A 141300-nucleotide genomic window follows, 5' to 3' on the forward strand; every position below is an offset into this window, starting at 1 on the left:
AATGCGTACGAGTGATAAATTAAAGTCAAATTGAAATGTTGCTTCCCATTTAACTTTAGCCTGATACGTGAAGGTATGAATTTATTTCAGAATTATTACAGAATATATTTCATGGTGAGTAATTTAAGATAGGGCCTATATATGACAATGATCCGAATATATCTATGTTTATATTACAGACTACTAGAAGAACAAGCCAGCCGTACGTTTACAATATATAGGCATATTTTGATTATAACACATAAACTATGAAAATGTAGGCTAACATTTTATTTCACTATAACGACACAGGCAGGCTTAGGTTTAGGTCCCTGTAGCCTCAGCCCACAGCCAGCTTGAGAACTGAACAAGGCCTATAAGGTTAGAATACCAGAAGCTTCAGGGTTGTTTAAAAGACATGCGTACACATGTAGCCTATCACTGGGAAGGAAACTAAATGACCGTTACTGTTTATTTGCACTGAATAAGCATTAAAACTCTAAATCTTTTTCTTTTTTTTCAGAGACACGCATGAGCTTGGTCAAGTATAGTGTCTCTAAAGACACTATACCTGCCGGTATGCAATCTGAGGTTACTCAATCCTATAAGGACCATAGGCACGCAATCCCTCAATTGACGCTTTGTTCTAAATGATACAGAATACTCTTTGTGGCTCAGGTGTAGGCTATTGGTTGCTAATTGTGTCTAAAACGTAAAATACAAGCGAAAAAATAATGACTTCTTGTTGGTATCTTGCGGTCGTGGTAAATGTACTTCTCTCAGGAAGTATCAGACCTACATTATTGGTTACTAAGGGTCTCAACAATAGGTAATGATAATAATACTAAAAATAATAATATATATATTTTTAAATACAATGATTAGCCTATTGTCGTTATTGGTATACAACTATTACAAATGTAATTAACAATTATTTTAGCCTAATAAGAGAAATAACAAATATTCATTATCATTATTAGTGATAGTAGTAGGCCTATTTTTGTCAAAGTTGATATTTTATATCGAACATGGGCTAATCATACATTTTCACTTCCTTAAGAAAAGGTGTTTGCTTGATTAAAACATTAAAAAATGGAAATGTTCATCTTAACACAAGGCACTCTAATTAATAAAATTAATTAGATTGCATAATATTGTTCTTGCTTAGAATAAATAATAAATAGTTGACCAATGTTATTGTTTTTTTTGGCATATAGCGCGTTAGCATACGCCTCCAAAGCTTCTGTTAACATATTTGATAAAATAAACTTCAAATTGGCAAATGAAGTAACATTAAAGTATGGGAAGATATGTCAGTTGTACTTTTAACCCAAGCTCTTTAGTCATTGTCTTTTGAGTGGTCACCCCATTTAACATTTGAACGATAGCATCTTGCGAGGAAGATATTGAGTTCCACCGGCCCATTGTGAAAAGCAGTGAGGTTATTGCATTACAGTTGGACTCATTTAACACGATGCCTCTTTAGGAAATGAACAAATTGTTGGCCGCGTAGAGCTGAGAGTTGAGCTTTGTTGTGTTTTATTGTGGATACAAGCCTGACCACCAGGTCTATTCTATTTCTAATGAACACAACAAATGGTCAGCAGAAAGGGAAAGGCTACAGATCCTGGCCTACTTGTTCAAAGTCAATACAGACATGCATCTCTTTTCCATAAACATCCTAAGACAATACATTTCCCTCAAACAAAAGGCGGACAATGGTTTACAAACCTCTCTAAAAAATGATTTCTCTCACAGTGTCTCTATCGCTCTCTTTCTCGCTATGGCGGAACAATTAATACACAACAGCCAAACCATCAAAAGCCTCCAAAATAGGATGCTAGATGGAGTAAGAAGGAGCACAAAAACTCTCACAAATACCAGTCTCATTTGTATGTTCTCAAAGCATCACATACTGAAACAAAATATGAACTAGCATTCACGAGCCCTGAAGCACAGCAGCATAGCAGAGCATTTTTCGTACAACTGTACAGCGCATGCATTTAACTTCAATTTAGTTGATCTAAATTGTCAACTACTAGTCGTGTGGATCTACCATTGATTATTTCCTTCACACATAAATAGACGAAGGCCAAATGAGCATGTGATATAGTTTAGTGACAGTTTCCTCTAACAGACGGACGGTGTATAGAAAAGTCCCCCTCGGACAAGGCCCAAGTCACAGACGCCCAGCCTGTCGCCCATACAGTCCACGCTCAAAGACATGCAAAAGAGAAGCCAAACGTTTTGCTATCATAAAGGAATGTTAATAAAGACAAAGGTTGGATAAGAACGTAACCTATTCTTTTATTTTTGATCGATTAACAGTTTAAGCGACAAACACGGGAATAAAGACCACAATATCACAACCATGAAATTTAAAGAGACGACATAAACAATCACTCCATATTTTTATGAGGCATTTGCTCAACACGGGTTACACGTTCGCAAAGTTAACCTATAATTACAATAGGTATTGACATGTCACTAATTACAAAAAAGAATGCGATCGGGTGGTGATCACATACAGTAAAATATGCACAACACAGGCCGGAGGCATTCATTCATTTTGTCCCCTTCCTATCTGCCCTGTCTTCTGCTGCTGATGAAATACTGAACTCTCGAGTATCATCTAAACCGATTCTTTGGTCTAAAAAGTAACAGTATCGTGTATAAAATATAAATGATTGTATCAAGTACTAATTGTTTCTAATGGGAGAGAGGACAAAATAATAAGAGCCATAGGTTGGTATGGGCATTCTGCATTTTTTTAAAACACATTTATTTGAAAATGAAAACAAAAATTAGTCTTTAATTTTTCACAAATCATATTTCCACCACCAGTGCACGCATGATATACGTGATAATACTGCAAACATGGCCACTGGTGGCTGATGTGATGGTATTAGATATTTTTAATATTAAAAAATTAGGCAAATCTGCAGACACTATTTAAATACACATTCTAAAGGTAATGCCTCTTCAAAAACCTATACGTTTTTCTCTTTTTTTTCATCACATTGCACGTTGCTGACAGTGGAACCATAAACACCTCCCCGACACTTGACATATATACACAGAAATAAATGCAGAATATCAATAAAAAATACCTGGACTTCGGGCTGCTTTCGTTTTGTTTTCTCTTTGTTCTTAAGTCTCTCTTTTATAGGATATTTTACAAGGTAAATGGGTGTAAAATGTTCACTTACAGTCTGCTCCATGTGGATGTTTTGTTAGTGTATAAGTGGATTTGAAGATGAACCTTGATTTTGATGTGTAAAGTAGTCAGACAGGCCTCCGGACAGTCCTGAAGAGAAGCTGGGAAGGGAAGGCCGTAAGGAATCGCAGGACAGGGACGAGGGAGCCTGCGGGGAGGAGGAGGAGGTGGCCCGAGCAGTCATCGTGGTGCTACTCTGAGACGTCATGGACGGATGGGGGACGTGGGGGAAAAAGTAACTTGTCTGTCCAGCTAGTAGGTTAACGGAACACGGGTTTAAGGAGTATGTCCCGGAGCAGGGCACAGATAGACCACATGGCACGGAGGCGGCCAACGCCGCTGCTGTGAGGTGATGAGTGGCGTAAGGGATGTCTCCATTTACCAGTCTGTCAACACTCAGTCCGTTGGAGGAAGGGAAAGAATGGTTGTTCCCCAAACTGTTCTGAGTCAACATTGTACTGTAGGACATGGGGTGACTAGGATAGGCTGATGATGTGCCGTTGTAACTCAGGGCACTGCTGGCCCTGGGGTGGTGAAGAGACAGAAACGGGGACATAGGCCAGTATAAAGACCCTGCCCGGTCCATAAAAGTGAGGCCAGAGGTTAGGCGAGCGCCCCGCTTAAATGCTAGCTTGGCCCTAGATGTTGTGGATCTCCTGCGAAGTTTGCCCGTCGTTCCACCGATGAAGACATCATCACTTGAGGGGTCAAGCATCCAGTAGTTCCCCTTGCCCGGGTCATCGTAGTGCCGCGGGACTTTAACGAAACATTTGTTCAGACTGAGGTTATGCCTGATGGAATTCTGCCAGCCCTGCTTGTTCTCTCGGTAGTAGGGGAAGTTTTTCATGATAAACTCGTAAATACCGTTCAGCGTTAGTCGTTTTTCCGGGCTCTGTCGGATCGCCATCATAATAAGAGCGTTATAACTAAAAGGCGGCTTCTCATACTTGCCGTTTTTCTTTTCTCCGTCTTTACCACTTTCCCCGTCTTTGCAATCCTTCTTCTCATCCGTTTTTTCCTTCTCGTCGTTGCAAGTCGATTCCTGGTTGGAATTGTTGTCACTTTTAGTGCAAGTGTTCTCCGACTTAGTGTCCTGTAGTGCAGCCTGAGACATCTTCTCCTCTTCCTCGGGGACTGGTCGGTGGTTATCATTTAGGACGGCTTCAGGCACCAGGCTGTTTATACTGAACGACGATTTAGGAATCATTTTCACTTCTTTCCGTTCTCCCATATCCAACATCACACGCAAGGTATAATGGCAGTAACCAGCAGCACAGTTGGGTCTCAATCTCTATCGCCGGCAACTCTGCACATAAAAAACAACTATTTCATGGTCTTAAAAAACACATCGATAGGAGACAGATAGCTACAATTAATTACGGAGCCACAGACACTAAGCTGTAAAAAAATTGGTTGAACCTTTACAGTGCGCAGCCAACCACAGCACCATAAGTATTAACGCGTCCTCCTAGGTTTCAACCAATCGTGGAGCAGTTCTTAGCAGTTGCCCAAGTGCGCAAGGATACACACACACAACCTCCATTGCAATGTAGAACGCACTCACCCACATCAACAAAGGCAGTTCCTCTACCTCGGACCAAAAGCATACCAAGAAAATAGATCACACCACCTAAATCCATGTCACTGCTTCTGATATTTCTAAATTGCTTACCCAACATTTCTTAGCGTCACAAAAGCGTGTTACAGACCGTGGGGGATAAACACAAGAGAAAAACTGTAAAGTAGCCGCCGAAAAGAGGTACTACTTTATGTCTCAAACAAAACTATAATAATTTGTTGGCATACAGCAGATTTTTATTTGTTTATATCTACGTGGGCCTGGTCTATATTTTCAGGTCTTGTATGCCACAAATAAATGTGTATCATGCCATGATGAGTACTGTTAACAAAGTACACTATACATTTAAAGGAAAATATTTAACGTATTATGTGTTGGCCTACACGTTTCCTTACCCCCGCCCTTTTTCTGAATGGAAGCTTCTCCATTCAGACGCCTTTAAGTCCTTCTATTTGTACCTAAAGATTTAGTTGAAACATACAGAAGTCCTTACTTATGTTGTTGACATTTAGATATGAATCCAGTGAAATAACATCAATACAACAAATTTTCCAAAGATATGAATAGAGATTAATCAGAAAGTAAAGCATGAATATAAATGCAATGTAGGAAAGAGCAACTGTAACAAATGCTACGAAATAATAATGCATTAATAATGCATCTCTTGTATGGGTCATCATCTAAATAGTGACTGGTAACAAGATCCAAGAGACACATTTGTATACAATTGTGTGAACTGTAAAATAGCTTAGGCTGAACATATGTTGTGCAACCAATAAGTGCCCCCAGGGTGGGGTCTTGACAATAAGAGATATTGCACCTGCGAATGTAAACCTTCGTAAATCATCGCATTCCATTCCTCCTTATTCTCGCATAATAAATTAGGCTATAGGTTTCAATCCAAATGTTTTCTGTATATACTAGGCCTCAGAATTGATACCCATTGTGGGTTCAAAGCATGTTACATAAAATTGCAGAAACCAATACTTCCAATAGTCTAAAGGTCAATCTAGGCCAGCGTTGCATTTCTTTTCATTGACTGTTTAGGCAAATTAATGTGTGTTTAATAGGATGTGCCACAAACTCACAAACGCAAGCATGTACGCATATACACGTTTCCTAACAGTTGGAGCGCGGGCGCACGAGAAAGAGAGAGAGACAGAGAGAGAGAGAGTGAGAGAGAGAAAGAGAGAATTGAGGGGGGATGCGTAGGAGAGAGACCTACAGCCGTTATAGATTCCCACACGGCTACTTTTCTGGCGTGGACATATTGTTTATGCACTTTTCATATAGATATCAATGTCATGGTAAATGTCATGGTAACATCCTGTATTTTAATTCATATAGTAATTAGGACATTGTTATTATGTTTGCTGGCTACAAGGCCCAGTGATGGTTTCAACTCAACTGAGAGTTGACCGTCTTTCCTTAATGTATCATTTTGTATCATTTTCTGGTATAGCGTTTGTGTCTTAAGAATAGTTACTAACAATGGGCCAATTACAGCATGTGATCAAGTGTAATGAGAGGATTTTCTTTACTCAAATTCCCAAATATTTGAATCTTCAAATAGTAGCATTAGTAACATAATTGATATAAGACATTACAGTGTGAGTAATAATGTAGTTGGCTGAATGCCAATACCATTAGGCTTATCTTGTTATGATGTTTTAAAATAATGATAATGCTAATGAAGATACTGCAGGGCATACCAGGCTACTTTTACTATTGACACCTACAAAAGTAATAACACATTGATCAATTAGTAACAACCACATGTAACAACGTTTAAGAATATATTGGACACTTAGACATAATTTTACTAAACAAAAAATTATACCTTTTAAATGCAGTTATGGCTATGGAAGAAGGAATTGCCCGTTTGCCATCCTATTCGTAGGCCTGTTAAACTCGCCAGTAATATATGAAAATGTAACTTTATGAATAGCCTACAATTTTAAAATATATGTTTTTTCCAGGTAGGCAGTACACATAGTGGAGCAGTCAAGTTGGGAAGGCACAAACGCTTTTCTAGCGTTTTCTCATGTGGTATGCTACGTCCATCTTTCCTAGGGAGGGAGAATGTGATTTTGGAAGGCACCAGCGGGATCGCATCACTTAGTAAGAAAGGCCGTTTGTCAACGCTATCCTTCAGCACAGCAAACCTGTATAAGAAAACAAATAAAGTAGTGGACGTGTGTTTTTATACGTTTGACGGTAACAATCTAGAGAAGAAAAAAACACATACATCTACCACCAAATTAATTAATTAGCTTTCAAACCTTACACACAAATCTCAAGTATTTTCGTTACATTTAAGAAATGACTAAGGCAACAAAAGAAAAGTTTATAAAAGAGCGATGCAAGTGATGTTGTGTAGCCCACATGTGTATGATTGAACCCAGGTTTACAATAATTAGAATAAATCAAGCCCTCCCCCCTCTTTCTTTACCTCTCTCTGTTCGAACCAAATTGGGTGCAGAAAAATCAGATTTAATTACGATGAATAAAAACAGAACATAAGAAGGTGGTGATGGCTAGTAAGACATGGTTATAAATGCAACACTTCATATTGGATAAGAATTTGAATCCTCATGTCACACAATTTTGAATTCCTAACTAATGTTACATCACTATAACTTTCAATAGGAAACATACATTTTGTTTTCCAAAGCCACGCTATACAGATATTATTATATTATTGCAGACGTTATTATCGAACATCCGATTTTCATTTGATATATGAACATCTTTCAGTGATTCTTAAACAAATGAAAGACGCATGGCGTCAAAGGAAAACTGAAAAGGGATTAATTGCTTAACAAGACTGTCGTAGGCCTAATTCCTAATATAAAAACCAAGGGTTTACAATTACATCTTTCAAACACACATTTTACCTGTTGGCCCTAAATACCCAACTAAACTCAGTTTAGTTGTAAATGTATTTGAATACAATGACAAGGCCACTCAACAAGCACTGCACAATATTTATAAACATGGCGTTCATGTAAACACGGTTATTATACACTTCGGGGCATAAATAATGTCGTGAGGAAATAAGACACTGGAAAACAGAGGCAGACACGGCTCCCGTTATTCCGAGGCATGGTTTTGGCCATGTTTAGGGCTACATAGCCCTCTATCGGTAGACAAGAGAGAAAGCATGCTTTTTGATACTAGCCGAGGTGGACTGCACAGTCTCTGAATTAACGGGATACAAGGCGCACAATTTGATCAATTATATTTTAACAAATAGAGAATTAGACCTACTTGTGACATAGAAGAAAGCGGAGCTTATGGCCTAAACTATTGAGTTATAGGCCCAGTGTCCTTAGTCCTATTAATATTCATCACCAGACAGTGTGCCTATACGATCATCCATGCACGTGTTTGCAGATCAAAGTCGATACCTGTCTTCAAGTTATTATCTTCGGCATTGTTTTAATAATAGGCAAATGTTCTATTCATCAAAATGAAAATGTGAAGTGAACGTGAATTTGAATTCATGGCTATGCATTTAGGCATATAGGTGTAGACATAGGCCTAATGTAGAAATACTGTAGAAATAATGCATATTTCCAATAATAAACTCAACTACACATTTTTTCTATTACATTATTCTGGTTATTATCGCCAGGTTTGTTGTCTGAATGGTAGTCTACCAGTAGGCTGCACCGTGTAGTGTCAATAGTCTTGTAAAGCCTGAGAAACAGTAAACATGCAGAAGCCTCCCACGGTCTTTTCTGAATTGGAGGATAGCCTACATTGATGTGTAGTATCTCGGATTGAAACATGGGCCAGTTTGATATATTAAAGAACTACGTTGTTGGGAAAACGTTGTACTATGCTTAACTGAACAGGACCTATATAGGGCCTACATTTGAAATGGAACAAACTATGCACAAACATGGACAGATCAACATAAACTTTTTTATGCAGCCTAGGTTAAGTATTTTTTTGTTTGCCATAGACGATATGTTATAGGCAAAAAATGATTCCAATATCAAATCTGGGAAACAGATGAGATTGTCATTAGGCTTTACATTTTCAGGAGAGCTGTAGACCTGAAAAATAAAATAAAATTCGTGTTCAACATTTTTAATAAATCGTGTGAGCGTGATGGCTGCCCCGGGGAATATGTATTTCCGGATAATTCAATTTGTTCCGTGCTATTAAAGGCATTTGTAGCGCAACAGTGGGGATACAAACATAAGTCCACTGGCTCCTTTCGGTAGGGGGATTCGTTGAATCTTCTGCTGCAGCTTTTGTGAGCCGTGATCGGAATTACAGATATTGAATGATAACGCATGCGGCTAACCAAAATCTGCGTCTTTATAGGATACTATCGAAATCTTTCCAGAATTAACGAAAATGTACAGGCCGATTGTAATCAGAAGTATGATAATCTGAAGAAAAAAAATACAGAAACGTAGCCTATGTCAGTGCCTAGGATAGTATGATGCATTGGCTGCATCTATGAAGAATGGTCGTTAAGGACCAAAAAACATTTGGATGGGCCTAGTTGAAATCTGTAGTCTAAATAGGGCTAATTTACCAATGATTGTCAATACCGAATCGCCATAAGCGTTTTCCTCGACTAAAGGAGAAATCAGAAAACACTCAAGACTTGAGTACCATGGGGATAATATTCTTGAGTACCATGGGGATAATATTCAGCAACTGATAGATAGCCTAAATCCTACAGGATAGTTAAGGCTTTCAGCCGATGGTTAACCCTGGAATGAACTTTTGAACCTCAAACTCGATGTTTAATCCAAAGAAAGGTCGAAGATGCGCTCATTGCTTTGTGCCTGCCGCCATCTTGCGGTTAAAGTCTTAAGTAGCTTCCACAGTTCAAGGACTTCACCCAGAAACACATAACATCATATAAAATTGTACTTTATTAATTTTGAAAATTCTTACTACAAAGTTACTGCAATGTATAACCAATCAACATTCTCCAACTTGCTTAGTTCATCAGATCAAAGGATCTTGAAGTGGAAAGATTATCAATCATATTCCTTATTTGATCTTTGGTGTAATCTCTTAGTGTGAGGACATTCAAAGTTAAGCATCTCATGTGTGTTTTTGTCAAGCTAAATAATACCAGATACAAATGATGATAACAGACATGATTAAAACATGCATGTCTATAGAAATGTTGTTGTAAAGTCTGATGTACTGTAGACCCATGTGGAAAATAATAAAAAGGTAATTTCAAGAATAAATATAATCACTGAACAAAAATTTTGGAAAGGCACATGCATGATCCCATGAGAGACAATCAGATAGATTGTTATCGTGAATATATTTATGACGTTTTGATTTTGTACTGCTAAGATGATTCATACAGAATGAAATGTTGCTCTACTACAGCAAGCCTAGTTTAGGCTTGGATAAAAAAAAAAAACTATGACTAGATAAAAGATCAGAATAAGAATGAATGTGAAATGATTTAGTTGTGATAACCTTCTGCCTCTCTGGCTCAGAGTTGGTCTTTGGTCACTTCTTGAAGAGCTTCTGGAAGACACTCTTCCTGGGTTTGTCTGTGAACCCCGTCACGTCCTGGACTTGGGGGGGATGGGGATCTAAGGCGGGCTGGTTCCTTTCCAGGCTCCTGTAGCTTTTTAAGGTCACGCTCTCTGAAACGAGAGGGTGACATTTTTCTTTTTTTTTTTGTAGATTTTTTTTTTTTTTAAGCTTTGACATTTGTAAATAGTTTCTGTCTCAACATACAGTACTGAGTACTGTGCATACAAGTCTTAGGCACCCCAAGATCTTTTACATGAATATTGTTTTGAATGATTGTTTTTTGGTCTTTTGTATTTGTGCAGCAGTATAAAAGTGGAATGTTAAGAAAAGTTTTGTTTAGTCTTTTGCGTTCCTCATTATTTAAGCATTCCTTAAGCATTTGTTCTTCACTTTTTAGTTTTTATATTTTGTATATTTGTTCCTAAGACTGCACAGTACTGCATATCCTGAAATAAATACATCTGATGTATGACTGAAGACAACGGATGATACCCCACACTGCCCCCCTAACCCCAACATGTATACCTTGCTCTCTACTCTCCCCTCCTCCTGGATAGTGGTGTCTGTTGTAGTAGGTGTGGGGGGGCTTGGGTGGAGGCTCCCTGTCCAGGGAAGGCTCCATGTCACGGCCGTAGAAGCTGTCCTGTCCTCTGGAGGTCTGCCTCTCCGCTGCTTCAGTCACCAACCCGGACCTGAGGTCGACAGCTGCCGACCTTCTGAACGCATCAACGTGGATGAGTGACGCTCTCAAAGAGTGACAGTGCACAGAACGTTTAAAGAGTTGATCTAAGCAAATTTGACTCTTTCGTCCAAACAAACGGGTTTCAATAAATGACACTCCACAAAATCAAGACTTGAAAGCCCTTGGGTTCAGAGGGAAAACACTTTCTGTGTCTTAGCAGTCTTACCCAGAATCCTCTGAGGAGCTGCCCGACTTGGTGCTTCTCTGCAGAGTCTCCACCCATCTCAGCTGCACCTCGCGGCTCGTTGCTGCAAACAGGTACTGACTCCCATCCTCCAGTCTGTAAGGACCACGTACACATCACGGTCGCCCTCCCATATTTATCCTCATGTCAGATTCATCTGTCTTCTAATTCTATTACAAAGCATCATTCATAGACCATGTTTGTTTATTTGACCATCCTTGTGTATTTTATTTCCTGACCCAACATCACTGGCCGGGGCCTTAAGGCCCACTGAGAATGTTACACAGAAGTGCTGATAATTCAAAGTGGCACTCTTACATGAGCTTGAAGGTGTGGTCCTTCCTGCGGTAGAAGGTGTTCTCTTTACACACAGCTCCCGCCAGGAGGATAGGCGGCCAGCGCGACGTCCTCTGCAACAGAAACAAAGAGGTTCACATCACGGTTTTTCTGAGGTCATAAAGTCTCGAGGAGTAGTCATGGACACACCTCTACAGCTGCTTCTCTGTCTTTGAACAGGTTGAGTGAGTCTCCCTCAATGGCCGCATACACGGACTCCCAGTGGTCCAGTCCCTAGGTGCACACACACACACACACACAGAAATAATACCAAAATGATTAAATGATTACATTGTCAATGGGAAAAGGCTCGAATTCACAATTTGTTTTTCAAGAGCAAATCATTATTGTTCAATTAAGATTGAATCCATCTCTTACTTTTTGTTTCAGCTTGATCTCTAACATGCCATCCAGTTTGACAGGTGTTCCATCACTTTCATCAGATGTGGAGTAAGAGATGGTGATGGATTCTTCAGGCAGATCCGGGTCTGCTAGGGCAGTAGATTGCACTCTGATTGGACTGGGCGGGGAGTCTGGGGATGAAGGCGACTTCCTGGTTAGCAGAGAGGGGGAGTCAGGGGGTGTAGGCATTTCCCTGATTGGTGTCGGTGGGGAGTCAGCAGCATCTGACTTCCTGGTGCTTGGAGGAGAGTCGGCAGTCTGGTTCTCTAGCTGTCTGGGAGCCGAGGTGGGTATGCACATAGGTGGGGCAGGGGGAGGTTCAGAGGGAGGGACAAACTTCCTGTCTTTGAAGGAACCCCTGGGTTTGGGGCCAATAGGGGGTTTAGCTGGGCGCTGTTCCTCATTAGCCAGGCTGAGGGTAGTGGGGGGAGCAGCTGGGGAGTGGGACTGGGGAGGGGGTTCAGGGACTGTGGCGGGGGGTTCGGATGAGGTGAGGGGGGTCACAGAGGCCGGGCTGTGGTTGGTCCAGGTCCTTGGAGCAGGGGTGGGGCTGGGGCTAAACATTGGTCCACTCGAGATGGTGTCTGGTTCCTTCTCAAATCTATCTCCTCTCTCTGGACTCTCTCTTCTGTCTGACGTCTCTCTCTTCCCTCTCTCTGGTCGTTCTCCCAGGCCTGGCCTCTCTGGTGTTGTGCCACTGCCGGACGTGTTGACTGGGGCTTTAGAGAAAGTAACACGAGGGTTTTTAGGGTCTGACGGTTTCCTCTTCAAGGAGGACACTCTCATCGGCTTCTTTCTAGAATCCTCCTCATCGCCTTGGAGACCTAACAGCCTCTGTTCACGCTGAAACAAAAGATAACTGGGTTAGGACCTTGGCCGTGTTCGGGCTGCATGGATTAGGGGCTTGTGAAAGATAGCCTACCTGGGTTACAGGCTAGGTAGTGGTAGCCTACCTTTGTCCTCTTTTTCTGCAGGGCCGTGAAGCGATCACTCTGGGCCTGCATCATGGCCTCCAGATCCTCCTGTTTCTTCATGAGTTCCATGACGTCGGACACCGAATCCTGTCAAAGAGGAGAGGCTTCTGCTGAGCGACTGGAGAGAGGGTGCGTGTCCATCCCTTATGTCTGGGTACTACCACATTTTCACGTTTTCTACTCGAGTTAGGTCCACTAAAGTATGCCAGTTTAAGATTAGACATTTAATAAAAAGGTTACGGTTCAAATATGATTTAAAGGACAGGGTCATGGTTGTAAAAAAAAACAGAACAGAAGAGTTGTTGTCTTTTTGACATTCATCCATGTGTGTCTGTAGCCGTCGTACCCCGTAGTCCTTTGCCTTGAGGGTCGCCTCGTAGGTGGAGAGCCAGTGTTCCGCCTGCTCCATCTCTCTCTGGAGCTGCAGGACCTCCAGCTCCTCCTGGTACACCACCCTGCGCTCCTCCCACACCTCCACAACCTGGGCCTGCAAGTCCTGCATCTCCCACACACGCTCCTCCAACTGCACACGCACAGGCGGCACTTGCATCATTATACATTATTCATTCAGCTTGGAACCGAAGAGACGTACAGCGGTCTGCATCTACCAGCTACGTCCCAAAGTAACCACATCTCATCTGCTCGGCAGGAGAACAAGAATATATTTATGAACGAGTGGAAGAATGGAGGGATGGATGGAAAGATGGTTGTGTTTCATACCTCTTGGCACATAAAGCTGCCCTCCTCTGCCAGTCGTTTGCCTCTGTCTTTCATAGCCTGTGATTTGTAAGACTGCCTGTCAATCTGGACGTGGTATTCTTCGTGCTTCTTGATTAGTTGCTCTAGGTCTGCTCTCTCCCCTCCAAGCCCCTCCCCTCTGACCAGGGAAAGGGTCTCCTTCAGCCATGCCCTGGAAGACAAATGGAACATAACTCTTTTTTTTCTGAACGTCTTCTTTCTAGAATGCTTGGAAGTTCACTGAGGTATAAAATTGATTTTTTTTCTTCAAGACAAACCAGACGTAAGTAACATCACCAAGCATTGCATACATCTTGTTTCTCTTGGGGAGGGGGGGGGAATACACCTCAGTGACCTTCTTACTTCACCAAAGTGGTTAAAAGAACCACCTATGTAAGGATGAAATCTCTTAACAGGTAGACCGGACAGAGGCACGATGATTAGAATAGGGTTGGCTTAATTTATTAGCATCGACGTCGGATCATACCACCACTCCACAACAGAGTGGCTAGCATGAGTGAGAAACATGTCTCTTAGATGGACATTATATACATGACCTGGACAGAACAGATATAGTAACCATCAAAACATGTCCTTAAACTGTAAACATTCCACAATTTAATGCACAGGATAAAACGGCACACAGGTGGTGTGGTCATAGCTCATCGTTTGTACTATTTCCTGCATGTTGCCATTTCCAAAGGTGAAAGCAGCACATTCTCCAATCTATATGTGTATTGTCAGAGACCCGCTGCGTGACCTCTTGACCACAGCAAGAGACAACCTCACATATGTATAGAAAATCTGCATATCAACCTACATGAGTTCTGTCCAGTCAGTGAGGTATGTCTGGACGGCCTCAGCCTGGCCCAGCCTGGTCCTGCGCTGGCTGGCCTTGGCCTGAAGACTGGCCCAGTGAGCCTCCACTTCCTCAAGCCTCTCCCTCAGACTAGCCCCCACCTGGGGGTGTCGCCTGGCCAGAGCCCTGCCCTCCTCCTGGGTCCTGGACACTTTCCCCTCCATCACCTCCAGGTCCCTCTGAGGAGCCACATGGATATTTGTTGATACATGATACAATGTGTTGATTTAATTTATTCATTCGTTTTTTAAAATTTTATTCATGAATTAAAACAACTCATTCCTTACATTATTTTTCCATGCATACTTACAACTGTTAAAGGCCTGCTTCAGGCCACAAATTATCTTGGAAGCTACCCTTCCCCTTTTGTAGACTTTCATTTTGAAAGCAAACCATTGGGGTCCATTCCTTACCTCCAGCCCCTCATGTTGTCGTATGAGCGCCTGGATTCCCAGCAGGTCGTGTTCGTGATCTTCCGAGTTCAGCACCACCTCTTTCTCACTCATCCAGCCCCTCAGCTCATCCACATCATGGTCAAACTGGTGCACCTCCCTCGCTCCCTGCAGGTTCTGTTTGACACAGGAGAGAAAGCAAGTCAACATGGCTGTTCTGGCAACATCGTCACTCGAAGGCCGTCTATTAAAGTCGACTACCTGTTCTCTGATCTTGATGGTGTGGTTGAGGTCATCCCACAGTCTGCTCAGGACTGCCTCTCTCTTCTGTCCTTCTGCAGATTTGACCTCTCGGCCAAGCTGCTGCACTGAGCCCAGTTTGCTGTGGCCCAAGGTGTTCACCTCCACCACAAAGTCCTCAAACTTCTTCTGAAGCACCTGGAGGATGTTACCAAGAGTGAGTGAGTTAACGAGTGAGTGAGTGAGTGAGTGAGTGAGTGAGTGAGCTAGTGAATGAGCAAGTGGATAAGCGAGCAAGTGAGTGAGTGAGTGAGTGAGTGAGTGAGTGAGTGAGTGAGTGAGCGAGCGAGTGAGCGTGAGTGAGTGAGTCAGTGAGTGAATGAGTGGGTGAGTTAGTGAGTGTGAGTGAGTGAGTCAGTGAGTGAGTGAATGAGTGGGTGAGTGAGTGGGTGAGCTCACAGCATCCTTCCTACCTCCACATCCTCCAAGTCCTGTCCATATTCCTCAGACTGGGCGACAGACTGGTGGGAGCTGAGCCAGGTCTGCAGCTCCCCTGCTTCTCTCTCAAACACGTACAGGCTTAGCTGGTCCTCCAAAGCTGAGCGCCGCGAGGCAGACAGCCGAAGAACACTCTCGTACTGGTTCATCATGTCTGGCAGGCTCTTACTCACCAGATGGCTGGAAGGATACACGGAGAAGTGTAATACTGTTCAGTTACAGAAAGACGAGAGACCAGATGTGTGAGCTTGGGAGTCAAATCTGGGTTAATTACTATTTGTAAATACTGTCAAATACTTGGGTGCATCGGATTTGTTTCACCCACTGAAATGGATCAACGACGTGACAGCTGCGAGCCACATTTCAGCACAAACCTCCATGTCACTAATCCCAGTGGTCAACTCCGGGATGTTATTGTGCGTGTGTGTGTCTGTCTACCTCATGGGGTGTCCACAGTGCTCCAGCTTGGCCCCCATCTCCTGAAGGGTGTCCACTGTCTCCCTCTGGTGGTCCAGATCCAGGTCTACAGAGTCCAGCTTCTTCAGGAGGATCTCCGTGGCCTCCTCACTCTTCCCATAGTCTCTGGACTCGAGCATGGGCTTCTGCTCATCCATCCACAGCTCCAGCTCTGACACCTGCAAGGGGGTGAAGCACCGAGCAAAAGGAGAAGATGGTGGATTGTTGTAGAAATATGTTTTATAGATTGTTGCCATTCTTGTTTGTTTCTATACCAAGGGATACTTTGGGGAATAACTGACAGTAGTTTTATTTATGACGTTGATACGTCAGTTTAGGCCTGGACTCAAAGCACAATGGCTACCTCAGATAAGAAGGTCTGTATCTTCAAGGCGTCCTGCAAGAGACGACCTTTGTTTTCCGACTCTCTCTTCAGGTCCTCGAAGATCCTTTTCAGTTCGGCCAAGCGCTCGCTGATCTCATGGGAGGCAAAATGGCGGCCGCGAACCAGATTCCGCCCTGCCTCCTGCACCGCCTGGACCAATGGGGTGCGACTTGTGATTTCCTGCATCACGACCTGTTGAAAAGAGGATGAATCAACACACCTGTTACCGTCTCATGAAAAACAGACCGATGTACCTGTTTCCCTGTCCCAAGAAGCAGGGGAGGAACACAAATCCAGCAGCTGATTTCGATCGCAGCCTTGGGAATGCTAAAGCAGGCCTACTTCCGTGTCATGCTGACCTGGTGTTTCTTGACCATGGCCTGTGTGCTGGACAGAGTGGAACCCCAGTCTCTGGCCAAGGCATAGGGCAGCTTGTCCTGCACCCACAACAGCTCATCCTCCATGTCTCTGTAGAACTGGAACAGCAGCTGCCAGGACTCCAGGGTCTCCCTGCGACTCTGCAGGGGCTCCGCCAGCCCGTTGTATCTGTTGAGAAGAGGAGGGAACGAGACAGCTGTTACTGTCTCACGAAGAAAGGACCGACACACCTCTTGGCTCTCTCTCTCTCTCTCTCTCTGGCGACAAGCACCGAAATAGCATTCAGTTTTGAGCACAGTCTCAGGAAAAGGGGAAACATATGTTGAAGAGATGTCTTTAAGGTTCTTGAATGAATGAGACAACACGTAGATGCAGAATGTGAGACTCTCGTGATAGAGGATGTGTCTGCTGTCACCTGTTGACGATCTCTCTGACTCGGGGATGAATCTCCTCTGCCAGGAAATTCCCCTGAGAGCTGAAGTCCTTGGCTGTAGCCATGAGGCCCTGGATGAGAATCATTGTATTATTAGAGCGGATATTCAGATCTCAAGCCTTCTTGACCTCCTTTTTCTCACCTTACACCTCTTGCACCCCTTTCTCCTACCTGTATTCTCTCCTGGTGTCCATCCACAACCTCCTCCAATCCCTGCAGAGACTTGAGCAGACGACTAACAGACTGTAGGTCAGTTCCACAGTCCTGAACGGTTAACTCCTTCTCTACCGACCCCACCCACTGCTCCATATCCTCCAGGGAGCGCTGGAACTGTAACGCCTGGGCAGCAGAAACAACTTTCAGCTCATGTAGGACTATGCATGTGTGGGTGAGTTTGTGCAAACATTTGTTCCTGTGTACCTGGTAGGCTTGCTGTAGACGTGCTTCCTTCTCTTTGCAGTTGTTGAGGAGCTGTTCCCATGTGTCTCTGAGGTCCTTCAGCCAGGGTTTGATTTTGCCCGGGGCATAGTGGCCTGCCGAGATCATCCTCTCACCCTCCTGCAGAACCGTCGCAGGGGTCAGTTCCATAACATTGCATCAATTTAACCATGAATACCAAAGCATCGCGCTTTGATCTGAAAGATAAGTATGGAACCAATCGCAAGCCACCTGACCTAGAAGCCAGTCTAAACTGGTTGAATAAAGATCTCATTAGAAAACTACCTTGGTGAGAACATCCACTCTGTTGCGATTAGCCAGGATCTCAGCCTCGAAGCTGTGGTGCTTGAGGAGCTTCGCCTGCAGGTTAAAGGGTTCCCTCCAGCTCTCATCCAGGGCGACCGCGTTACGCTCATTCAACCATGAGCAAACCTTCAGAGAGCAGGTAGTCATTATAGTTATTACATTTAATTCATTTAGCAGACGCTAAATGGTGGTAGGTGGTACACATACATAGTTCTCATTCAGAAGAGACGGAGCTAAGAGATCCAAAGAGGGAGAGGAACAGCATGAACTAAACAAAAGCAACATAAACACCTGGGCCGAACTTTGAACAGATCCAGATTAATGTCAAATCAGTTGGCTTCTGTACCTCGTATGTGTTGGCCAGGAACTTCTGGAGCTGCAGAGATTCCTCTAAAACCTTCCGCCGCTTCCTACTCATCTCTAACAGCTTGTCCTTTCTGGAGAGACAGAGAAAACGGAATTACACGCAACACTACACATAGTTGTAGTATATCACCACACTATGTGTGGTGTACATTTTCATCACAAACATCAACAACCAAGTAAACAACAACAATATTGAGCCTTATAATCCCTGTGTTGTTCTTATATATATATATGTTCTGCTACCTCTACAGCCTTGTCACCTGGTGATGACGGCCCTGTTCTACAGCCTTGTCACCTGGTGATGACGGCCTTGTTCTACAGCCTTGTCACCTGGTGATGACGGCCCTGCTTTTGCTGTTGATGTTGTCAGCGTCGTAGTGTCTCTGTTGGGTCAGTTGCTGAGCCTGCCTCTCCACCTCCTCCACCTGCTCCAGCTGGGCGTCTAGCGTGGTCTCAAACAGAGCCTGCTTCCTCTGCAGGGTCTCCACATCCGACAAGGAACTCTACACGTGGAAGCACACACACACAGACACGCACACAGGGCAGCCTGTCAAAATTCTCTATACACAGGTCAGCCAAACAAGTAGGCCAGACAGTCAGACAGGAGGTGACACAGCAGCCAGTTTAAGGAACTCAGAGTTCCTACCCCCAGGTCCTCGTTAGCCAGGAAGGCCTCCTTGCTGCTAAGCCAGCTCTCACTCTGCTCCACGTAGCCCAAGAACAACTGGGGACAGAGAGATTCAGCAAAGCAGAAAAGACAGTTGGCACATGTTTAGCAATTCTGCAGTCAATCAAGTGCAAACATAACACAGGCTTTGTGTGTGTGTTGTGTGTCATACCTGCAGTCTCAGGGCTTGGTCCAGGATTGTATTCCTTTTCTGCCAAGCCTGGTTCAGTCCAACCTTGGCCTCCTCAAGCTTGCTGAGAGACTTCTTGATGTCTGCAGAGCAGCTGTGTCCAGACCTCACCAGACTCTGGCCAAAGTCCCTGACCGCGTCGATACGCTCCGCACGAGCATCGATCTCCGTCTAGGAATACACACACACACACTCCTTCACTGTCTGATGCTTTAATTTGCTGGCTGTAAACTCCCATGACCGAATCATACATGAGGATGTTCTATTAAATGTAACTGTATCTGGTGTATAGCTGAGGGTGATAGCCCCTGTGATTGTTTTGCTGGCTTGGACAGGGGACAGGGGACTGGGGACAGGGGACTGGGGACAGGGGACTGGGGACAGGGGACAGGGGTTAACTTTATACCTTCCAGTCCTGGTGCTCCACTATGAGTCTCTCTGCCTCTGCCTTGCTTTTGGGAAGACCCTTCTCTCCCATCTCTGCACTCTGTTTGACGTTCCAGTCCAGCAGGAGGCGCTGGTTAGCCTTGAACAGCTGCAGCTGGTGAGCCTCCTGCAGCTTCTCCTTCCTAAAAGGACATTAGTTCCTTAATGACATCATTTCCTGTCAGCCTTACAATGTTTTTTTAACATCACCTATAATGACCTTCTCCCGTCCACATCTTAACCCAGATGGCAAATAAAAGACCAGTATGTAAGGGTATCTTTGCCTTTTTGCACTCATAGAAAGTTTTATAAACACTGTAATAACATGTGCCTTAGAAGTTAATAGTTGCAAGGTAAGGACTCCTCTGACCTGAGTTTGACCTCCTTCTCCATCGTCACCAGAGTCGTTTTGACCTCTCTCTGCTTTTTACTCAGTTTGTCAGCCAGCACAGACTTGCCCTTCAGACTGTCTGAAGACTCTTTATCCAAGACCTAATGGAACAACGGTTTAACAGCGGTGCAATATAATTTAATACACCTATCAATTTCAGTTATAACAGCAATATAATATGTATAATAATACTTGTGTAAGAGTGGTTGTATAGGAGTTCAACAGAGGTCACAAGTGATTAGATAAACACAAATTGACTGTTCACTGCAGTTTGAGGGTCCGTGTTTGGATGGTTTAGTGACAAACATCATCGTATGTAAAGCGAGCTCATATGAACACTTCCATCACTGCCATGAACAGCAGCTGCTACCATGGGAAAATGTGTCCCAACTTTTGACTGGCACTATAGGTACAACTGTGATGATTTGACTGTGGTGTGTGTGACAGGTGTTCCTCCTCACCTTCCCCCTCTCCTGAATGACTCCAGCCTCCCTCCCCGTCTCCTCGTGGCGTCTGATCAGGTTCTCAACACTCTCCACGTCCCAGCCACAGTCCTGGCCCTGCAGCAGGTGCATCTGAAGAACACACCACCACAAGAGGGAGTGAACAAGCATGCACTGGAGTTTTCTGTTGTTTGTCCATCATTCCTGGAAGCTGAGATGCGGTTACTTTGAGATGTGGCAGTCAAATATAGATTGTACCTTGCCTCTGACCCGTAGAACTTTGCCTTATGCTAATGTTTTATCTTATGCTGCATTTTGCTTTGGATGAAAGTATCACCCGAAATGAATACGATGTCATGTAAAAATGTAACAACCATGTACACGTTTTAATGATGAAGGCAGCCTTGGTCAAGGCACATCGCTGTGGTTTACCAGCGGTTAAACTATCGTTCAAAACAGATGAAACCCTCCAGGCACTAAGGAGTCAGGTGGCTGAGCGGTTAGGGAATCGGGCTGGTAATCAGAAGGTTGCTGGAATGATTCCCTGCCGTGCCAAATGACATTGTGTCCTTGGGCAAGGCACTTCACCCTACTTTCCTCGGGGGAATGTCCCTGTACTTACTGTAAGTCGCTCTGGATAAGAGCGTCTGCTAAACTTTTAAAATGTAAAATGTAAACCTTCTCATTGGCTCGCTCCCTGACTTCATCCAGCTCTCTGATGAGGGAGTGGATCTCCAGCGCCCCTTCCAGCTTCTTCTTGTAGCTGCTCAGGTTCACATGGAACTTGCTCCACCTGATGGAGGTGAAGTGGCAGGTGCCATAGAAACAAGATGAGGGAGTCTGAGGCTTTGTTTGGTTCCTCTATCGTTGACCGTCTACAATGCCTACCTGTCGCTGACAAAGACTTGTACTGTTCCTATACTGTATAAATAGCATCCATTGTGGGTAGATGGTGTATGTACCTGTCGTTGAGCCCTTTCCTCTTCTGTTTCACGGTGTCCAGGTCGTCACTGTTCTGTTTCTCCAGCCGAGCAGCCAGACTGTTGATGGCCTTAATGTGAGCGTCGTCAACAGTCACATCCTGAAGACAGACAGCAGGAGATGAACTCCAGTCAAGCTCAGCAGCTGCATCGCATACAGAGCACGGACGGAGTAACAATAACACACATTGCCTCCATACTTACCCTGGACCCTGACCCTCTGAACTCATTGAGTTTTTTCAGCAGCTGGAGTCCATGTTCGTAGTCCTCGCCAACGTCTCCTACGTTGATCATCACCTCCTGGCAACAGCAAACAGAACAGGAGTCAGCTCCCATCCAACAACATGCAGAACCTCCTCCTTTATTTCTCCTGTACCTCCTCCATACCTTCTGCCTGATCCAGACCTCCACCTGCTCCACCTTCTGAAGGAACTCCAGGAAGTCTCTGTTGTCTTCTAGGACTTTCCCCCTGGCCACCACGGCCATCTTCAGCTCCTCCCAGTGGTGATTCAGAGCCACCATGCTTGCACGGACTTCTTTCGACTTGGGGTGACGCAGTGACAGCAACTCCTCGCCAGCCTATCCCAGCCAGGGGTGTGAAGATCAGCTACTGATTGGCCGATACAGTCATGTGACTTTATACATATGATAGCTTCCTAGTTGATCAGTACCTACCTGCTGCACTGAGTCGATGATCCTTCCGTGGGCCAGGATCTCAACCTCAAACACCTGGTGTTTCTGCAGCATCTTCATCTTGGTCTGCAGGTTACTCAGGTCCATCTTGGAGTTCTCCTGCATCTTCTGCATACGTTCAGACACCCATTCCTCTGCCTGCATGGACACGGTGGACAAGTCAGGTGACAAGACTTTTTAAGCAAGACAGATTTTGTTTGTATATATATATATATATAAATCTCGAAAAGGGGGATGAAAATATGGCCAATTAATGAATCAGGATGGGGCATTGCATAAATGAGCGTTAGCTAGCTTCGCTGTGAGTATTAGCAGCGTCACACATCTGCTTGGAACGCTGTGGTCTACCCATCTACCTCGGCAGCGTTGCGGTTGAAGATACAAAGCAGCCTGGAGATGGCCAGTTCCTCCTTGCGTTTGATTGACAGCTGCTTGATTCTATCCCGTCTCTCCAGGAGGCCCTTCAATTTGCTGTGAATCCGACCAGATTTTTCTCTACTTAAGTCTTCCTGTTTCAGCTTTTCAGCAAGTTCCTTCAGAGACACAATCTGAAGGACAGGGAGTGTATTGGGGTCAGACAGGCTGAAAATAGGCTCAAACAAAGTGGACTGCCAAACCACCCTCAAAGCCTTCTAATTACAGCCTCCGCGAGAGTGTGTTTGGCAGAGGAAGACAATACTGAAGTCACACCCACCTTGTCTTCCTGGGTGCTCAGCAGTTTCTCAAAGGCCTCGTGGCGTTTGATGAGCCTCTCCACCTCGTCCACTGTCGTCCCCAGGTCACTGTTCTTCAGCAGGATCTGACAACACAACGCAGACGGGTCAAGTGAAGTCAACTTTAACGGATAAGGGTGACAGTCAGTCAGGGCGTAGGTTTGGCAATGTTCCGTCCGACCTCCTGCGAGTTGTTGATGTTCTCCATGCTCTCCATATCCCTGTAGAAGACCTGCTCCAGGTGTGTGACTTCCAGGCTCCTCTGCTTCCTGTCCCAGTGACCGTGTAGCTTGTCCTTCTCCTCCTGCAGTGACCGCAGCTTCTCCTTCACCTGGGAAGGACGAGCAGAGGAGTCAAGGAGAGAAGCCTGTCCAGACGAGTGATCCTTTCCTCTCGTTTGATCTCCTCTCTTCTCCTCTGTTGTCCTCTTCGGAATCCCTCACCTCTCTGGTGTTTGTTCCCTCTTGCTCCACCAGCTGTTGGCCTAAGGCCAACGCCTGGTCATAGGTCTCCTGGCGAGCCAGCATCTCCGCCCACAGCTGTTGGTGCTGGGAGAGCTGGAGGTCACAGGTCACCAAATCTCTGATGCTTTCCTCTGCTGACATGCCACTAAGCACCTGGCCACACCACAGGAAGTAATCCTGCACCTGAATACACCCACGCAGATGGAAATCAATGATTTGCAGGAGTGAAAAACACACAGGTACTGTGTGTCAATTTGTCTTCAATACAAGAAATGCCGAAAATCCAAGTCTGATTTCCAAAGTGAATCTGAGTCTTGTGTTGTTTTCAGTTTACCGTGTTGAGAAAGAGGTAGCGCTGGCGTGTCAGTATCAGCTCCGCCTCCCTCTGGTCCATGTGGAGGCGGAGCCTCTCCCAGTTCCCCACCACTTCCTGCTGCTGGTCTTGAAGGCGGAGTTTCATTTTAGGGGTGCACAGCTCCAGGGTGGCATCCGTCGCATCCAGCAGTTCCTGGAGCTGGGAGACAGGGACGAAGGAAGATGGAAACGAGAGAGAGACGAGAAACAAAGAACAATGATGGAAATATATCATATCTGAAAAGTTTTGGGTTGATGTTAGTTGAGATACAGTGGTTTTCTTACTACTGTATGTATTCAGGTAGTGGTCTTGTTTCAGATATCTGCAGTAATCTACTGTGCATTTCGGTAATAGTCTTGTTGGAGGTACCTGAAGTTGTGTACAGTGTATTTTGGTACAGTAGTGGTCTCATGACATCATCTCACTTTACCTGCTGTTCAGTGCCGGCCAGCTCGTGGACCACTTCTTCATGTTTACGTAGTTGTGACATCACTCCTCGCAGGTCTCTGGCAATGTCATCAGTGATGCTCATTTGCCGCTCCTGAGGAGCGGTGGAAAGGAGAGATAGAGAGAGAGGCAGAGAGATAGTGTGGCAAAGAGAGAGAGAGACAGAGAGAGAGAGAGAGAGAGAGAGAGAGAGAGAGAGTGTGAGAGAGAGAGAGAGAGAGAGAGAGAGAGAGAGAGAGAGAGAGAGAGAGAGAGAGAGAGAGAAGGAAAGGACAGGACAGGACAGGAAATGAAAGGACAGGACAGGACAGGAGAGAGTGAGAGAGAGTGTGAAGGAGGCAGCAATTGTTAAACCACAGGTATTCCCATTCCCATTCCCTTCACACTGGTGACTTCCTACTCATAATTTACTTAAATCCCTCCTCCCGTCTTATTTATTATTAATGTAGTATTTCCTCAGTGAGCATAGAGCAGCATGGCTACTTACTCTGGTATTTAACGAGTCCCAGTCCATTACAGTGAAACAGCAAGCAGAATTACAAATCACACCAAAACAGAGATGGATAGGTTGGCCTCTAGTTAAACCCGGAGCAGCTTAGCGCCACTGGTGAGTCACTGAGCTGTGTGTGTTACACACCCTCATCTGCATGACTGCCCAATTCACTCAAGGCTATGTCTGGCTTCCTGTTTGGGCTGTTCCTCTTTTTCCAAGCAATTGCTCCCTCACTCCATAAACACAGTCTGACATATAAAATAGTCCTTCTAGTCAGACAAAGGAACATGTCTGTTGTACCTCAATCTGTCCCAGAGCCTCAGTCAGGTCTCTGTAGACCTTGTGACAATCCTCGGCCTTCAGCAGACAAGCCTGACGCTCTCTGGACAGGTCGTGAAGCTCCTCCCACGATGCTCTGGAGGCAGAAAAATCAACAGTAGATAGATGGACTTACGGTTGGATGGATAGATGGATTTAGGGATGGATGGATGAAACAAAGACATTGTTTCGATTTACCTGAGCTTATGCAAAATCTCTCTGATGGTGGAGGACTGGGGATGTTTGTTTTGTATAAGGGCGTCAGCCAGTTCCTTGCAGCTCTGCATCCTTTCTAACCCCATTTCCAGGCGCTTCAGGAAGGCCTCAAAGTTCCCACGCAGCAGCTGGATCCACAGGAGGGAAATATACGAGATAAACGTTTTTTTTTAGATAAATAATGTTCCAAAGCTTTCCATAACTTTGTAGACTGACAGTTCCAACAACCTGGACAATGTAAAAAAAAAAAGTCAAATCATGTGAGAAACGTGCTTGAGGCCAGTGGGGTCAGCTAGTGGTGTGAAGTGTGTCTTACCATCACATGTTCATAGTCGTTACCATAGTCCTCAGAGCAGGCAGTCAGTCTCTGCTGGGAGATCCAGTCCTCCAACTCAGAGGACTCCCTTGTGAACTCATGTAAGTGTAACACCTCCTTCAGCTTCTGGGCCCTGGTTGAAAGTTATAAACACGGGTTAATTGTATTGTTCTTGATGGGTATGGTCAACCACTGTAAACTATGAAAGGCCAACAAACTGTGAACATTTGTTTAGAAGTCACTGGATACCTGAGAGCAGCACTGTGCTGTAATTGTGTGTTCTGGGTGCTAATTCGCATGTAAGGTCTGTTGAGTTCCTCTAGGTGCCAGTCATGGATGGCCTCCTCCACCTGCTCCCCTAACTCCTCCACCTGATTCTCCACCACCTCCAGCTGCCCCTCCAGCCCCTGAAGAAGAGAGGAGAGTTCATCTTCTGCACTCAGTGAATCAACAGAGGACTGAGTCAAGGATCAGCTCTACCTACCTGGTGCTGTTTGATGAGACTCTGCGTGGCCAGTTCATTCTTGCCGTACTCGTCTGTGCTGACCAGAGCCAGGATCTCAGACAGACGGCTCTCCAGCTCTGCACAGTCCAGCAGGATCTAGGAGAGGACGACAGCGCAGCCCAGCATGAGCAGGGATCACATGGGATCACAGAGACAGAGTCTCAATGAGGATGCTTTAGGATGTGGATGTTGGAATGTTAGAGCATACAGTCTGTTTTATCCAGCTAAAAGACTAGAATGAAGCTGTATATTCACATTAGGGTTAGAGAGAAGGATTCTTCAAACCAAACCTCGGTGAAGTGTTCATGATTTAAATGCCCCAGTACCAAAAGGCCAAATAAATACATATTTGCATTTGGATTCCCCAGTGACAAAAGTGCAAACTCCATAAACAGTCAAATCAAGGCGATTCAGTTTGGCTGCACCTGTTCTCTGGTCACAGCCTTGCTCAGGTGGGCCGCTCTCTTCTCGCACGCCCCCTCCAGATCCTCCCACTCTGCGTTCAGGTGGCCACACCTCTTCACCACCTCCTCGCCTTCGTATTGGCTGGACTTCCCCAGGCCACGCCCCTTCTCCAGGACACGTGTCAGGTGTTTATGGTGAGCGTTCACCTCCGCCTGCAGCTCCTGAAGACAGATTGTGGGACAGACGTTTTCATGTGGACTTCCTCCACACCTCTCCTAATCAAGCATTTAACTGGAAGGTGACTTTAGAAAAGCCTGGGCACCAGAGAGGCGTTTAAAAGATTCTCCTGTACCTTGTGTTTCTGTAGCAGGACGATGGCCCCTGCCAGGGACTTGTCATAATTAGTGGAACCAGCTGATGGATAATGTTCTGTTATCCAATTGAGCTCCAAGTCCACATCGTGGTAGAACCCGTACAGAACCACGGACGCTTCCAGCTGGGCTCGGCGCCGGTCCAGGGGCTTCTGCAGGGACTTGAACCTGCGAGGAAAACAAAACCGATCCATAGCTATTGGAATTCCACGTCTGCGCTGCTTTCAACTCCCCTATATAGGAAACGCACAGACTCACATCTTGAGGTAGACGTCCGTCTCCTGAAGGATCCTCTGGGAGTCAAAGTGGTGGGTGGCGAGGTGTTTGGCACGGGTCACGATGGCGTTGATCTTGTCGGCCAGCTCCTGCGCCTCCTGCTCCAACTGCTGGTGCTCCTTCAGCAGCTGCCGACTGGAGCGCAGGTCGTGACCTTTGGCGGCGTTCTGAAGCATCCGCTGGATAGCCTCGATCTTCACCTTAGCATCCTGCACCGAAGGGAGTACACAGTCAACCATCAGAGCTTATTTCAAAACCCCATATCAAGTGTTGGGATTCGTTGGGAGTCAGATGGCTGAGCGGTTAGGTAATCGGGCTACTAATCAGAAGGTTTGATTCCCAGTTGTGACAAAAATTACGTTGTGTCCTTGGGCAAGGCACTTCACCCTACTTGCCTTGAGGGGAATGTCCCTGTACTTACTGTAAGTCGCTCTGGATAAGATCGTCTGCTAACTGAATACAAATTTAAATGTTTTCTCGCCCCTATCCATACCTGCAGCAGCTCCATCAACTGCTCCTGCTGCCCGGCCTGCCTCAGTTTGTCTCCCCGCTCGGCCATCTTGGTCTGGAGGCGAGTCCAGCGGCTGGTCACCTCCGAGGATTTCCTTCGGATGCTCTGGCTGTTGTAGTGTTCCTCTGCCAGCATCTCCTCTCCCAGCTGGGGCCAGAGTTACACAGCCAGACAGGTCAGGTCAAAGCACAGGTTAGGGTGTGTTGGGAACAACAAGGCTCAGTGTGGGGGAACAGGGTTACAGTTTGGTCAGTGGATGTGACTGAGATGTTCAAGGTTGTAGTTTTTTTGTTAGGCTCAAGACTCACATTCATCAGCCAATGAACTACAACGCTTTTTTCTTGCCTGAGTGAGTCTGTCCAGCCACACTTGGTTGGCCTGCATCTCCTTCTCTGCCGCCTCATGTCTCTTCAGCTTGCGGAGGACGTTGGTGGGGTCTCGGTAAGACTCGTCCTCCGCTATCTTGAACTTCTCCTCCATCCACAGCTGCATCTCTTCAGCCTCTCGCAGGAACTCCTGCAGGTTGTAATGAACATAGACTTGCTCAGTCACAGTCATGTGTGTTGCATGTCAGATTTTCATTTCATAAAAAAAAAACACACACAAAAACAAAAAACAAAATCTCACAAAGCAACGTGAGTAACTAAACAAACTAATATAAATTTGTTAGGCTTTTTATGGTGTGTTTGGTACCTGGTACTTCCTGGAAGCTAATAGGAGATGTCTTCTCTGTCGACAGCTCTCTCCAAGCTTCCTGTTGCGCTCTTCAATACCCTGCAGTCTCTCCTGGATCCTAGGAAAGAGACGGATGCATGAAATTTCCTTTATACAACACTTTTTATGTATACACAGTTTTGATGCTTATCTAGTCATAGCATATGTGAAGTGTGCCATTGTATGACATAAGGATTAAGGTCGTACTGTTTGGATGCAAAGTGTCTTTTGCTTATGAGCTGTTGGCTCCTGTCCTGGAAGAGGTTGATCTGATGGTCAAGGGCCTTCAGTAGATCCTCCAGCTCCTCCTGTCTACCCAGAAGACTGTGGACACTGTCCACCGAGTCCTAGACACACACACCCACAGACAGGGTTAAGGTTAGGGTTAGTCTCAGTGGGCTATCCCCTTTCTGTGCCCGTGAGCAGGTTGACTTTGGGTAGACGAAGCACAGACCAGGCCTACCCAGCGCCATCTTACACATATTATCTTATCTGGAGGATTATCAACGTAGGGCTGTGGAAGACTTAAGTACTGATCCTGACCTAAAGCATACAGTGAGTCCAATATGTATTTGATCCCTTGCTGATTTTGCCGGTTTGCCCACTAATAAAGACATGATCAGTCTATAAATTTATGATAATATGTATTCAAACATGGAGAGACAGAATATCAAAAAAAATATCCAGAAAATGAACCTAAGGAATATATATTAATTGATTTGTATTTCATTGAGGGAAATAAGTATTTGATCCCTTAGTATTCATTAGGAGTTCTGGCTTTTACAGACCAGGTAGACACTCCCAATCGACTTGTTACCTGAACTGAAGCCACCTGTTCTCACTAATCACTCGTGTGAAAAACACCTGTTCACAGAATCAGACAATCAGACAGATTCCAAACTGTTCACCATGGGGAAGACCAAAGAGCTGTCTCAGGACCTCAGAGTCAGGATTGTTGATCTCCACAAAGCTGGAATGGGGTACAAAAAGATTAGCAAGGTGTTGGATTTGAAGGTAACAACCATTGGTGCAATTGTAAGAAAATTTAAAAAGCATAACATGATCATCAACAGACCTCGGTCCGGTGCTCCTAAGAAGATTCCACCTCGTGGGGTAGCAATGATTCTGAGAACGGTCAAAAATCATCCTGCAACCACTCGGCAGGAGTTGGCAAATGACCTGAAGGCAGCTGGGACCACAGTTTGCAAGGAAACAATAGGCAACACTTTGCGCAGCAATGGGTTAACATCCCGCAGTGCCCGAAAGGTACCCCTTCTCAAAAAGGCACATGTGGACGCGCGCCTTAAGTACGCCAATGATCACCTGAAAGATGAACCAAGTTATTGGGAGAAAGTTATGTGGTCGGACGAGACCAAAATTGAGCTTTTTGGCCTCAATTCTACCCGTCATGTGTGGAGGAAAAAAAATGCTGCTTATGACCCCAAGAACACTGTGCCCACCGTCAAGCATGGAGGTGGAAGCATAATGTTTTGGGGGTGTTTCTCCGCCAAGGGTACAGGGCCACTTCACCGCATCACTGGGAAGATGGATGGAGCCATGTACCGTACAATCCTGAAGGACAACCTCCTCCCCTCTGCCAGGAAGCTGAAAATTGGCCGTGGTTGGGTCTTCCAACATGATAATGACCCGAAGCACACAGCAAAGGCAACAAAGGATTGGCTCAAGAAACATCACATCAAGGTCATGGAATGGCCCAGCCAGTCACCGGACCTCAATCCGATCGAAAATCTATGGAGGGAGCTGAAGGTCAGAGTGGCCAGGCGACAGCCCACCAACCTTCATGATTTAGAGAGGATCTGCAAAGAAGAGTGGGCCAAAATTCCACCTGGTGTGTGTGCTAAACTTGTGGTTAACTACAAAAAACGTCTCACTGCTGTGCTTGCAAACAAAGGCTTTGCCACTAAGTATTGAGTGTGTTTGGCCAGAGGGATCAAATACTTATTTCCCTCAATGATATACAAATTAATTAAAATATATTCTTTAAAGTTATTTTCTGGAATTTCTTTTTGATATTTTGTCTCTCCATGTTTGAATACATATTATCATAAATTTATAGACTGATCATGTCTTTATTAGTGGGCAAACCGGCAAAATCAGCAAGGGATCAAATACATATTGGACTCACTGTATATATGTCAGCAGAATACAGAATTACACTAAACACAAAGATCGAGGCTTTGAATGCGTTTCATATCACTGGTAGCCTATTTACTCACCAGAGTGAATACATACAGTCGCTTCCAATCAAAATGTGCAGTATATTTTTGAGAACAAATCTTAATATTCTTTTCCTCACCCCCAGATCTTGAATTCTCAGTCTGGCTTCGTGTCCAGATAGGGATGCATCTATCCTGTCGGCTTCCTTGTTCAGCTTCTGTAGCTCCAGGCCCTGCTCCAGACGGCGGTTCCTACTGGCCCACAGGCTGTCCAGCTTGGTCCAGTCAGAGTGCAGCTTGTCCAGGGTCTGATGGATCTCTGCTCCACCTCTCGCCCCGGTGCTCCTCTCCAGGGACTTGCCCAGTTTGTCCATCCGTTTTAGCCTAGGGGAAGGACACATATTTAGGTATCAAGGCACAACCTTTATTCTCTCTCATATATATGAATTTGGTGTGATTCTCTCTCATATATATGTATCATATTGGTGCGTAGGTTTGCGACTACCAGTGTGCATGTGTGTATTGTCCCTGCGCTCACCTGTCTCTCTGCTCCTCTATCTCCAACCTCAGGTCCTGGTGGTCTTTGAGCAGGGCCAGGGCCGACGCTACGTCCGTGCCTGACTCGTCCTCCAGGAGGCGCTCTTGAGTGGCCCCGGCCCAGAGGACCAGGTCTTTGGTCTGCAGCTGGAAATCCTGCAGCCTCTTGGCCTCTTCCAGCTGCTGCTGTCTCTCTGTCGCCTGCTGCTTCACCTGCAGCAGCAACGCCTCCAGACCACGCACCTCCTCCAGGATGGCCGCACTCTCTGCCGGGCTGCAGTCCTGCTTCCTGTTGCAGAGGATGAAGGGGAGGATCCATGAACGATACGCTCAATCAAAAGAAATGTCTTCCTTGTGTAAATCACAACTGTAGGTGTTTGAAAGCAAATCACATTTACTGTTGCTTGCTTTACTGTTGCTTGCTTTTCTACAGGTACACTTGCACTTAACGTTTCATTTTGTTTAATTGTAACTTGCTGAACTACATGCTCTTATGGTTCTTCCCTTTGGCACTTTTTTTTTGGTTGTTCACAATGTGTGCTTCTTGTTTTGGCTACCCGCAATGCTTGGGGCAATCTTGTTGTTATTATCAGTGACCTATGCACTTTGTAAAGCTCTCTCTTGGAAGTCGCTTTGGATAAAAGCATCTGCTAAATGAATACATGTAAATGTAATGTAATGTCATTTCAACTCCTTCTCCCCCGTGTCACTTATCCGCTTTCGCAGAGATTATCAAAATCGTACAGTGGAACCAGAACAAACAGCAGATGATTACAAACACAACACACGTTCGCCATCCACCGCACACGCCTCACATTTTGGCCACGCTCTTCAGGTAAGCGATCTTCCTCTCCAGGGTGTGGATGTCCCTGAGGGCCTGGGTCTGGGTCCTCTCTTCGGCCAGCAGGGTGCCAGGGCTGCAGCCTGGATCCAGGGGCTCCAGCAGGACCAGCTGGTCCTGGAGCTGACCCCGAGCCTCCTCACAGCTCTGCAGGAAGGAGCGCACGTCGGCCCCGCTCAGCAGCTCCTGGCCCTTCTCATCCTTCAGGCGCTGGATGTGCTCCCACCTAGTGGTCGGGAGGACCCACGGACGGGACAGTCACTTGCACTCGTCAGTAGATAACGATGTGAATTTGCTCCTCATCCAAGGCCACAGCTTTGTTTTTCGAATGTGGGTGGGAGAGCTTTTTTAAATATCTGAGGATGCGGCCGTGGTGCAAAGTGAATCATATCTAAACTTACCTGCGCGAAACCTGTCTTTGTCTGGTTTTAATCTCCTGCTGTTTGCTGTGTCTGCTTCTCACCAGCTCCTCTCCCAGGCTGGTAATGTCATCCAGCTGACCCCTCCCACTCGCTAGCTCTGTGAGGAAGTTCTGAAACAAAAAGGGTTTTGAAGGATGACAATCACAGTAACAAACGGACCTGTTTTCTTCTAGTTAGGATAAAACTGCAGAGTCAGGAGGAAGGGTAGATCAGTAGAACAGTTGGTGCAGAAAGTGCAGAACATCTAAAGAGATAGATGTTCCTTAGCCTACGCAACACAAGAAAGATAACTAGTTACACTCTCACCTCGTACTTGGCCTGTGCAACTCCCATGTTTTCTGCAGAGGAGCTGAACGTGTTCAGGACTTTCTCCTTGTCCTCCATCCAGGACTCAAACTCCTGGCAAGTGTTGTAGAAGCGATGGAGACGCACCATCTCTTCCAGGGTCGTCCTCCGAGACTGGGGGACAACACACACACACACACTTCATCACAAACCTCACACACTTTACAAACTAATAGTGGCAGCAGAATAAGTCATGTCGGTTACAGGGAGGTTGTGGACACAGACTTAAAGCTTCAGAGAGTGAACCCTGAAAAGGGCTTGCGGCCCAAAATGTCAGATTTTCAGTCATATTCACATGTCGGTCCCGCTTTAGTAACACCCGGCCTGTCAAACTGCACCTCGTACCTTGGCCAGGTTGTGGAGCGAGTTGTAGTCCTCATCCAGGCTGCTCTGGGTGCTCTGGATGGTGTTCCTCTGGTAGTGAGGGTCCGGGATCGAGGCAGTCTGGACCTCTGCTGTGCCGCGACGCATTGACCGGCTGCGCCGAGGACGACTCAACTTCCTGGTCAGCTTCCCGCTTTCTGGCTTAGACACCCCATTGGTGGGTGGAGGTGGTGTAGACGGTGTAGCCTAACCAGAGAAAATATTGACATGCAATATTTATTAAATATTAAATATGAACTGGTTTCAAACACCTTTTAAAAATACAATCTTATTTCTTAGAATGCGAACAGAGTATGAAAGTCTTACTGTGGCTGGGAGCTCGTTGAGATAGGTCTTTGGAACCAACTGTTCATTTCCTTTGGTGTCCCTGGCCAAGACCTTCTCACCATGGTCTCTGCTGAGGATGGTCACCACCTCACCACGGTCCCAGTTCGCCTGTACTCCTGCTCGTCAGACCAGCCCAGCAGACACACCACGTCACCACAAGCGCCAGCTAACATCACACACTGCGCAACATGCAAAACAGCGACTGTAGAACACTTTTTTTTTTACTAGTTTACGATTCAACATTCTCTGTGACCGCAAAGCCTGGGCTTTTCAGGGAACGGTCTTGGAGGTCATCCTAGAGAGAAGAGAGAGTGAGTACCTCTGTATCTGTATCTGATCTTGGCTTTGGCCTCCTCTCTACTCTGTGTCTGGATGGAGGTTGGGCCGGGCTTCCCTCCTCGAGGTGATGTCATGGCTCCTGGCCCCTCCTCCTCCCCAGAGGAGTCACTGTATTGGACCATCTTGCTCTGCTGAGGCTCCGCCTACACTCACAGGCATCAAAGGTCAAAGGTGAACAAGACGGCGGACATTGGTTCAGTCGTTTCAACTAATATCATGCAATGAGACAGACAAAAAATTTGCTCTTGAGGTTCAAACTGTTATTTTCAGGATTCACTCCGACTGCTGGTGAGGTGTTAAATGTTACTGATCTGATGATGAACTCACAGTGAGAGGAGACATCTGTGCAGCGTTCTTGGCCTGCTCCCCCAGTCTTTTCACCTCGGTGGAGTACGCGCCCATCTCCTTCTCCAGACGTAGGTGGCGCTGTAACAGCGCACCGGTGCTGGATTCATCTTTGCCGTAGTCTTCACTGGTCAGCAGCGGCTTCCTGTCGCTCAGCCACGAGTTGGCTTCTGTGACATCAGCAAAGTACTGAGGAAAGTAGAGTTGAAGAGAGGTGACATGCAACAAACATTGTGCACATTGCCCAAACAGTCCAAGCAGTGCTATAGGGGTGAGGAATCTCTTAAAAATGACATGATATCGAAGCAGGTATACTGTCTGTCCATGACAAAGGCTGTGGTTCATCTCTGCGTACTCCGCAAACCCTTAACCGTGCATGACTGGCGTCCTCTGCCTACCTGTTTGATGACTGTGGCGGCATGCAGCCGGTTCTTGTGGCTGACCACCTCATCCCTCAGGTGGTTCCACTGTTTCTTCAGGGTTCTGACCCACTTCTGGATGGCCTGCTCGCTGGGGGGGCATCGGCTACACAGCTCCTGCCCCCGACCTACGACCCCAGAGCACCAAGACTCGTTGGACTGCACCTCGGCTTCCAGCACCTGGGGAGACGACACGGAGAGATGGTTGGAGGTGTGTGTGTGTGTGTGTGTGTGTGCGTGTGTGTGTGTGCGTGTCTTGCGCATGTCTCCAGTCACACCTTGTGTTTCTGAATGGCCAGCTGGATCTGGCTGAGGTCGCGCCCCAGGCCGGCGGTCTGGAGGCGGAGCCACCTCTCGTATATCCACGCCTCCACCTCGTCACAGTCGTGGAAGAACTCAAACAGTCTCAGCTGGACCTCCAGCTGCTTCCTCCTGCAGAGACACCCGGTGAAAGTTATGCTCACTTAGAAGAGACTTGTATCCAAAGCAGAGCTTTGCAGCTTGGGGTAAGAGTTTTATAGCACAGGGGGGGTGGGAGGGTAGGGTGTGAATCTGTGAACTCTTAATCTGCAGTCAAAAGCTCTAACCACTGAGCTCCACCCTAGATAAAACATCAAATATACCTTCCAACCAACAGACCATCATTCTTTTACATCCAGGGCTCTACAGCTTCAGAAACAGACACCAGCCCACGACTGGAGCAGCACCCTAGCCCACCTGTTCTTGCTGAGAGCCTCCAGAGAGCTGAACTGGGCGTTGAGAGCCTTGATCCTGGTCTGGACCTGGGGAGCGTCTCTGTGGCGCCCCCTGCTGATGGTGGTTAGCGCCTCACCCTGGGTGGAGATCTGGCTCTCCAGCAGATCCTGCTGCTGCAGCAGAGACACCACCTCAGCCAGCTGCCTCCCCAGCTCAGCTGACCCTGCCAGGGCCTGGAGCAGGAGGGAGGGAGGGAGGGGGAGAGAGAGACAGAGAGAGACAGAGAGACAGAGAGAGAGAAGGAGAGGGAGAGAGAGAGAGAGAGAGAGAGAGAGAGAGAGAGAGAGAGGGGAGAGAGAGAGGGAGAGGGAGAGGGAGAAAAAAGAGAGAGAGAGAACATGAGGCATCAACCAAAGCAAGTTAATGACAATTTACTACACCATCGTGGCTTAAACACAGAAAGTCAGGACAAATCTTTAGGGTCTTGCACCTGTAGTTCTTTCAGCTCCTGGGAGACCAGCTCTATGTCTCGAAGCACATTCAATGTGTGGACTACATTTCCCAGCATCCCCCTCTGCTGCTCCAGCTGCTGCAGCAAATCCCTCCAGCGCCGTGTGATGCTCTCTTCCCTGGAGCAGATAGAGGAGAAGAGCAAACAAGAGAGGAGATTCAAAATTAATTTCCTTTTTCCTATAAGTCCTCGTGAGAAAAACCCTATCGTCAGTAGAAAAAGGTAAGCCGTGTAAACAAAGATGGCAAGTTTTGAATCCCAGTTGCCCTACCTCCGGGTGACCTGCTCTTTGCTGTGGTAGTCTCCTCTCTCTATGAGGGCAGCCATGTCCCTCAGGGCCCTGAAGCGGGGCTCCCTGGCCAGGGCGTCTGTCTCCAGGGCCTCCAGGCGGCGAGCCGCGGCCTGGGCCTCCTCCAGATTGGCCAGCCCCCTCACGTCCTGCCTCCTCACCAGACCCTGGGTGTCCTCCAGGTAGTTCTCCCTCAGAGCAGCCTGGGGAATGGAGGTGGAGGGGTGGGGGATAGGTACAGCTAAGCTATTTAATGATGTTTAAGGGTTTTTCCGATAGTTTTGGATGTTATTTTCAGGTGGACAGAGATGGTGAGTCCTGTATTGTATTCATCTGAAGTCATTTCTCAGCTCTGTCCAGGAAACTGGAGGAATCCAAACAGGTAGCAGTGCTGAATTGCAGGATGTCACAATTTCATGAAATAATCTTATATGACGACAGCATATTCACACCTTCCTGTGGAAATTCTTGGCCAGCTGTTCCATCTGCTCCAGCCTCATCAGCGCCCCCTGTATGGCACCCTCCCTCTCGTGCTCCGCTCGTTCCAGCTGTGCCCAGCCCCGCTCCACGTCGCCCAGGGTCCGCCCCTCCGGGGGCACGTACGCCCACTGGTTGTTGGCCATCAGCTGGGTCCGGAGGCTCAACAGGTGGGCTTCGATTGCTCCACGCTCCTGGAGAGTGGGGGAAAGAATTCATGAAGGTGGATAGGAAAGCAAAGTATGGCGATAAAGCAAAATTACAATATGTCATTGATGATGACGCAGAAACTGAATGAATTAGAAGGTTGATGGACAAATGGATGAATTATATAACAGGTTTTGTGTAACTTCAGAGGTCTGACAGAGTACCTGGTACTTGGGCGGTTTCTCCACGGTACGGTAGGTCTTGAAGGCGCTGACGAGGACCTGCATCTCTCTGAGGGAGTTGGGGAAGGAGCGATCGTTCAGCTGCACCACCTTGGCTCTGATCCAGAGGAGCAGGTCTGACACCAGGCTCTCATAGAGAACCTTCTGGTCGTCAAGCTCCTTCAGTAGACCCACGATCTGGAGAGGTGGAGAGGGGAGGGGAGTGAAGAGGAGGGAAGGGGAGAGGAGGGGAGTGGGGAGAGGGGTGCACCCATGAACCTCACAACCAACAGACGCACAGAAACCTAAAGAGACTTACCAAAATAACCTACACACACTTCTTAGGCACACACCACCTTCTAGAAACCTGCAAACCTAGAAGCGCACCTCCAGACACAGCACAAACACAGCTCCACCTAGAGGCTACAGCCCAGAGAGCAGGCAGACACCCACCTTGCTGAGCGTCAGCATGACTCTCACGGCATCTGAAGAGAGTCTCCTGTGTTGCCTACGCAACCACTGCTGGCTGAGACACCCCCCCAGGGACATGACATCACCACCGTCACCTGCACCGGGGCGACGCCATCCTGCCGCGCTGCCCTGTCCACCTATTCTGGCCAGCCCGGGAAGCCATGCCGCCTGCTCCTCGAAAATCTGCCCTCAACTCTCTGGTCTTGGACTCCTGTCAGTTATGTTCAGGATGCACCTGAGTGCACATACATCCTGTCCCTCTTTGCTGGCTCAGCACATGCTCATAAAGCTGACTGCGTACATACGTGTTCACAGTGGATGTGTCATCCTGCTAAGGCTTCAACACACACATACACTGTATCTGTGTTAGCTCTGGGAAGCTAATGCTAACGCTAGTCTGTCCAACAAGCTAATACTCCAAATCCCAGGAAAGCTTCCTCCCTACCTTTGTTACCAATGGTTATTTAAGAAATAGTTAAATACTTTAACACTGCATTGGGGAGTAGCTAGTAGCTCCAGGATTCTTCTCAATGTTGTCTCACTCGTGGCTACTGTTTGTCTCAGTGTGTTTGTGTGTGTGCTTGTAAGCACGCACGGGTGTGGGTGTGTGTGTGCGAGTGTTAATGTCAGTCTGCGTTAGGGGATCAGTGTCTGGGCTGATCTGATTAGTGTCACAGGTCCACGCATCCACCCAAGGCTGCTCCAATTACTTTTTCCTTCCACCTCTCCTGACTTCCCTCACTCCTCCCTCTACCTCCTTTTCTTTACTCCCTCCATTCCCTCCTTCCTACGCTGTCACTTTACTCAGTTCCCTAACCTGGTCAGACCAGCAGGCTCTGCCCTGGTTTAGAGACCACTGCTTAGAGCCCATAAGCAGTGGTCTAAGATCAGCTTCTCTACTCTTCTTCTCTACTCTTCGAATAGAAACATACAAAACTGTATCCCAGTACACGAATGCAGAGCTACAGTATAGAAATCCAGGATGTAGTTCACACACAAGCCTGTAGAGGGAGTCTCAACTTCATTTGGGGAGATTCACAGTTGAATATTGTGTGTCTGCAACTGTATGCCTTTTAGAATGGGCACAGGGCACACACACTGACACGGTGACCTCCACTCCCCCTGCGCTTGCCGTACCTTGGCGAGTCTCTTCTGGATGGTCTGTCCCTGCTTCATCTTGGAGAAGTAGTGGTAGTAGAGCGACACGTAGGTCATGATGGACTTCTCGTCAGGGTGAGGAACCACCATGTCCTCCACGTCCAGCAGCTGCATGATGCCCAGCTCCTGCTCCGCCACCGCAAAGGCGTGCGCAAGGTTCCGCTTGGGATCGTCCTCTCCAAGACGGTGGTAGTCAAACAGGTCGGGCCTGGAATGGGGGGTGGTAGGTTTGGCAGGGGTGGGAGGGGAGTGGGAGAGGGGGGGTGGGGGGGTTTGCGGGGTGGAGGGGGTGGAGGGGGATGGAGGATGGGGGTGGGGGTTTGGGAGGGGGATGGGAGGGTTAGTAGAGTTGGTAGGGGTGGTAGGTAGGGTGGAGGAGGGGGGGGGGGTGGAGGAGGGGGGGTGGGAGGTTTGGCAGGGGTGGGAGGGGGGTGGAGGAGGCGGGGAGAAAGGTTGGCAGGGGTGGAGGGGGGTGGGGGGGTTGGGAGGGGAATGGGAGGGTTAGCAGGGTTGGTAGGGGTGGTAGGCAGGGTTGGGGGGGTATGGTTCCTTAATATATGTTGAGCCACAAGCTTCAATTCGGTTCACACATTACATTTAGATGCTACTGTGGCCCCTGCATGAGTGTGGTGTGTGTAAACACTACCTGTGCGCGTGTATCAGGGCGTTAAACGCCAGGCCGTCCCTCCAGCTACCAGAGAAGTTCTGCACGTTGACGTTGGCGTAGCCGGCCGTCTTGTGCTGGCACCAGATCAGCAGGGCCTCCTTGGCAGAGCGACGGGCGAGGCTGGCATTCCCACTGTCGACCTCGTCCAGATTGATGGCCCCTATCTGGAAGCGTAGGATGATGATCCAGAGCAGACCCAGGATCAGGGTGCGGTCTCCATCCACCACATTCTCTGGACCAATCAGATCCACACGAATCTGAGAGCAAGACAGAGGATTGGTCGGAAACAATTAGGCCTACATGAGGACTAAAATACCGGTCACGTTTTCTGATCAGGTCTCCCCTCCCTTGGATGTGAGGGGCAGCCATGATACCTTGGTCTTGAGGAACTTGATGGCGATGCTGTTGTTTTCCAGGCAGTGGACACGGAGTCTGGGACGGCTTGTGGAAGGCAGCTTATCCCCGGAGATCAGCTCCAACAGACGCACCAGGTGGATGCCTGTCTTCAGCTCTGTGTAGACATCACTCAGACTCACCTCCTCCTGCACACACACACACACACATGCACACACACACACACACACACACGCACACGCACACACACACACACACACACACAGACATGCACACACGCACACACACACACACAGACATGCACACACATACAGATACACACAAACACGCTTGTGTCAACTGCATGGCTGCATGCACATGTACATGCACAGGTTCCCCCAGGAAATCACATGATTCCATTCAAAGCCTTTCAGGAAATTTTGTATAAGGTTGACTGTTTATGTGATCCCATTTCTACTGCAGACATTATCTATCTATAGCAACGTCATCTATCTGAGTCACATCCCTGACCGACTAGAAGCACATGACAGACAATGTCATTACTTCAGCAGAATTCAATTTTTTTCTTGGGTGGTTTCTCCTTTCACAAGTTTGTCTAGTTCAGTGAAATTGGACTGGGAGGGGTAAGAAACACTAGCTGTGTGTCCCCGTATGTGTGTGTGTGTGCACGTGCTAGCATGGGTGTGTGTGTGTGTGTGTCTGGCCTGCTGCCTCCGGGGTCTATAACAGAATGACTCAGACACCCCACCCTCTGACATGGGTCTTTTTCAAGATGATGGAGGAGGAATATGAAACAGTAAAGAGCAGACACTGATCCACTGGAGTCATACTGTGAAGCCTCACTGTGAGCACAGCCCAGGCCTCACTCGAAGAGCAGAGGACCACACCCTAAAACACAGACTTTGAGAGTCAAGACTCCTCTCCTCTCTCCTGTTTTCCTCTCCTCTCCTCTTTCTTATCTAAGAAAGGTGGAGGCAAACCAGTTCCCTATGAAAGCACATATTGAGTGTGGGACCAAGATATATAGTCTTATACCGTACATTACATAGAAGTCCATTACTCAAAGAGACACAAACACAAACACAGGCTCGCATGTAGTGGGAGAATCTGCAATATGTGCTGAATATGATTGATTTTGTTGCAGTGTACAAACACACTCCAAACACACACTGTACACTGTACACTGTACACTGTACACACACACACACATACCTACACACGTTCTACAGCTACAGGATTGCCGATACTGGTTGATGTTTACACTATGAGAGCCTTGCCAGGATGCAGTGTCTTCAGCATGTATGCTGTGGCACCGTGAATTCCAGCTTACAGGAGGACGTTCACATGTTTATCTACAAGCTCCAGAACCTTTCCTCCTATGACACTCCACAGGTTGCTAATGTATGATTTATGGTGAACAGCACCCATGAGAGATGGACGGAGAAAGAGAGAGAGTGCGAGGAAAGGGAAAGGGATGAGGGGGAGGAAAGGGAAGCATTTAAAAGACACTTGAGGTGTTGTATGTTTCTTACACAGGGGAATATAATAGAGAAGAAAATTATAGAATACACTGGAACAGAAAGGAATACATTTACATTTGGTCATTTAGCAGACGCTCTTGTCCAGAGCGACTTACACAAAGTACAGGGACATTCCCCCGAGGCAAGTAGGGCGAAGTGCCTTGCCCAAGGACACAACGTCATTTGGCAGGGCGGGGAATCGAACCGCTCAGCCATCTGACTACCTCAGAATAGAATGTGTCGCATTTCTATTCACATTTCTGAAGCCCCATGTGTCAGATTATTTTGAAGATCCATTTTGTTCTGTTCTCTTTTACATTGTTCCCTTGTGTTTCCTCCATGTTTCTCTCTGGGACCTCATGATATACGTAACAATGTTATCTCCCCGGGAGACAAAACATTAAACAAAGGTAATTCTATAAAAAGATGCTTAGTCCTCGCTCTCCTTCCTGTGTGTCTGATTGGTGCTGAGGCAATGCCAAACTCACTCTGTCTCCCCCGCCCATCTGTCTTTCTATCTATGTGTCTATCTATCTCTCTCTCTCTTTCTCCCTCTCTCTCTCTCTGTCTCTCTCTCTCTCTCCCTCTCCTTCTCCCTCTCCCTCTCCCTCTCCCTCTCCCTCTCCCTCTCCCTCTCCCTCTCCCTCTCCCTCTCCCTCTCCCTCTCCCTCTCCCTCTCCCTCTCCCTCTCCCTCTCCCTCTCCCTCTCCCTCGCCCTCTCCCTCTCTCCTCTCTCCATGTTTGTCCTTCACTCTCTGTTAAGGCTGAGTGAGTCAGTCACATATTGACCCTCCGTCAGCAGGCTGTGTCCCAGGCTTCCTGCTCCCTCTGCTGTGTGAGAAGACAGTGAGACCCAGCGAGCCTCCTCCACCTACTGGAGGCCATGATCACACATCACTACTATACACCTACCAGGAGTCAGATGGATGAGCGGTGAGGGAGGCGGGCTAGTAATCAGAAGGTTCCTGGATTGATTCCCTGCCCTGCCAAATGGCGTTGTGTCCTTGGGCAAGGCACTTCACCCTACTTGCTTCGGGGGAATGTCCCTGTACTTCCTGTAAGTCGCTCTGGATAAGAGCGTCTGCTAAATGACTAAATGTAAATGTAATGTAAGACAAGACAGCAGCTAGGCTGGCATCAGACCTCACAGATATGTCTGGTCAACAGCGGAAGGAAGATATGACTCATATACACTATAAAATAGGTTAAGGAAAAGGTAAATTTACTCTAACTTGTGAATTGTCTAGAGGCATTGAGTTGAAGAACCGGATCAATCATTCAATTTGCACTCCAAATTATTCCAGTTCTTCAACTTATATGGCTCTAGGCAATTCATTTCATCAAACAGTTTGAGTAAACAACTTCAGGTTTTGCGGTGTACAGTGACGGATTGTGTAGATTACATACAGATGTATGCCTTCCCCTTCCAAACTAAGCACATACAGTCCAGAATATATACCTGGGTTTCCAGTAATTTAAAAAGAACATGCCAGACACCTTCCCAGGCACATCTATCCTTGTTTTCTACCCCTATTGTACCCCTGTGTGTGTGTGTGTGTCGGTGTCTCTGAGTGAGTGAGTGTGTTGATTCCTCCAGCTCAAAGTGCACGATCATACTTCAATCTCAGAAGAATGCCTGGAATGGAACCACATCTGCAGTAAGTTCCGAACCTACAATTCATCTTGCTGTACACATTCCTCTAATAACTTCTGCTGGGCTGTGTGTTTGTCTTTGTTGCTGAATAACCTCTTGGCCTCTCCGTCACTCGTTCTGAGCTCACTGGAGCTCTGCTGATAACGCTACAGGCTGATAGGGAGAATATTAGAGCCCTGAGGCAGCTAGAGGTTGTCAGTGAAGGTGGCCGATGGTGCCAGGGGAGAGACAGGGGGAGGTGATGAATGGAGGTGTTTAGTGTGCAGGCCCGGGTCACTTTGTGGAGGAGGCGAAGCCTGTCGGTGCCTTCAGAGCCTTCAGAACAACCTTACCTCACTCAGAGAGTGAGGTAAGGTTGTTGGTGAGGGGAGCGAGGGAAGGGAAAATCACACATTTGCCGTGAGGCACCATGAAGGTAAGAACTGACTCTGAGTCTGTGAGTGACTGAACCAAGCTAGCGAACAGGTTATCTGACATACAGTACGTGCGTAGGAATAACTCTGATAAGGCCTGTCAGATAGATGACATCACTGCATGTGATGACAAAGCAAAAAGGTTTCCACAACAGCTCCATGATAGCAGAGCGAGGCCCACACCACCTCCAGTCCAGGACTCTGTATCAACTGTAAATAATGAACACCAAAAGGTGCGTACATACACTATTTTAACATAAACATTAAAGCCTCCTGCTTTCGAAAGCTCTCACCCGGCACAGTTTTAATCAGTGAAAACTCATAGAAAGACTTGCAGGGGACAATCAAAAGCTAGTGTCTTGTCTCAGCTGTTCTTTGTGAACCTGGTACCGTGTGTGAATATAGTTTAAGAGAAGAAGAATGCCCTGTCCTTGTAGATATCCATCTCCACAGACTGTGAGCGCATGATTCTGGATGGTGTCCAGCAATAAGGATACACACAAACATACTGGGGGGCCTAACATAAATATCTCTGACACTTGCGGGGGTGTCCACTTTGATAAATGACTTGAAAATGATGTGTGTGTGGAAGGGGTGGGGGGGTCAGGCTTACAACATTTTCAGGGGGGCCCCTGGGACCCCACAGAAATGAACCCTCCGTGTGAAGCTTTGAGGAACCCTTTAGAAGGGAAGAAAGGTGAGGAGAGGTCCACCCTCCAACCATATTTTTCCGTCGGCCAAACAGGAGGACAGCAGAGAGGGTCGTGGGAGGGAAGAAAGAGGGGAGGGCTACTCAGAAAGAACCGGAGCAGGCAGGGAGTTGAACCCTGGTCTCTCTGTGTATATGTGTTCCACACAGCCTCCTGGTCTCTACAGGCCTGTAGGCATGTTTCAGACTTGGTCTGGTGTGGCCTTGGTCTCTATGGATCTGTAGATGTGTTCCAGCGTGCCCAATAGGACTTTTCTCACCCCATTCTTGGAGAAGACGCTGTTCATCCACTTGGTGTAGGTCTTCTTCTGCACGGCCATGCGCTGCTCTTGCAGCTCCCGGATGCGGCCAGTCTCATACTCCTCCCCATCCATCCTGACAGACAGACGACTTCCCTGAGGACAGACAGACCAATCCCTTGAGGACAGGCAGACAGACAGACAGACAGACAGGCAGGTGGACAGACAAACAGACAGACTGCTTCCCTGAGGACAGACAGACCAATCCCTTGAGGATAGGCAGATGGACAGACAGACAGACAGGCAGATGGACAGACAAACAGACAGACAGACAGACAGACAGTGCTTCCCTGAGGACAGATAGACCAATCCCTTGAGGACAGACAGACAGACAGACAGACAGACAGACAGACAGACAGACAGACAGACAGGCAGGCAGGCAGGCAGGCAGGCAGGCAGGCAGATGGATGGATGGATGGATGGACCAACAGATAGATGGACAGACAGTTCTATCTCAGTCACATTTAGACTCATTCAGTTTAATTTCAGCGAAAGCGTTCTCAGAATTGTTAATATGATGACGTCTGTTGCTGACAGTATCTTTATTCTCTTAATGTATTCTCCCCTTTACAAGCCTTTATAACAGCGCTATAAAAATACCTCACATTTTGTTTGCAGATAGGTTATATTATCTTGCTGTGGTCTTTGTATCCTTAAAGACATTGTAAGTCTGGCACTGTTCCTGGCACTGTACCCTGGACAGTACTGGAGGTAGAGCTCGCTAGAGAAGACCTGAGGCTGGCAATGGAACGATCATTTCCAGTAGTCTAACAATTTATGTATTTTGTCAAGCTGTTTTAATTGCATATGTACAACTTCCAAAAATGAACTTCTGAGTCTCAAACTCCCCTAAAACCAACCATGAAAATCACTTGTGAGGTCACTCAACTCAGACGGGACTTCTACTTGGTGATGATACTACAGGAATATTCTATAGTGTGAAAACACGGGTACTACACAACTCTTGCAGAACCTCAAATTAACCCGAATATAAAAAGTATATTTTGTCAACTGTGGTGGCAAAGAAACACCAGCACAAGCACACACACACTATACACACACACACTACACACACTAAATCCACATGAAACACAACCACTGACCTTCTGTCTCCTCTGTATGTGTTTAGATCAGATGTGGGCGCACTCCTTCAGGACCGTAGGCAGGCTGCCTCTGCTAGCCAGAAAGGTAAGCTCAGCCTCACGGGAACCCTCATGCACACCTCAGACTGACTGCTTATTCTGACAGGAATGTGGAGATGAACTTTGAAGCCATCTGAAGTCATGCATTTACAGCCCGGTGAAGACTCACCTGACAGGGTTAGCTAAATTATCAAACAAGGGGCAAAGGTAAGCTGGTTAAAGCTTTTTAGCACAAACACAAATACATTTATCAGGAATACTTCTCGTCAGGATTGTTGAAATACATCCTTATTTACTACACACCTTTTAGAGAAGTCACTGATCTGACCTGCTTATCACCAATATTGTTATACAAAAATACGTTTAAATCAGGGATAACCTGAAGGGTGAGTGGAGGTATTTGAAACAGGCACCTGGAGTGCTGAATTAGCATCTTACATACATTACTTAGGTATTGGACCATGGGGAGCAAATAAAAATCATCAAGCACACTGTAATGTGATATTGATTAGATATAGTACTGCAGGTCTTCCAACTCCAGAACGTAAGATTGAAATCTCTGGAGATGGATACAGGATGGATTTTAATTTATTCTTACTAATCTGTCTTGTTGAAGAATGAGGAAATGGGATCAAAGGTTATTCTTCTGATCTGTGTCATACAGTGCAACACGTCCAGTTTATGACACCTGGCCTTTCTTCCAAAAGCTTCTATGTATGTTTTAGAAGGTATCGAAACAATGCTTTTGTTATTTTTACTTGTTTAATTTCATTATGAACTCTCCATTCACTGGTCAAGTACAGTGAGATTGTTTAATCAGTATTCACAAACAGTCATTTACAATGGCAAAATACAATGTTGAAGCTGTACAAGAGAAAGGACTGAGATCCATGAATGACCATGTATCAGTCGTTTCCCAGGGGCAATGGAAAATATCTGAGAGGATCAGTTTAGCCTGAGGACAGTTCAGCATAACATCATAAGAAACATCCTATCAAAGACCGGAATGGGCCATGATACCACTACTACCTCCAACTGCCAAACCATAGAAATAAGCCTTTAATTAGCCTATAGTTATCCATCAAACTGATGACCTTTTAACAAAGGAGCAGCTGGTCTCAGAGAGAGAGAGCAGTTCTCGGATAGAGAGAGATCTGGTTTGAGTGCAACTTTATATGACTTCCCCCTCCACCCCTTCTGCCATGGAGATGAAAACATTACACAACTCTTGTGGAGGTTTCTCCACACCCGTGACAGCCTGGAAGTGATGCAACCAGAACCACCAGCATCTGTTTATTTTGCCAGGATACTGGCAGGCAGTGAACTATCAGTCTATGCTATATTGCTATACAGTACAGAGTGCTGACATGCTGTGTAGTATAGCATGCTAACATGCTGTGCAGTATAGCATGCTGACATGCTATGTAGTATAGCATGCTAACATGCTGTGCAGTATAGCATGCTGACATGCTATGCAGTATAGCATGCTAATATGCTATGCAGTATAGCATGCTGACATGCTATGCAGTATAGCATGCTAACATGCTGTGCAGTATAGCATGCTGACATGCTATGCAGTATAGCATGCTAACATGCTGTCGGGATCCTGCCTCAGAGTAATTGAGCTAACCCCCAATCAAGGGGTTGAGGAGATCATAGACACTGAGCCAAAAAATTCAAATCCTATTCAAAATACAGTTTGTTCCTTTCAGTACACAAGTTAATGTGATCCTATACTTACATCTTCAGACGAGGAGAGGTTAGATGTTAGGGTCAGGTGCAGAAAGGCCCTTCACACATTTACTGGTTTTAATTATGATCATGTTCAAAATCACAAACATGGACTCTTGAATCATTGATAGACATTGAAATCACAAACACATTGATAGATATTTTAAGCACAGATGCACAAATAAACACTGACAGAATAATGTTACTGGGTAACCAATGGTCATTAGTCTGCCTCTAATAAAGGAATAAGGAATATTACACTTAGTTTGTGAGGCTGACTAAGAACATTTCAACTAAACAAGAACATAAAAATTGAGGATTACCAAAGAAACGTTATTTAATACATTATAAAATGTAACATGTTCCAAAAATAAAATTATTTAAATTGTTATATTCTCATAATTAATTGCTTCTTCTTCTTCATCCAAATCTGCAAAAAGGCATAACTGGCCAACTGATAAAAAGCTTACAGTTCTGGCATTTCTGCTTAGGCACATGGCTTTAAGGCAAGCTTTGTGTGTGACTTCTGTGTCCTCAAGGATATAACTCCCATCATAGGTTTAGATATAATAATGTTAATTTGTTACTCAAAAACAATGCACAATCTGGATGAAGGCCTACAGGAATATTTTACAGTGATAGCAGTAAAGTGATGTGAAGAGACACGGAATGTATTTTCTCTCTGTGTGTACTCTATGTTCAGGTAGTTAATAGCCTGTTCCTCTGTTGTCTGCTGTTAAAACAGGAGGACATGCTCTCTAACCCTGCAACAGTCCATCACACCAACTTCCTGTTTCTGAGTGTTAGACAGGAAGTTACTCGAGGGATGTTAAATAAACACACGTGTTGGAGAGCGCTTAAAAGGGTCACTTGTCATTGTATATTTTCTGAAAGTTGATTACACATTCAAGACAATTGAAAACATAAATTCACTTTGACATTGACAATTGAATCCTCGATATGTTAAACTAATCTCTGGATGCAAAGTAGTAAATGTCAAAAAGTGAGCAAAGACAATCAGTAACAAAGTAAGGCTTTGGTTCCATGTTCACAGTCACTGCATGTTTATGTGGCAGTTAGTTGGGTGTGTGTGCTCCTCATCAGGGAGTCAATTAAGGGGAGGCTTTTATTGTGAAAATCCTGCTCTTATTCTTAAATCCCAACACATAAATGACATTCTAACCAAACCTGTACACTCTCCGGACGCGAGTTAGTTAATAAGAAGGTTAATCAGCGTGTTGACTAGTCCTCCTCGTGGTTGTAGAGGGTGTCTGCAGTGGGGTTCTTGCGGTGTGAAGGGGGGACCAGGTGTAAAGGCAGCTCTGCTGGCAGCTCGTACCCCTCCAGCTTCACCTTGATGAGGTGCTGCGCCAGGGCAAACTCCTCGTCGTCCAGCATCCCGTCCTTGTCGCAGTCCGCCAGTTTCCAGATCTTTCCCAGCACTGTGTTGGGCAGGTGCGAGTTCATCATCTCCTTCTTGGCGTTGACGCCTGCGATCTTCCCGTTAACGGGCATGAGCATGTAGAAGATCTCGTCGTACTTGTGTTTATCCCGGCTCACGATCCAGTCCTCGGTGTCGGCGCCGGCGCTGATGCCCTCGCCGTAGCCGTGGCCGAACGGGCCGTCCTGCGTGTCCTCGAACGCCCCGCCCGACACCATCGGGGGCGGGGCCTTGCTCTCCTCGTCACGGATCATGGTCATCAGGCCTGAAATCTTGTTGGCCAGCATTCTGTCGACGGACTCGATCAGTTTGATCTTGAGGGAGGGGAACTTGCTGAAGTCGTAGTGCTGAAGCTGCTCCTGTAGGGGAGAAAGGGAGGGAGGACGGATGTTTAAAGTCTGGTTCATATTAAGACATGGCAGTTTCAATCATGGAAATTGGCAGCTTTGGAATCCACCTTTATATCGATAATGAATGTCTGCTTTAGTTGGCCGAGAAACATAGATGCATAGAGAAGAACTGAGATTCAACAAGTCAGCAGGATGGGATGATGAGAACACTATGTTTCTGTAAACACGTATAAACAAGACCAGAGGCATTTTAGCTGGACCACAGTGAACGGTCACTGAGTCCACCATGTGAGGACAGAACAGCAGATACACATCAGCTCTGGGGAGCCAGATAACCCCGGCATTGTGAGCTATGTTCTCTCCACCAGCTGTACTGCTGCAGCCTGGTGTACAGTTATGGCGTGTCTGGCTCCCTGTAGTCATGTCTATCCCCTGTCCAGTTCTCGTATGCTGAGACGAGGGACCCCGGTCTCCAGCAGCTGCGCAGCTCCATGTCCGACAACATTCAACAGGTTCTGTATTCTTCTCTCCATTTCAAGGTCTCCGGAGAGTTCTATAGACCAGGACAAGCTCTGAAGCCACCTCTGGCAGTCCCTTTCCTGTGAAACATGAACGTGGCACCAGTATTTCCACCTCCCCTTCCTCTTTGGTGTCTATTTGGAGCCAATTCCACCGTATTTCAATCCCATGAGGGGTGTTGAATGAGGGCTGACTTCAGGAAAATGGGTGGCAGAGACGAGATAATCCCTACAGCTGCATTTTTTTTTTTCAATTTTTTCTGGAAAATTTGTATCAAACGTAAGTGTTTGTATCGCCCGATCCCCTCATTCATGGTTGTTCAATCTTTCATCTCTACATTGATGCCTCCCTTTCCCCCCTTCCCACCGGACCTGCATTTTGCCGACGTTGGGGAAGTCTCCAGGGGAGATGTGGTGCTCTCTCTGCAGCAGTGTGTAGATCTCTGGAAGCCTCATGATCAGTTCTTCCTTCTTCTTCTCCTTCCCAAACAGAGATGGCATCTCCTTCTTCAGGTAGCTGATGATGTAGGCGTGCACCTGGTTGGGAGAAAAGGAAAAGGAGACAGAGAAAGAATGTTCATAAAGTCAGTGACAATAATCAGACGTAGGAAATGGAGGATAAAACCGATGATGATTGAGCCGTCTACTAAATGAATGAAAATCTCGGAATATGCTAATTTGTTGTTTGGAGTGAATCTTAACAAAAACCATCAGGCTCAATATTATTATACAGGCCTTGCAGCTCTTGGTGGATCTTAGTACTAGGCCCTCTTTGCCAGATGTGATATCCAGTTTGACCCTGAGAATATTGGGCTAAGACGTATGGAAGTCGCTTTGGATGAAAGCGTCTGCTAAATGAATAAATGTAAATGTAAGACGTTGTCCCGGTAGTAAGGGAAAAGTAGCACAAGAGAAGGTCAAAATACTATGGTGCCTCTACAACTGTGTTCCGTCACCTCCAGCCTTGCCAGATGGTTATCTCTGATTGGCTAGTCCTGCGGACAACCCCACCTTGACCCTGTCCCTGTCCCTGACAGAGCAGGGGTGTGTTCGACAACACCGCTGTTTATGCAACTACTTCCTCAATAAAGTGTTGCGAGCACTGCAGGATGTCGGCTTGCGAGAGGCTGGATTCCAGGAGGAAGAAGTCTGAATGTTTATTCCTCCTGGAAGCAGGGGCTTCTGCGAAGGTGCGAGACAGGGCAAAGCGGTGTAAATATGGTGTCAGAGTGAGGATGGGGGAGAAGAGGGTTTGAAAGGCCATTTCGAGGATCGTGGGTGTGGGAGGAAGGGAGAGCGAGGGAGTGGAGATGGGTGAAGGTGCAGAAGCAGAAAGAGACCAGGGTTTATACGTCATGCATTTCCTCAACTGCGTAGACAGGGGGGAACTAAGGGAGGAGTTGTCAGGACAACCTTGGTAACAATCCCCCCCCCCCCCCCCACTCCATCCCACAGTCTCACAGGCAGCCACATGGCAAGTAGCGAGGTGGGAAGGAATGCCGGACTGGTGGTGCTGGATTCCTGTCTGGCCCCAGGGAACAACCCAGCGGAAAAGAGATAAGGGCATTCTCCATCCCACTCTCAGTCCTGCCATGTTTGAGCTCATTAATAGCCATTTAATCGCAAAACCATTCCATGGAACTGGGCTGCATCTCAATCCTGAATAGTTGTTCCCTTTCCAACCATTTGGTAATCACACAGGTCCTTAGACCAACACATGACTTCATCCAAAGGTCAACACATGAATCTGTCAACCAGACTTGACGCAACACTCGCAAGGAGACACCTCAGCCTAATTTCCTGTCTTATTGCACCTGCGAGGAGAAGGAAGTGAGGACTGTGTAGAGGGAGCAGCATGTTGTAATGGGACGCAGCCCTGTAGTGAATGGAGCCCTGGGTTAAAGGAAGCTCAGAGGAAGTGGTGACACAACAATAGCAGGCGTAAAACAACACTAGTTTCATTGGTCAAAAGAAACACAACAGAGTCATCAGGTGGTTCAAGGTGCAGTCATCACCTTGAACCACCATGAGTTATACATCCCAAATATAGGAGCTGTGGTCAAGGAGCTGTGGTCTAGAGAGTGTCACTACCCAACTACAGCATCCTGGCCAGGTGGGCTTGATTTAGACATAGAACATAGTAATGAATTCCTGTTTGTATGGAGTGAAATCACGCCTCCTTGTGTCTGACGCGGTTACCTTGGCAAGGCGGGCTCGCTTTATGAGGTCGTTGAGCTTGCGCAAGGCTGCGTTTCTCGGCAAACTCTGGATGTCTCTGAACAGGTCTTGGGTCTCCGCCTCGAACAGCCGGCGGTTTTCGGAGTTCTGGAGCGGCTTGGCCCAGAAAGATCCCAGGTAAACCCGGGCCACCTCCGGCGTGTTGATCACCTTGCCCAGCGACCACATGAGGGCGCCGTAGACACGCATCAGCTGCTGGGAGTCCACCTGGTCGGCCTTGTTGAGGACCACGCGGATCTTGTCGTCCTGCCCGCGGAACGCCTTGATAGCCTCAGAGAACTCGTCGGAGATGTCCAGCTTGTGGGCGTCGAAAAGGAGGATGATGCGGTCCACGCGCTCGCCGAACCAGCGCAGAACCTCGGAGAAGTCGTAGCCTGAAGGGACAGGACAACAGAGAAACGGTGTTTAACACATACGGTAGCGGGCCGAGGAAATGAGGAGCAATGCTCCAATCACAGACAGTAGTACTATGATTTCTCACAGTTTCACATTCGACACCAGAGGAGAAACACAAGCCTGCATTGCTGCTGTGCTGCATCTGCCTGCATGGGTATTACTGCCGTACAGATGATTCTCATTGATAGAAATGTCTTGTTGATAGTCGATTAGAATAGGACTATCTTACTTTGTGCTCTGACCTCAGCTCTACAACCAGCCCTCCAACCAGCCATCCAACAAGCCCTCCACCCAGCCATCCAACCAGCCCTCCACCCAGCCGTCCAACCAGCCCTCCAACCAGCCCTCCAACCAGCCCTCCAACCAGCCCTCCAACCAGCCTTCCAACCAGCCCTCCAACCAGCCCACCTCCAGCCCTCCAACCAGCCATCCAATCAGCCCTCCAACCAGCCCTCCAACCAGCCCTCCAACCAGCCCTCCAACCAGCCCTCCAACCAGCCCTCCAACCAGCCTACCTCCAGCTCCACCTCCAGCCTTTGTTCTAGAGTCATATCCAGAGTTGACACAAAACACAGTAAACACACACCCGCAAACATTACCTGGCACAGAGGTAAGTTGACTGTAGGCCACCTGCATGTGGACCTCCTTGCATAAATAAACCAGGTTGTGAATGTACTGCCACACAAACACAGGCCTGGATCAGGTTACACCAGGCGTATCAAGTGTTGGCACCGTGACAACAACTTTAAGGAGGGTGTCGACTATATGTAAGACAATCAAACAGGAACGAACTTCCCAGACAAACACAACTGGCTGATGGGCCAATCTTTGTGCCCTTGTTATAGTGTTGGTAGAGCTTTGATGGCGTGAGGGCCGGTGCATGTTTTTTTTTATTTCCAGAGGGGAAGCAGGCAGGTGGGGGGGAGGGAGGGAGAAGAAACATATCTACAATGAGAGCACCATCTTACTATGCCAAAACTGAAAAGGAGAGAGAGGGAAAGAGAATGAGAGATTACAGGGGAGAGAGTGCAGGCGAGGGAGGTGCTGCTTGAGAAGTGTGGGAAAGAGGATGATGTCATCATGAAGGGGGGGGAGGGGGGCGGGGAAATGTCTTGAAAGACGACATATCCAAAGCAGGCTGAAGGGCATTTATTGGGCTTTATCTATTTATAAATCTGAACATTAACAAGAAGCATGCAAAGGAAATAATTAGCAATGTTTTGTGTTAAAAAGAAACTTGTATTCACAACATCAACATGCTATCATCGCATCTGACGCTCATTTCACATACAGACAATAAAAAAAGGACTTGAGCATTCAGCTACAAACCTCCACTGATGTAATGACCGAATGTTGAGTCACCAGAAGAATTTAAATGGCCAGTGCTTGAGGAATACAACTCAGCTGAGACAGCAAAACAGTTCCAGATGCAGGAACGCCCTTCCACCCCTCCCTCCATACCACCCTTCACCCCCTCCCATCCATCCATCCATCTCTGCACCACAATACAGGCTACAGACTTCTACTCTCTCCCTCTCCCTCTCCCTCTCCCTCTCCCTCTCCCTCTCCCTCTCCCTCTCCCTCTCCCTCTCTCTGAAAGGCCATCCCACCCTCCCTCAACAGCGCTGCGTTACAGACACAGCTTCTCTCTCCTGGAGGACAGAACTCAACCAATCTTCTGAACATAATATGTGGTGACTCCAAAGCTGCTCTCTGCTGCCAGGGAGGGCCCATTCCCCAAAACCTTAGAGGTAGTATAGACATAGGTCCTAAATAAACGACACCTGGCAACACTATCGTTTCAGAGCTGATCAGACTTTTGCTCAAGTGTAAATATAGAACTTTCACATGTCAAGGTTTTATTGAGGGATCTTTCTTCAGAATAGAAACCTAGCGATGCAGTTGCATCAGATTAACCAATCTCACCGAAGAGGAAGCGAAAGAGGGAACTAGTTGGTCAGCAGGTGTTCAAACCTCACTTACCCAAAGGTCTTCGTATTCTTTAAGTTCCCTGCATGGAAAAGGATAATGTTGCTAGCCTTGTGCTACCAACATCTCCTCTGTAGCTAGCCTGCTAGCATCTAACTATTATGGGGCAGTTAGCATGAAGCTAGTCTGATGCTAGCCTGGGGGCAGCCTTGGTCTCTGACCTCTGCTGATGCGTTGCTTCTCTCCAGACAGGATGCCCGGAGTGTCGATGATGCTGATACTCTGTAGCACTTGGTTAGGCATCTGGGAACAAATAAACCTTGAGGGAAACAAGTAGACAGAGAGAAAAGAGAGAAGAGAGAGAGAGAGAGAGAGAGAGAGAGAGAGAGAGAGAGAGAGACGTTTATGTTTATTTTGGGAAAACAGACAATCAATTTTACGATATTCAGACACCTTGTTCACTTTCCCTTTCTTAATAATGAATGTGTGTTGGAGGCACAACCTACGTTATCCAAACATGTACAGTAGATGTCCTGTTTCGATATCAGGTAGGCTAATGATATCCCAGTACAGTATCTAACTAATAACAGTACACAGACCTCAGGCTATTGTTGTTGACAGGAAGGACTATGAGAAAGTATGCAGACATGGCTGCCATCTTAAAACTATAAATTCATTGGTGTAGAACAACAGAGTCGGGCCGGCGGGAAAACACACTCCGAGTGACACGCGGTGACGCACACAGACTTCCCTGGGGAAACAATGAGTATTGTGGATGGTTCCTCTGTTGTGCAGGAGATCCTCCCTGGTAGGAATGTCTTTGACCTCACCTTGGTCAACTGTCACTCGGGCTCTTATCCACTTCCTCTCAAGCACAGAAATATCCAGGCGGAGGAAATACGCCTCGTCGGCCCGATGTTTAAAATTAAAACCCAGCTCTTGTGGTCCCTGCCAGCCAGAGAGGCTGCTGAAGGTAGGATCAATGGAAGGGTGACCGAGCCGTTTCCTGCTCTCTGGGTGTTTGTGGAACAGAATGACAGAGATGTCAGAAGGCAAAGGCCGGGACAGGAAGCAATGGGACAGAACTACCAAAACAGGCCTCACACCTTGGCTGTTATTAACAGTTAGACAAACCCGTCTGGGTCTGGGTCCGGTCCGCTCTCTAGGGAACCAACAGGAGCAGCATTCAATCAAGGACACAACCATGTGTCAGTTTCCATTTTACTCGCGTGAACGGAAAAATATATTTACTGTGTCAGTTTGCACTTCGCTTACACAAACTGTCTCTTTCAGTGAGCAAACAGTTATTTGCATAGTAAAACTACAGTATACCCTGTTCTCATTTTACTTGATCAGGTTCAGGCCCCCAGTGAAGTGTGTACAGCACAGCAGAACAGGTTGTGATAGTTACTGTAAGACGTTTATTAGGCTTTGGAGGAACATTCTTCCAATCACACTGTACACCAACTCAGCAGGGAAAGCTTCACAAGAACCAGAAACCCCTCGAGAGCAGAACACAAACTGCTGCCTCAGCATTGTCACCAGAATCAGTCACAACACAACGCTGCAGTACGCTGGAACACAATAAAGTTTAAACACCATCTACCAAAGTGTGCCTATCTATTAAATCTTTTTTTTTTTACTTCAACAGCTCGCTATAAACCTCTGTAGACCGATATCCACAACCAACTGACTCTCACCTGTTGAGGAAGGAGTTTCCAAAGGCGTTAAGTTTACGGAAGGGTTTCTTGGGGTCGACGACCAGGGCGTTTCCAGGGACGACGCCCTCTGTGTCCCCGTGCATGACGGCGATGAATCCATCGGTGGTGGGCTCTGGGCCGATCCGCATCCCTGGGAAATCCTGCTCCAGCAGGTACCTGGAACACACAAACACACACGTTAGTTACACACACAAAGTACAGGCGCACACACACACACACAGAAACTGCTATTTGTTGGATAAACAGTAGAAACAGACACCGACAAGCGTCATGTCAGACACAACTAGTTACACAATGTATTACACAAAGTAGATGCGGTATTGTACAGTTACTGATGATCACACTATCTTCTAACCGTTTTATCAACCACAGCTGTCCAGACACTGTGATGTTTGCAAAAGGCCTACTTCTCCATGCAAATTAATCTGAGTACCAGCTCATGATAAACCACGACATTGTGTTTAGGGAGAGTTCAGAGAGGACTTTTTTACTCGATCCTCACAAATGCGGCAACATAAATCCACGTTGGACTGATGTTGCACAGAAGATGGATTTCACACAAAAAACGACTGAAGGCAAAAGTACAAAATAAACTGAGTGCATCACTTTTATCAGTATTCCAAAACTCCCATATCTTTCTCAGTGTGTGAGAGATCCAGGGTAAGGTCCAGGCCTGACTGGAAACCAGACTCTGTTCTCCCTCTGTGCCAACCAGCAGACATCAAAGCTGGCTGCTGGGTTGATATATGTCCCTTAGACCAACAGAAAACAACCAGGCTCATGGTGTTGTTCTTCCTGCCCTGTGTGACCATGCTAGGGATCCTCTCCGCTTCCTGAGGGAGGATAGGCCATGTCAGAGGTCTGAACACAGACCCGGGGCTGGGGACAGAGGTGGGGAGGAAGGCATGGGGCAAGAGAGGAGAAAAGGAAGGAGGGAGGCAAGAATTGGGGGACTGGGAGAAGGAGAGGGACAGAGAGGAGGGAGGGGAGGGAAGGGATAGGGGGCAGAGAGAAGGATGTTAAGGTGGAAAGAAGGGATAGAGGGATGGGGGGGGGGGACAGTGTAATGCCATCCACTTCCATGCAGAGGACATAAATGTGTCATTACTTCAAGTCTGTCTCCACGGTTACTGGCCTGAGCTCCCATGATTCACAGCATTCCTCTCAGGGTGGGGCCACGGGTCTTTGGGTAACTGCTCTGAACTACAGAACCAAACCACTGGTTTTTGGGTAACTGTTTAGGACTTCATGACTGACACACTGGTTAACTTGAGATTGAGAAATTGAGTACAGAGTATGTTTACATTTATGTATTTAGCATACGCTTTTATCCAAAGCGACTTCCAAAAGAGAGCTTTACAAAAGTGCAGAGGTCACTGATCATAACAACGAGACAGCCCCAAACATTGCGGGTAGCCAAAACATGAAGCATACACATGTGAAAACTAAGTCCCAAAGGGAAGAACCATAATAGCAAGTTACAATTAAACAATTTAACAACAAGAACCTCAAAAAAGTGTAACACTCAGGAGAAGTGCAACATTGCAAACCGCTGCAGATAGGAACTGAATCTTGGCACTCAAGCCCAAGAGAGTCCGGCGGAAAAGGTGACAGTAGTTTAAGTGTGCAGCAGTCTCACAGTCAGCACATCTATTATACTGGTAACCTTACTCTAAGTCCTATAAACTGGCTCAGCTAACTCCCAACCCAGCCCAGATTATCTATGAAGCCATCATTTTCTATGCCATTTTCCTGTCTGCACATGATCTGCAAGGTGAGCCAAGATGGTGATCCCCTGGAGACACACAGGGGTGTGTTACTGACCTCATTCTCAGTGTTGTGTCAGTTACTATCTCCTCTCTGCAGCTGCCTGCGTGTGGAGCTTCTCTCTCTGCAGACAGTCAGCCTGCATGTCTTATCATGCTGTCATCAAACTGACACAGTCGCTCCTGGCTAGTCCGGATAGAGAACATGCTTGAAATTGCCATTAAATAGAAAAATTCCTTGCAGCTTTCTTCTTCTGTTTCCTAATGCTTCCCTGGACTAAGATTGGCCTGGTGCCTAGATCTCCCTGATACCAGTATGGTACCCCCCCCCCCCACACCCCCCCCCCCCCCCACACACACACACACACACCCCCCCCCCCACAGGAGACGAAAGTGGGGTTTATATCATGTCAGCCCAGAGAGACAAAAGGGTTAATTATCAGCCAGTAACTCGTGACATGAAACCTCTGGCAAAGTAGCCCAGATCTAGGCTTGAACCCTCCACAGCTGACCTGGGGGGGAGGAGTGCGGTCTCACCCTCTGAATCAGGCTTCATTGGCCCAGACGCTGAAACAGAGACTAGCCAACATAAACATAACTGTCAGATAGCTTGGAATTAAATTAAATGGAATTGAGATGTATGGGTCAGAGGAGCGCGACTTTGTGGTTTGTTCAACAGGTGTGTCTAACTGCGAGGGAGGGAGAGATGGAGGAGGATGTCTGACATCATAAATACACAAACAGTGAACATGATTGTTGGTTACACTTAACAGTTGATTCACGGGGATTCAGGACGACGTTATCACAAAAGTGATTTTGTAAGAGATTTGATCAAAGTTGTTTGTGTAGGCCTATCTGTTATTGACATTATCTTTACCTGATGAACGTTGTTTTCCCAGTGGAGTACTGGCCGACAAGGAGGACCATTGGTTTGCTTTGGAAATCTGCTGCCTCCAAAGCCGGAGAGTGGAAATCATGAAAAAGGTACGTTTCCTCCAACGGTAATAATTTCTTTGAATAAAGAGCTTGAAGTCCTTCCGTTACTGTTTGATACATCTCGCCTTCCTTGTTTCTCCCTCCTTGTTCCTTATTCACCCAACTGAACATGACGGTGGAGATGCTCCGCTTTAACTTCACAAAAACAGAAGTAACGATCAGTTTTCGTTGTATTCTCGGAGCTATGAAGTTTAGAGGAACAATCGTCACTCTTGCATTCAATTATCAACAGTTCGCGCGCTCTTGTTACTTTTTTATCAAGTCGTTCTTTGTCGACGAACGAACGTGGCAGCTGGTCTCCTGCTGTATTCTCTCCGACGCTGCGCACAGTGACTCCTCTGTGCGTCGCCTTCACACACTGGCGCACTTACCTGAACACCGCCATCGCCCTTCCCATCTGACGTAGCGGCGGTCAGGGACTCGATATTCATGAGGGAAAACTACTGTAATATTTCATAGAAATAATCATTCATTCATCACTTACGAATGACAACATGAATGGATTTCTCCTACAAAAGCAGCAGAGCCTCGTCCTGATAAAAAGCTAATTTATTCCAAATATCCAGGGCCATTAAGATCATAACCATTTTATCATTCAATGCATACGTAATGCATTTAATGCAACCAACATTTTCTTATAACATATCAATATTTTGAAATATATGCACGCATACTGCTTGAATACAAGGCAGTTCAGCACGGTTGACTGCTTAGTATGCAAAGTTATTTAATCATTGGTATCATATGGTTGTCTTTACATTTTGTGATTTTCCAAATGAAGGTAGGGCATAATAGTTAAGAGTTGTAGCTATGCTACCCTGACACCTAGTGGAGAGAGAGACAAAGAAAGAGAAAAGAAAAGAGAGAGGACCACAAACTACAAAGTCAAAGTGACAAATCCCATTTGTTGAATACCTCTTTAATATTACACATTCAAACATAACTTGTGCAAATAACAATCTTCTCCACCATGAAAAACAAGCTGACTGACTCAGTTCCGTTGCAGCTGTAGGGGTTTGAGTTCTATTGAGGCATTTTCTTCCCAACAGTGTAAAAAAACTAAATCCATAGGATGCACAGCATCTGTTTTCAACATTACAAAACAATGTATATAAAGATACAAAAAGGCGTAACAGTCCTTTATCTGTGGTTTTCTTCATTTTGAGTATAGAGTTCTAGTCAGACTGACAGGACTGCAGCACCATTGCTGTATCAGTATCCGTGCTGTTACCTTACGCGAGGTCTACCACTTCAGATACAAAACGGAGGTTCTGTCTTTATAATAGCATTCAAAGTGTTAATTTAACACCAGTAGTGTTTATATAGGTCTATTCTCTGTTCAGAAGTTTGGGGTCCATTAGAAATGACCTTGTTTTTGGAAAGAAACTTAATTAATCTTTGAACGTAACTGTGGGTTTGACTTTGATTACACACAAAATGGCCCGAAGCAAAGAACATTCTTTTAAACCTCATAAGTATACTCTTGTTCTAAGAAATGATCTATTGTATGCACCTTCCTGCCACAGTAAATTCCATTGTTTGTAAACTTACTTGGCGAATAAAGCTGATTCTGAAAGCTATTCCATGTGTGAAAAATTGCAGAGAAACTGTAAGAATGCTGTGTCTTACTCCCTTCACAGAAAAGCTAAATCTGGCTGGAACCAGAACTGAAAGAGGAGTGGAACTGAACATTAAGATAACAGAAGCCTCCCAGGTCCTCAACTGGCCGCTTATTAAATAGTACCTGCAAAACACCAGTCTCAACATCGACACAAAGAGGCAACTCTGGGATGCTGGCCTTTGCTGGTTGCAAAGTAAAATTCATATCTCAGACTGGCCAATAAATAGATTAAAAAGTTTGCAGGTGACAATTTTGATTACTGTTTCTAACCGTGTCAATATTTTGTAATCATTTTGCGATATTTCCTATTCTAACTCACTTTGTGTATGTTTTCATGAAAAACCAGGACATTTCTGAGTGACCTCCATCTTTTGAACAGTAGTGTAGGTCCATCTCATGACAGTGGATCAAAAACACAAGTAAAATGAACACTCCTGGTGTTAAAGGAACAGTTTGAAATGTACTGTGTCGACAAACACCAACATTCTGCTAATAGGAAAGGATGTTAGCAAATGAATCAACAACATTCCAAACACCAACACAACATAGACACACACACACACACACACGGTTCCATTCTGTACTTGTCAACGTTGTCATATAGTGACCAACACTTTACCGGCAATGCAAACACAACAACATACAGGACCACTAACATTGAACCTCGGTGCCCATTAGATATGGGCTTGTCTTTGAGGCTAAAGATAAGTCAGTTTTAGCTCTCCAAAGAGGAAGATATATCATATCTAATATTAATAATAATAATAATAATAATATTACATCTATCATCAGCATTCTATCGGAGCTATGGTTTTGGTAGACTGCTATAATATACATACACACTGCAGCTGTAGTTTGATGATGGACAGATAGCCCATGGAGTCAGCCAGGCCTGGGAGTCCCAGTCTCTGTTAACCAACTCGGATCCCATCAGAGTCAGAGACATCCTGGAGGTCCAGACCATCACCATGGTTACAGCCTGCCGTCTCTGTGAAGCTCTGGCTGCTCTCTGTTGTCTGGGGCGGAGGGAACACATCCTATACCCCCCCCCCCCTCCCCCCACCCTCTCTCTCTCTCTATTTCTCAGCTCCTCTCTATTTCACAAACAATCTTTCTCTCCCTCTCTCCCCCCCAGACCCCTCCCCCGCAGCCAATGACCGACAGGTCCAGGAACCCCTCCCCCTCTCCCATTCTCTCCCTTTCTTCCCCTCTCAACCCTTCCCTCTGTCTCTCCCTCAAGAGACCCCGAACAAGTTGCTGGACCTTCTGGTCATCCCGACTAGACTGTACACCTCACCACCACAATCTAGCAGCACACCAGCGGTCAATCCTTCCTTCCTTCCTGTCATCCATCCATCCCTCAACACTTACAAAGCCTTGCTAGTTCATCAATGTTTTCCTTGAACTCAGATTTCTTGATTTCTGCCCATTTTCCCAAAACATCTCTTTTTCTTCTTATTCTTAAACTCTATCAATGTCCCTCTCTCTCTCTCTCTCTCTCTCTCTCTCTTTTATTCATCCATCGGTGTCCATCTGTCCGTCCGTCCATCTGTGCAGCCCTCTGCTTGATCTGACACATCAGCTGATCTCAGTCCAGCCGTCCCAGAGCCAGGGTCAGGGGTCGGGCAGGTCAGAGGTATCCACGGTCACCTTGATAAAGATGGTGTCATCCTTAATGTACGTCCCGTTGTCCAGCAGGGTCTGGGTGACGAACAGCGGGCAGCCCGACGCTATGTTCATTTCTGCCACCGGCCGTCTGAAGCTGCTGGAGCTGGAGTCGGGCTTGAAGGCGTCGCCCAGGTGTTTGCGGGCGGGGCCCTGGTCCATGAGCATGAGGGTGACCTTCTGCTTGAAGGGCCAAGGCAGGAGGGCGTCGTATTCGCCACGCATCACCACGAAGAACAGCGACAGGTGTGTCCCCTTCCCCATGCCGTCCCCGTTCAGGTAGACCCGGGCGCACATCTTGTAGCCAAAGTAGCCCGTGTAGAAGGGCTGGCTGTATAGAGACAGGGTCTTGGCAGCCACGGCCTCCTGCTTCCTGCGCTTGTAGTCGCGGATCTTCCAGATGAGCGTGCCGTTGAACGAGGCCGTCTCTAGGACCTGGAAGCGCAGGTCAATGTCGGCCAGCCTGATCTCGTGCACGCTCAGCATGTCGTCGTGGCGAGAGAGCTGGGACTCTGTTTGGGGTTGAACAGACAGACCAATCAGGTTGGAGTCCTGCATTCAGTACTCTTGAGACCCCAGAACTACAGTGACCAGGGTTTTAAATATAAATAATGGGCAGTGTGTAGCTCAGTGGTTAAAGCACTTGACTGCAAATCAAGACAAATTCCTGTGTTGTATGTGAATGTGGGTAAAAGCATCTACTAGATGAAATAAATGACATTACAGTAATGGGCAGAGCAGGATCAGATGGTAGAATCTAAGCACACGACAGTTAACTGTTGGTCATTGGTCAATTATTAGTCGTGGCGCGTGCCACAAAAGCACCCTTGCTGCAGCAACACAGGAAGAAGCCATAGGTAGAACTTCCTACCTACAACTGGACCACACCGGAACAAAATCTAACTGCATTAAATCGATCAAGTTGAACACACTTGACATTCTGTTCTCATTCTAATCACATTTTTATCAAGTCAACCAGTCACACTATATAAGGCACCGCAAATGTAATATTTACTGACCACAGTTACAGTTCTAGCTTTAGACTTTGAACAGATCACCCTGGCTGACACAACTGAGTGCTACTCCAACACCGTGTCACATTACTTTACCCTGTCAGCCGCTGGGTGTGTTTGTTCCTAACTGACCCAGAAGAGAGACCCAGAGCTGGTTCCAGTAAGCTACTGTGTATTTGTGGCTGTGTACGTGTAGGTGTGTCCGTTTGTAGCTGAGAGGGTGTGTGTGTGCGAGGGTGTGTGAGTGTGTGAGTGTGTCTGACAAAGTGTGTGTGTGTCTGTTTGTGGCTGACAGGGTGTGTTTGTGTTTGTGTGTGTCTAACAGTCGATGTATGCGCCCGCACCTAACTGACCCAGAGCCAGAGTCCCAGAGCTGGTCCCGGCGCGTCCTCCATCCAGCAGGGGGAGCCGTGAGCGGATGCTCTCCACGGAGCTCCTCAGAGCCTCCACCTCCTCTCGCACCCCCCTCAGGGTCCTCAGCTCCAGCTCCACCTCCAGCAGCTTCTCTGAGTGGGAGCTCATCAGCTTCTACACAGGACACATCAACACAGGGGTCAGACGGCTCTGGGCTGTGAGGCGAGCTGGGGGAGGGGGTCAGGGGACCCCACCCCAACACACAGAGGTGAGGCTGGGTCAAGTGCAGCTAGCTGGGTTGGGTAACTGCCCGCTACCCCCAGTAGGTATTTACTGTGCGTCGCTTTGGTTCAAAGCATCTGCTGTGAGTTTAGATGTATCCTAATGACCTGCATGGTGATCAGTTTCTGCTCCAGCTGACGGTTCTTCTCCCTCATCTCCTCGTAGTGGGCCTCCAGCTCTGTCAGTCGGCTGCTGAGGCCTGGCAGAACCTTGTAGCGCTCCAGCAACTCTCCCTTCACGTCCTCCACCTGCACCAAAACACCCTCCTCAGTTACTGCGCTCATCCCTTTCAGTTTAGGAAGGATTTCAGCACCAGGGGCTGCTACTGCCCCCTGCTGAATGACAGCGTGTTGTGAAGGGACACGTCTTCCGTCCTTATTGATTACAGTATGACAATACTGTAAACACACCCGTCCGGTCTCATCATCTATCCACCCATTCATCTATCCCTCTATGTGTGCGCCCATCCATCCATTCGAGGGATGCATCTATCTATCTGGGATTGATTGGTCCAGCCTTGTTACCTTGGCCTCCAGGGTGCTGTTCCTAGCTGCCATGAGTCTGAGGTGTTCTGAGGCAGAACTGGACTCATGATCCCTCAGGTCCTGGTTCAGACCCTGCAGCATACACAAACACACGCAATGACTAAACCAGTAATGTAGCAACCATAGATTCAAAATAAATAAATATATGGTTAACCTAACTAAAGGTCAAACCAAGTCCAATAATCGCATAAAGCCAGTTCAATTTTAGGGCATCACACAACAGTCTTAGTGAGGGTGTGTATACAGCAGCAGCAGGCTGACCTTGAAGGTGCACCCGTAGCGGATGAAGGGGCAGGCTACCTGGGCCTTGGGACAGTCATGCTGGTGACTCGACAGCTGCAGGAGACAAGATGGAGGTTAGACAATCAGCCCTGATTTCAGAGGGAAGCTAGGAGGGCAGCTGGGAGGGCAGGTTAGCCAGTAGCCACAATCCCTTTCCCTCCACCTCCACATCACGCATCAAGACCTCGCTCTGATCGACAGGGATCTTAACAACGCAAACGGATCCGTCCGCGTGAGTGGAGCGGAAGGAGCAGGATGTGGACAGGATGTGGACAGGGTGTGGACAGGGTGTGGACAGGATGAGGACAGGATGTGGACAGCCTCTGTGACCTTTAGCCAGAGCGCTCCGTACCTCGCTCCGCAGGATGGAGGGGAAGGTGCAGTGGTTGGGACAGGACACGGGGAACGCTGGACACACCGTCTCCTTGTGTTTCTGGGGAAGAAGGGACAGCACAGCGGTCAGACTCAAACAGCACCAGAGAGCTGGCCGGCAACCTAGAAGAACTGATAGTTTCAGTTCTGTTAACGGCTGACATATAAATACAAAAGTGTCATCGTGCTCGTATATCACACGGTATGGACCAGAGGGGAAATATGTCTACAATTCCGACCCACTCAAAACTATTTTAGGAAGCTCCGTCACACCATCCTACATTGAGATGAATCTTAAAGTCTCATAGCCAATGAAGTGACTGTGCTGTATCCCTCCGCCCATCGCCCCGGGGCGCGGCATGAAGTGACTGGGCTGTATCCCTCCGCCCATCGCCCCGGGGCGCAGCATGAAGTGACTGGGTTGTATCCCTCCGCCCATCGCCCCAGGGCACGGTGCAGGTACCTGGAGCTCCGTCAGGGGCATCTTCTGCAGGCACAGCTCACAGGTGGCCTCCCTGTGCTTGCACCTCCTGCTCAGGTGCTCGGGAATGTCCTTCCTCATCATGCTCTCCTTACACTTCCCCAGGGGGCAGGGCACCTCAAAGTACAGGCACACGTTCAGGTGGTCCTGGAAGAGACGAGCGCGCGCACACACACACACACACACGACAGAGACAGACAGGAGGAGGGTTAAGGGAGTTGATAAGCCATGTTAATAGCGTGATAGCAGAGCTCTGTTGGAGGGTAATCCTCCCTGTATGGGGAGAGAAACACAGTAGGAACATCAAATGAAGGAGGTGATGTTCCTCACCATGACCTGGTGGAGGCTCATCTGCTCCTTGCAGCCGCTCTTCTCGCTTCGACAGAACACCTTCAGAGCCATGATCTCCCTGTGGCAGCATATATCCCGGAAGATCTACCAGAGCAGAGAGTACCGGACTGAGTAAACACATCTCATAGATCTACCAGGGATGATGACATCAGCCAGGGTGGTTGTTTTATTAGCCAGGAATTCTGCTGTCAGTGGGGGTTCTAGAATGGTAGGTTCTAGAACGGCCGCAGGGCTTCGTATCGGCCTTACCTTGTCCTTGAACAGAGGCTCCTTGTCGGCTGGACATACTGGGCTTGGCTTGCTGGACAGAGAAGAGGATCATTAGGTCCCTGTTGTAGCTTTACGTGCAGTGTTTCAATGCAACATTTGAGTGGGTGTTACAATAAAAACAAACGCGTCCTCGTGACAGCCATCAAGAGACTGTACCTCTGACACAGCCAAAAGAAAACATTGTCTGGCAAACCATCCATTTCCAACAATCGCATAACCTCAGCCCCTGCCTAGTCATGGTGAAACCGAAATCTCTCCCTTTCTCATCTGTTCCTCTCTCTTCTCGTCTCGTCTCGTCTCTCCACCCCCCCCCCCTCCTCCTCCTCCTCCTCGCCCTCTATCCTGTGTTTGACCTTCGAGATTGAAGCATGCAAGGAAGAATCAGGGTTGGCGAGTGCAACATCATCCCCACCTCGCCTACCCACCCCTCCCCTCTACTTCCAACCCCACCCCTCACCTGAGCAGGTCAGATATGCACGTCTCACAGAAGCGGTGGCCACACTCTGTCTGCCGGGGGTTGCAGAGCACCAGGCGGCAGGACTCGCAGCAGTACTTGGGCTCGGGGGTCAACAGGAAGTGGTCCCTGAAGCCGCCGTGGACTGGCAGGAAGCCCGTGGCGTTGGGGGGGTCGCTGGGCCAGGGCCTCTGGGCGAGAGAGAGGCCACCCAGGGAGGACACCGCCTGCTGGAGGTGAATCTGGAGCTCCCGCCCGTCACCACCACGCCCTGCTGACATGACCTGGGGGAGAGGAGGGGAGGGGTGAAAAGGGTCCAGGGCTTCTTGGGTGTGCTGAGAGGAACACAGTCTGGAGCTAGCTCGGAGTCAGGGGCGTTGCTCAGGAGCCAAGTGACTGGATATCAGCTTGTACCTATCCAAACTGCCCTACTGGAATCCAGCAACTCTGGGCTTGAGTTGTGCAACAGTAAGATACCCTTTATTGCAACAAGTGAAGCTGCCCCCTCTTACACTCTGATCCAGGATCTGCATCCTCCTTGTGAAACATCCACTTAACCTTCAAGGGGGGAACATACTTCTGAACCCAGTTCAGCACCTACAGCAGGGGTAGCATTACCTTACACCATTGCAACATACAGGACAAACACACTTGATGAAAGACACTTTAATCTCATGTTACATGTTTCAGATGAGGAGGCTGTGTGTGTGTGTGTGTGTGTGTGTGTGTGTGTGTGTGTGTGTGTGTGAATACAGTGCATTCACTGCCACATCAACAGCTCCCGACTGAGGCCTGGACTTGGGAAACCCCTCCATAACACACATAGCTAACTCAGGCTAATTTTATCTCCTCTCCGAGACGAGAGAAGCAGAACACAGGCAGCAGGGACAGTAAGCGACTGTCTGGACACTAACTGGCTGTCTGGCTGGCAGTCTGGGGGGTTTGACTGACTAGCAAGAAAGGGGATGGAGGGGTGCAAACCTCCACTGTGACCCCATACGTACACCAAGATCCCTCTGCACCCTGAACTGGATCGTTTGCGTCACCAAAAACCTGTCTTTCCTGTGCTCCCGACAGCCTTGCCTATGGGGATGGTAGTACCTGTGAGGTTCCATGCCAGCACAAGGTTCCCCCCTGCAGCCCTGCATTCCAACGACAATGAGGGAAGGGTGTCCCAGGTCTCCACCCAGGCTGGGGGAGACGAGAGCTGGTGAATTCCTCCCCTGGTGGTTCAGGGACTTCCTGGGATATGCTAGGGGCTTTTCCACTGTCTGGTTCAACGACGCTACTCAGCATCTGACTACACACACACACACGCACACACCCTGACTCTCCCACAGCATTAAATGCCATCATGACACTATCAAACCGTTCAAGATCTTGGACTAAGCACTGTGTAGGCCTAAACGTCACACGCCCCAGCTGTGTAAGACTAAATCATGAGACTGCGATATTCTGACTGTTCTGGTAAGTTTAGTCAAGTCTCTCTTCCTCGACGGGAAATGGTGTTTCTATTGAACTGCAGAGCGAATATAAAACGGGGGTATTTCCCCCTAAGAACTCACTGTTTCTGTTGAACACCAAGAATGACTGGAGCGCTGAGAAATAAATTGCTTGATGTCTGAGTGTGGTCTTTTGGGCCTGACTTAAGCCTGGTTTAAGGCTGCTAAATGTAATGAGAGGAGGAAAGGAGAGAGAAAGAGACAGGAACAGAGAGGGACAGGGACCGAGAGAGAGACAGGGGCCGAGAGAGACAGGGGCCGAGAGAGAGATAGGGACAGAGAGAGACACAGGGAAAGAGAGAGACAGGGACAGAGAGAGACAGGGACAGAGAGAGAGACAGAGAGAGAGAGACAGGGACAGAGAGAGACAGAGAGAGAGAGAGAGAGACCGAGAGAGAGACAGGGGCCGAGAGAGAGACAGGGACAGAGAGAGAGACAGGGACAGTGAGACAGGAAGACAGGGACAGAGAGACAGGGACAGAGAGAGAGACAGGGACAGTGAGACAGGGACAGAGAGACAGGGACAGAGAGACAGGGACAGAGAGAGAGACAGTGACAGTGAGACAGGCACAGAGAGAGACACAGGGACAGAGAAAGAGACATGGACAGAAAGAGACAGGGACAGAGAGAGACAGTGACAGAGAGAGACAGGGACCGAGAGAGAGACAGGGACAGAGACAGGGACAGAGAGAGAGACAGGGACCGAGAGAGAGACAGAGAGAGAGACAGGGACAGAAAGAGAGATAGGACATATCCTTCTTAGGTCTCAGGCTTTCAGGTGAGGTGCACATTTCAGATGTGTTTTTTTAACAGACTCTCTTTTCATTACTTTGCCAGAAACTCCCTCTTTGTATAATGCACTACAGAATATTGATTTAAGGATTTGACCCTGAGTCAAAACATGCAGGTCCAGTTGTCTTGGTTGTTCTACCATGACAGCACAAAACAAAAATGAAACAACACAACTAGGGGATTTCTGTCACTAACCTTTCATTGCACTGACTTAGTGTTACATCCATCAACTACATCTAGTCCTCAAATACTGAATCAGCCCAGCTGAACCAAACCTGAAGACTGATGAATCTCATGGTTTGAATAAACGTTAGGATAACATTACATCGTACATGTGATAAAATTCAGACTATACTGTTAAGACATTAAGGAGTGACATTAAGGAGTGACATTAAGGAGTGAAAAAAAGGGACTAAAATGCCTTAAAGATCAATCTTCCAAATAAACTGGATTTAGTTAATGCCGCTGTCATTATGCACAGTGACAGCTGAAAAGTCATGTGTGAGCCAGGGCACAGGTGTTGCAACAGCATCATACCAATCACTAAGGCTAACGTGCATTTAGCAGAGAAAATGTGTAATTGTTTTTAAAAGGCATTTGATATGTCGAATACAGTCATAGTTTCAACAGCCGTGTGAATGAAAATATCCGGAGGGCAATAAATTAGGATAACACTATCAAAAAATTACAATTTTATATATTTTTAATGTGATTTGCGATGCCTGTCTGTTGAAAAGCCCCCACAATGGATGTTTGAAATTACCTCATCCCCAGCTTGGTTTGAATATCTGTCCTCACACACGAACACATGCTCTGGCTTTCACACGTATGGTTTCTCAACATGTTGCCACTATCTCGCTCACATAAAATAGTTCCTACACTATTAGCATGAAATGAACATCGTAGGATTGTGTCTAGCAATAATACTTACATGAATCAGATGGTTAACGTTGGCCAATGCAACGTCGTTGTCCAGCTACAACGTTTCGAATAAAGCTTTGCGGGGTGAATGGCACGTTCAGTAGCTTACCATGGACTACACTGAAAGCGACCGAACTCCTCTCGATAGGAAACAGACATCCAAGGGCCTGTCACATATAGGTGACATCGTACCTATAATACGTTTTAGGAATATTTCTGAAATCCAAAGGGAAATGCGGGTCAAAAAGAGAAGCCACTTCTTCTCTTCGCTGTTGATGCCTAAGTGGCTGGAAAGCCCCCTTCGGTTTGCTTACTTCCTCCCTAGGAAATCCCCGTCGTGAAAAAAATGAGCAGGCCATGCGTGCAATTGTTGGCCGGATCGCTAGTCGGCACTGTTACTGAGAACTACGGAAGAAACGCTTTGGGAATGCTTCATCATATGTTGTTACGAAACTCTTGTTCACGCATAGCATCGAAATGATCACAGCCTAGTAAGTACATACAGAGGATGACTAATTTAAATGGAACTTGAACTCTGACGACCTCATTTCCGGCTTCATTTTGTGTGGCACAGAACATAAGTTATTATGTTGCTTGTGCAACCTACACTGAACACATATTAAGTCATGTTGGTGTTGTATGTTGCTGACATATGAACAAATGTCGTACATTTGGTACAAACCAAATGCCAGGTCAAGCTGTTAAATAATACTAATTTATCAAAGTGTAAATACTATGCATGCACACAGTAGAAAATAGGACAGTAGATGAAAGATAGACACATTCAGATCATGTGTGTAAACATCCCCTATAAATCCTTCAAATGTATTGTTTATTGAACTGCAAATTGGATACATAATGCTTAATGACTGCAATAAAATACACACACACGCACACCTGAACACGTGTGCACACACACAGACCCTCTCAGCATTGAAACCCGACCCTCAGAAACGCACACATATTTCCACAAGTATAGAAAAGGCATTAAAACATTATGCTGACAGTAAGCTTGGTACCAGGACAGTAAAAACGTCTTAACTGGCATGTCCCATGTACAGGACATTACCAACAAAATTCCTACTTCTCTAAAAGGTGTTGATTCCCCAAACACCGATCCAGACTAAAGTATCTTTATTTGAAAGAACAAAGAACTTTCCAAGGACAACCTACATTGACATGAGTCTTGGGCCTGCATCATCTGTGTCTGAGAAACCAGTGTTTTTAATAAAAATGTAAAAATCTGAAGAACATCCAGTCAAATTACAATCTCTCATTCATCTATTTTAAAGGCTAAATCCTCTCACCTGAACTAGATAGGGGTCAGAGTTCAACAACTTAACGGTGTATGACCCAATTGTATATATTTTCTAGGCATTGCTAATCAAGTCTAAATTAATCTTAAATATTGCTAATCGAAGTATGTGAAGTCCATATTAAGTCAAACATGGTCAAACCCCTAGGGTTGGTTTCCTTGATTAAGATAAAAATTCATAGATTTGCTAAACAAATCCCAATTGGTTCATTTGTATTTGTTAGTCTCGGTGTTGTTAGAACTCAATGTCATGTGTCCAGGAAACCAGACGCCCAGGGCTCTGTTGAACATGATGAAATCATTGGCCTCCAATTCCCAGGTTATGTACAATTTCTTACTTCAATCATTAGGTCTGCCTCATCAGACACCAAATCACTAAACGCATCATAAATATATTCCAATACAAATAGTATAACCTTAACCATTATTCTTGAATACAATTGTACAATTTGAGCACTTAGCAGCGCCCTAAAAATGAATAACATTTCCACAATTATTTGACTCTTCTCGGCAGAAGACAAATTAAATCAGCTATTGGAACAATCTCGGGAGACAGTTTTCCATTAGCGATGAACTCTCTGAACTGAACTCTCAGATTTTCACCAAGACGCCCCGTGAACACTGCTGCCATTTTCACTGGTGGTGCCAGCTTTTGTAGGAGAAACATAACATAATCAATAACCTGAATAATCGCATCTGACTGAGGTTGTACAGTGCCGATGTCTCCAGCACTAACTGTAGGACAGGGTGGAAATGGTGGTAGTGTTTGTCACTAACTAAAGCTAGGTTTACAGTGAACCTCTGGAAAAACGAAGAGATATAAAAAAGGTTTTGCAATGTGACATGATAAGGACACAAATAAAGGTACAGGAAGGATGTTTGTAATGTGGATTCATTGCTGGAAGGGGGCAGGGATAGGATCAGGTCGAGATGGCCATGGTCATGGGATAGTAAAGTGCTTTAGCTAACCCTGGTAGTTACTACATAGTCTCTTTGACATGTGGTTGCTGCTGTTGCCCTCTCTGTATGTAGTGGTAGCTTAACATGTCCGGGTAAACAGGGGGGAGGGGGGGGGGGTTGGGATGGGGAGAGAGAGAGACAGAGAGAGACAGAGAGAGACAGAGAGAGAGAGAGACAGAGACAGAGAGAGAGAGAGACACAGAGACAGAGAGAAAGAGAGAGAGAGAGACACAGAGACAGAGACAGAGAGACAGAGAGACAGAGAGAGAGACAGAGAGACAGAGAGACAGAGAGACAGAGAGACAGAGAGACAGAGAGACAGAGAGACAGAGAGACAGAGAGACAGAGAGACAGAGAGACAGAGAGACAGAGAGACAGAGAGACAGAGAGACAGAGACAGAGACAGAGACAGAGAGATAAGGAGGGCTGGCCGTGGGGAGATAGGGGAAATAATGACCTTCTGGTGACCTTCAGGAGGTGGTCAAGTCATAGTTTGGGACTGAACTGGGACGGGGGGGGGGGGGGCAGAGGGGACGGGGGGTCAGGTCTGAACTGGGACCTGGGCCGGCTCCTCCTCGTCCCTTCACAAGCCCTCAGATCCGCAGGGAGCAGAAGTTCCGGCGCAAACACCATCCCTCCCAAGATGGACGGCTGCTCAGGACGCCTGGGGCTGCTGAGTCTCTGTGGGCGACGACTCCTTGGGAGAACAGGGACAGCTGTTAGTTTCCTATACACGTCGAACGTGTTACTGTTGGTCCACTCTGCACATCTACACCACCAGATACAGAACGCTTCAACAGAGGACAGAGAAGACCATGCGACCTAACACGCTGCTCGTAATACAAGGAAGGCATTGTGCGATTAAACCATGCGAATCACGTCAAAATAAGCGTAGTACAGGAGGATGCTGCACGTCAGTTGATACACCACGATTAGACACGGGCGTGTGCAGACTAAACTCTGTCTGTCCCTCACCTCCTTCTGCTCCTCAGGGACGGCCGGCGTGCCAGCTCCTCCTCGGGCTCCCGCCTCCTCAGGGGAATGGGACACCTCCATCTTCTCCTCCTCCGCTCCTCCCCTGGCCCCGCCCTCCACGCCGTGCTCAGCCTCCCACTCCTGCAGCACCTCGTCGAGGTTGTAACGCCGGCGGTAGTTCACAAAGAAGTTCTTCACCTGAACCACTGATTTGTTGCCGATCACGTCGGAGATGGCCTGGAAGTCTCGTCCGTACTTCCTGATAGCTGGTGAGGAGAGGAGGGGGATTATAATCACGTGACCCAGATTGGCCATTCGTCTGTGTTATTTAGTATGTACAATGCCTAATGCTTTGAAAACATTTTTACTGCTATTTTTGTTACCTTGTACTGCCAGCAGTTGCTCATCTGTGGTCCAGCGAGTGTTGAACTTCTGGGTCACCTGAGAATACATATCCAGTTACCGAGGGAAGAGTGTTTGCTAAATGACTAAACGAACCGATCAGTAATACTGAATATCAAGCTCATTGATCAATAACCATCACAGCTGGGGTTTAAAACAGGAACTCAGGCACACTAACAGCATTGACCATACCTCAGGCACGCGGAAGTTATTTACTCCAGAATATAGCTTCTCCTTTAGTGCACTGTTGTTCTGTTTGATACTCTGGATCTGGGGAGAGAAGCGTTGTAAATACCACAACCAGGGGAGGAGCAAGTAGGGGTGCAGAGCAGGGGGACAACGTGATTGTTCAGTCCTAAATCCACGGATAAACTTATAACGCCAACGATCCTTCACACGGCCTCTAAGCTCGCACCTGTCTTTTGATGGTGACCAGCTCTGTGTCCAGCTGTCGCAGCACTCCCAAGGCCGCTGGGCCGCTCGTGGACATGGCCCCGACGTCTCCCTGGTGCAGGTGCATGCCCTTAGGGGGCTTCTTCTTTGCTCTGTGCAGGTTCTTCCCTGACAGACCCTGGAGCTCCTTCTTCACATGGGCTACCTTTTCCACCACGCCAGTGGGCTGGAGGAAGACGCGGAACAGGTCAGGCGGTAGTGTTGTGGTGGAGCATTTTAGTTTTTAATTATTTGTTAAATTTGTCCGTATTTATTTCCGAACAGGAAATTGTGCGTGGATCTTCATTTCTAGGCTCGACAAGAACGTTAATGGGATATGGCAACTGCAGAATGCAGTGAACCAGATGTTTACAGTGACTGAAGGAGATCTAGTTATTGCTTACCTTCTGCACCACCACTGCTGCTACTGCTGCTGCCGCTGCTGGCTTGGCTTCCTGTTTGGCTTCTGATCCTGAGGCCACCTGCAACAGAAAACATCTGTGTGTCAGCAAGCATTCGATACTATCCTCATCCCTTAGAACCTGGTCCTCTGTCTCGGTGTGGGCCCTGCTCCACGCGTTGTGCATCTGCCTAGCAGTAACGACTGTACTGATACTGAATACAAGTTCAAATCAATGATGATACTGTACCTCCTTCTTGTCCTCCTTGCTGGGATCAAAGTCCACGTCACTGGGAGGGTTGGGAGGAGTCTCCTCAGCCTCGTCTTCACTGCGGACACAGAGGAGGCAAGTGATGCAGAGCAGTCCTGGATAACTGCCGCTCATCAATTCAAATATCTAAAGAAGTAGCATTTTGTCCCTGAGAGTGTTCAGGCTCAAAATTGGTGCTGCAAAGTGTGTAGGCCTATGGTTTGTGCCTATAGGGTAGTTAATATAGAGATTGGTTTGGGATTGGGCCAATAGGGTAGTTAGTCTAGAGCAGGGGTAGGCAACCCTGGTCCTAGAGAGCCGCTGTCCTGCATGTTTTAGATGTTTCCCTGCACAAGCACACCTGATTCAAATGAATGGTCATTACCCGGCTTCCACAGAGCTTGATAACAACCCATTCATTTGAATCAGGTGTGCTGGAGCAGGGAAACATCTAAAACATGCAGGACAGTGGCTCTCTAGGACCAGGGTTGCCTACCCCTGGTCTAGAGATTAGTTTGGGATTGGGCCAATAGGGTAGTTAGTATAGAGATTGGTTTGGAATTGGGCCAATAGGGTAGTTAGTTTGGAGTTTGTTTGGGATTGTGTTTATAGGGTAGTTAGTCTGCAGGTTGGTTTGGAATTGGGCCTATAGGGTAGTTAGTCTACAGGTTGGTTTGGGATTAGGCCTATAGGGTAGTTAGTCTACAGGTTGGTTTGGGATTGGGCCTATAGGGTAGTTAGTCTGCAGGTTGGTTTGGGATTAAGCCTATAAAGTAGTTAGTCTACAGGTTGGTTATGGATTGGGCCTATAGGGTAGTTAGTCTACAGGTTGGTTTGGGATTGGGCCTATAGGGTAGTTAGTCTACAGGTTGGTTTGGGATTAGGTCTATAGGGTAGTTAGTCTACAGGTTGGTTTGGGATTGGGCCTATAGGGTAGTTAGTCTACAGGTTGGTTTGGGATTAGGCCTTCACCTCTCTTCTCGCTCCCTCTTCTGCTTGCGTGCGTGGCGATCCATGACACTGGTTTTGCTGCGAGTCTTTTTCCATGAATAATAGAACCTCACCAGGCTGGCGATGGACTTGTCAGGTAGCTACCATGTGGTAGAAAGGGTTAGATGTTATACTAAATCCAGAACCACAAACAACGAGTGTGTGTATCTGAGTATATGTGTGTGTGTGTGTGTATATGAGTGTGGGTCTGAGTATATGAGTGTGTGTGTGTGTATATGTGTGTGAGTCTGAGTATATGAGTGTGTGTGTGTGTGTGTGTATGTATGTGTGTGTCTGAGTACATGATTGTGTGTGTGCTTCCTCACCATCTGCTGGATGCGATGGAATGTCTTGCCATGGAAGCTGAAGCCCTGTTCAAAGAGAACCCTGTCTTCCACCGTCCACTCATCTGGGAAAGGCGTGAAGTTAGGCAAGTCTGCCAGGGACTTCTCTATATTGTGCTTGTGCCAGAACAGCATGCCCAATGCCTGTAGTGTACATGAAGACACACAGGGTCAATTATTCATAGAGTTGATTGAAGAGTAGAGGAGGGAAAATTTACACATTTTTACACATTGTAAAGACCTGTTTTAGTGGCACTTTAACACAGCAGCATGGTATTACCTGTTCCATATTATAGCCGTGCTTTTCTTTGGCGATTGAAATATATTCGTCAACTGCAAGAGGGCAAAAGAGCAATGTAAAACTGTCCTACAGTGATTTACAGTGTATTTATTTATAGGCTGTATGCATTTTCCACATATGTATCCTATTGCAAATGGTGGTTCTTACGTTTGGTCTCTGCCAGGGTCTGGCTGGGTATCCACACCAGCATGCCCAGGTTGTCCCTTTCCTGGGCAGCCTTGGCCACCTCTGGCAGGGGCAAGGAAGAGGAGACATCAAGCTAGGTACTGGTTTCTTTAAAATATTAACCTTTTTATCCTTTCAATTATTTATTTGTATTTATTTCTTTAACAATTTAGCTTGGTTTATTTGGAAAAAAACAGGGGATTTGAATAATTGTGGTTGGATAAAATTCCCCAAAACTTGGTCAAAATCTTTGAAGATCAAAATGAAAGCTCATACATTGCAAAAAGTTTAATGTGAAATGCGTTACTAATGTTTTACTTATTTAGTTTGAACAACTAAACAGCTGTCATTGCAACTGATGTAGATGGCTACTTATTATTGAACATACTCTTAAAATAAACAGTTCTGTTCAAACTGTTTCAAATGTAGATGTTTACATTATGAATTACGTAAACTTAAGGCCAAATCTAATCTTTGCAATTGATTTTTAGAAAGAGTCGGAGAGATGTTACAATTCGTCCAGATAATCTGAACTCGTGGAATGGGCGATCACCAGAGTTCGAGGCTACCACATCTTAAAACCTGTTTCTTCTTCAAAACTTAACATCGCGTAAATTACTCACCAGGATCATAGTCTGGAACGATGGCTTGATATTGAGCACCTACTCGCATACCTCCGCCACCTATGCACAGATGATGAACATGTATTACAAATATTTTTATAACATTTCAAAAACAAGAACTAGTTCTGTCTGACCGAGGCTACCACCGTCACGTTGACCTACCATGCTCATCATCACTGGAGGAGCCCGAACTTCCTTCCTCCCATGAAATGTTACTGTTTCCATTTGTAGCAAAACTTTTGTTAGGATTATTAACTGAATTCCTCCCTCTCCGCTTCCCTGATATTTCGGAACCGTTTTTCTCCAACATTGCAGGCATCTTGAAAATGAACTCAAACAAAGCTACTCTAATTTGGCAAGCTAGCTAGGGCTAGTTGCTACAGCTCGCCTGGCTGTGATGTGTCAGCAGCACCTTGCTATCGTTTCTGCTAGCGGCTAGCTAGCTAGTTGTCTAGCCAGAAAACAAAGTAACGTTTGCTAGCAGGTTGGATAGCTAGCTAAGCTATTTGAGCTAGATCGCTAATGTTAGCTAAACGAGGCGATGATGGCAAACTGATGAATTGCTCAAATTAGCAACCCTAATTTGTCACAGCAAATATGTCTGTAATAAAAGTACAACGGGGAGATGGCTCCAGAAATAGCTATTACAAATAGCCAAATGGCAGTAGCCCAGTGAGTCTTGACTCCTGTCTTTGAATAACAACCACCCCAAGTAAGCCAGGGATGCTTGCAGCTACTTGGATAAAAGTTGCGGTAGCACAAGCTAGCTAGCTCAATTTATAAAATAAATAAACATCGCTACTAGACTACTTCGTCATCGATATTATACACAATCTGGCAAGTTCTCGGTCCACTTTCGGTCATTAGACGCTTTTCGAGGCAGGGTCGGTGATCTTGCCAGGTGGGTCGGGAGCTGGCTGACTCGGCACGGGGTCTTGATGTGAAGTGGATGGAACTAGCGTAGCTAACTGATGGAGCTGGTTAGGTACTTCGAGCCTCGTCCTGAAGAGGCCCCTCTCAAGCTGATTAATGGGAAAGACGCCACGTTTCTTGCGCTGGAGTTTAACTGAAACAAATGCCATAACGCGTTCCTTAATTAAATGCAATTGCAATTAATATAGGCTACGAGTAATTGGGAAAACAATTATTTAATTGACTGGATACTTATCAAGCATGATAAACTATACTGGAATTCTTTTCCACAAGCTTTAAGACACATATTAGCAAGACTAGTAGTATACTTAAGTAGTAGTATACTTTATTGATCCCCAAGGTGAAAATATGGATAGGTTAACTCATCAAATCAACTGATAACTGAATGGACCTGTTGGCCTGACTTCTGAGGTAATTAAGTATTTTGAGCACATAGTACTGTCCCACCTCAAAACCATCACAGACCCACTCTGGACTCCTGCAGTTTGTCGACAGAGCCAATAGGTAAACATGGCCATCCTCCTCCATACTCAGAACTTTGAGTCCGCCAAGGTGGGAGGTTGACTTCCTGGTGTCCTGTTGCGGTCAATACAACTTGCAGCTCAGTGCGACAATGGAGATGGCTGTAGTGTACATGAAGACACACAGGGTCAATTATTCATAGAGTTGATTGAAGAGTAGCCCCCATCCCCCTGTGTGATTCCTCGGCTGACACACTGGAATCTTTCCACTTCCTGGGGGCCACCGTCACCTTAACATCAGCTCCCTCACCAAGACGGAAAAGCAGAGAATGTACTTCCTGCTGCAACTGAAGAAGCACAACCTGCCAGAGCCAATGATGGTGCGCGTCTACCACCATTAATGAATCTATCCTCATCTCCTCCATCCCAATCTGGTGCGCTGCTGCCACTGACAAGGGACTGCAGCGTATCATTCACTCTGCTGAGAGGGCTGCAACCTTGCCAGTCTTGCAAGACCTGCATGCCTCCAGGACCCTGAGGCAGGAGGAACGATTATGGCTGACCCCTACAACGCTGGACACAAATCCTTTGAACCCTCTCCCCTCTGACAGGAGACTGCAGTCCATCAGGACCAAAACCTCACGGCACAAGAACAGTTCCTTCCTGACTGCAGCTGATCTCATCACCAAGGCCCGGGACCCCCACTGATACTGGCTGTTAACCTTGTTACACTTATTATTATAATACTTTTTCATATCTTATATTGTTATTTCGTCATTCATATTTTGTCGTCATGCACTTGTGTGCTTTTGTCACATTATACTTGCATTGTTGTGTATTATCAGATAAAAACATCTCCTTGTTTGTGAAAACCTAATAAACCATTTGGTTAAGGAACTTGACTAATCCACAGAGAGATCATCTATCCAAATAAGAATGACACTTAAATGGTCACAGTTTAGGTGCAGCAGTGGAATGGATTGCTGCTTTGAACTCTGAGCTAGAAGGTGAAACTATAGGGATTTTTTTTGTGTGAATTCTATTGATTGCAGCCTCTCTTACACTGAAACAAAAATACTTACATTTACCAGAAAGATCTAGTACACAAGACTATGTGGAGAAACAAACAATAAATAAACACCATGTAAAACACATATTTACATTTAGCAGACGCTCTTATCCAGAGCAACATATTGTAAGTACAGGGACATTCTCCTGAGGCAAGTTGGGTGAAGTGCCTTGCCCAAGGACACAGTCATTTAGCACAGCCAGGAATTAAACCAGCAACCTTCTGATTAGTAGCCCGATTCCCTAACCGCTCAGCCATCTGACTCCTTATATAACTGGGTACAAATAAAGAACACAACGATGCACATCCATAAACTACTAACTGCAAACCACAAAAGTGCATGTCCTATCACAAGATGATTGGAGGTCCTAGAACTATTCAACATATGAACAACAGACGTCAGCCAAGCACAAGTAGTGCGGTTCACCAACATCCAACAACAAACTAAGGGACTTTACACATCCATGTTGCCCATAAAAGAGTTGATGAGCCACAATTGGCTACCTTATACTGTCTTTTATTGTGTTTATAATGTTTTACTGACACATTTTGTCAACTTTGTTTCACTCTACATTATTACATTCTAACCTTCACCAACCAAGTCACTGGTTAATACTGTTGTGTGTATGATACTTGTCTTTTGAACTCAGCTCATATGTATTCAAAGTGTATTGATGCACTACTGTTACGTTGCAGCTTTGCTTTTAACAGAGGGTCGTATTTTTATTTGATTTATTTAACCTTTATTTAACCAGGCAGAATCATTAAGAACAACATTCTTATTTACAAAGATGGCCTGCCAAAAAGCAGAAGCTTTTAGAGGGAGAGGGGAAGGGGAAATATATTTGGATGTAGTGCGTCTCAAAACTATTCTCATTCTGCATGCATAGTTGGTCTTCACATTGTGTGCTTGAATAATCCAATTTTATAATCAGCCTATTGTTAGCACATTTGATCTTTATATAGGATTGAACAACCTCTTTATCATTCTAAAAATTGGCCATGTAACTCATCTAACAAGTGTTAACGATAACGTGCAATTGCAGCTGTGGGCCCAAAAGGTGGCGTAGCTGAACTGCCTATAGTGCATACTCGATCCTGAAGTTGCAGATAGCCTGCTATTTAGTGTAACTAATCACAAATTGCGATAACAGATTTTTATTTTCATATGGTGTCATGTGCAAGAATGATATTGTCCCTCATCGACATGTAACTATGGATCAAAAGAAAATGTTATCCCAGATATTTTAGGTCTAAAACAAGATAAGATTAACGATTCAAAGATTTTGCTTTCCCTTAAATTCATGAAACCGTTTGGAGCAGTGCGTAATCTTTTATGTCATGGTTTAGGCTACGCAGTGAAGGTTTTGGCAACAGCGCAGTGCACCAGACGCTCAATTACATAACCTTTGCTGGCGATCAGACCAGCAACTCAACATGCGTCCTTTACACCGGCTCGCTCTGAATGTTCTGAATGCGGGAGTCCTCTAGAGGACATTCGATAGGGCCGATAACCGCGTCGCCCAAACAAACGCTCACACGGCGCGCTTCACAAATATGGGAACGTTAAGGGCACTTTGAACCGGTGATGTCACATATCTTCTCTCCAAAGGCACGTCATCAACCAATGACAATTTTGGTGACGCAGGGAACAACCAACAAGGGCGGTCGTCAAGGGAGTTCTACTGTTTCTCCTCTTCGTTGGGGTATATAAACGTCCGATGGAGTTTGAAGAAGGGGTTTGAAGGTGCAAAATCAAGACCAGCAGAGAGACCCCGGCCGTGACTGCATGCCAAGATCCCGATAACAACTTGGGTCAAGACTCCCAACTGTTGACCATTTTGTAGCCTACTATATTGTGATTCTTTCTTTAAAAACTTTTTTTTGCCGTGCGTTAAACGCAACTTTTATGCGCAGAGCTACTCTTCTGCGCATTGGCTACTTTTCCTATCCGTTTTTTGCAAGGCTCGGTTTTTATACTAGAAGGATTTGCAGACTAGTGTGACAATGCCGTGGGATGTAGGTGTATTTGACAACCAGGCGGATTATAAATCCGAAAAGCAGTGCCAAAGAACCTCCTTTGCTTTTTACCAAGCAGTCCGGGACCTACTCCCCGTATGGATGCTCGAGGACATGAGGATGATGGAAGTCTTTCACTGGGAGGATGACGGACGGGCGTGCGCCTTCTCTCCATCAGAGGCTCTACTGTACGCGCTTGTGCACGACCATCAACAATACGCCAGATACCTGATTAACAGATTCTCCGTCAGTGCGCTGGACATGCCCAGCCGGAGTTTCTGTTGCTGCCAAGCATCGACTACTCCACATCTTTCTATAGCTGTCCGTTATAACCGCGTGACTATACTGAAAATGATCATGGACTCACTGAAGGACTTTTCGGAGAGCGAGCGCCAAAGCTACCTCAACAGTCGCGGGTGCGTTCACGTAGACGGGGGCAAAGCAGCCCTCCATCTAACCTGCGACCTGGTGCGCCCGGAGTGTTTGATCCTGTTACTAGGACACGGCGCTTGTCCTTCCGTCACGGACGGGTCCGGGGACACCCCATTGGATTGTCTGCTGCATCAGATCGACCAGGGCGAACCCGACATGCGCAGAAAGCAAGTGTGCCTGGGCTACCTTCTCCTCTTCATGCCAAAGATCAGCTTCCAGATGAAGAGACAGGTGCAGGACAACGCAGCGGCTTGGCGGAGCCTGGTTGGGGAGCAGGCCTTCCACTGGCTCTCTGGGATCTCCCCACCATCCCTATATGTCCAGGCCATGCAGAAACTGACCCAGTCCATCCCCCTGGAGCAGCTGGACTCCCTGCCAGACTTCCTTAAGCCCCTGGACTTCAGGCTGCATCAGTTCCAGTCCTAGACTGACTCAGGACTCCCCTCCTCTGAACAATGTAAATAAAACACTTTTTCATCAGTCGGACCGATTGACACTGTATATTGTGCGAATCCTGTATGTACAGATATAAAAAAAACAAAAAAACAATGCACTTTAACACACAAATGAGTGAATTGTACAGTGTTTGTTTGTTGATGATGTTGTGATGTAAATAAAAAGAGGATACTTTGAAGCATTGTCTGGTGTAGTCATGTGTTAGAGTACAAGGTGTTCTCTAACAGGCATAGGCAGGACACACATAAAACGGCTTTGTCACAGGGTTATGCAAACTCAATATCAACCACCATAGACAACACACACAGGGATGTTACAAATCCCATCATGTCCTTACGATGTCATGTGTTTAGATGCTTGAACAATATCTGATGAGCTAAGATCCATTAACAAGATAACACTGCCTAGAAACCACCAACCAGACAGCCTTACAGATATGTAAACATCTTTATTTAGGAAGTTAACAATGAGGAAAGGCATAGAGATTTTATAACAGGATTCAGCAGGTAACCAGTCATCTTACAGTGTGAATGTATTCTGTCCAATATAGACATACAGGGAAAAAATACCATCTGGACAAAAGCCCTAGATTCCCTTCAGGTCTACCCCTAGTTAACCCCTTCTAACCCATGTCAAGTGAGGGATCGTTTGATGTAGCGCACCTTGTCTACAGCTGAGGATGGGATTCCATTTGCCTTCAGAACCATGACACTCAGTGGTGGTATGATGGGAGTTAAATCAAACACACCCATCAATTTTAATGAGATATTAAGAGTGATGGTCTGGACACCCTGATGTCCAGTAGACAGGCAGCCTATGGGCAATGACAGAAGCAGTATATCATGGAGGCATAATGTGTCATAAACCAAGCTACTTTTCCTTACAGGTTGCTATTTAACGCGGTGAACACAAACACAGCATTTGGGCTCATTACTGAAAGCTACAATCTACCTTCACAGACACGACACACAAGTTCACTATAAGCAAACCGAAAAGTAGCTACAGCTATTATGTTATGTTCTCAAGCCAGATCAGTGAGTTATGTTTATAGTACCTGGCATGTTCAGTTGAGCTTTGACACATATTTCCTGGTCAATAGCTGTGATTACAAGCAACTTCCAAGACATCTACTCTTCTACGCTACACAGCATTTGTAATGTAGATGTTTACAGCTGGATATGGGTTCTACATTAGGTCTGTCAGTTGAATTCCCTTTCTAGTCATTTAAAACAGTGGTGCTATAAAACGTACCCCAGCACCAGCCAGTTCCTCCCCTGCTCCACAGTAGACAAGCAAGCATGGGTGTCAGAGCCCAACACTTTACAGCACTGTAATGTCGTTAGTCAGCAGTTTTTAAAGGAGCTTGACCCGGTGAGCAGAAAGAGTGAACCAAATACAGCTGCGCTCAGACAAGCTGAGGTTTGTCTAGGGGTGTGCTTGTTCTTGAAGTCCTCTCGCAGCACAAACAAGAGAAACAGGCAGAGCACAGCTGAATACCTGTGCAGAGCACAGCTGAATACCTGTGCAGAGCACAGCTGAATACCTGAACTGTGACTGGAGCTCAGTGAGGTTTCCTTTCCTCCTCCTTGACATAAGGCGTACGAGTTTCGTTTTTTTTTGTTGTAATCGCTACTGTGGTGTTGTATCGATGTTTTGTTTGATATTTGTCTAGCAGCTGTATCTAACCCCAGCGCATCCCGCAGAATTACAGACGCACCAGAAGACAACAGCTTCACCCTCACCCGCTTATCTTCTCAGCTGAAGCACTTCACATGTTACACGTATGTTACATAGCTTTTACAATATACAGTAAAAAGAAATCACAGATCTCAACCGTCCTCCTATTACCCTGGGTGTGGATCATGGAAATACTTCACCCCCTACAGAGACACGACAGATTCCTTGGTTTTATGTATTTCGTCCTATGATGCTGGATGAGCTATAAGCAGTTCAGCCGACAGTGTCAGCCTCCTAGTGAAGCTGGATACGTCCCCTACAGAGGAAAGAGTCAGTTTGGTGGTGTGGTTTATATACAACATCAATCTGTATGAAACAATATGAGTGGCGAGTCCCTTTACAGTGGATGGCTGCTAAGCTACGGAGAACCGTGCTGTGTTGGGGGTGGACTGTCTCTCAATCCTATTGTGCAAACATTCTAACTAATAAACAAATAAAGCGACTCACTTCCCTGCAGTCAGAGATGGAGCAACACGGGTCTGTTTACCGGGAGCTCCACACTTCTGCGGAGTTACTTATTAAAAAGCTTCATTAGTTCACTCCCGAGGACATCCACAGGTTGTGTAAACAACGTAAAAAGGTGAAACAAGAATAACAAATACTTTTCAGACTGCCCCCCCCCCCCCCCTCTTCCTTAGATGCATTAGGAAAAGTTCTATGGTTTGCTCTGCAACAAAATACAAGAGCTCAGAGGTTCACCTTGATAAAGTTCCCTCTGCACCAGTTTCCTCGGCTAGCTAGAAAGGTGTGCTATCTGACAAGAGGTATTAGGCTGAACGCCCTCCCAACCCCAGCTGTCCACTGAGCCTCTATACACACCATCAACAACCTGATGCACATATCAGACTAATGTCAAATAGACAAGAGGGCGTAAAGTGCTCACAAGCTAAATAAAAATCCACCCGCTTTCCCTTAAGTGAATTAGATATAGTAACATAATGACACTAAATCAACCTAAAAAGATAAGAAAATACCCACACTGCATTGTGGTATAGTCCCCTACAAAGTTTCTGACCAGGATTGTTAAAAATGTGAAATTGTTAAAATACAGTCCTCTTCAACAACACATTTTATTTGTTAGCGACGCTAAATTGGCTCAAACTACAGTGTGGGTGTATTCTTTTCTCCAGTTGACAACATAAAGCAACTTGCACGCTGATAACTGTACACTCATGGCTGTACAAAGTCTCTGACCAACCAACTCCTTCAATTACCTCTGACTCGTCAACCAGGAAGTAGTTTTGAGTGTTTTTAGGAAGTGGTCGGATCATGTTTAGATGACCTCCCACTCGTCTTCCAGGTCTTCTCCGCTGAGGGAGCCTGTGTTGGCATGGGACTTGGCTGGGGTGTGGAGCAGGGTCTTGGTGAGGCGGTGGGTGAGGCCTCCTGATGTCCCCACGGCCCATAGCTCATCCTGGGGGGTCACTGGAGGGGGGAAGGACAGGGGCAGGACAGGGGCAGGACAGGGGGAGGACAGGGGGAGGACAGGGGCAGGACAGGGGGAGGACAGGGGGAGGACAGGGGGAGGACAGGGGCAGGAAAGGGGCAGGACAGGGGGAGGACAGGGGGAGGACAGGGGCAGGAAAGGGGCAGGAAAGGGGCAGGACAGGGGGAGGACAGGGGCAGGACAGGGGGAGGACAGGGGGAGGACAGGGGGAGGACAGGTGCAGGAAAGGGGGAGGACAGGGGCAGGACAGGGGGGGGACAGGGGCAGGGCAGGGGGAGGACAGGGGGAGGACAGGGGCAGGAAAGGGGCAGGACAGGGGGAGGACAGGGGGAGGACAGGGGGAAGGACAGGGGCAGGACAGGGGCAGGACAGGGGGAGGACAGGGGGAGGACAGGGGGAGGACAGGGGGAAGGACAGGGGCAGGACAGGGGCAGGACAGGGGGAGGACAGGGGGAGGACAGGGGCAGGACAGGGGGAGGACAGGGGGAGGACAGGGGGAGGACAGGGGGAAGGACAGGGGCAGGACAGGGGGAGGACAGGGGGAGGACAGGGGGAAGACAGGGAGAAGACAGGGGGAGGACAGGGGGAGGACAGGGGGAGGACAGGGGGAAGACAGGGAGTAGAACATGTCAGACTGGAGGATGAACACCCGCCCCCCTCTGAGAAAGGACTTGCTGTCAAGAGGAAGGGGTTAATTCCCAGTTGAGCATACTCTTTACAATGTTTGAGCATCCTAGAAAGTGCTACAGTATACTGTATAAACTTTCTTTTTTTATTTATTATATAACATCAACTGAGACTGGGATCAAAACATTGTCTGCCAATGAATGTACAGTATGTGTTGGCACATAAGTGTACAGACCCACTGTGTGAAATGCGATCAGGTGGAGCAACAACAACAAAGGCGTTACTAGGTGAAGATTTATGGACTCTATAATGGGACGTGGCTCTGGGGCGTACAGGACGTATTGTGACTGAAGGCCAAGGCTGTCTGGAGCTGCAGCCAGCAGCGCCTCCCTGTAGCAGAGCACAGCAGGGGGTCAGAGCCTGCCTGCCAACACCCCACACTGAGGAAGCATCTACTCTTTGTTCCTGTGCCCACCCATTCCCTTCTCCTCTCTCCCCCCCCTCCCTCCCTCCCTCCCTCCCTCCCTCCCTCCCTCCCTCCCTCCCTCCCTCCCTCCCTCCCTCCCTCCCTCCCTCCCTCCCTCCCCCCTCTCCCCCCTCCCCCCCCCCCCCTCCCCCCTCCCTCCCTCCCTCCCTCCCTCCCCCCTCTCCCCCCTCTCCCCCCCCTCCGACCCCTCCCCCCCCCCCTCCCTCCCTCCCTCCCTCCCTCCCTCCCTCCCTCCCTCCCTCCCTCCCTCCCTCCCTCCCTCCCCCCCCTCTCCCCCCCCCCCCCCCCCCCCCCCTCCCTCCCTCCCTCCCTCCCTCCCTCCCTCCCCCCTCTCCCCCTCTCCCCCCTCCGACCCCTCCCCCCCCCCCTCCCTCCCTCCCTCCCTCCCTCCCTCCCTCCCCCCTCTCCCCCCTCTCCCCCCCTCCGACCCCTCCCCCCCCCCCTCCCTCCCTCCCTCCCTCCCTCCCTCCCTCCCTCCCTCCCTCCCTCTCTCCCTCCCTCCCTCCCTCCCTCCCTCCCTCCCTCCCTCCCTCCCTCTCTCCCTCTCTCTCTCTCTCTCTCTCTCTCTCTCTCTCACCGGTGAAGCAGTGGACCACACCAGGGATCTTCTTCCAGTAGTCTCCAGCTGGGTTTTTGTCCGTGATGCCGTAGCGCCTGGCCACCTCCCCGTTGGGACAGCGGACCCACACCGTCCTCAGACTCAGAACCAGCTGGCTGGCCTGCAGACCTGGGTAGGGGGGGAGACGAAGAGGAGGGTGAGAGGAGAGAGGAGGTACAGAGAGGAGGATGAGAGGAGAGAGGGGGGGAGAGGGAGGTACAGAGAGGGGGATGAGAGGAGAGAGGGGGGAGAGGGAGGTACAGAGAGGGGGATGAGAGGAGAGGGAGGTACAGAGAGGGGGATGACAGGAGAGGGAGGTACAGAGAGGGGGATGACAGGAGAGGGAGGTACAGAGAGGGGGATGACAGGAGAGGGAGGTACAGAGAGGGGGATGACAGGAGAGGGAGGGACCGAGGAGAGGACAGCCGGTAGTGCTGCTGTACCTGGTATGTGCTCCCAGTCAGTGCCCACGGGCATCTCCTCGCTGATGGCAGTCCTGACGTGGACATTGCCTCGGTTGTCCAGTGCCCACAGCATGCGATCGTTGGGGCTGGTGTGGACACTGACCAGGTGGACTCCTACTGGCTACAGAGAAGAAGAGCATATTTAACCATCCTCATCCTCTATCGATAAATCATCAGAGCTTTGATAAGTGATTCTGAAGTGTGAGAGGTGGAACACTAGTCCAGTGCCATCGATGAAACAATCTGCCTGATAGTGTGTCACCTGCTGACATTACACAACCTATAGACTCTATGGGGTTGAGATCGTACTTACCTGTTCAGGTGGTTCTAAGCAGATCCACGCAGGCAGCATCATGCTGGGGTTCAAAGGTTGGGTTCCGACCCGAAAGTAGACCAAGCCGTGGCTGTCACATGCCCACACGTTCTGGCTCCCACACGACACGCTGACCAGACGGACACGGCCTGGGGTCAGGACAGCACACACACACCACGGTCAGTCAAGACACAGTACCGCGTTAACGGTTCAGATCACGTTGGGCGTAGCGCCGTGGTACAGCGTTTGACTGCAGATCAAGGGCTTCTGTTTGAAAGGAAACCTGTGTGAGTTTATTCCTCCTCAGAGTAACCTCATCTTCGTATGCAGTGACCCCATTGCCGTGCTTGGAACATCAACGCATGGACCGGATTCTTGTGCTCTTTCTGTCCTACTGAGCTACAGGTGGGGTGGGATCTATAGCCCCGGCCCTCTCTTGGCCCTCTCCCTGGACTGGATCCCTCCTGGATCTGGCCCTGTCCTGGAAGAGGTGGATTCTAGTCCATGATTGGGCTGTGGACTAGCGTGTGTTGGGGAACTGGGGCACCAGGCATGGTATATTCTACTACGGAATCCTGATTGCGTACAGAAGTATGGTTGTCGCAACAGCCTTGGCGCCCCTTTTTCCTACCCTGATTAGAGAGCTGATTATAGAAAAAAAAAGAACTAGATAAAACTGCTGTTATGGTGACTGGGTGCTATCTACCGGGGTTAGGGTGAACCCAGCTGACCAGAAGAGGAAGGCCTTAATCTCGACCTGATAACCGAACACCACAGCAGAGAAACAGACAGGGTCAGCTGCCGTTTGAACAGTTCAAAGAAGTTCAAACCTCACACATGAACCCTTGGCCCTCTGGACCAAAGCTCAGAAGACATGATGTTACAGTACATAATCCCCACCTAATCATTACACTGCTTATCAGTACACCCTACACTACATTCCAGCCTGAGGACAGGAAACCTTTAAAAGTGTGTCCAAACCTCTCCAAACACTCTCTATACTTGTACATTCTACTTCTTAAAGTCAAACACACCCGTCAATTTTCAAAACTACTTCCTACATTTTCAAGCCAAGCTCATTAGTTTTAATCTGTGTCTGGTGGCATGATCTCTCTCTCTCTCTCCTGTCCTCTTTTTTGTGTGTGTGAAAAAATCACTTCAATCCACTATGCATGCATCACTTTCGCATATTACATAACCGGTGTTCCGGAGAATTCAGTTGCCCTGTTCACCCTTTCTTGTGCACGCAAAATCATGACGTTTTCTCTTGAACACAGGGGGAACAGATTTCCCTGGAGGCCCCAGGAAAGTGGTTCCCCCTCTGTATATTACAGCCTGACCATTTATAAAGCAATACAGTGATGGATGCTGGTAATGTATGTTACTGTGATTATTATGTATAACACGTTTCATCGATACATCAGTCTTTTACACTGAAAAATAGGGGGAACAGATTTTCCTGGAGGGGAAAATATTACCCTCCTCCATAAATCTATCAAAAAATATTTTCTCAAACTTTCGCAACAGCCTTTCTTCAGCCTTTCAAAACATTTGCTGATGGACACTTTGTCACTTTCTTTGATCGCTCAAATACATTTAGCCATGAAAGTTAACTGTTTGGTTCTTGTGGTGTTGTTAAACATGCGTGCTTCAAAGGTCCTGTGAGAGGACTAGCAGGGAAGCCACCCAATAAGCAGTCCCTCCCTCCCTTCCTCCCCCACCCACAGGCGTGACACTGGAGGTGTGTCTGACTGGGCTGGGATGAGGTTCGAGCTGGGATGATGTAACGAGGATGTCAGCAGGCGCTCCTCACACTGATAGTGCAGACTTATCAGAGAGACGTTTGTTTTACGGCCCCAGCGATCCTCACTTCGACTCTCCCAACTTCAAGTTGAACCCATGTTTACCTCACCGCCCAGAATGTGCTAATGATCGGAACGTTTCTTTTTTTTTTGTACATTCCTACACAGTCCTAGCTCCGTGAGGGACCTAGAGCTAGGCCTAGTCTGTAGGCTATCCTGGGGGTGGACCGGAGGGGGGAGGAGGAGCAGAAGGAAGAGACCTTGGGATCCAGCTGGAGGTCTGCTCCATGACAGCTGACCACCTGATGGTCCACCAGAAAGGTCCTCGTGGCCAGAAGGTCACAATAACTGCCCCAAGGGGCCAGACTCCCCCCCGCCCCCTCCCTCCCCTTCATACATCACTGTGATGATGCCGTGCGTCAGTGTGGAATGCTGGGAGCTGGGCGGAATGGAGGATCCACATCTAGGTCACTTCTGGTGGGATGATGGGACAAGCCCCTAACACACCCCACCACTCAGTCAAGGACTCTGATAGGACCTTGTTAGTTATACTGATGGACACAACCACACTCATTTAGGCTGGAACAAATTAGGATCAGGCATTCTATGACATTGGTTGATGAGTTTTAAGTTGATCAAAAACTGGATCTGGAACCCACCTGGTGCACCAGGAGAGACATTAACCAGGAGAGGGGCCAACCACTGGATCAATGGATAGCAAAAGTTATAACAAAAGTATGTTTTTCATTCAGGCCCTACAGTATGTTGACTTCACCATGCAAGCTTCATCCACACAGGTGACTGACCCAGAGTGAACTAGGAGGCAGGCAGAGACACTGTGTCCCCAGCCTGGGGAATCAGTGTTCCTGTGCGACCAAGACACAGTCATGTGCCCCGGACATACTGACAGGGGCTATAAATGAGTCCCCTTCCTTACACCTCTTCCCCTCCATATCTGGTTACCCTCTGATGCACACACTGCCCAATACAGCCAGGCCGCAGCTGTCTGCGTCACTTGACCGGCTATTTACATCCCACTTCCAGCAGAGGCGGCGGAATTCAACACAGCGCTGCAAAGAGACTCCAGAAAAACAACACAGACAAACACAACCACCACCACCAGCAGTAAATACCCCCCCCCCCCTTCTCCTCGCTGATTAACTAACCCCCCCCCCCCCCCCCCCCAAACAAGCCTCTGACCGGTGAGAGGCCCATCATACATACATCCCACACAAAAACACTTTTCCAAAGGCTGCTTCACGGATCTGTCCATGGACTGCATGACTAAAGACAAGCTGACCTGACACCTCCACATGCACTGCATCCAGACAGATAGAAACCTACTGATCAGTGTTGTGCTAGCAGCATTAACTAGTGCTACAGTGTTCTGAACCAGTCTGGCTGAGCCCCATGTGTTCCATATCTCTGCTTAAAGCTGCAGTAAGTGACAATGAAAAATTCATTCAGAGTTGAGAAACAGCGTGCCCCAATTCTTGACTGAACAACTGTGTTTTTCTCCAGCTCGAGTTAGATTGACAGAGGTTTCACCAAATAAGCCAAGGAGGAAGTCACGCCTCGCTGAAGGTGATTGGCTGAAACAGGATTGCTGGATTGTGATAGTGCTAGAAAGTAGGGGCACGCTCAAAAAAAATGATCAATTGACATTCCACTGGCACTGAGCTGTCTGCGTTGCTAAACAACTCTTAGAGCGCCTCATTAGCTTGCACACCATGTTTTTTAGGGGACAAAACTATTCTTTTCATTACTGGAAAAACTCCTACCCTATTGTACCATTAAAGCTCTAACCTGGATGGTGCTGTTGTTGACAATGTGTAAAAGTTTGTTTTACCCATATTATAATTGCTACTGTTCATTGAAGCATTGCACTATTCCAGTTTGGTGTGCAGTGCACATGAGGTGCTCATGCCCCATGAAGCGCTGAAGAGGCCAGAGCAGTCCTGTGGAGTCTGGCCTCCCTTCACCAACAGGCTGCAGCCCTGAAGAGGCCAGAGCAGTCCTGTGGAGGCTGGCCTCTAGGGGTTGGAATCTTTTGGTAGCTCACGATTAGAATCGATTCTTGGGGGCTCGATTCGATTTTTAAAAATTATGATCTTTCTGAGATCCAAAAAAAATATATATATATAAAAATTAAATAACATAATAAAAAAAAAAATCTATTCACATAAATGTGTGAATCGATCTGAATCGCTAGCAGACTGAATCACAATTGAAAATGGGAATCGATTTTATCGCCCACCCTTACTGGCCTCCCTTCACCAGCAGGCTGCAGAAGGAGTGGCACATCCCCTCCAATGGACCTTGCTCCAAGACCTGATTACAAAACAACCTCTTATGCAAGGGGCCGAGCACCTGTCAATAGAGAGTATAAAAACATCTCCAGTAAAGACCGCGGGGGAGTGTGTGTGGGGGGGAGTGGAGACACATGAACCACTCCCCCACCACCATGCAGGAGGGCTGAAAAGGTCACCTGTCCCTCTCTCTCTCTAGCTTAAGAACATGGGCGGGAGGGCGATCTGTTCGGCATGTTTATATTAGGGCTCTGGTGCGCACGGGGACAATATGCTGCAACTCCACGCAGAAAGGCCAATCTGAGCCCCAACAAGCGGGACTCGAACCCACAACCTTCTTGCTGCGCTGCAGCAGTGCAAGCCGCAGACCAAGTGCCTCGATCATGGGTTCGATTCCCGCTCCCTGCATGCGTTCGTCTCGCAGGATTAATTAAGTATTCTTCTCCTCCTTCTTCCCTGTGACCACCAAGTCTCTCTCTCTCTCTCTCTCTCTCTCTCTCTCTCTCTTCCACATGTAAATTCCTAGAAGTAGAGAGACACCACAAATGAGAATGAGGTCAACACTGAGGGGAAGGACAGGACGATCTCACAGGAGTCTGACACCTGAACCGATGTGGCCACGGTAGCTAGCCATGTGAAAGTATGGGACACACGCAGCCTGAAAGTGACACCCAGAGCCACGCTGACGTGTGCCATTCAGGGAGGCCTCTCGACCGTCCGCCTCCGACCGGGAGGGACACCCCCCCCCTCCAGGGCACTAACATCACCACAATATCATTCTGCAGCCCCTTAAAACCAAGCAAATCTAAGGCCCTGTCTGTTCTACCTCGGTAGGTAGGACACGGGAGTTGTATGAGATACTATGACTCTATGAAGGAAGTATTACATAATCTGGGCTGGGTGAAAATATATTCAGTTCACTGTAAAAGTAGGCGAGGGCATCCAACAGCCATTATTTAAGACATTCAGCATAAAATCTATTTGGAACTGTCCTAGAAGGGATCCACACGTGATGCCATGTGCAGGTGTTGTATGCGTTAGTGTGCTAGAGCCCCACCAAAGCCTCTCCTCGTTTCCCAACTTGGCTCAAATCAAGCGCACCCCAAGGATTCAACATCTGCCTTCAGGGGTATATCTGGTCCTGGTTACCTAGCTGGCTGAGGTCCAGGGGGGTCCAGGTCATGCCGGTGGGGCAGGTGGGGGACAGGGTGCGGATGTGGACCCAGCCGTGCAGGTCCAGGCCCCACAGGGCATCCCTGCAGGCGGACAGCTGGCCAAACTCCACGTCCGGGGGCAGCTGCACGGTGGAGGGCCGCAGCTGGCCGTCCTGGTCCCACACGCAGAACAGGTCCCTCCGGCTCTGCCCCAGCCACAAGAATGTCCCTGGAGGGGGGTAGAGAGGAGGTGGGGGGGTTAGAGGGGAGGTGGGGGGGTAGAGAGGAGGTGGGGGGGTAGAGAGGAGGTGGGGAGTAGAGAGGAGGTGGAGGGGTAGAGAGGAGGTGGGGGGTAGAGGGGAGGTGGGGGGGTAGAGAGGAGGTGGGGGGGTAGAGAGGAGGTGGGGGGTAGAGAGGAGGTGGGGGGTAGAGGGGAGGTGGGGGGTAGAGGGGAGGTGGGGGGGTAGAGAGGAGGTGGGGGGTAGAGGGGAGGTGGGGGGGTAGAGAGGAGGTGGGGGGGTAGAGAGGAGGTGGGGGGTAGAGGGGAGGTGGGGGGGTAGAGAGGAGGTGGGGGGGTAGAGGGGAGGTGGGGGGGTAGAGAGGAGGTGGGGGGTAGAGGGGAGGTGGGGGGGTAGAGGGGAGGTGGGGGGGTAGAGAGGAGGTGGGGGGGTAGAGGGGAGGTGGGGGGGTAGAGAGGAGGTGGGGGGGTAGAGGGGAGGTGGGGGGGTAGAGAGGAGGTGGGGGGTAGAGAGGAGGTGGGGGGGTAGAGAGGAGGTGGGGGGTAGAGGGGAGGTGGGGGGGTTAGAGAGGAGGTGGGGGGGTAGAGGGGAGGTGGGGGGGTAGAGAGGAGGTGGGGGGTAGAGAGGAGGTGGGGGGGTAGAGAGGAGGTGGGGGGGTAGAGAGGAGGTGGGGGGTAGAGAGGAGGTGGGGGGTAGAGAGGAGGTGGGGGGGTAGAGGGGAGGTGGGGGGTAGAGAGGAGGTGGGGGGTAGAGAGGAGGTGGGGGGTAGAGAGGAGGTGGGGGGTAGAGAGGAGGTGGGGGTAGAGAGGAGGTGGGGGGTAGAGGGGAGGTGGGGGGTAGAGAGGAGGTGGGGGGTAGAGAGGAGGTGGGGGTAGAGAGGAGGTGGGGGGTAGAGAGGAGGTGGGGGGTAGAGAGGAGGTGGGGGGTTAGAGGGGAGGTGGGGGGGTTAGAGGGGAGGTGGGGGGGTAGAGGGGAGGTGGGGGGGTAGAGCCGTAGGGGGATGGAGTTCAGAAGAGAGGATGAATGATGGATGGATGGAGAGGATGGAGGTTTGAGGGAGGCAGGATGCAGAGAGTAAAGGGTGTGTGTGTGGTGAGTGGATGGAAGAATAGATCAAGGCGTGTACAGGAGGAGAGCTGGGCGTCTGTCATACCTTCTTTACTGGACACGGCAGACGAGGTGATGAAGGCCCACTTGGTGGCAGACACTGTCCCTCTGGGGACCACACCCTGCCAGAAGGTACCTGTACACACACACACACACACACACAGTATTCAGTATGTTTCAATATCAACACCAGATCAAAAGACAAATCCCCATTAATCCACACGTGTGGTGTGTGTGGTGTGTGTGGTGTGTGTGGTGTGAGTGTGTGTATGGTGTGTGCGGTTGTGCTGTGTGTGTGTGTGTATCAGTCTCCTACCGATGAGGCTGCCCTTGGCCACGTGCAGGTCGTTGCGTCCTGAGGCGATCCAGACCCCGTTGGCGTTGGAGCTGACCAGGCTGGGCTGGCACTGCGTCTGCTGGGACAGAAAGGCCACGCGCAGACACTCGGCCACGCGCTCCACCGGAGCCTTGGTGGCCGTGGCAACGCTGTGGGTGGCCTGGATGAGGGTCTGGAACAGACTTCCCTGATCGAACACCACGTAGTCTGTTATACTGACCTGGAGACATGGGGAGACATTGGGGATTGGGGATGGATGCGAGGATTCATCCTGATCTGAGACAAGGGGGAAGGTGCGGTGCGGTGTGTGGTGTGTGTGTGTGTGTGTGTGTGTGTGTGTGTGTGTGGTGTGTGTGTGTGTGTGGTGTGTGTGTGTGGTGTGTGTGGTGTGTGTGGTGTGTGTGTGGTGTGTGTGTGTGTGTGGTGTGTGTGGGTGTGTGGTGTGTGGTGTGTGTGGGTGTGTGGTGTGTGTGTGGTGTGTGTGGTGTGTGTGTGGTGTGTGTGTGGTGTGTGTGTGGTGTGTGTGTGTGTGTGGTGTGTGTGTGTGGTGTGTGTGGTGTGTGTGTGCGGTGTGTGTGTGTGGTGTGTGTGTGTGTGTGTGGTGTGTGTGGGTGTGTGTGTGGTGTGTGTGTGTGTGTGGTGTGTGTGGTGTGTGTGGTGTGTGTGTGCGGTGTGTGTGTGTGGTGTGTGTGTGTGTGTGGTGTCTGTGTGTGGTGTGTGTGTGTGGTGTGTGTGTGTGTGTGTGTGGTGTGTGTGTGTGTGTGGTGTGTGTTTGTGTGGTGTGTGTGTGTGTGGTGTGTGTGTGTGTGGTGTGTGTGTGTGGTGTGTGGTGTGTGTGTGTGGTGTGTGTAGTGTGTGTTCCTCTCCTACCTGCCACCAGTGCTGGTCGTTTCCCTGAGGTTTCTTGGCGGTGACTCCGGTCCTGAACCACAGGCTGCCGCTGGTGTCCAGGGCCCACACTGTGCCGTTCTCCCCTAGGGAGATGCAGATGGGCTCCAGACCCTGGCCCTCGCTGACACACACACACACACACACACACACACACACAGCATCAGAACCAGAATCATTATAAGCGGTATCTCACTGAATAAATACTATTTTAACCCCCTGGCCACTTAATATGGACTTTGATCAAATCAAATCTAAATGTATCCGTATAGCCCTTTTTACAAGCAATGTCACAGAGGGCTTCACATATGCCCATAGAACTGCCCCTCAACCAGCCTAAACCCTCAAAGAAGACAAGGAAAAACTGCCAGAAAAAGAAGAGGAGAAAAAAAGGAGAAAAAAAATGTGGAAACCCTGGGAGGAGCAATTCAGTGAGGGATCCCCTCTTCCAGAGACGGTTGGTGAAAGAGAGGTACAGAACACAGGCTGAACATAGTCATACAGCAGGGAAGTGTCAATGGGTGTTGAAACACCAAAATCCAGTGTTCAACTTGGGTCAGAGTTGGTAAATGTCAGTTTAAGCAGAGGTAGCCACAGGGCTGGGGACTGTGATTGGCACAGCATCACAGGCAGGGGGATGAGGAAGGGACCGGGAACTGGCTGTTGTCCGTGTAGAACCTCACCTGGTCTTGACTACAGTATGACGTTCCTGGACACAGGTGTAGAACCTCACCTGGTCTTGACTACAGTGTGACGTTCCTGCACACGGGTGTAGAACCTCACCTGGTCTTGACCTCACCTGATCTTGTCGTACTTCCACATCTCCCCCTCGGAGCAGAAGCTGCTGAGCCCCTCCCGGTAGAAGACGGCTCGCTGCTCGCTGAGCGCCCACGCCACGCCGCCCCGTGCCGCCACCTGGGACATGGGGCAGGGGCAGTCCACCCTCACGGCCCGCGCACACGGACGCTCCACGCTCAGACCTGCAGGATGTGCATGTGCACACGCATAGAGCAGCACACAGTCACGCACGCATGGCCACACACACACACGCACACACACAGACACACACACAGACACACACAGACACACAGACAGACACACAGCTGTTACGACACTGGCGTGAACATGCCTCGGGTGTTCTGGACAGAGATAGCAGGGTTGTTCTATGGCAGATCAGAGTGTGGCTGCAGTCTGCGTGTGTAAACAGGCTAACAGGTGTGTGTCATGTGCCTCGAGAACAGACACAGACACTCTGGCCAATACCAACGCCCTCGAAGCCACTCATGGTTTCTTCTAATGAATGGAAAGAGAAAGTCAAACTGAGGCACTGACACAGCAGACTCCGATACAGTCCTATTACACCACACTCGTTTCCTTAAGTTTCATTTCCTTCACATCCAGGGGAATTAACCGATGATGGATGGGATTAGTAACGCCCTATCAGGGCAGAGTCTCTACAAGGCCGGGCCGGGGGTGTGTCCGTAAGAGCAGAGTCCCTCCGCCTGTTTGTCTGTTGGCTCTGGGTCTCTAACAGCTGCTCTCTCTCTCTCTGTCATGCTGGTCCTGGTATGTGACCCAACCCACATGCTTGTACATGTGTACAAGTGCACTGACATGAGTTTTCATCAAATATGTGGTCTCTAACAAAAAATATGAGGCTGTGAGAATACTAAGATACTAATATCTAAGGGAATACATGCATCTTCTTGTGGCCATGCTACATGCTAAATGTCACAGATTAAACTGCTGGTGCACAAATGGGTAGACAAAACAGCAGTTGGATCATTTTAAGAGCCGTTTTCCAGCTGTTATTTTTTGAGAAAGCGAGTTTGAAAACTGTCCAGGAATAAAGCTAGAAGGAGAGAAATTGGGAGAGTTGCAGAGGCTGTCAACAACCTCAACGCCCTCGGTTTCTCTCCAGGAGCTGTGGAGACTCCTGGTGTTCAAAGCTGGTACTACAACTAGTATCTTCCCCACTCAGTAGCAGGAAAAAACGTCTAATGACGGCCTACAAGGTTGCCATGGAACAATAACCAAAGAAAGGCATCTTCCTCTTATGATGTAATCGGTATGACATTTCTTGAGGCCTCACCTGTCTGCAGGTAGAGGTCCAACTGACCTCACTTCCTGTCCTCCCTGACAGCCTCACGTGTCTGCAGGTAGAGGTCCAGCTGACCTCACTTCCTGTCCTCCCTGCCGGCCTCACCTGTCTGCAGGTAGAGGTCCAACTGACCTCACTTCCTGTCCTCCCTACCGGCCTCACGTGTCTGCGGGTAGAGGTCCAACTGACCTCACTTCCTGTCCTCCCTGCCGGCCTCACCTGTCTGCAGGTAGAGGTCTCCGTTGGTGCGGATGATCCAGGCCGCATCGTCGCTCAGAGCCACAAAGGCCGTCTCGTCCATGGCCTTGTACCAGTGGCGCTTGCCCTTGATGGTGACCTTGCCGCAGGCGTAGGCTGTCATGGTCTTCTGCTCCACCTTCCACAGCAGGGAGCCTGCACACAGCAGCTACTGGGTCAGGTTCCTCCCTTCGAAAGGGTCTTTTTGATTATATTTCGGGAACGCTATTTCATAGAGTTACTTTTTATAGAGTTACTTCGACTATTACTTGTCTAAATAATTGTGTTATTCCAGGATCGGAATCACTTTACACAAGTATTGTAGATAAAAATATATCGGTTGGATGGGGATTGCAGGACTTGTGTAAGATGATGTCTTAGGTTGGTCTTGTTGCAGTGATCCATTATTTTGAGTTTTATTAAATCTGATTACAACCTAAAGACTGCATCTCGAACAGATATTTGACATTAAAAACACAATTTAACCTCACTGTAATCAACAGACAGGCCTGTAAGAGTGAAGCAGGACTTCAAACGGAGTCTGACCTGAGGGGGAGAGCGCCACCTGGTGGACGTTGTCCTCAAAGCGCTGCCAGCTGAGGCCTCCATCAGGCAGGGCGCTGCAGTACAGGCTCCCCTTAAAGTCCAGACACCACACGAACCTGTCGGTCACCACCAGACTCAGGATGCCACAGCCAGGCCCTGAGTAGCCCATCCAGCTCTCCGCCAGCTAGGGAGGGGGAGGAGGGACAAACTAAGTCACCACACACTCAGGCTGCTGGACGTTTGAATTATTAGACTTTTGGTTTTTTTAAAGAATGAAAAAAAAAAAAAAAAAAGCATGACCACAGACACAGCTACGACATGGGAGTACAGGGGAAACGGCATGAAGACATGATCCTGCCTCTACCTGGTCTGCCTTGCGTCTGGTCTTGTCCTCGTCCTGCTGTCTGTCGTTTCCCTGTAGGCTGGCAGAGTTCAGCCCCTCACCCACGCTGGCGCTGGAGGGCACCCCATGAGCGTAGATGTCCTCCTCGTCGCTCGAGGGGCCCTGCTCGCGCTCGGCCGAGTACCCCGTCTGATCCAGAGCACAGGCCGGAGGCTCCAGATCGTCCTGCTCTGTCTCCGAGTCCTCCAGGCCAATCAGAGGGAACTCGTCCTCCTGCTCCTCCATTAGATCTGGCTCCGGTTCGTCGGACGCCTGCATGTAGGAGAAGGTGCACTCCAGCAGGAGGTCCACATCTGGGGTGGGGGCCTCGCCCCCTCCGGAGTCGTCCTGGGTCTCCATCTCCTGGAGGGGCAGGGAGTCTGGAGGACCGGGTGGGACGTTGGTTGACTGGGAAGGGGCGGGTTCCGGGGTGCCGGGCTGCCCGCTGGGGTCCTGTTCGGGGGAGTTGTTGCTCTGGAGGTCCAGGCTGCTGTACAGCAGACTGGTGGGGTCACTCATGGGGGTGCCGCCGCTGCCCCCGTCACTGAGGCCCCCGTCCTGGCTGAACACGTTCTCTGACCAGCTGCTGCGCTCGAACAGACGGTTACCACTGCCACTCTCTTCAGAGACAGAGGGAGGGAGGGAGGGAGGGAGGGAGGGAGGGAGGGAGGGAGGGAGGGAGGGAGGGAGGGAGGGAGGGAGGGAGGGAGGGAGGGAGGGAGGGAGGGAGGGAGGGAGGGAGGGAGGGAGGGAGGGAGGGAGGGGTAAAAAGAATAACACGACAGGAAAAAAAAAGAAAACAGTGCACGTTATGTTTTGTATCTTGATCTACCTTTACCTGTCAGAATAGGAGACGAAAGTTGACGATGCCCGTAGCTCCACCCAGACTCACCATGCCTCCTCCTCTTCTCCTTCTTCTTCACCTTGATGGCCTTCACCACCAGGTCCTCCAGGGGCGGGGGGGCGCTGTAGCGACTGGAACTCATCTCGGACTGCTCCGTGGTGGAGGACGAGGTCATGAGCATCCCCTGGACGCTGTCCCAGGACGTGATGGAGCTGCTGCGGCTACGAGACTCGCTGGTTCCCCCGACGCTTCCCCTCGGCATCCACACCTCCACCCCCACATCCACCACCCCCGGCCTCTCCCCCTCCGCCCCAAACCCTCCCTCCTGGGGACTGGCACTGTGCTGCTGCTCCTGCTGCTCCTCCGCCTCCTCCACCTCCTCCGCCTCCCCCACCATCTCCTCCTCCTCTGCCCTCCCTCCACCTCTATGCTGCTCGACAATGATGGGCATGGTTCGGATTGGCTGGGCTGTTTCCACGGAGCCCGTGGGCGGGAGCAGGAGGGTGGGAGTCAAGGGGGAGGTCAGACGTAGAGACAAGTCCGACACTGCGAGCGAGTGAGAGTAGGAGAGAGAGACAGAGGGAAAAAGAGGGAGAGAGAGAGAGAGAGAGAGAGAGAGAGAGAGAGAGAGAGAGAGAGAGAGAGAGAGAGAGAGAGAGAGAGAGAGAGAGAGAAATTAATTGTTTGCCATCGTTTTTCTTATTAGGGAAAACATGAGAGAAGAACGAATGAATAGAAGTTACAGAAAGGCCATCAGAAGTCCCCTAAACAAGCAACAGCAAATCACTTCTCTGGTCGTGCTGTTTCACAAAGCTGTCATTCATGCGAGGGGGACACTGGGGCGTGTGTGCTGGCTCACCGTTGGAGACCAGGCCTTCGGGGCTGGTGGAGATGCGGACGATGTCCCGGTCTCCCTTCAGGATGAAGATCTCATTCTCGGTGCAGGATACTGACACAATGTCTCCACTGCTCTCCAGCGATCCGATAATCACCTGGAGATACCAGAGAAGAAAGCAGCTGTTTACCTGCAGTCAATACAGCCACAATACTCAGGCTGAGGGGACAGTGATACGTGTCTGAAAGACAAGACAGTCAAGGTGTGGTACATTGATATGACCTGGTTAGGTACTGTATGTTACCTGGTTAGGTACTGTATATTACCTGGTTAGGTACTGTATATTACCTGGTTAGGTACTGTATATTACCTGGTCAGGTGTTGTATAGTACCTGGTGAGATGTTGTAAAGTACCTGGTTATGTGTTGTATAGTACCTGGTTTGGTGTTGTATAGTACCTGGTTAGGTGTTGTATAGTACCTGGTTAGGTGTTGTATATTACCTGGTAAAGTAGCTGGCTAGGTTTTGGATATTACCTGGTTGAGACAGTCGATGACATAAACGCTGTACTCGTTCCAGCTGAGCAGCCAGCCCTCGCGCAGGAAGCAGCAGACCAGGCCCAGCTGTCTCTCCGGGGGCCGGTAACCCCCAGAGGGCCCGGCCCGGGGGAACAGCTGGAACTGGGGCACGTCCAGGTTGAACAGGGGCTTCAGCAGCCGGGTGTCCTCCACCATGCCTTTGATGTCCGCCCGCCACAGCCGGAGGCCCGGCCGCGCCGCAAACACCTGCAGGTCGCTCTGCTTGCACAGCCCCGGCTGGAAGCATGCGCCAAACTTCCCGTTGCTGCCGAGAAGAGACCACAGCAGAGATAACACAGAAATGACAGTCACGACAGCTACAGAGTGGTATTCTGTTGAGTTTCACGTAGAATAAGTGAGCCAGATGTACTCCCTGCACTCGAGTGCATCTTAACCCCATCATGAGCGCATCACCGCAGGGCGAGAGTGACAGACGGGGGGGGGGGGGGGGGTCAGGTACCTCTTGCGAGGCTTGGCGCCCAGCTGCTGCAAAACCTGCTCCTGTGTGTGAAACAGCACAGAGCGCTGGTGCGTGGACACCAGTAGAACCTTCTGGCAGTACTCCAGCTGCACGATGGCTGAAGCTTCCTCAAACAGCAGCACTGGGTTACACACGCCCTGGGGGTGCGGACACACGTGGACACACGCACACACACGCACGCACAATGCAGGTAATTAGACACACAAATGCAAGCAAGCAGGCAGCCAAGCATGTACATACACACATACACACACACACACATATATACAAGTGTTAGATTTAAGCCCTGGGAATAAACAAATGATTGGATGAGAAATATCCTTCACTTTCACAGCGATGTGATAACACCATTCCTCCTTAATTTCTAGTCTGGAAATCAACATATTCCAGATTACTTGTGGGAGAGAGACTGGTGGTCCTACCTGGTCCAGGTCCACGGCAGAGTAGACCACCTTGCCCTTGTCGTCTCCAGAGAACAGCTTCATGCCATTGGGGCTCCAGGTCAGGGCTGTCACTGGGCTCTTGTGCAGACCCACCACATCAAACCTCCTCAGCTAGGCAAAGAAAAACCTCAGTGTAAACCTTTTCCCATGGAATACCACACAGCTTTGTACACGTGCTGATCTTGAGGTCATTTAAACTCAACTCAGACACATCAGCAGTTCGCAGTAGGTCCTTCGAGTGCAGAAGCCATGGGATTGTAGCTATAGTGTATTGACAGATGGCGGTTTGATTGATTGGCCTACCTGTTTGTTTCTGCCAGGAAGCTGTGACACCAGTTGGAAGAGTGCCACCCGGCCGGATGCTGTACCCACGGCAACCAAGTCATCAAAACAACTCAGAAGTTTGACTGCTGTGATTGCCTCACATTTACCCTGGAGGGACAATACATAAACCATCATAGCACACGTTACACATATGTTGTCATCAAAATATCATTAGCAGAAGAGGACCAACATCTGGTTTCAGAATGCTGTCAAGCTGTGTTGAAGAGAACTTGTCTTGTACTGACCTCTAGGTTGTACTTGTTCATCTGACTGACCCTCCTGCAGTAGAGATACAGCATGCCGATGCTGCTGCCCACTGCAATGTACTCAGCATTGGTGTCCAGAGCCGTCAGATAGACCAGCACAGAGCGGAAGCCCTTCTGCACCTTGGCAGGGATGGCATTGAGCAGGTAGTAGAGAGGACAAAACTCTCGCAGGGTAGACTGGGAGGGAGTCTGGGCTGCCATGACTGTCACTGGACAAGGGCCAGCTAGAGAGAGAGAGAGATAGAGAGAGAGAGAGAGAGAGAGAGAGAGAGAGAGAGAGAGAGAGAGAGAGAGAGAGAGAGAGAGAAGCATCTATAACTCAATCTGTTAGTGTGAGAATGCTGCGCAGTTTGGTGAGGTTTTCAAAAAGTATTTGTGTCAGTATTGTATTTTGCAGACTGACCTGCTGATTTCGACATAATTTGAGTAATCAGACACTAATTTTCGACTAAATTTGAGTAATCGGATTGCAAAAACAGTCAATCTGCCTCATTCCTCCACTTTCAGCATGTTACGAACACTCAAGGGTTTCTGTCAGACACGTAAATCAATCCAGACATGTTTAAAATATAATTCATAACCAAAACAAACCTATACGCTATGTGCTGCTGTTGGTATATATGCAGCGTTACTACGCAGCAATGTATGAATTAAGCATTTGTCTCATCTCAAGCATACGCCCATAGCCTGTCAACTGGCCACAACCATACTATCATAATCTATCTTGAATTGGGAAAAGGCCTGTTAACGGTATAACATATTAAACATGACTACAGACTCAAATGGATCACCAAGGAGGACCTGCCATTCATATAGAGAGTACAGTAAGTGGTTTTATACACAGCTCGCATGTTGGCTAAACCTGACGAGGCTATCCACAATGTTACGTTAGCTAGCGCGGGATACCGATTTAACAGAAACACTGGACAGCTTAACAACACACCTACTTACCTTCAATAACTTTATTTTTAATATCAAAGGGCCACTGCGATTTCATTTAAACCCATTGGAAAGATGGCATTGGCGTTATTACGCTTTTATACGTGAGAAGTATCATAACAACATTATCATGCTGATGATGTGCCCGACACAGGTCCCCCCGTCTCAAGCTATGTCAACAAACTACACTTCCTTATCTCGCGCGAGCCTGTTCTGCAAGCTACCTTGCAGCGTATGCAAGTTCATCAATACAAAAGCTGAGGATAACATCAAACAGAATGTCCCTGAAATAAGTATAAGAGTTAAACACGTGTCATAGCACACAACTTCTGTATATCTATAAAATAATATTTCAAACAATGTTGGTGTCTATGAAAATACTTCTTCTACGGTAGAGCGCGGAAACGCTTTTGGACAGGAAACGGAAATAGTGTCATCGGACTCTGAAGGAGAAAAAAACCTATCCAAGGCTTGTTGAAAACTCACATCGAAACCGTTACCTATTTCAGTGCTGATTCACTGCGCTGGTTAGCAACATTTCCGATTATTTTTTTTACATTTTACACATTAATGCATAATTACATAAAAACGTAAGTGTTTAAAAGAAATCGATCGACATCGGTGTTATCTAATACATCGATTGGTTCGGGGACTGCGCATGAATATCTAGCGAGCTTTCCTTGCTCTTTACAACAGTCAAAATGGCGGACAACGAGGATGAAAGCAATACGTTGAGTACAAAAACAGAAGGAGAGAGCTGCACCGTATCACAAGTCCAGTGCGTTTCTGAATCGGTTGCGAGTGAGACGCCCGTAGATGAATTTGCAAATCAAAATGAAGTCTGCGAAAAGACGGGTGAAACGTCTGCAACTGTGATGACCGTAACCCAGGGGTTGGCTGATTTCCTACAGGGCTGCACTAAACAAGACGATTGCCAGGTTGTCACCCAAATAGAGGGCGGAGAACAATCGGAACAGAATGCAATGGCAATTGATGGGGGTTCTAGTATTGCAACGGGTACGGAATACACGGCGATTAGCGCCGACTTTGTCAACGCTATAACGCCAGCAACCACCATTATCTATGTGCAGCCAGACGGTAGTTTCGTTGAAGGGTCTGGTCTAACGGCAGAGGAGCAACAGCAGCTCGTAGAGCAATTGGCAAAACAGCAGCTAGTTCAAGTAACGGACACCGAAGCGGCGCGCCTTTTCGAGCAAAACCAAGTGGTCAAAAATATCCCTGCTTCATCGACGTTCGTCCCCAGCACAGCACTGGCCCCCAACGAGCTACAACAAGTGATAGATCAAGTCACAAAATCTCAACAGCAGTCTATGGTTCACGTTAACCAGCAGACCCCCAAAGCCACTGAGCAAGTGTTGACCACACTGGACCCTGTCACTGGCCTCTTTACAACTGTCACTAATACAGAGGTAACGACGGTACCCTCGCAGCCACTGAGCACTGTACAGAACGCATCTCAGCAGCTAAAGAACGTAGCCAAACACGTGGCTCTTCAGTCCAGCAACGGTACTCGTCTCATCCAGAAAAAGGTAAATTATTATTTTTGACCATTCACTGTTATGAAGGATAAAAAATGCATTCATTTTGTGGGAAAAATTTAATCTTATGTCCCTGTACTTACTGCAAGTCGCTCTGGATAAGAGCATTTCCACTAAATGCGTGTGTTACTTTAAAGCGGTGTTATGTGTTTGACCCCACAGCCAGAACCAATCAGAATCCAGGTCCAAATGCCCCCCAAGCAGGACTTAAAGCCACTGACCACGACCACCATCACCATCCCTCAGCAGAAGTCCCTGGCTGTCGCTCAACCTCAGGTCAAAGTTTCCACCAACGGTGGCATGAGCAGCCCCCAGATCATCCACATCACGCCCGTGGTGGGCCAGCAGCAGTACTTTCTCCAGCAGAACCCCGGAGAACCGCCTATCCAGCTGGTGCTGCAGAGCTCCACCCCTGTAGTGGGTAGTCTGGTCCCTGTCGTTCACAAACTTCCTGCCCCTGGCACTCCTGTGACCATACAAGCTACAAGTAGCGTCCAAACTCCACTGGTTACTGTCCAAACCACAGTCAAGACTCCAGGAAGGCCCCGGGCCAATGGCACCCCAGCCAGCTCCGCCAAACCTGCCACCGCTCCGGCTGCCCAGCCTGCGGTGGAGAAGGAGAAGCAGAAGGCTAAAACGAGAGTCAAGAAGCCTCTGAAGGTGAAGACCCGCTCAGGCAGAGTGTCCAGGCCTCCCAAGTACAAGGCCAAAGACTACAAGTTCATCAAGACCGAGGACCTGGCAGAAAGCCACCAGTCGGACTCCGATGACTACTCGGAGATCAGCGAAGAGGAGGAGGAGGGAGAGGAAGGCAAAGGATCCTCGTCGACAATGAGCTACAGCCACAAGCAGAGGGCCCATAAGTGTAAAACATGTGACAAGGCATACATAGGGAATGGGGGTTTAACTAGACACTACAGACTCAACCCCACCCACGGGGACGCCCAGGACCCGCCCGCCCAGGACCTGCCCGCCCAGAATGACGACCCCCCAGGAAAGAAGCCAGAGACGGGGGCAGCCAACAGCGTTAAGAAGGAAGAAGAGAACTCCGTCCCTGCTGACAAACTGACAAGTTCTGAGAAAGATGAGGACACAAAGAAGACAGGCGCCACCTCCCCTGCCACTCCACACAAAGTAAGACATCACAGAACCTTTCCACAGCTCCATCTGTCAGACCTCTGTCAGAAGGACTGCTTGTGCTTGTATGGGCTGTTGATGGGTGTGTATTGAAGTCGACTTTTCAGAACAAAAACAGTGGATACAAATCTAGGCTTTTCTCATGAGACCTATTTACTGCTGTGTAAAACAGTCGGAAGGTTCTACATTTTGACCATTCGGAACATTCATTGATAGCCTTACCATTTCTAAACACTGTAAATGTCAAAAAGTGTCATGGTTTTTGAACGGCACCCCTGTTCTTACCGATTACTTTGTGTGTACCTTCCACAGGTAGACCCCTCTCCAGCCCAGGGTCCCGCAGCAGCGGCTGGGCTCCGGGGGGTCCAGTCCAGGGGACCAGGTAGGCCCCGCGGGCGAGGCCGGGGCAGGGGCCGTGGAAGACCCAGGGGACCCATACCCCCCAAGGTGGTGGGTCTACCACTTAGACGAGGGCGTCGTGGCAGGCCTCCAAAGCTAGGGGGCGTCAGTACAGAGCAGCTTGCCCAGAGAAGACAAGAGAGACTAAAAGAGGTACTGCCAATTAAAGCTAGGACAGGTCATGTTTTTGAGAAGCACTTTTTGAAGATCTTCTGAATGCAATGATGGGATTACTACTTGCCTGTCTACCCACCTACCAGTTGTCAAGCAGTGCTTCTATGTGTTCGGGGGGGTGGGGTATTTGGGGTTGGATACTTTCAAATACAAGCAAATATAGCTAGTTTAGCTAAACTTACCCACCTTACCTTTAAACAAACCACAATATATTCATATTTGCCAGGTTTTGGGTGTTTTGTGTGAGTCCTGTATTTTCCTGTGCGTCTGCATAGGTGGTCCATCAGTGTGAAAATGAGGAGCTGTTGGAAGTGGTCCTTCCTCGGCTGGCCAAGGCCATGAGCCTGTGGGACTTCCTCCTCATGAAGGTAAACGCTCCCTGGTGCTACACAACAGCTAGACTTCAATGGCCCAACTGAAGTCAGTCTGAGAAGAAGTCACTCTTGATTTTGGTACAGTCTGGTGTTATGACATTACTTGAATAGCTTAAATGACTAGGTCAACGCCTACAGCCTGTGAAGTTTGAGGAAGAAGGCTCTGTCTTTAGACATGGTGCCTTTCACTTCTAACAGTTTTCTAATGAAGGGTAAATACAGGAAGCATGAAGGCTTAGTTGGTCTGTTTCCTTCAGAAGTGTGAACTAGTCTGGTTCTTGTCACAGAAAGCTGTGTATGTCTTTCACTTACTAAGTGTGTGTTTGTCAGGTGGAGAAAGGCCACCCTGCCAAGGCCCACTTTCCTGAGGTGTATGGTGAGTTTGAGCAGCTCCACAGCCAGGTGAAGAAGATGGCCCAGGAGTACATCTCCAACCCCCAGGGAGTCCACACCGCGTTGGAGGTTCACAACATGGAAGTATGCCCTCGCTCATTCCCCCTTCTAGTCTCTTTCTATTTCTGTGTGTTGCTCTTCCTCGCGACAAAAACATACTTCAAACGAGAAGCTATTGAATTGATCGTGAGGAAAAAAATTGTCACTGCTGGAAGAAATAAAACGTTCAACCGTTTATGAATTCGATGTAAAAAAATCTATTATCCGCTCACCAGGTTGCCAAATCTCTCGGCATCTTTGACGAGGTGAACAAACTGAAGGTTCTGAATCCTGGTCCAGGCCAAAGTTCTACAAACCTGGCAACCAAGAATGTCCGCTACATGGAGGTAAGCAAAAACGTCTCCTTGACAACCATTTTCAACATTAGCAGATAGTACACAAAATATTTCAAATCCTGCACTCCATAATAAGTAAACCTGTCAGACTGTGTAAGAATGGATGGAAAGTAATATTTTCCGTAAAGGTAAAGTAATTAAGCCCATTCTCCTGCTCCAGAACTCGAAGATGCTTCCTCCGTCCAAGAGGTTTAAGATGGAGAACAGGACAGGGGAAATGAACAGTGTGTCTATCCACCAGAACGGATTGGAGAAGACGGCCAACAACACTAAAGGTATGCTATGGATTGGTGCCACATGGACAAGAATGATTTGTCCAGACCTTTAGAACTTAATTCAACTTTAGGGAAGCTACATTTATGTGTATTTATTGTGACTGTACTATATTTTGAAGGACCATCATAAATCATTTTACTTTTTATATCTTTTATAAGCACACTTATAGTCACCTAAAGCATTTCACTGCACAAGTTTGTGATAAATAAAGTTTGATTTTAATTTGACTTGTATGAATCAGCAGTCATATTGGGTGTTATAATAGTGTTTGTTTATCTTTCAAATCCCTCTTTATTCCCAGAGTCTGGCCTGTTGAAGGTTCAGAGTGGAGCAGCCAGCAGTCTGAAGACGTGCACTGTGTCTGTCTCTCCTCTGGTGGTTCCATCAAGCCCCAAGCCAGTTGCTTCTGCTGTAGCCCCCCCAAAACAGCCCCCAGCCCCGTCTGCCTCAGCCACCCCCAGCACCCCCATGCCCCAGGATAACCCTTCCAGCAGGCCGGCCGGCCCTGGGACCGAGGAGGCCATGGACACCAGCGATCCTACCCAGGGAGGGCAAGGGGACGTGGGGAGAGCTGAGCCATGCGAGGTCCTGAGCACCAGTGACATAGCAGACCAGATGAAGGAGCTGGAGAAGGCTCTGGCCACAGATCCTGCTACTGACAAGTCAGAGCAGCAGCAGCAGCCACCCGGGACAAAGCCGCCTGCCCCCAGCCAGACCCAGCAGAGTGCTCCGTCCCTGAGCAGGCAGAGCCAGGCAGCTCCCCCTGGGGGTCAGGCTGTGGTCCAGGAGGGCCAGGAGATCTACATCCAGACAGAGGGTCTGACCATGCAGCTGGCCGAGGGCTCGGAGAGCGACCCGGCGTCGGAGCGCATCGTCATCGTGAACGGACCCGACGGCACCACCATGCACATCCGCGCGCCGGAGGGGGTACCCCTGGAGGCGGTGCATGCTCTGCTTGGCATCGAGGCCGAGGCGGCAAAGACGCAACAATAATCTCGAACTCTTTACCAGACTCTCACCCCCCCCCCACCGAACCCCGACTGAAACATTGGCCTTGTTAACCTCGCTCTGAAAATGTTTCCTTCCCTCCTCTACCCAATTGAGAAAAAACTGCTCTAACTCATCTGGATGGGTAACCACCACCGTGCATGTTGACCCATCTCGTCATGTCACATTAATGATTTGGGAAGAAGGGAGGAAGGGGGTGTTTTCAGGGCTTTGATAGAGCTGGTGACCCTTGCTGTCTTCTGGATACCCTCCCTCATCCTAAAGCTATTCGTTATCTGCGCTCTCGGATGAAATGGGGCAATCTGAAACCAGACGGTTGGGGAGGGAGGGGGCCGGACAAGCAGTTACCATCCGCCATGTTGATGTTCCATGATCGGGTGGATTTTTATTGTATTGGTTCTCAGTATTCTTTGTAAATTTGTAAACGTTCTTTTCGATGTGGTTTTTTCATATTTAGACACAAATAGCCCTTCCTTTAAAAAAGAAAATACTACAAAAAAAGTGCTTAGTTGTTTGTGATATGTTTATATGTAGATAAATATCAAAGGCAGTTAAAAAAAAAGTTGCACTATTTTATTACTTTTTATATATTCTGGCGTAACATTTTCCAAACATAAAAAGGTTTGTAATAATACCATTGGGAATTTATGCGAGGGGGGACATTAAATGAGAAGGAACTGAGGATATTGTGGTTTTAAGTTTCTTGTGACAGTTGTTTATGATAGTGCAGTGCGATCATTTCATGAGCTGAGCTGTACAGTTGAACTCATTCTCCTCAATAAAGGATGTGAGAAAGACACTTTTACTGCATCATTTCATCAATACAGAGTGATCTAAAAGTGATTCTAGCTTGGTACGAGACAACCTCCAACTGCCGTCTTTGCAGTTCTTTCATTGATTTAAAACATTTTTAAACAGGCAAGTGTAGTATTTCACTTAAATACATTAAATAAAATCTATAAAAATATAGATTATTTTATTTTTACACACAACATCGTACAAACAAACTGTCCCATCTGTTCACAGTGTCCTGTGTCCTGTCTCCAGGAGCAGTCCCTCCAGCTGCAGTCTGAGGCTGTCATCCAGGTAGGGCTGGTGGAGCCAGCAGGACAGGTGCACCATGGAGAGGTCTGGCCTGGACGTGTGAGCCAGCTCCTGGAGAATAGCCTGCTTCAGTCGCAGCTCCTGGCTGTAGGCCTCGTACAGCTTGTCGGACACTTCCACTAAGAGGATCAGAGATATTTAGTATATTTAGGTCACAGGTTAAAGGCTGGCAACGGCACAGGTTCGAATCCGACCAGGGCCATTCTCTGCATGTCTTCCCCTTTCTACCCTGCCTTTCCTGATTATATCGTAGGCTACTCCCAATAATGCTTGAAGACGCAAAAAAAAAAAAAAAGTTTCTTGAAATGCAATTAGCATTTTCTGTGAAAATCTCAGGAAACCAGTTAGTGGTTGGTTTGTTATATCTAAGTACGTGTGCCTTACCAAACAGAGCTGTGGGCCAGGTGAGGAAGAGAGGAGTCAGCCTGCCTGCTGCTCCACACTGGAACATCTCCAGCTCCAGGACTCCTCTCCCAGTGGAGACCAGCTTCTCCATCTTTGACACCACACGGCTCTAAGAGAGAAGGGGGGACTGTTTAACTACAACTTTATTTAAAAATACTGTGTTGTTTTTAGGGAACATGGAAGGGAACCTGAGGGTAATAATTTGACTTTTCAAGTCCAGGACCATTCTACTTGAAACATGTTTGTCCTTGGGTTGTAAAAACTTGAGTCCAGCTGCTAGTCCAGGCACTTGTCCTCTCCACTTCAGCAACTCGCTGCTCGCCGGTCTTCCAGCATGCGCAACCCGCCCTCTCCAGAGGATTCAGAATGCGGCAGCCCATCTGGTCTTCAATTTACCCAGACGCTCCCATGTTACCCTGCTCCTCATCTCCCTCCACTGGCTTCCCATCACGGTCTGTATCAGATTCAAGATTCTGGTACTGACCTTCCGAGTGGTGAACGGGACTGCACCCGACTACATCAAGTCTCTCCTGCAGCCTTACACCCCCACCCGCCACCTACGTTCTTCTTCAAACAACCGCCTGCTGATCCCACCGCTCCAGAACGCCCGCTCCCAAAACACGCTCTTCTCCTGTCTGGCCCCCCAATGGTGGAATCAACTCCCCACCTCCATCAGGGACACTGTCTCCTCACCTTCAAGAAAAGGCTCAAGACACACTTGTTCCGGAAGTACAATGGCACTTAGGAATGATTGGCTGGACCTGATGTTAGTTTCCCCCAAGATCACAATGACTCTTATTGATAGACTTGTTGCTCTTGTTGGTTTGTTGTAACTGTCTTAAAGTTATTGTACTCGTTAAATATATTATTGTTGCTTGGTTTTTCCACAGTACACTCTTGCACTTTTGAGGTTCTTGCTGTTTAATTGTAACTTGTCTAACTACATGCTGTTATTGTTCTTCCCTTTGGGACTTATTTGGTTTCACAACGTATGCTCCATGTTTGGCTACCCGCAATGTTTGGGGCTATCTCGTTGTTATGATCAGTGACTTTTGTAAAACTCTCTCTTGGAAGTCGCTTTGGATAAAAGAGTCTGCTAAATGCATAAATATAAATAAAAAGCATCTAGCTGCTCTGTTGGAACCTCTTTTGGCTGTGGTAAGATTTCTTCAAGTCACTCACCATTCTGTCGACCACAGCCAGCAGCTTGGAACATTCCTCCTCCAGTTCTCGGCTGTGACCAGCTGTCTCTTCCGTGTTGGTGCTGTTGGAACCTTCCAGGTCTTCTAGCATAATGTTATGCTGCTGTGACCTGAGGTAGGATATAGGGAATCAGATGGCTGAACAGTTAGGGAATCGGGCTATTAATCAGAAGGTTGCCGGTTCAATTTCTGGCCGTGCTAATTAAGTTGTGTCCTTGGGCAAGGCACTTCACCCTACTTGCCTCGGGGAGAATGTCCCTGTACACACTGCATGTCGCTCTGGATAAGAGCGTCTGCTAAATGACTAAATGTAATGTATAGGGAGAGTAGTGGGAATGAATTTAAAACGTCTCCAACATCAGCTGAGATATCCAACCACTTTAACTAGGACAGACTATTGATTTACAAGATGTATTGAGCAACAATTAAAACGTAGCGCAACAGGATGCCTACCTTAACTTACCCTTTACTGATTCCTTGGTTGACTATCTTGTTTGCTATAGTGGATCCTTCGTCGTTCAGTTTGTCCCATTTCAGGATGAGGTTGTGCCAGTCAGCGGCGTTGTCTTTCAACTTTCTCGCGCTCCCCGTTACAGCCGTCTTTCTTCTAGGGGTTGTGTCTGGGGCTAGAAAAGAGAAAGTCAGCAGTTTCAAAACAGTCGGTATGGTTAACCTTACAGAATACATTTGGTCTCGACCATATACAGACCAATATACTGCAATAATGAACGAGTCCTTACCTCTCTCACTTTCCATATCTACTGTACAGTTTGTATTCCGTATGTACCGTTATTACTTTGATATGTTGTCATTATCGCAGTTCACGTTTTTCTCCCCCGTCTAAACTTCCGCTTATTTTTTCTTTGACTAATTCTGATGTTGACCGACTCTGCAAATTAGCTCATAGTGCCATCTGCTGTATGGAATATGAATTGGTCACAAATTTTAAAACTTGGCGTGTGCGATACTGCAACATTTGGGATCGATCCGATACCAAGTAAATACAGGGCCAATATTGCCAATACCAATACCGATACTTTTTACTTAGAAAAGCAGCGTTTTTACTTTCGTGTACGGGAAAGCAATGCCTCATAATTTATGAAGTGAATGCATCAACAACATGCTCATTTGAATTTTCATGATCATTGAATGATTTTGTGATTATTAGATCATGATCATAATAAAACATAGGCCAAATAATTTTGTCAAAATACTGTTAGTATAGTGTGCTGCTGGGTCATGTTACTGCACGTGCACGCTGGTGTCTTGCCAAGGCACTTATCCCGGCCAGGATTTGCATCCCCTGGCCGCGGGAACGAGCTTGCACTCAGAGAAGCACTACGACTTCACCTCTAAATGGAACAAACAGCGACGTGGAAGACTCGATAGGGTTTTCCATACTAACTACTCATTTATCTACATACGTTTATTTGTAGAGATGTCTGCTGTTTTCTTAGCCTGGCTGCCAGCCCAACTTCTCCCCACCCACAAAAATATTTGGTCGGGAAGTTGGGTTAGTCATATTCTGACTAGAATTATGAGTATGACAACGTCAAGCTACTGTTTTCTAGCAAAAGTTACAGAGGGGATGCACATTATATCAGGTCGTCTTTACATTTACATTTAGTAGACGCTCTTATCCAGAGCGACATCCAGTAAGTACAGGGACATCACCGCCGAGGCAAGCAGGGTGACGTGCCTTCCACAAGGACACAACGTCAATTTCGCTCGGCCGGAAAATCGATCTGGCGATCTTCAGATTACTTGCCCTACTCCCTCACTGTTCAGTCACCTGACTCCCGAAACCCTTCACATAGTCACAGCCCAGAAGAGAGTTATCAGACTCATATTCTGACTAGAATTATGAGTATGACAACGTCAGGCTAGCATGCTGTATCAATGTGCCAAATTTAAAAACTTTTTGCCCATGAATTCATGAGATAGATTACAAGAATAAATATAGCTGCAAGCTAAATATTATAAAAATGTACATTGTAGAAAGTCAAGAGTTGGACAACAAGAGAGTAAAACTACTTCATGTTTGGCCAACAACAACAGGCTGAATGGGGATTCGAACTCATGCGCTAAAAGTTACGAATTGGTTCCTCTATCCTCTCAGCTACAGCCAATTGTAATATCAATGAATGGAAACGGTAAAGTATTAGCTTTGGTCAGCTTTGGGACAAAGGTTAAGAAACGATTGACATTTCAAGGTGAAATTGCATGAAATATCGCATGGTATTTCAGAACGATGTCATCCTGTTTAACTAAACAGATGATCAAAATGATGACATCAGGCCCAAAGACTATGGTTGAATTCGATCCCGAGACTTTAATCAGTAGAGTCCAGTGTTTTAGCGGATTGCGCTATACTGAATATTGGGAACGCCCTAGGTCAGTTACTGTATATAAAAGTAAGCTGTTTCTCCTGTAGCACGGATTGTTTTATTCAACCAAAGTTTAAACAGCTGTAATTCAATGATCTTTTGACATATCAAGGTGAAATTGTGCATGGTACTTCACGAAGATGTCATCCTGTTTAACTAAACAGATATTCAAATTTAAGACAGGCTCAAAAACTATGGCTGGATTCAACCTCATACTTTGCAGGTCACATTGCCAGCTCATTGAGCTATTCTCAGTGTTGACAATTGTCATGTTAAGTTACTGTGTAAAAAATAAAGGTGTTTCTCACTCTAATTCTAACTCTAATTCAATCATATTTTGACATGCCAAGGTGAAATTGTTTATGGTACTTCAGAGTGATGTCATCTTGAAACGTATTAGGTTTGAAAAACCATCATTCATAATTATATTTGATTTATTGACACAAAGATATTGAGGCAATGTGGACATCGAGACATTTGGAGTAGTTATATCATCCCTTCACACCAATCCGGATCCATGTTTTCTGATTTGGAATCATCACAGAGCCAGGACCACAGAGGTCACGCTGGTGTCTTGCCAAGGCACTTATCCCGGCCAGGATTTGCATCCCCTGGCCGCGGGAACGAGCGTGCACTCAGAGAAGCTCAGATCAAAACTACTTCATGTTTGGCCAACAGCAATAGGCTGAACGGGGATTTGAACTCATGAGCGTAAGTTTTTATGATTAGTAAGGGCTGAATATTAACTTTCCGTAGGATATTGAAACTTCTCAAATTGATCTCTTTCCAGACTCTCAGTCAATGCACATTAACCAATAGTCATGTGGGCAAAAATTAAAACGATTTTGTAAGAATGTGTGTTCCCACCGTAACTAATTCCCAAATTTATTAATACTTCGAAAGATGGTTTGGGGTAGTTATTTAATCAATTTAACACTAATCTGGAGCCATTTTTTCCGATTTAGAGTCATCAGAGAGCCATTACCACATAGGTCACCATTTCTGACGGCCGTCAGAATGTGTGACCCACCAAAAATTAAAACGATTTTGTAAGAATGTGTGTTCCCACCGTAACTAATTCCCAAATTTATTAATACTTCGAATGATGGTTTGGGGTAGTTATTTAATCAATTTAACACTAATATGAAGCCATTTTTTTCCGATTTAGAGTCATCATAGAGCCATTACCACATAGGTCACCATTTCTGACGGCCGTCAGAATGTGTGACCCACCAAAAAAATAAAACGATTTTGCAAGAGTTTATGTTCCCTCCGTAACTGCTTCCCAAAGATATTCAAACTTCGAAAGATGGTATGGGGTAGTTTTTTCAAGAATTTAACACTCATCTGGAGCCATGTTTTCCGATTTAGAGTCATCATTGCGTAATTGAAGTGGTTTTACAAGCTCCTTCAGAGGTGTGCAGGCAACCGTCCGCTCCCACCGGGAGTCGAACTCATCACCTCTGACTTCCCAAGCGCCACCACTAACTACTAAGCCAACGAAAACCTAGTCATATATTGACGCGGGTGACCTATTACATACTTGAGGAGTGAGTTTCAACACACCGGCTACTTTAGCACCATTATCACATAGGTCACCATTTCTGACGGCCGTCAGAATGTGTGACCCACCGAAAAAATAAAAATATTTTTTAAGAATGTTTATTTTATTTTCCCGTAACTGCTTCCCAAAGATATTCAAACTTCGAAAGATGGTAGGGGGTAGTTATTTCAACAATTTAACACTCATCTGGAAAAATGTTTTACGATTTAGAGTCATCATAGAGCCATTACCACATAGGTCACCATTTCTGACGGCCGTCAGAATGTGTGACCCACCAAAAATTAAAACGATTTTGTAAGAATGTGTGTTCCCACCGTAACTAATTCCCAAATGTATTAGTACTTCGAAAGATGGTTTGGGGTAGTTATTTAATCAATTTAACACTAATCTGGAGCCATTTTTTTCAAATTTAGAGTCATCATAGAGCCATTACCACATAGGTCACCATTTCTGACGGCCGTCAGAATGTGTGACCCACCAAAAATTAAAACGATTTTGTAAGAATGTGTGTTCCCTCTGTAACTGCTTCCCAAAGATATTCAAACTTCTAAAGATGGTATGGGGTAGTTATTTCAACAATTTAACACTCATCTGGAGAAATGTTTTACGATTTAGAGTCATCATAGAGCCATTACCACATAGGTCACCATTTCTGACGGCTGTCAGAATGTGTGACCCACCCAAAAATTAAAACGATTTTGTAAGAATGTGTGTTCCCACCGTAACTAATTCCCAAATTTATTAATACTTCGAAAGATGGTTTGGGGTAGTTATTTAATCAATTTAACACTAATCTGGAGCCATTTTTTCCGATTTAGAGTCATCAGAGAGCCATTACCACATAGGTCACCATTTCTGACGGCCGTCAGAATGTGTGACCCACCAAAAATTAAAACGATTTTGTAAGAATGTGTGTTCCCACCGTAACTAATTCCCAAATGTATTAGTACTTCGAAAGATGGTTTGGGGTAGTTATTTAATCAATTTAACACTAATCTGGAGCCATTTTTTTCCGATTTAGAGTCATCATAGAGCCATTACCACATAGGTCACCATTTCTGACGGCCGTCAGAATGTGTGACCCACCAAAAATTAAAAGATTTTGTAAGAATGTGTGTTCCCACCGTAACTAATTCCAAAATGTATTAATATTTCGAAAGATTGTTTGGGGTAGTTATTTAATCAATTTAACACTAATCTGGAGCCATTTTTTCCGATTTAGAGTCATCATAGAGCCATTACAACATAGGTCACCATTTCTGACGGCTGTCAGAATGTGTGACCCACCAAAACAATAAATCGATTTTGTAAGAATATGTGTTCCCTCCGTAACTGCTTCCCAAAGATATTCAAACTTCGATAGATGGTATGGGGTAGTTATTTCAACAATTTAACACTCATCTGGAGAAATGTTTTACGATTTAGAGTCATCATAGAGCCATTACCACATAGGTCACCATTTCTGACGGCTGTCAGAATGTGTGACCCACCCAAAAATTAAAACGATTTTGTAAGAATGTGTGTTCCCACCGTAACTAATTCCCAAATGTATTAATACTTCGAAAGATGGTTTGGGGTAGTTATTTAATCAATTTAACACTAATCTGGAGCCATTTTTTTCCGATTTAGAGTCATCATAGAGCCATTACAACATAGGTCACCATTTCTGACGGCCGTCAGAATGTGTGACCCACCAAAAATTAAAACGATTTTGTAAGAATGTGTGTTCCCACCGTAACTAATTCCAAAATGTATTAATACTTCGAAAGATGGTTTGGGGTAGTTATTTAATCAATTTAACACTAATCTGGAGCCATTTTTTCCGATTTAGAGTCATCATAGAGCCATTACAACATAGGTCACCATTTCTGACCGCCGTCAGAATGTGTGACCCACCAAAAATTAAAACGATTTTGTAAGAATGTGTGTTCCCACCGTAACTAATTCCCAAATGTATTCATACTTCGAAAGATGGTTTGGGGTAGTGATTTAATCAATTTAACACTAATCTGGAGCCATTTTTTTCCGATTTAGAGTCATCATAGAGCCATTACAACATAGGTCACCATTTCTGACGGCCGTCAGAATGTGTGACCCACCAAAAATTAAAACGATTTTGTAAGAATGTGTGTTCCCACCGTAACTAATTCCAAAATGTATTAATACTTCGAAAGATGGTTTGGGGTAGTTATTTAATCAATTTAACACTAATCTGGAGCCATTTTTTTCCGATTTAGAGTCATCATAGAGCCATTACCACATAGGTCACCATTTCTGACGGCCGTCAGAATGTGTGACCCACCAAAAATTAAAACGATTTTGTAAGAATGTGTGTTCCCACCGTAACTAATTCCAAAATGTATTAATATTTCGAAAGATGGTTTGGGGTAGTTATTTAATCAATTTAACACTAATCTGGAGCCATTTTTTCCGATTTAGAGAAATCAGAGAGCCATTACCACATAGGTCACCATTTCTGACGGCCGTCAGAATGTGTGACCCACCAAAAAAATAAAACGATTTTGCAAGAGTTTATGTTCCCTCCGTAACTGCTTCCCAAAGATATTCAAACTTCGAAAGATGGTATGGGGTAGTTTTTTCAAGAATTTAACACTCATCTGGAGCCATGTTTTCCGATTTAGAGTCATCATTGCGTAATTGAAGTGGTTTTACAAGCTCCTTCAGAGGTATGCAGGCAACCGTCCGCTCCCACCGGGAGTCGAACTCATCACCTCTGACTTCCCAAGCGCCACCACTAACTACTAAGCCAACGAAAACCTAGGCATATACTGACGCGGGTGACCTAATACATACTTGAGGAGTGAGTTTCAACACACCGGCTACTTTAGCACCATTATCAAATAGGTCACCATTTCTGACGGCCGTCAGAATGTGTGACCCACCGAAAAAATAAAAACATTTTTTAAGAATGTTTATTTTCCCGTAACTGCTTCCCAAAGATATTCAAACTTCGAAAGATGGTAGGGGGTAGTTATTTCAACAATTTAACACTCATCTGGAAAAATGTTTTACGATTTAGAGTCATCATAGAGCCATTACCACATAGGTCACCATTTCTGACGGCCGTCAGAATGTGTGACCCACCAAAAATTAAAACGATTTTGTAAGAATGTGTGTTCCCACCCTAACTAATTCCCAAATGTATTAGTACTTCGAAAGATGGTTTGGGGTAGTTATTTAATCAATTTAACACTAATCTGGAGCCATTTTTTTCAAATTTAGAGTCATCATAGAGCCATTACCACATAGGTCACCATTTCTGACGGCCGTCAGAATGTGTGACCCACCAAAAATTAAAACGATTTTGTAAGAATGTGTGTTCCCACCGTAACTAATTCCAAAATGTATTAATACTTCGAAAGATGGTTTGGGGTAGTTATTTAATCAATTTAACACTAATCTGGAGCCATTTTTTTCCGATTTAGAGTCATCATAGAGCCATTACAACATAGGTCACCATTTCTGACAGCTGTCAGAATGTGTGACCCACCAAAAAAATTAATCGATTTTGTAGGAATATGTGTTCCCTCCGTAACTGCTTCCCAAAGATATTCAAACTTCGAAAGATGGTATGGGGTAGTTATTTCAACAATTTAACACTCATCTGGAGAAATGTTTTACGATTTAGAGTCATCATAGAGCCATTACCACATAGGTCACCATTTTTGACGGCTGTCAGAATGTGTGACCCACCAAAAAAATAAATCGATTTTGTAAGAATGTGTGTTCCCTCCGTAACTGCTTCCCAAAGATATTCAAACTTCGAAAGATGGTATGGGGTAGTTATTTCAACAATTTAACACTCATCTGGAGAAATGTTTTACGATTTAGAGTCATCATAGAGCCATTACCACATAGGTCACCATTTCTGACGGCTGTCAGAATGTGTGACCCAACCAAAAATTAAACGATTTTGTAAGAATGTGTGTTCCCTCCGTAACTGCTTCCCAAAGATATTCAAACTTCGAAAGATGGTATGGGGTAGTTATTTCAACAATTTAACACTCATCTGGAGAAATGTTTTACGATTTAGAGTCATCATAGAGCCATTACCACATAGGTCACCATTTCTGACGGCTGTCAGAATGTGTGACCCACCCAAAAATTAAAACGATTTTGTAAGAATGTGTGTTCCCACCGTAACTAATTCCCAAATGTATTAATACTTCGAAAGATGGTTTGGGGTAGTTATTTAATCAATTTAACACTAATCTGGAGCTATTTTTTTCCGATTTAGAGTCATCAGAGAGCCATTACCACATAGGTCACCATTTCTGACGGCCGTCAGAATGTGTGACCCACCAAAAATTAAAACGATTTTGTAAGAATGTGTGTTCCCACCGTAACTAATTCCCAAATGTATTAATACTTCGAAAGATGGTTTGGGGTAGTTATTTAATCAATTTAACACTAATCTGGAGCCATTTTTTTCCGATTTAGAGTCATCATAGAGCCATTACCACATAGGTCACCATTTCTGACGGCCGTCAGAATGTGTGACCCCCCAAAAATTAAAACGATTTTGTAAGAATGTGTGTTCCCACCGTAACTAATTCCAAAATGTATTAATACTTCGAAAGATGGTTTGGGGTAGTTATTTAATCAATTTAACACTAATCTGGAGCCATTTTTTTCCGATTTAGAGTCATCATAGATTCATTACAACATAGGTCACCATTTCTGACGGCTGTCACAATGTGTGACCCACCAAAAAAATAAATCGATTTTGTAAGAATGTGTGTTCCCTCCGTAACTGCTTCCCAAAGATATTCAAACTTCGAAAGATGGTATGGGGTAGTTATTTCAACAATTTAACACTCATCTGGAGAAATGTTTTACGATTTAGAGTCATCATAGAGCCATTACCACATATGTCACCATTTCTGACGGCTGTCAGAATGTGTGACCCACTAAAAAATTAAAACGATTTTTTAAGAATGTTTGTTCCCTCCTTAACTGCTTCCCAAATGTATTAACTTCGAAAGATGGTTTGGGGTAGTTATTTCAACAATTTTACACTCATCTGGAGCCTTGTTTTCCGATTTAGAGTCTTCATAGAGCCATTATCACATACGTCACCATTTCTGACGGCCGTCAGAATGTGTGACCCACCAAAAAAATAAAACGATTTTGTAAGAATGTTTGTTCCCACCGTAACTGCTTCCCAAATGTATGGACTTCGAAAGGGGGTTTAGGGTTGTTATTTCAACAATTTAACAATCATCTGGAGACATGTTTTCCGATTTAGAGTCGGCATAGAGCCATTACCACAGAGGTCACCATTTCTGACGGCCGTCAGAATGTGTGACCCACAATAAAATAAAACGATTTTGTAAGAATGTGTGTTCCCACCGTAACTAATTCCCAAATGTATTAATACTTCGAAAGGGGGTTTAGGGTTGTTATTTCAACAATTTAACACTAATCTGGAGCCATTTTTTCCGATTTAGAGTCGTCATAGAGCCATTACCACAGAGGTCACCATTTCTGACGGCCGTCAGAATGTGTGACCCACCAAAACAACAAAACGATTTTTTAAGAATGTTTGTTCCCTCCTTAACTGCTTCCCAAATGTATTAACTTCGAAAGGTGGTTAAGGGTTGTTATTTCAACAATTTAACACTAATCTGGAGGCATTTTTTTCCGATTTAGAGTCATCATAGAGCCATTACCACATAGGTCACCATTTCTGACGGCTCTCAGAATGTGTGACCCACCAAAACAATAAAACGATTTTGTAAGAATGTTTGTTCCCTCCGTAACTGCTTCTCAAAGGTATTAAAACTTCGAAAGATGATTTGGGGTAGTTATTTCATCAATTTAACACTAATCTGGAGCCATTTTTCCCGATTTAGAGTCGTCATAGAGCCAATACCACATAGGTCACCATTTCTGACGGCCGTCAGAATGTGTGACCCACCAAAAAAATAAATCGATTTTTTAAGAATATGTGTTCCCTCCGTAACTGCTTCCCAAAGATATTCAAACTTCGATAGATGGTATGGGGTAGTTATTTCAACAATTTAACACTCATCTGGAGAAATGTTTTACTATTAAAGTAATCATAGAGCCATTACCACATAGGTCACCATTTCTGACGGCTGTCAGAATGTGTGACCCACCCAAAAATTAAAACGATTTTGTAAGAATGTGTGTTCCCACCGTAACTAATTCCCAAATGTATTAATACTTCAAAAGATGGTTTGGGGTAGTTATTTAATCAATTTAACACTAATCTGGAGCCATTTTTTTTCGATTTAGAGTAATCAGAGAGCCATTACCACATAGGTCACCATTTCTGACGGCCGTCAGAATGTGTGACCCACCAAAAATTAAAACGATTTTGTAAGAATGTGTGTTCCCACCGTAACTAATTCCCAAATTTATTAATACTTCGAAAGATGGTTTGGGGTAGTTATTTAATCAATTTAACACTAATCTGGAGGCATTTTTTTCCGATTTAGAGTCATCATAGAGCCATTACCACATAGGTCACCATTTCTGACGGCCGTCAGAATGTGTGACCCACCAAAACAATAAAACGATTTTGCAAGAGTTTATGTTCCCTCCGTAACTGCTTCCCAAAGATATTCAAACTTCGAAAGATGGTATGGGGTAGTTTTTTCAAGAAACTAACACTCATCTGGAGCCATGTTTTCCGATTTAGAGTCATCATTGCGTAATTGAAGTGGTCTTACTAGCTCCTTCAGAGGTATGCAGGCAACCGTCCGCTCCCACCGGGAGTCGAACTCATCACCTCTGACTTCCCAAGCGCCACCACTAACTACTAAGCCAACGAAAACCTAGTCATGCGCTGAAGCGGGTGACCTATTAGACAGTTTCAACACACCGGCTACATTAGCACCATTATCAAATAGGTCACCATTTCTGACGGCCGTCAGAATGTGTGACCCACCGAAAAAATAAAAATATTTTTTAAGAATGTTTATTTTCCCGTAACTGCTTCCCAAAGATATTCAAACTTCGAAAGATGGTAGGGGGTAGTTATTTCAACAATTTAACACTCATCTGGAAAAATGTTTTACGATTTAGAGTAATCATAGAGCCATTACCACATAGGTCACCATTTCTGACGGCCGTCAGAATGTGTGACCCACCAAAAATTAAAACGATTTTGTAAGAATGTGTGTTCCCACCGTAACTAATTCCAAAATGTATTAATACTTCGAAAGATGGTTTGGGGTAGTTATTTAATCAATTTAACACTAACCTGGAGCCATTTTTTTCCGATTTAGAGTCATCATAGAGCCATTACAACATAGGTCACCATTTCTGACGGCCGTCAGAATGTGTGACCCACCAAAAAAATAAATCGATTTTGTAGGAATATGTGTTCCCTCCGTAACTGCTTCCCAAAGATATTCAAACTTCGAAAGATGGTATGGGGTAGTTATTTCAACAATTTAACACTCATCTGGAGATTTGTTTTACGATTTAGAGTCATCATAGAGCCATTACCACATAGGTCACCATTTCTGACGGCTGTCAGAATGTGTGACCCACCCAAAAATTAAAACGATTTTGTAAGAATGTGTGTTCCCACCGTAACTAATTCCCAAATGTATTCATACTTCGAAAGATGGTTTGGGGTAGTTATTTAATCAATTTAACAATAATCTGGAGCCATTTTTTCCGATTTAGAGTCATCAGAGAGCCATTACCACATAGGTCACCATTTCTGACGGCCGTCAGAATGTGTGACCCACCAAAAAAATAAATCGATTTAGTAAGAATGTATGTTCCCTCCGTAACTGCTTCCCAAAGATATTCAAACTTCGAAAGATGGTATGGGGTAGTTATTTCAACAATTTAACACTAATCTGGAGCCATTTTTTCCGATTTAGAGTCATCAGAGAGCCATTACCACATAGGTCACCATTTCTGACGGCCGTCAGAATGTGTGACCCACCAAAAATTAAAACGATTTTGTAAGAATGTGTGTTCCCACCGTAACTAATTCCCAAATTTATTAATACTTCGAATGATGGTTTGGGGTAGTTATTTAATCAATTTAACACTAATCTGGAGCCATTTTTTTCCGATTTAGAGTCATCATAGAGCCATTACCACATAGGTCACCATTTCTGACGGCCGTCAGAATGTGTGACCCACCCAAAAATTAAAACGATTTTGTAAGAATGTGTGTTCCCACCGTAACTAATTCCAAAATGTATTAATACTTCGAAAGATGGTTTGGGGTAGTTATTTAATCAATTTAACACTAATCTGGAGCCATTTTTTTCCGATTTAGAGTCATCATAGAGCCATTACAACATAGGTCACCATTTCTGACGGCCGTCAGAATGTGTGACCCACCAAAAAAATAAATCGATTTTGTAGGAATATGTGTTCCCTCCGTAACTGCTTCCCAAAGATATTCAAACTTCGAAAGATGGTATGGGGTAGTTATTTCAACAATTTAACACTCATCTGGAGAAATACTTTACGATTTAGAGTCATCATAGAGCCATTACCACATAGGTCACCATTTCTGACGGCTGTCAGAATGTGTGACCCACCAAAAATTAAAACGATTTTGTAAGAATGTGTGTTCCCACCGTAACTAATTCCCAAATTTATTAATACTTCGAATGATGGTTTGGGGTAGTTATTTAATCAATTTAACACTAATCTGGAGCCATTTTTTTCCGATTTAGAGTCATCATAGAGCCATTACCACATAGGTCACCATTTCTGACAGCCGTCAGAATGTGTGACCCACCAAAAAAATAAAACGATTTTGCAAGAGTTTATGTTCCCTCCGTAACTGCTTCCCAAAGATATTCAAACTTCGAAAGATGGTATGGGGTAGTTATTTCAACAATTTAACACTCATCTGGAGAAATGTTTTACGATTTAGAGTCATCATAGAGCCATTACCACATAGGTCACCATTTCTGACGGCTGTCAGAATGTGTGACCCACCCAAAAATTAAAACGATTTTGTAAGAATGTGTGTTCCCACCGTAACTAATTCCCAAATTTATTAATACTTCGAAAGATGGTTTGGGGTAGTTATTTAATCAATTTAACACTAATCTGGAGCCATTTTTTCCGATTTAGAGTCATCAGAGAGCCATTACCACATAGGTCACCATTTCTGACGGCCGTCAGAATGTGTGACCCACCAAAAATTAAAACGATTTTGTAAGAATGTGTGTTCCCACCGTAACTAATTCCCAAATTTATTAATACTTCGAATGATGGTTTGGGGTAGTTATTTAATCAATTTAACACTAATCTGGAGCCATTTTTTTCCGATTTAGAGTCATCATAGAGCCATTACCACATAGGTCACCATTTCTGACGGCCGTCAGAATGTGTGACCCACCAAAAAAATAAAACGATTTTGCAAGAGTTTATGTTCCCTCCGTAACTGCTTCCCAAAGATATTCAAACTTCGAAAGATGGTATGGGGTAGTTTTTTCAAGAAATTAACACTCATCTGGAGCCATGTTTTCCGATTTAGAGTCATCATTGCGTAATTGAAGTGGTCTTACTAGCTCCTTCAGAGGTATGCAGGCAACCGTCCGCTCCCACCGGGAGTCGAACTCATCACCTCTGACTTCCCAAGCGCCACCACTAACTGCTAAGCCAACGAAAACCTAGTTATGCGCTGAAGCGGGTGACCTATTAGACAGTTTCAACACACCGGCTACATTAGCACCATTATCAAATAGGTCACCATTTCTGACGGCCGTCAGAATGTGTGACCCACCGAAAAAATAAAAATATTTTTTAAGAATGTTTATTTTCCCGTAACTGCTTCCCAAAGATATTCAAACTTCGAAAGATGGTAGGGGGTAGTTATTTCAACAATTTAACACTCATCTGGAAAAATGTTTTACGATTTAGAGTCATCATAGAGCCATTACCACATAGGTCACCATTTCTGACGGCCGTCAGAATGTGTGACCCACCAAAAATTAAAACGATTTTGTAAGAATGTGTGTTCCCACCGTAACTAATTCCCAAATGTATTAGTACTTCGAAAGATGGTTTGGGGTAGTTATTTAATCAAATTAACACTAATCTGGAGCCATTTTTTTCCGATTTAGAGTCATCATAGAGCCATTACCACATAGGTCACCATTTCTGACGGCCGTCAGAATGTGTGACCCACCAAAAATTAAAACGATTTTGTAAGAATGTGTGTTCCCACCGTAACTAATTCCAAAATGTATTAATACTTCGAAAGATGGTTTGGGGTAGTTATTTAATCAATTTAACACTAACCTGGAGCCATTTTTTTCCGATTTAGAGTCATCATAGAGCCATTACAACATAGGTCACCATTTCTGACGGCCGTCAGAATGTGTGACCCACCAAAAAAATAAATCGATTTTGTAGGAATATGTGTTCCCTCCGTAACTGCTTCCCAAAGATATTCAAACTTCGAAAGATGGTATGGGGTAGTTATTTCAACAATTTAACACTCATCTGGAGAAATGTTTTACGATTTAGAGTCATCATAGAGCCATTACCACATAGGTCACCATTTCTGACGGCTGTCAGAATGTGACCCACCCAAAAATTAAAACGATGTTGTAAGAATGTGTGTTCCCACCGTAACTAATTCCCAAATGTATTCATACTTCGAAAGATGGTTTGGGGTAGTGATTTAATCAATTTAACACTAATCTGGAGCCATTTTTTCCGATTTAGAGTCATCAGAGAGCCATTACCACATAGGTCACCATTTCTGACGGCCGTCAGAATGTGTGACCCACCAAAAAAATAAATCGATTTAGTAAGAATGTGTGTTCCCTCCGTAACTGCTTCCCAAAGATATTCAAACTTCGAAAGATGGTATGGGGTAGTTATTTCAACAATTTAACACTAATCTGGAGCCATTTTTTTCGATTTAGAGTCATCAGAGAGCCATTACCACATAGGTCACCATTTCTGACGGCCGTCAGAATGTGTGACCCACCAAAAATTAAAACGATTTTGTAAGAATGTGTGTTCCCACCGTAACTAATTCCCAAATTTATTAATACTTCGAATGATGGTTTGGGGTAGTTATTTAATCAATTTAACACTAATCTGGAGCCATTTTTTTCCGATTTAGAGTCATCATAGAGCCATTACCACATAGGTCACCATTTCTGACGGCCGTCAGAATGTGTGACCCACCCAAAAATTAAAACGATTTTGTAAGAATATGTGTTCCCACCGTAACTAATTCCAAAATGTATTAATACTTCGAAAGATGGTTTGGGGTAGTTATTTAATCAATTTAACACTAATCTGGAGCCATTTTTTTCCGATTTAGAGTCATCATAGAGCCATTACAACATAGGTCACCATTTCTGACGGCTGTCAGAATGTGTGACCCACCAAAAAAATAAATCGATTTTGTAGGAATATGTGTTCCCTCCGTAACTGCTTCCCAAAGATATTCAAACTTCGAAAGATGGTATGGGGTAGTTATTTCAACAATTTAACACTCATCTGGAGAAATGTTTTACGATTTAGAGTCATCATAGAGCCATTACCACATAGGTCACCATTTCTGACGGCTGTCAGAATGTGTGACCCACCAAAAATTAAAACGATTTTGTAAGAATGTGTGTTCCCACCGTAACTAATTCCCAAATTTATTAATACTTCGAATGATGGTTTGGGGTAGTTATTTAATCAATTTAACACTAATCTGGAGCCATTTTTTTCCGATTTAGAGTCATCATAGAGCCATTACCACATAGGTCACCATTTCTGACGGCCGTCAGAATGTGTGACCCACCAAAAAAATAAAACGATTTTGCAAGAGTTTATGTTCCCTCCGTAACTGCTTCCCAAAGATATTCAAACTTCGAAAGATGGTATGGGGTAGTTATTTCAACAATTTAACACTCATCTGGAGAAATGTTTTACGATTTAGAGTCATCATAGAGCCATTACCACATAGGTCACCATTTCTGACGGCTGTCAGAATGTGTGACCCACCAAAAATTAAAACGATTTTGTAAGAATGTGTGTTCCCACCGTAACTAATTCCCAAATTTATTAATACTTCGAAAGATGGTTTGGGGTAGTTATTTAATCAATTTAACACTAATCTGGAGCCATTTTTTCCGATTTAGAGTCATCAGAGAGCCATTACCACATAGGTCACCATTTCTGACGGCCGTCAGAATGTGTGACCCACCCAAAAATTAAAACGATTTTGTAAGAATGTGTGTTCCCACCGTAACTAATTCCAAAATGTATTAATACTTCGAAAGATGGTTTGGGGTAGTTATTTAATCAATTTAACACTAATCTGGAGCCATTTTTTTTTCCGATTTAGAGTCATCATAGAGCCATTACAACATAGGTCACCATTTCTGACGGCTGTCAGAATGTGTGACCCACCAAAAAAATAAATCGATTTTGTAGGAATATGTGTTCCCTCCGTAACTGCTTCCCAAAGATATTCAAACTTCGAAAGATGGTATGGGGTAGTTATTTCAACAATTTAACACTCATCTGGAGATTTGTTTTACGATTTAGAGTCATCATAGAGCCATTACCACATAGGTCACCATTTCTGACGGCTGTCAGAATGTGTGACCCACCCAAAAATTAAAACGATTTTGTAAGAATGTGTGTTCCCACCGTAACTAATTCCCAAATGTATTCATACTTCGAAAGATGGTTTGGGGTAGTTATTTAATCAATTTAACAATAATCTGGAGCCATTTTTTCCGATTTAGAGTCATCAGAGAGCCATTACCACATAGGTCACCATTTCTGACGGCCGTCAGAATGTGTGACCCACCAAAAAAATAAATCGATTTAGTAAGAATGTATGTTCCCTCCGTAACTGCTTCCCAAAGATATTCAAACTTCGAAAGATGGTATGGGGTAGTTATTTCAACAATTTAACACTAATCTGGAGCCATTTTTTCCGATTTAGAGTCATCAGAGAGCCATTACCACATAGGTCACCATTTCTGACGGCCGTCAGAATGTGTGACCCACCAAAAATTAAAACGATTTTGTAAGAATGTGTGTTCCCACCGTAACTAATTCCCAAATTTATTAATACTTCGAATGATGGTTTGGGGTAGTTATTTAATCAATTTAACACTAATCTGGAGCCATTTTTTTCCGATTTAGAGTCATCATAGAGCCATTACCACATAGGTCACCATTTCTGACGGCCGTCAGAATGTGTGACCCACCCAAAAATTAAAACGATTTTGTAAGAATGTGTGTTCCCACCGTAACTAATTCCAAAATGTATTAATACTTCGAAAGATGGTTTGGGGTAGTTATTTAATCAATTTAACACTAATCTGGAGCCATTTTTTTCCGATTTAGAGTCATCATAGAGCCATTACAACATAGGTCACCATTTCTGACGGCTGTCAGAATGTGTGACCCACCAAAAAAATAAATCGATTTTGTAGGAATATGTGTTCCCTCCGTAACTGCTTCCCAAAGATATTCAAACTTCGAAAGATGGTATGGGGTAGTTATTTCAACAATTTAACACTCATCTGGAGAAATGTTTTACGATTTAGAGTCATCATAGAGCCATTACCACATAGGTCACCATTTCTGACGGCTGTCAGAATGTGTGACCCACCAAAAATTAAAACGATTTTGTAAGAATGTGTGTTCCCACCGTAACTAATTCCCAAATTTATTAATACTTCGAATGATGGTTTGGGGTAGTTATTTAATCAATTTAACACTAATCTGGAGCCATTTTTTTCCGATTTAGAGTCATCATAGAGCCATTACCACATAGGTCACCATTTCTGACGGCCGTCAGAATGTGTGACCCACCAAAAAAATAAAACGATTTTGCAAGAGTTTATGTTCCCTCCGTAACTGCTTCCCAAAGATATTCAAACTTCGAAAGATGGTATGGGGTAGTTATTTCAACAATTTAACACTCATCTGGAGAAATGTTTTACGATTTAGAGTCATCATAGAGCCATTACCACATAGGTCACCATTTCTGACGGCCGTCAGAATGTGTGACCCACCAAAAATTAAAACGATTTTGTAAGAATGTGTGTTCCCACCGTAACTAATTCCCAAATTTATTAATACTTCGAAAGATGGTTTGGGGTAGTTATTTAATCAATTTAACACTAATCTGGAGCCATTTTTTCCGATTTAGAGTCATCAGAGAGCCATTACCACATAGGTCACCATTTCTGACGGCCGTCAGAATGTGTGACCCACCCAAAAATTAAAACGATTTTGTAAGAATGTGTGTTCCCACCGTAACTAATTCCAAAATGTATTAATACTTCGAAAGATGGTTTGGGGTAGTTATTTAATCAATTTAACACTAATCTGGAGCCATTTTTTTTTCCGATTTAGAGTCATCCTAGAGCCATTACAACATAGGTCACCATTTCTGACGGCTGTCAGAATGTGTGACCCACCAAAAAAATAAATCGATTTTGTAGGAATATGTGTTCCCTCCGTAACTGCTTCCCAAAGATATTCAAACTTCGAAAGATGGTATGGGGTAGTTATTTCAACAATTTAACACTCATCTGGAGAAATGTTTTACGATTTAGAGTCATCATAGAGCCATTACCACATAGGTCACCATTTCTGACGGCCGTCAGAATGTGTGACCCACCAAAAATTAAAACGATTTTGTAAGAATGTGTGTTCCCACCGTAACTAATTCCCAAATTTATTAATACTTCGAATGATGGTTTGGGGTAGTTATTTAATCAATTTAACACTAATCTGGAGCAATTTTTTTCCGATTTAGAGTCATCATAGAGCCATTACCACATAGGTCACCATTTCTGACGGCCGTCAGAATGTGTGACCCACCAAAAAAATAAAACGATTTTGCAAGAGTTTATGTTCCCTCCGTAACTGCTTCCCAAAGATATTCAAACTTCGAAAGATGGTATGGGGTAGTTATTTCAACAATTTAACACTCATCTGGAGAAATGTTTTACGATTTAGAGTCATCATAGAGCCATTACCACATAGGTCACCATTTCTGACGGCTGTCAGAATGTGTGACCCACCCAAAAATTAAAACGATTTTGTAAGAATGTGTGTTCCCACCGTAACTAATTCCCAAATTTATTAATACTTCGAAAGATGGATTGGGGTAGTTATTTAATCAATTTAACACTAATCTGGAGCCATTTTTTCCGATTTAGAGTCATCAGAGAGCCATTACCACATAGGTCACCATTTCTGACGGCCGTCAGAATGTGTGACCCACCAAAAATTAAAACGATTTTGTAAGAATGTGTGTTCCCACCGTAACTAATTCCCAAATTTATTAATACTTCGAATGATGGTTTGGGGTAGTTATTTAATCAATTTAACACTAATCTGAAGCCATTTTTTTCCGATTTAGAGTCATCATAGAGCCATTACCACATAGGTCACCATTTCTGACGGCCGTCAGAATGTGTGACCCACCAAAAAAATAAAACGATTTTGCAAGAGTTTATGTTCCCTCCGTAACTGCTTCCCAAAGATATTCAAACTTCGAAAGATGGTATGGGGTAGTTTTTTCAAGAACTTAACACTCATCTGGAGCCATGTTTTCCGATTTAGAGTCATCATTGCGTAATTGAAGTGGTTTTACAAGCTCCTTCAGAGGTGTGCAGGCAACCGTCCGCTCCCACCGGGAGTCGAACTCATCACCTCTGACTTCCCAAGCGCCACCACTAACTACTAAGCCAACGAAAACCTAGTCATATACTGACGCGGGTGACCTATTACATACTTGAGGAGTGAGTTTCAACACACCGGCTACTTTAGCACCATTATCACATAGGTCACCATTTCTGACGGCCGTCAGAATGTGTGACCCACCGAAAAAATAAAAATATTTTTTAAGATGTTTATTTTATTTTCCCGTAACTGCTTCCCAAAGATATTCAAACTTCGAAAGATGGTAGGGGGTAGTTATTTCAACAATTTAACACTCATCTGGAAAAATGTTTTACGATTTAGAGTCATCATAGAGCCATTACCACATAGGTCACCATTTCTGACGGCCGTCAGAATGTGTGACCCACCAAAAAATAAAACGATTTTGTAAGAATGTTTGTTCCCACCGTAACTGCTTCCCAAATGTATGGACTTCGAAAGGGGGTTTAGGGTTGTTATTTCAACAATTTAACAATCATCTGGAGACATGTTTTCCGATTTAGAGTCGGCATAGAGCCATTACCACAGAGGTCACCATTTCTGACGGCCGTCAGAATGTGTGACCCACAATAAAATAAAACGATTTTGTAAGAATGTGTGTTCCCACCGTAACTAATTCCCAAATGTATTAATACTTCGAAAGGGGGTTTAGGGTTGTTATTTCAACAATTTAACACTAATCTGGAGCCATTTTTTCCGATTTAGAGTCGTCATAGAGCCATTACCACAGAGGTCACCATTTCTGACGGCCGTCAGAATGTGTGACCCACCAAAACAACAAAACGATTTTTTAAGAATGTTTGTTCCCTCCTTAACTGCTTCCCAAATGTATTAACTTCGAAAGGTGGTTAAGGGTTGTTATTTCAACAATTTAACACTAATCTGAAGGCATTTTTTTCCGATTTAGAGTCATCATAGAGCCATTACCACATAGGTCACCATTTCTGACGGCTGTCAGAATGTGTGACCCACCAAAACAATAAAAAGATTTTGTAAGAATGTTTGTTCCCTCCGTAACTGCTTCTCAAAGGTATTAAAACTTCGAAAGATGATTTGGGGTAGTTATTTCATCAATTTAACACTAATCTGGAGAAATGTTTTACGATTAAAGTAATCATAGAGCCATTACCACATAGGTCACCATTTCTGACGGCTGTCAGAATGTATGACCCACCCAAAAATTAAAACGATTTTGTAAGAATGTGTGTTCCCACCATAACTAATTCCCAAATGTATTAATACTTCAAAAGATGGTTTGGGGTAGTTATTTAATCAATTTAACACTAATCTGGAGCCATTTTTTTTCGATTTAGAGTAATCAGAGAGCCATTACCACCTAGGTCACCATTTCTGACGGCCGTCAGAATGTGTGACCCACCAAAAATTAAAACGATTTTGTAAGAATGTGTGTTCCCACCGTAACTAATTCCCAAATTTATTAATACTTCGAAAGATGGTTTGGGGTAGTTATTTAATCAATTTAACACTAATCTGGAGGCATTTTTTTCCGATTTAGAGTCATCATAGAGCCATTACCACATAGGTCACCATTTCTGACGGCCGTCAGAATGTGTGACCCACCAAAACAATAAAACGATTTTGCAAGAGTTTATGTTCCCTCCGTAACTGCTTCCCAAAGATATTCAAACTTCGAAAGATGGTATGGGGTAGTTTTTTCAAGAAACTAACACTCATCTGGAGCCATGTTTTCCGATTTAGAGTCATCATTGCGTAATTGATGTGGTCTTACTAGCTCCTTCAGAGGTATGCAGGCAACCGTCCGCTCCCACCGGGAGTCGAACTCATCACCTCTGACTTCCCAAGCGCCACCACTAACTACTAAGCCAACGAAAACCTAGTCATGCGCTGAAGCGGGTGACCTATTAGACAGTTTCAACACACCGGCTACATTAGCACCATTATCAAATAGGTCACCATTTCTGACGGCCGTCAGAATGTGTGACCCACCGAAAAAATAAAAATATTTTTTAAGAATGTTTATTTTCCCGTAACTGCTTCCCAAAGATATTCAAACTTCGAAAGATGGTAGGGGGTAGTTATTTCAACAATTTAACACTCATCTGGAAAAATGTTTTACGATTTAGAGTCATCATAGAGCCATTACCACATAGGTCACCATTTCTGACGGCCGTCAGAATGTGTGACCCACCAAAAATTAAAACGATTTTGTAAGAATGTGTGTTCCCACCGTAACTAATTCCCAAATGTATTAGTACTTCGAAAGATGGTTTGGGGTAGTTATTTAATCAATTTAACACTAATCTGGAGCCATTTTTTTCCGATTTAGAGTCATCATAGAGCCATTACCACATAGGTCACCATTTCTGACGGCCGTCAGAATGTGTGACCCACCAAAAATTAAAACGATTTTGTAAGAATGTGTGTTCCCACCGTAACTAATTCCAAAATGTATTAATACTTCGAAAGATGGTTTGGGGTAGTTATTTAATCAATTTAACACTAACCTGGAGCCATTTTTTCCGATTTAGAGTCATCATAGAGCCATTACAACATAGGTCACCATTTCTGACGGCCGTCAGAATGTGTGACCCACCAAAAAAATAAATCGATTTTGTAGGAATATGTGTTCCCTCCGTAACTGCTTCCCAAAGATATTCAAACTTCGAAAGATGGTATGGGGTAGTTATTTCAACAATTTAACACTCATCTGGAGAAATGTTTTACGATTTAGAGTCATCATAGAGCCATTACCACATAGGTCACCATTTCTGACGGCCGTCAGAATGTGTGACCCACCAAAAAAATAAAACGATTTTGCAAGAGTTTATGTTCCCTCCGTAACTGCTTCCCAAAGATATTCAAACTTCGAAAGATGGTATGGGGTAGTTTTTTCAAGAAATTAACACTCATCTGGAGCCATGTTTTCCGATTTAGAATCATCATTGCGTAATTGAAGTGGTCTTACTAGCTCCTCCAGAGGTATGCAGGCAACCGTCCGCTCCCACCGGGAGTCGAACTCATCACCTCTGACTTCCCAAGCGCCACCACTAACTACTAAGCCAACGAAAACCTAGTCATGCGCTGAAGCGGGTGACCTATTAGACAGTTTCAACACACCGGCTACATTAGCACCATTATCAAATAGGTCACCATTTCTGACGGCCGTCATAATGTGTGACCCACCGAAAAAATAAAAATATTTTTTAAGAATGTTTATTTTCCCGTAACTGCTTCCCAAAGATATTCAAACTTCGAAAGATGGTAGGGGGTAGTTATTTCAACAATTTAACACTCATCTGGAAAAATGTTTTACGATTTAGAGTCATCATAGAGCCATTACCACATAGGTCACCATTTCTGACGGCCGTCAGAATGTGTGACCCACCAAAAATTAAAACGATTTTGTAAGAATGTGTGTTCCCACCGTAACTAATTCCCAAATGTATTAGTACTTCGAAAGATGGTTTGGGGTAGTTATTTAATCAATTTAACACTAATCTGGAGCCATTTTTTTCCGATTTAGAGTCATCATAGAGCCATTACCACATAGGTCACCATTTCTGACGGCCGTCAGAATGTGTGACCCACCAAAAATTAAAACGATTTTGTAAGAATGTGTGTTCCCACCGTAACTAATTCCAAAATGTATTAATACTTCGAAAGATGGTTTGGGGTAGTTATTTAATCAATTTAACACTAACCTGGAGCCATTTTTTTCCGATTTAGAGTCATCATAGAGCCATTACAACATAGGTCACCATTTCTGACGGCCGTCAGAATGTGTGACCCACCAAAAAAATAATTCGATTTTGTAGGAATATGTGTTCCCTCAGTAACTGCTTCCCAAAGATATTCAAACTTCGAAAGATGGTATGGGGTAGTTATTTCAACAATTTAACACTCATCTGGAGAAATGTTTTACGATTTAGAGTCATCATAGAGCCATTACCACATAGGTCACCATTTCTGACGGCTGTCAGAATGTGTGACCCACCCAAAAATTAAAACGATTTTGTAAGAATGTGTGTTCCCACCGTAACTAATTCCCAAATGTATTCATACTTCGAAAGATGGTTTGGGGTAGTGATTTAATCAATTTAACACTAATCTGGAGCCATTTTTTCCGATTTAGAGTCATCAGAGAGCCATTACCACATAGGTCACCATTTCTGACGGCCGTCAGAATGTGTGACCCACCAAAAAAATAAATCGATTTAGTAAGAATGTGTGTTCCCTCCGTAACTGCTTCCCAAAGATATTCAAACTTCGAAAGATGGTATGGGGTAGTAATTTCAACAATTTAACACTAATCTGGAGCCATTTTTTCCGATTTAGAGTCATCAGAGAGCCATTACCACATAGGTCACCATTTCTGACGGCCGTCAGAATGTGTGACCCACCAAAAATTAAAACGATTTTGTAAGAATGTGTGTTCCCACCGTAACTAATTCCCAAATTTATTAATACTTCGAATGATGGTTTGGGGTAGTTATTTAATCAATTTAACACTAATCTGGAGCCATTTTTTTCCGATTTAGAGTCATCATAGAGCCATTACCACATAGGTCACCATTTCTGACGGCCGTCAGAATGTGTGACCCACCAAAAAAATAAAACGATTTTGCAAGAGTTTATGTTCCCTCCGTAACTGCTTCCCAAAGATATTCAAACTTCGAAAGATGGTATGGGGTAGTTTTTTCAAGAAATTAACACTCATCTGGAGCCATGTTTTCCGATTTAGAATCATCATTGCGTAATTGAAGTGGTCTTACTAGCTCCTCCAGAGGTATGCAGGCAACCGTCCGCTCCCACCGGGAGTCGAACTCATCACCTCTGACTTCCCAAGCGCCACCACTAACTACTAAGCCAACGAAAACCTAGTCATGCGCTGAAGCGGGTGACCTATTAGACAGTTTCAACACACCGGCTACATTAGCACCATTATCAAATAGGTCACCATTTCTGACGGCCGTCAGAATGTGTGACCCACCGAAAAAATAAAAATATTTTTTAAGAATGTTTATTTTCCCGTAACTGCTTCCCAAAGATATTCAAACTTCGAAAGATGGTAGGGGGTAGTTATTTCAACAATTTAACACTCATCTGGAAAAATGTTTTACGATTTAGAGTCATCATAGAGCCATTACCACATAGGTCACCATTTCTGACGGCCGTCAGAATGTGTGACCCACCAAAAATTAAAACGATTTTGTAAGAATGTGTGTTCCCACCGTAACTAATTCCCAAATGTATTAGTACTTCGAAAGATGGTTTGGGGTAGTTATTTAATCAATTTAACACTAATCTGGAGCCATTTTTTTCCGATTTAGAGTCATCATAGAGCCATTACCACATAGGTCACCATTTCTGACGGCCGTCAGAATGTGTGACCCACCAAAAATTAAAACGATTTTGTAAGAATGTGTGTTCCCACCGTAACTAATTCCAAAATGTATTAATACTTCGAAAGATGGTTTGGGGTAGTTATTTAATCAATTTAACACTAACCTGGAGCCATTTTTTTCCGATTTAGAGTCATCATAGAGCCATTACAACATAGGTCACCATTTCTGACGGCCGTCAGAATGTGTGACCCACCAAAAAAATAAATCGATTTTGTAGGAATATGTGTTCCCTCCGTAACTGCTTCCCAAAGATATTCAAACTTCGAAAGATGGTATGGGGTAGTTATTTCAACAATTTAACACTCATCTGGAGAAATGTTTTACGATTTAGAGTCATCATAGAGCCATTACCACATAGGTCACCATTTCTGACGGCCGTCAGAATGTGTGACCCACCAAAAAAATAAAACGATTTTGCAAGAGTTTATGTTCCCTCCGTAACTGCTTCCCAAAGATATTCAAACTTCGAAAGATGGTATGGGGTAGTTTTTTCAAGAAATTAACACTCATCTGGAGCCATGTTTTCCGATTTAGAATCATCATTGCGTAATTGAAGTGGTCTTACTAGCTCCTCCAGAGGTATGCAGGCAACCGTCCGCTCCCACCGGGAGTCGAACTCATCACCTCTGACTTCCCAAGCGCCACCACTAACTACTAAGCCAACGAAAACCTAGTCATGCGCTGAAGCGGGTGACCTATTAGACAGTTTCAACACACCGGCTACATTAGCACCATTATCAAATAGGTCACCATTTCTGACGGCCGTCAGAATGTGTGACCCACCGAAAAAATAAAAATATTTTTTAAGAATGTTTATTTTCCCGTAACTGCTTCCCAAAGATATTCAAACTTCGAAAGATGGTAGGGGGTAGTTATTTCAACAATTTAACACTCATCTGGAAAAATGTTTTACGATTTAGAGTCATCATAGAGCCATTACCACATAGGTCACCATTTCTGACGGCCGTCAGAATGTGTGACCCACCAAAAATTAAAACGATTTTGTAAGAATGTGTGTTCCCACCGTAACTAATTCCCAAATGTATTAGTACTTCGAAAGATGGTTTGGGGTAGTTATTTAATCAATTTAACACTAATCTGGAGCCATTTTTTTCCGATTTAGAGTCATCATAGAGCCATTACCACATAGGTCACCATTTCTGACGGCCGTCAGAATGTGTGACCCACCAAAAATTAAAACGATTTTGTAAGAATGTGTGTTCCCACCGTAACTAATTCCAAAATGTATTAATACTTCGAAAGATGGTTTGGGGTAGTTATTTAATCAATTTAACACTAACCTGGAGCCATTTTTTTCCGATTTAGAGTCATCATAGAGCCATTACAACATAGGTCACCATTTCTGACGGCCGTCAGAATGTGTGACCCACCAAAAAAATAATTCGATTTTGTAGGAATATGTGTTCCCTCCGTAACTGCTTCCCAAAGATATTCAAACTTCGAAAGATGGTATGGGGTAGTTATTTCAACAATTTAACACTCATCTGGAGAAATGTTTTACGATTTAGAGTCATCATAGAGCCATTACCACATAGGTCACCATTTCTGACGGCTGTCAGAATGTGTGACCCACCCAAAAATTAAAACGATTTTGTAAGAATGTGTGTTCCCACCGTAACTAATTCCCAAATGTATTCATACTTCGAAAGATGGTTTGGGGTAGTGATTTAATCAATTTAACACTAATCTGGAGCCATTTTTTCCGATTTAGAGTCATCAGAGAGCCATTACCACATAGGTCACCATTTCTGACGGCCGTCAGAATGTGTGACCCACCAAAAAAATAAATCGATTTAGTAAGAATGTGTGTTCCCTCCGTAACTGCTTCCCAAAGATATTCAAACTTCGAAAGATGGTATGGGGTAGTTATTTCAACAATTTAACACTAATCTGGAGCCATTTTTTCCGATTTAGAGTCATCAGAGAGCCATTACCACATAGGTCACCATTTCTGACGGCCGTCAGAATGTGTGACCCACCAAAAATTAAAACGATTTTGTAAGAATGTGTGTTCCCACCGTAACTAATTCCCAAATTTATTAATACTTCGAATGATGGTTTGGGGTAGTTATTTAATCAATTTAACACTAATCTGGAGCCATTTTTTTCCGATTTAGAGTCATCATAGAGCCATTACCACATAGGTCACCATTTCTGACGGCCGTCACAATGTGTGACCCACCCAAAAATTAAAACGATTTTGTAAGAATGTGTGTTCCCACCGTAACTAATTCCAAAATGTATTAATACTTCGAAAGATGGTTTGGGGTAGTTATTTAATCAATTTAACACTAATCTGGAGCCATTTTTTTCCGATTTAGAGTCATCATAAAGCCATTACAACATAGGTCACCATTTCTGACGGCTGTCAGAATGTGTGACCCACCAAAAAAATAAATCGATTTTGTAGGAATATGTGTTCCCTCCGTAACTGCTTCCCAAAGATATTCAAACTTCGAAAGATGGTATGGGGTAGTTATTTCAACAATTTAACACTCATCTGGAGAAATGTTTTACGATTTAGAGTCATCATAGAGCCATTACCACATAGGTCACCATTTCTGACGGCTGTCAGAATGTGTGACCCACCAAAAATTAAAACGATTTTGTAAGAATGTGTGTTCCCACCGTAACTAATTCCCAAATTTATTAATACTTCGAATGATGGTTTGGGGTAGTTATTTAATCAATTTAACACTAATCTGGAGCCATTTTTTTCCGATTTAGAGTCATCATAGAGCCATTACCACATAGGTCACCATTTCTGACGGCCGTCAGAATGTGTGACCCACCAAAAAAATAAAACGACTTTGCAAGAGTTTATGTTCCCTCCGTAACTGCTTCCCAAAGATATTCAAACTTCGAAAGATGGTATGGGGTAGTTATTTCAACAATTTAACACTCATCTGGAGAAATGTTTTACGATTTAGAGTCATCATAGAGCCATTACCACATAGGTCACCATTTCTGACGGCTGTCAGAATGTGTGACCCACCAAAAATTAAAACGATTTTGTAAGAATGTGTGTTCCCACCGTAACTAATTCCCAAATTTATTAATACTTCGAAAGATGGTTTGGGGTAGTTATTTAATCAATTTAACACTAATCTGGAGCCATTTTTTTCCGATTTAGAGTCATCATAGAGCCATTACCACATAGGTCACCATTTCTGACGGCCGTCAGAATGTGTGACCCACCAAAAATTAAAACGATTTTGTAAGAATGTGTGTTCCCACCGTAACTAATTCCAAAATGTATTAATACTTCGAAAGATGGTTTGGGGTAGTTATTTAATCAATTTAACAGTAATCTGGAGCCATTTTTTTTCCGATTTAGAGTCATCATAGAGCCATTACAACATAGGTCACCATTTCTGACGGCTGTCAGAATGTGTGACCCACCAAAACAATAAATCGATTTTGTAAGAATATGTGTTCCCTCCGTAACTGCTTCCCAAAGATATTCAAACTTCGAAAGATGGTATGGGGTAGTTATTTCAACAATTTAACACTCATCTGGAGAAATGTTTTACGATTTAGAGTCATCATAGAGCCATTACCACATAGGTCACCATTTCTGACGGCTGTCAGAATGTGTGACCCACCCAAAAATTAAAACGATTTTGTAAGAATGTGTGTTCCCACCGTAACTAATTCCCAAATTTATTAATACTTCGAAAGATGGTTTGGGGTAGTTATTTAATCAATTTAACACTAATCTGGAGCCATTTTTTTCCGATTTAGAGTCATCATAGAGCCATTACAACATAGGTCACCATTTCTGACGGCCGTCAGAATGTGTGACCCACCAAAAATTAAAACGATTTTGTAAGAATGTGTGTTCCCACCGTAACTAATTCCAAAATGTATTAATACTTCGAAAGATGGTTTGGGGTAGTTATTTAATCAATTTAACACTAATCTGGAGCCATTTTTTCCGATTTAGAGTCATCATAGAGCCATTACAACATAGGTCACCATTTCTGACGGCCGTCAGAATGTGTGACCCACCAAAAATTAAAACGATTTTGTAAGAATGTGTGTTCCCACCGTAACTAATTCCCAAATGTATTAATACTTCGAAAGATGGATTGGGGTAGTTATTTAATCAATTTAACACTAATCTCCAGATTTAACACTAATCTGGAGCCATTTTTTTCCGATTTAGAGTCAATATAGAGCCATTACAACATAGGTCACCATTTCTGACGGCAAAAATTAAAACGATTTTGTAAGAATGTGTGTTCCCTCTGTAACTGCTTCCCAAAGATATTCAAACTTCGAAAGATGGTATGGGGTAGTTATTTCAACAATTTAACACTCATCTGGAGAAATGTTTTACGATTTAGAGTCATCATAGAGCCATTACCACATAGGTCACCATTTCTGACGGCTGTCAGAATGTGTGACCCACCCAAAAATTAAAACGATTTTGTAAGAATGTGTGTTCCCACCGTAACTAATTCCCAAATTTATTAATACTTCGAAAGATGGTTTGGGGTAGTTATTTAATCAATTTAACACTAATCTGGAGCCATTTTTTCCGATTTAGAGTCATCAGAGAGCCATTACCACATAGGTCACCATTTCTGACGGCCGTCAGAATGTGTGACCCACCAAAAATTAAAACGATTTT

General features: G+C 45.9%; 9 protein-coding genes and 2 long non-coding RNA genes across 14 annotated transcripts; 3 read left to right on the plus strand and 8 right to left on the minus strand.

Moving 5' to 3' along the window:
• Window positions 1–3212: 3212 nt before the first annotated feature.
• Window positions 3213–4436, minus strand: foxg1a (forkhead box G1a). Its single transcript, XM_084683372.1, has one exon. It carries the CDS (start codon window positions 4434–4436, stop codon window positions 3213–3215), a length of 1224 nt encoding a protein of 407 aa, XP_084539498.1.
• A 5240-nt stretch (window positions 4437–9676) lies between these two features.
• sptbn5 (spectrin, beta, non-erythrocytic 5) lies at window positions 9677–45335 on the minus strand. The gene is made up of 71 exons (XM_084683183.1): window positions 45255–45335; window positions 44012–44146; window positions 39476–39643; window positions 39081–39358; window positions 38414–38642; window positions 36809–37003; window positions 36413–36631; window positions 35943–36163; window positions 35651–35789; window positions 35182–35393; window positions 34743–34896; window positions 34444–34644; window positions 34028–34234; window positions 33681–33843; window positions 33341–33477; window positions 32996–33220; window positions 32612–32764; window positions 32285–32415; window positions 31858–32109; window positions 31044–31331; window positions 30646–30889; window positions 28536–28675; window positions 28308–28407; window positions 27960–28130; window positions 27597–27761; window positions 27086–27312; window positions 26809–26995; window positions 26477–26677; window positions 26031–26147; window positions 25796–25953; window positions 25547–25679; window positions 25213–25358; window positions 24997–25111; window positions 24187–24297; window positions 23736–23915; window positions 23381–23584; window positions 23119–23268; window positions 22919–23023; window positions 22581–22772; window positions 22207–22362; window positions 21919–22110; window positions 21736–21831; window positions 21514–21632; window positions 21230–21344; window positions 20570–20683; window positions 20088–20209; window positions 19698–19860; window positions 19274–19462; window positions 19081–19158; window positions 18765–18937; window positions 18415–18505; window positions 18048–18194; window positions 17745–17882; window positions 17496–17663; window positions 17307–17395; window positions 16873–17059; window positions 16493–16705; window positions 16111–16307; window positions 15648–15852; window positions 15196–15372; window positions 14956–15111; window positions 14504–14721; window positions 13666–13855; window positions 13292–13468; window positions 12925–13032; window positions 11948–12814; window positions 11720–11803; window positions 11552–11643; window positions 11216–11329; window positions 10833–11023; window positions 9677–10417 (listed from the first exon to the last, which is right to left on the minus strand). The coding sequence occupies exons 1-71, from the start codon at window positions 45333–45335 to the stop codon at window positions 10278–10280; spliced, it is 12300 nt and encodes a 4099-aa protein (XP_084539309.1). The 3' UTR covers window positions 9677–10277.
• Window positions 28956–30477, minus strand: LOC146300040 (uncharacterized). Its single transcript, XR_014732028.1, has 2 exons — window positions 29404–30477; window positions 28956–29298 (listed from the first exon to the last, which is right to left on the minus strand). It is a non-coding gene; the product is annotated as an uncharacterized LOC146300040 (long non-coding RNA).
• A 1652-nt stretch (window positions 45336–46987) lies between the features above and the next one.
• Window positions 46988–58659, minus strand: ehd4 (EH-domain containing 4). Its single transcript, XM_084679634.1, has 6 exons — window positions 58160–58659; window positions 55496–55672; window positions 54017–54114; window positions 51432–51844; window positions 49605–49769; window positions 46988–48723 (listed from the first exon to the last, which is right to left on the minus strand). Exons 1-6 carry the CDS (start codon window positions 58387–58389, stop codon window positions 48166–48168), a joined length of 1641 nt encoding a protein of 546 aa, XP_084535760.1. The 5' UTR covers window positions 58390–58659; the 3' UTR covers window positions 46988–48165.
• Window positions 57800–60137, plus strand: LOC146300042 (uncharacterized). 2 transcript variants are annotated; one of them, XR_014732030.1, is made up of 3 exons: window positions 57800–57961; window positions 58182–58266; window positions 59919–60137. It is a non-coding gene; the product is annotated as an uncharacterized LOC146300042 (long non-coding RNA). The 2 variants fall into 2 exon arrangements; XR_014732031.1 differs by lacking the exon at window positions 57800–57961 and adding an exon at window positions 57983–58100.
• Window positions 60138–61081: 944 nt separating this feature from the next.
• Window positions 61082–69535, minus strand: traf3 (TNF receptor-associated factor 3). Of its 3 annotated transcripts, none has more exons than XM_084679660.1 (11): window positions 69194–69535; window positions 65972–66252; window positions 65494–65545; window positions 65224–65328; window positions 64876–65040; window positions 64393–64473; window positions 64020–64094; window positions 63738–63830; window positions 63321–63461; window positions 62922–63105; window positions 61082–62076 (listed from the first exon to the last, which is right to left on the minus strand). In XM_084679660.1, the coding sequence occupies exons 2-11, from the start codon at window positions 66247–66249 to the stop codon at window positions 61514–61516; spliced, it is 1737 nt and encodes a 578-aa protein (XP_084535786.1). In that variant the 5' UTR covers window positions 66250–66252; window positions 69194–69535; the 3' UTR covers window positions 61082–61513. The 3 variants fall into 3 exon arrangements, with proteins under 3 accessions (XP_084535786.1, XP_084535802.1, XP_084535793.1); XM_084679676.1 differs by having other exon boundaries at window positions 62931–63105; window positions 69194–69532; XM_084679667.1 differs by lacking the exon at window positions 69194–69535 and having other exon boundaries at window positions 65972–69163.
• A 2261-nt stretch (window positions 69536–71796) lies between these two features.
• Window positions 71797–77443, minus strand: rcor1 (REST corepressor 1). The gene is made up of 13 exons (XM_084679689.1): window positions 76503–77443; window positions 76341–76400; window positions 75700–75780; window positions 75532–75584; window positions 75234–75395; window positions 74890–75008; window positions 73918–73996; window positions 73672–73749; window positions 73251–73454; window positions 73028–73105; window positions 72817–72874; window positions 72434–72699; window positions 71797–72155 (listed from the first exon to the last, which is right to left on the minus strand). Exons 1-13 carry the CDS (start codon window positions 76657–76659, stop codon window positions 72114–72116), a joined length of 1437 nt encoding a protein of 478 aa, XP_084535815.1. The 5' UTR covers window positions 76660–77443; the 3' UTR covers window positions 71797–72113.
• A 3083-nt stretch (window positions 77444–80526) lies between these two features.
• Window positions 80527–81888, plus strand: ankrd9 (ankyrin repeat domain 9). The gene has a single exon (XM_084679700.1). The coding sequence runs from the start codon at window positions 80811–80813 to the stop codon at window positions 81678–81680; it is 870 nt and encodes a 289-aa protein (XP_084535826.1). The 5' UTR covers window positions 80527–80810; the 3' UTR covers window positions 81681–81888.
• Window positions 81889–82138: 250 nt separating this feature from the next.
• tecpr2 (tectonin beta-propeller repeat containing 2) lies at window positions 82139–103555 on the minus strand. Its single transcript, XM_084679712.1, has 20 exons — window positions 103208–103555; window positions 102236–102480; window positions 101970–102098; window positions 101646–101777; window positions 101203–101360; window positions 100701–101007; window positions 100189–100321; window positions 99378–99875; window positions 98468–99105; window positions 98104–98287; window positions 97540–97713; window positions 96019–96199; window positions 95202–95343; window positions 94311–94551; window positions 94041–94130; window positions 92644–92877; window positions 87384–87532; window positions 87050–87191; window positions 86586–86735; window positions 82139–84872 (listed from the first exon to the last, which is right to left on the minus strand). The coding sequence occupies exons 1-20, from the start codon at window positions 103251–103253 to the stop codon at window positions 84721–84723; spliced, it is 4125 nt and encodes a 1374-aa protein (XP_084535838.1). The 5' UTR covers window positions 103254–103555; the 3' UTR covers window positions 82139–84720.
• Window positions 103556–103643: 88 nt separating this feature from the next.
• Window positions 103644–109712, plus strand: znf839 (zinc finger protein 839). Its single transcript, XM_084679725.1, has 8 exons — window positions 103644–104745; window positions 104917–105888; window positions 106204–106443; window positions 106740–106832; window positions 107169–107315; window positions 107507–107617; window positions 107787–107901; window positions 108204–109712. The coding sequence occupies exons 1-8, from the start codon at window positions 103897–103899 to the stop codon at window positions 108893–108895; spliced, it is 3219 nt and encodes a 1072-aa protein (XP_084535851.1). The 5' UTR covers window positions 103644–103896; the 3' UTR covers window positions 108896–109712.
• Window positions 109713–109851: 139 nt separating this feature from the next.
• cinp (cyclin dependent kinase 2 interacting protein) lies at window positions 109852–112499 on the minus strand. The gene is made up of 5 exons (XM_084679737.1): window positions 112362–112499; window positions 112085–112247; window positions 111602–111731; window positions 110399–110528; window positions 109852–110133 (listed from the first exon to the last, which is right to left on the minus strand). The coding sequence occupies exons 1-5, from the start codon at window positions 112375–112377 to the stop codon at window positions 109931–109933; spliced, it is 642 nt and encodes a 213-aa protein (XP_084535863.1). The 5' UTR covers window positions 112378–112499; the 3' UTR covers window positions 109852–109930.
• Window positions 112500–141300: the final 28801 nt, after the last annotated feature.

This window comes from Hypomesus nipponensis, chromosome 3 (assembly GCF_054491055.1).
Source record: "Hypomesus nipponensis isolate SF chromosome 3, ASM5449105v1, whole genome shotgun sequence".
In the NCBI taxonomy this organism is placed as follows: domain Eukaryota; kingdom Metazoa; phylum Chordata; class Actinopteri; order Osmeriformes; family Osmeridae; genus Hypomesus; species Hypomesus nipponensis.

Bases quoted from the DNA above. Each gene is read 5' to 3' on its own strand.
- ehd4 (XM_084679634.1), bottom strand. From the start codon at position 58,389: ATGTTCAGTTGGGTGAATAAGGAACAAGGAGGGAGAAACAAGGAAGGC. The intron at 54,115-55,495 runs GTGAGAGTCAGT...GTTTCCCTCAAG, and splicing joins GGAAACTCCTTCCTCAACAG to GTTTATTTGTTCCCAGATGC. The intron at 48,724-49,604 runs GTCCGGTGGGAA...TCTCCCCTACAG, and splicing joins CCAACGTCGGCAAAATGCAG to GAGCAGCTTCAGCACTACGA.
- traf3 (XM_084679660.1), bottom strand. From the start codon at position 66,249: ATGTCAGCAGGGCGTGGTGGTGACGGGCGGGAGCTCCAGATTCACCTC. The intron at 65,546-65,971 runs GTGAGGGGTGGG...TTCTCTGTCCAG, and splicing joins TGCATATCTGACCTGCTCAG to CAAGCCAAGCCCAGTATGTC. The intron at 63,106-63,320 runs GTCATTAGGATA...TGTCCTGTGTAG, and splicing joins AGAAACTGATCACCATGCAG to AAGCTGATGAGCTCCCACTC.
- sptbn5 (XM_084683183.1), bottom strand. From the start codon at position 45,335: ATGACTTCAGATGGCTTCAAAGTTCATCTCCACATTCCTGTCAGAATA. The intron at 33,844-34,027 runs GTGAGTTCATCA...CTGTGAGTGTAG, and splicing joins CACAGATGTCTCCTCTCACT to GCGGAGCCTCAGCAGAGCAA. The intron at 23,269-23,380 runs GTGAGGGATTCC...CGTCCTTCCCAG, and splicing joins AGGGAACAAACACCAGAGAG to GTGAAGGAGAAGCTGCGGTC.
- cinp (XM_084679737.1), bottom strand. The intron at 110,529-111,601 runs GTGAGTGACTTG...CTTCTCTCTTAG, and splicing joins TGGCTGTGGTCGACAGAATG to AGCCGTGTGGTGTCAAAGAT. The intron at 110,134-110,398 runs GTAAGGCACACG...TGATCCTCTTAG, and splicing joins CTGGCCCACAGCTCTGTTTG to TGGAAGTGTCCGACAAGCTG.
- foxg1a (XM_084683372.1), bottom strand. From the start codon at position 4,436: ATGTTGGATATGGGAGAACGGAAAGAAGTGAAAATGATTCCTAAATCG.
- tecpr2 (XM_084679712.1), bottom strand. From the start codon at position 103,253: ATGAAATCGCAGTGGCCCTTTGATATTAAAAATAAAGTTATTGAAG. The intron at 101,778-101,969 runs GTAGGCCAATCA...TTCTTTGCCTAG, and splicing joins TTCCTGGCAGAAACAAACAG to CTGAGGAGGTTTGATGTGGT. The intron at 94,131-94,310 runs GTAGGAGACTGA...GTGTGTGTACAG, and splicing joins GGCCAAGGGCAGCCTCATCG to GTACCTTCTGGCAGGGTGTG.
- ankrd9 (XM_084679700.1), top strand. From the start codon at position 80,811: ATGCCGTGGGATGTAGGTGTATTTGACAACCAGGCGGATTATAAATCC.
- znf839 (XM_084679725.1), top strand. From the start codon at position 103,897: ATGGCGGACAACGAGGATGAAAGCAATACGTTGAGTACAAAAACAGAA. The intron at 104,746-104,916 runs GTAAATTATTAT...TTGACCCCACAG, and splicing joins CTCGTCTCATCCAGAAAAAG to CCAGAACCAATCAGAATCCA. The intron at 107,316-107,506 runs GTATGCCCTCGC...TCCGCTCACCAG, and splicing joins TGGAGGTTCACAACATGGAA to GTTGCCAAATCTCTCGGCAT.
- rcor1 (XM_084679689.1), bottom strand. From the start codon at position 76,659: ATGCCTGCAATGTTGGAGAAAAACGGTTCCGAAATATCAGGGAAGCGG. The intron at 73,997-74,889 runs GTGAAGGCCTAA...CTGTGTCCGCAG, and splicing joins AAGAGGGAGCGAGAAGAGAG to TGAAGACGAGGCTGAGGAGA. The intron at 72,700-72,816 runs GTAACAAAAATA...TCTCCTCACCAG, and splicing joins GCAACTGCTGGCAGTACAAG to CTATCAGGAAGTACGGACGA.